The sequence below is a fragment of the Pseudopipra pipra genome, chromosome 7, assembly GCF_036250125.1.
Source record: "Pseudopipra pipra isolate bDixPip1 chromosome 7, bDixPip1.hap1, whole genome shotgun sequence".
NCBI lineage: Eukaryota > Metazoa > Chordata > Aves > Passeriformes > Pipridae > Pseudopipra > Pseudopipra pipra.
Genome location: NC_087555.1, coordinates 15,311,364 through 15,455,542, shown reverse-complemented (window position 1 = coordinate 15,455,542; position 144,179 = coordinate 15,311,364). Strand labels below are relative to the sequence as shown.

Below are 144,179 nucleotides of genomic sequence, written 5' to 3'. Positions count from 1 at the left end.
TGCAAATCCTTCAATACTGCATGTAGTGCTCAAAGGCATTGCAGGAATGCTTCTGTCATATCTACTGAAAGGGAAGGAATAACTTAAAAGGAAGAGATGGGAAAAACTGGGGCACAAAAGAGTCCTCCTTCAGCTATAGCTCTAAAGTCCAGGTAATAGATAACTCCAATAATGCTCCTGCATGACCCTGCTCCTGACCACAGATCCCACGAGACAACGTGGCAACACAGGGAGAGTTTCTTGCAAGAAAAGCAGCTCCCATACCCATCTCAGCAAGTGGTACATACACAATTAAAATTAAATTTACAACTGACTCACTGGATGTGCCCCACAAAACTTGGTGCTTGACCAAACAGGCCTCTGGACCTCACATCCAGCATTCCCATTTGGTTTTCCATGTGGTTGTGAGGGAGAGAGGGAAGCAGACGCAGCTCAGAACTGACCTAACAGATGATGTTAATTCCTGTTTTGCTGCTGGTGTCTTTAATTCTAAGTTTTTCAGTGAAGGTTTCGGGAGTATTTTGCTATCTCTCTCTCTCTACTTTCTGACATTCTGGAGCCTCACAATTCCTCACTATAGAGACATCACTTAAATGAAATTACTTCAGTGAACCATCTATTTCATACACTGTTTAGATAGCAAGTTCTCTGGGGACAGCAGCTGTCTCTTATTCCATATTACTATAGTGGCAGCACAAGAGGCCTCACACTTGCTGGATCATGAGTCATTACTATTTCAACTATTTTAAATAGTAGTGAAACTATCCTCCATAGGAATTTCGCCACAAACATCAATTAAAAAAAGAACTAAGATTTTATTCCTACTGTTAAAAATGAAGGGAAAAAAAATCCCAGACAGGAATTCCTGCTTTTCATGTGCAACTTACAAACTCAGTGACAATTATTTTGTGTATTACCCTTTGTACTACCCAGGATAGAGGAAATGCTGCTAAATTGCTTGTCAGGATTAGTGCATGCCAGCGATTTAGATACAGTGAATGCTGAAATTGGGTTTAGACACAGCGAATGATGTGGCTGCGTTTGAGTCTTGTTTAATAGCTTTGATTATACAATTTGGCATTAATTTCTCTCTTGTTTTATGTATTTTGCCACACTTGACATTTACATCTGTAACACTCAACTTCACACTTCAGTACAACTGAAAAAGTTACAGTGATGCTGAAAACATTGCTCTAACATCTTAATGGTTCAGTATATATATGCATTTTTCTTCCATCTTTGCTTGCAGCACTGCACAATTATCTCTGCAGTATTTATTGTTTCCAGTGACTCAAAGTGCTGGAATTATTAAATCTTGTTTTAACCTTATGCTTTTGTACTTCGAAGTACTTTCCTCCTTCCTGATGCAATCTGGAACTCAAAAGGTCAGCTATGCATATTATATTGCAAAGCTTCTGGTATTTCCTTCCTTTGAAGGTGTAGGTTAAAACAAAACAAAAACCTAAGCCATGATGACAGTTCAAATATAGAACTTTTCATTTACTTTCCCTTAGCTCACATGGCTTGCAAGACTGAAAAAGCACAGTGAACACCATTAAAATAAACAGTTCAAAATCTTTAGAAGCAAGAGATAGACAGGCCAGTGTGCAGGTGCCACAAAATAAAGCATTCCATTGTATTTTGCTAACAGCAATCCTTCTTTGCCATATACACTCTTTAATCTTCACCTAACATCCAGTCACAGCTCAAGCAACAAATAAAATTTGTCTGCCATACATTTGGGACTGAACAGCATTATGTATGCACATTACAATATACCAATATCAGTACTTTAAATTTTAGCTATAAAAGAGCAACAAAGCAGTAGGGAATTGAATCTTCAGAATAGTGAGCATGTACAAGCACTAACACATGACAGTATTTAAAGTTTGCATCACCTCCCTCCTCACCCCCCGCAAATCAATAATTTGATTATGGAATCACTTCCATTTTTTCAGGGCTTGAGCTCCATTGTTAGCTAGAGCACTAATAAAAGACCAAGCTTCCAGGGAAAACCAAAATTGCAGTATAAGTCATGCTATGAGTTCAGAAACTGTCCTGTAAAAACACTTTTTAACTTATCACATTCAAAACTATTTTCTCTCCTCCTCAGGCTTAGGTAGCTGCCCATGCCCAGGCAGCTTCAGCACCACACAGAACTGCAATGCCTCACTAAGCTGCTGCAAACTCTCATGGTGCTCCTGCAGCTGGTGGGACAATCACAGTCAAGTCAGATAAGAGATGCACATAAGGAGGTTTATGACTCATTCCTTTAATAAATGCTTTGCAGGTTCACCTAAGCCTCCTGCCTCATTCCATGGGACAAAGGTGTGCCATCTACCTGTGACTATTTTGAAGCCAAGAGATTTGAGATAAAAATACCCCAGAAGGGCACCACATTGCTGGATCAGAGGATCATCAGCAGGACAGACTTCTGAGAAGGGGAGTCAGCCTTGTTTGCTGCACATGTCCAATACCGCTACTCACAACTGACTTTAAAAAACCTGTCTCATTTCAAAATTTTAGAGTGCATCTTCCTAATTTTCAGTGTTTTAAACACACATTTATATCAAAGCAACATTCTAGATGTTCCCCTGAATTCAATATCAAAACCTACTAAATTCATTGCCACCTGATCTGTTGTATTTGTTTTCAGATATTGCATACCTAAATCAACAGCTGTTGGCTCATATAACCCCCTTTTGCATTTTTTTTATATTCCATTGCACCTGCCACTTCTCAAGAGTGATTACTTGATTGTGAAGTAAAAGATGATTATTTAATACTCTAGCTAGGAGGAACAGAGTTACTTGGTCACAGATTAATAAGTACTCTGACTTTTACAGTTTGCAATTCAATTCATGTTAAGCATGTTTTGTCATCTTCTGTAGTAAGGTCCTGAACTGTGGAAGGAAGATAGATTACTCTGAGAATTTGTTAATGCCTCTGGCATATTTTGATTCTTCCCTTATCCCCTTCAGTGGTCCTCTTAACATTTTCATCTTTTGAACTGTAGTAATTTCTTTTGCATTTGTGGTTTGTTTTTTTTTTTTCTTTTCCCTGAAATACATTATAAGGTCTCAATGTTATAATCCTCATATTTACAGGATGGGGACAGAAATACTCAAGGAAATTGGAAAGATCTCCACCATATTCCTGTCATAATTAATAATTTTCTGATTTCTTCTGTATACCTTTGAATTATCAGAATAAGAACACTGGTTTTTCTGCTAGAGGATGAATTTTGAAGTTAAATAGGTCTGTTTCCTCCCACAGAACAGAAGTGAAAGCAGGAGCATCTGACAATTTAAGGTAACAGTTTCAAAAGTAATACAACCTCTAGAAGCACCTATTGCATATCCACACTCCCAAAATATTATCTGAAGCCATTCATTGAGAATTCAAAGCATCTCTAAATACCTTACAATCAGCCAGGTGATGCTAGACAAAGGACTTAAGCTACCTTCAATGGGTTTCGCAGCTGGAGCTAAGGGCTTCAACTATACATCCTCTTTAATTTTCAGAGACTTTATCGGCCATACGACATCTAGTGACATAGGCTAACCTTCCTTAAAACATGAAATTTTTCATTCAGAAATTCCCCTGAGGCATTGAGATGCATTGGATTGCTTCTACAAGCCATGACCCACACAGAGTCACAGCTACCAGCAGCCTGTAGTGCAGCCATAGCTTTCCTTGCCCTTCTGGCCATTGGGTCCCTGGTTATGCAACACAGCTGGAAGGAAAAATGAATTTTATCACATATATTTTCTTCTTCTTCCTTGTTTAAATACAGTAATGACCTGTTCAACCATTCAGTGGCTAACTTTTCATCATGTGCATTTGCAAGTTTCTGCAGATTGTCAGTCCACACCTGCAGTGTGCTTAGCTGTCCCTAAGGGCTTTGTCTGTGGTGAAATATTTTAATGCTGCTGTTAAATAATAATATCCTTTTCCTCAATGCAAGCTAACATTTTTGTATGTAGGGTGAAGATTTTAATGCAAGTGCTCCACCAAGTAAATGAGCTATTACCCTGGGGAAAACAAAGCTACAAGACCGTCCAGAAATGAAATTTGTGCTTTGACTTACACACAGTGAATTGTTTCCTTTACTGGCTCATGTAAACAGCTACCAGAGGAACTGGTAAACTGCAAAATAACACCTCAGTTGACTTTGTCAGTTTTCAGAAGTAGATTCCCAATCTGACTTTCACTGAGCAAACAGATTGTAGGCTGCAGATTTAAAGCCTTATTGTTAGGAGTTTGAAAGGAAATTTGTCTATGATGGAAAATTTTACACTTAAAGCTTGTTTTTTTATCTCAAGTGCCTTTGCAAGCTAACCAATTGTTTGGGCTACTTCAGAGCATGTTGTTCTTTTTATCACTACATATTCAGTTACACCAACATGACCACCCAAGTAAGGGCATGCAAGTATACACAAGGCATATCATCTGGTCATTGCTGGCCCACACATATGGGTCACCTAACCTGTAATTGGCACTGTATAGGAGGTTCACATCTTCAGTAAAAACACTGTGACTCTATGCTTTCCAATGCTTGGAAAACTTAATTATTCCTTAAAGACCTCAGCACACATACAACATCATAGTCTTTCACTCCTGTTGCTTCCTTGAACACATCCTGCTATTCACTGGCTTCTCATCCTCCCCTCTCTATCAGTTTTTGAGACAAAAGTCATGGTTCTTCAAACCTTTACTAGATAGCATTTCATACCCTTTGTGAACAATGTCTAGACCTTGGCCATGCCTGACAGATCCCTGGTCAAATAACCATTTACTTTTCTAAACAACAAAAATCATCCTGATGTCTTTCCCCCACACCATCTTAGGAGTCAAGTGGGCTAGATTCCAGTACTAAGTTTCACACTCATGGGAATCCTACAAGGAAATAAAAAAAAATTTCTTCATGCCCAAGAGTTTTTTGTCCAAAAGTCAGTTTTCAGAAGAGCTGAGAACAGCAGACTAGAAAGAAATCCCCTGGTATGTTCAGCTAAACACCAATTACCAACAGAACAGCTACTATTTCTTGGGGAAAAAAGTTATGTATGTTCATACTTGTCCGTTCAGATGACAGCTTCCGTTTGTCTTTCGAGGTTCTATACAGCGAAGCTATTTTGAAATTATAAGCCACTGATCATTACTTAATTACCAACTACCATGTAAGTGAAAGAGGAAAACAACACTCAGTATTTAATAAAACATAAAATAGATTAGCAATTAAATGCACAATTGTTCTATTGATTTGTTTTCAACAAGCTTTCTCAAGACTTTTAAAAAATAAATTTATAACACTGGTGTTTATAGTATTCATTTTACTTTTTAAAAACAGGATATTTCATTATTTCGTGATATAGAAGGAACCTGAAATTTATCATTAACACTACAAAAGTAATAGTCAAATGGATTGAATGCACAACTTTATGTATTAGAATGAATATATCTACCTGATATCGTAGCATATAATTCTTTCAGATTTGAACACCTCATTAGTGTAACAAGCAGTACTCTTTCAGGTTTTGAGTATTCAAATATAAACACAAAGTGCCTTAACAGTAATATTTTTAATCCCTGTGGGTGTTTTCCACGCTTATCTGTGTGTTCAGTGCTTGTAAGTGCCATGTAACTCTTTTTAATTTTTATTGGTTCACTTTGTTGTCTAATTCTGTTTGTAAAACTATGCTGTATATATGAGGGTATCAATTCACCACAAAATCATTCACTGAATAAATCCCTCTGTAACTGTTTAATTACTTGATCGAACTTGATAAATATTGGAGGGCAATATTAACAATTATGTGAAATTAAATACACAGGGCAGGGGCAGTGAAAAAAACCTTAGCTTAAACCTTAGTCCAACTGGAGGCAGGAGTAAAACTTACACTTACTGTAAGATCAGGTTCCTACCACCCCATTATTCTTGTTCCCACTATACCAGTGCAGATGTCAAGAGCAGGTTTAGATAAGCCACAGCAGGGACATGAGCAGAATGACAGTGCAATGTCTACCTCAAGTAAATACAAACAAGGGAAAGAGAAAATGTGAGGAAGAAGCATTTGTTCCACATGATCAGCAGAAGGTCTCTGCAAGGAGAGGAAAGGAGCAATAGATTCTTTATTTTTGCAAGGGAGAAGAAATTGCAAAGTATAGAGCAAGCTACAGTGCCTCACCAGTTTGGTGAATTGGGGTAACTAATTAATCATCCATCAGACAAAGCTCCCTCTTCCCCCCGTGCAATCGCAGGCACACACACACGGAGCAGACCAGGCTCGCTGAGAAGCTGCCAGCATCCTTCCCACACCCTGGGAGCAGATGCTGAGTGCAGCTCCTCACTGCCCACTCCTGCTGGGCAGTGGAGAGAAAAACAAGGTTGTTCCTCTTTCTGGTAGTTAGCCAGCCTTGTGTGCCTGCTCCCAAGGAAAGTTCCTCCTTCATGTTTCTGCCTCAGACATTGGGGTGGAAATGGCTCAGCAGAGGGCATATTACACTGTACTTAGGTGTTCTTGGCTCCATTTAACTGTTGATGTTAAGAGCACATGAAATACCAGCTCGTACATTAGAGCCCTTCTAACCTGTTAAAAACCTGCCTTTAGCATACTTATCTCTATGGTGAAATAATCAAAAAAATCTTTTTCTATATTTTGTTGTTTGTTGCTTGAACAACAGACACGTGGTGCTCTTTTGCTAAGTTGCATGCTACACTATTTGAGCAGGAGTGCTATTACTAATGTTTGTGTCACTGAGGTCTGAGATGACCCTTTTATTTCCACAAAAACATTTACACCTGCCAATGGCAAAGTACCACATGCCGCTGAAATCACCTCCACCACCTCTGGCTTTCTCTTCAGCATAGTAAGAGAGATGAAACCTACGGCACTTGTGACCAAGCTAAATCCAACCACGTACTGGAGGAAAAGAGAGCCAGCGTAATCATATCTGTTATTTTACATCTCATATCCTTGCTCAGGACATTTTAGCCGTGTGAAGTGCCTCTCAGCTTCCAGTTGATGCTGGGCAAATATGAGTGACTTCTCCAGACTCTCTAACACGAAGGGATCCCCCCTCCCCTTCCCTGCTTCCCACTGCAACAGTAACACTCGGTTAAAAGCATTTGCTGGAGACATGGAAACTGTTACAGGGCTGTGTACAGTACTTCACATGGTCACATAATTTCTCTTCAGCCTACACTTAGCATGCAAGTGCAGCTCAATTTACTAAAGAGTAAATGTCAGAGGATGTCATCCCTAGTCTGAGAGCACACATAACCATTTTTTAGTAAAGCACCTTGTACTGCAACAAGACAGAAAGCTGAGCAACTCCCACTTACAAAGAGTGAGGGAAAAAAAAAAAAAAAGAAGGGTGAAAACCAAGGTAAATAAATGGGCATTATGCATTGTAGTTTATTATTACTGACAACATATACACACTTGGAAGTAAATAGATTATTTAATGGGTAAAACATGAAAAGGTTTATAAGTAAAATACGAAATGAAACAACCTGTTTAACCAGTCAGAAAAATAAGGAAGTAAGTTTCAAAGAAAATTAATTTGAAAAATATTAAAGAAAAAGGATGTTTAAAAGGTTAGGACTATCTAGATGGGGATCCACACTGGACCATTGCTTAAACCTAATATAGAGTTGTTGTGTCCTATAGAGCTCCTGGAATTATTAGAAAAACAAATTAGAATGCCTATCTCCATGGAATAAGATGTCCATAATACCCAACTGTTCCATAAATGGGATTATTTATCTATTATTAATTTTGATTGAATTGTGAACAAGCAGGTTTAACAAGTCAGTCTTGCTGATTTGTTAAATGCCCTTTCAGTACACTGTTAATGTGTCTCACAATGCCCAACAAAAAATTCATTTCTTTTTAATTTGAAATCATCACATTATATTTTATAAGCATTCAAAGAGATGATTAAGTCAACAGTAAAAAAGTAATCTTCCTTTCCTCTATTATACTTTTTTTCTTTTCTCCCATGGTATATGAGGGGATAAATACTTTTTAAAGAGCAGTTGTTTAAGACTGATCTTGTCTTTTACCTCAGGTCACAGCACAAGAGGATACATTGCTTTTTTTCTTTTAGCTGCAAAGGATTTCTTGCTAAAAAGTCATGGTCACTCATGTTCCTATGAGGAATTATTATAAAAGAAATAACACTATTATAAAGTGTGAACATGCAGGCTGGAGCTATCAACATTTTTCCTTGCTCTTAAACTTTTCTTTGTTAATAATAATTTACCTAAGTTTATTTATAATAATGACAATCTTCCCCACAGGATAAGAACCAAGATAGTTGTTTTCCTTCCTTTTATTCTGTTAGTGCAAAACAAACTCTCTGTTTTCCCACTGGGCTATTTACTAATTATGGACAATTAATCATTAGTTTGAGGTTTTATATTATGGGATTTTAAAATATTATAATTAGGAAAAGCTAAGCATAACATTTAATTGTTTGGATATATTTTTCTGCACTTGCCAATGTCCTCTGTATTTGCCTGGTTTCAAACTGGATGAAATTCAAAGAGACAGGAGCAACAGCAACTAATGCCAGGCTCAGGTCAGGTCCAATTTCTTTTTAAAGATGTTGGATAATCATATTTTATTCCAAACCAAAAATATGTTTAAGCTGGAACAGAACCAGAAAGACAGTCTGTGAGAGCTGTTTCACAGTTTAAGAACCCTATTCATCACTAACTGATGAAGAAACACTTAAAAAGGTGGGGGTTTTTTATCACCACATAAAGTAATCAGAATGAAGCACAAAGAACATTCACTGAATGAGTTTATGTTATGATGATATTAATCAACATGTGGTATTTAGCATGCCCCTAAAAATACAAGGCTCAAGAACAGCAGTGTAGAGCCATGACATGAAATTCAGAAGGTCTGGAAGCTGAGATCAGATAAGCATCCCAAGAAAACCGTTTAAGAGTGATCAGTCAGACCTAAAACATCCATGAGCCAAACCTTTGCAAGTCATTTAGCAGCAGGGTTTTTTAGAATGCAACTGGAGCTGCAATTTTTTCTTCCAATGTCTCAGCAGCTTAAAATGTACTGAACAAGGGCACCAAAATCCTACCTATGAGATGAGGAAGAGATGTGCTCTTGTACTGTACCCACCTAGGATCAGGAAACAAAGCAAGCTAAGTACACAGTATTTCAGCAATCACACCACAATCCTATTCTAGGAGATTCAGCTCCCTGACCAAAACATGGCACCTTGTCAGACAAGCCCATTAAACTATATGAAAGAACATACAAATAAGCTGTAACGTGATTTCAGTTCACCAGATGGTGGTATTAAGGTATCACAAGAAGCACTAAAACAGTGCTTGAGCAATGTTTATTGTCTGCCCCAATATGTTTCTTTAAAAGTGCTGGATGTATCAGGAATACAAAGTGCTCCATCTCTTGCTCACTTAGTGAAAATCATTTTCCAAAATCTGCTGCATATAACAGGAATCATCAGCTTTTAAAGCAACATGCCATATGGCATTTCCAAATTAGAGGTTAGCTGAAACAAAATCCCATGAAGCCTAGGCAATACTCGTTCTAAGGGAGAGAAGATGCTTGCAGTGATGTTTACAGAGGCATTTGTCTCTGACCGGATACAATGGCTCAAGCAGAACTCATGTGCAGGCCTTTCCATGCTCCATTCAGTCTCCTCATAACCTACCCTTGAGTTACGCACACATGTGCTTGACTGCACAGCACTCTGCAGACAAATATTCTTACGCGTAACTGTGTATCTTGTCTTTTCTATTATTTTTCTACCCAATTTACTCATTGATTCGTACTTTACTTTTTACATAGTACACTACCTAGGTATGAAATGAAGGGTCTATTTAAAAGTGAAATGACAGAAGCAGCTGCTTTGCTACTCTGTAACAGCGTTTTACTCCCAGTAGAGTTTATAAATTGAGTTATGTAAGGCAGAATGGGACTCTACTCTGTGAAAGTAAATGTTTCTGAAATTGAAGAGGAACAAAAAAGATGTTTTAGAATAGACCTGGAAAAAGACTTATCTACTTCCAGATTTCCTATAAAAATCAGATTATTCTCTATGCCTACTTCTAATGCAAGAACAACGCACTTGCTTCCCCCTCCAATAAAAAAAAACCCAACAGAAAACACATGCAAAATCAACAACTGCATCAGACACTGAGCGAGGAGAGCCACCTAAATACCAAATAAAGTGATGAAGACTTCTTTAGAAAGGAGAAGTTTCAATTGCTGCGACCACAGCACAAAAAGAAGAGCATGTATTTCATGGCATAGGTCTTAATGACATCTGAATCCAATGCACTGCTTAATGGTAGTAACCAATTCCCAGGGGAGAGTACTTTATCTCTCAAGTCTAGGTCTTAATTGCTAAATCACATGGGGCAGCAAACTTAGCAGCATCAGCACAATCTATCCTACCAACAAAACACCAGTAAGAGGAGATGCATTTTTTATGTGAACCAGGAGGGGGGGGAGCAAACCAAACAACAAAAACACAACCCCATAACAAAACCCAAAATCTGATAACTGGGGAGGGCAGTCAGACAAAAGAGAAAATATTATTGTATCATTTCTATTTCATATCACATAAACATATAACTGTTCAGCAATTACTCAGTGATTGCTACACAAAGGCAGACTTTATGTTTTCTTGAAGAAACACAGGGTAATTATGCCAAGTTGCCTGAGACACTGCTGTAGCTTATAACGATTAGGCTTTGTAATAATGAATCATCACAGAGGATAGCACTAACCAGCCATAATACCAAACTTAAAAGCTATTATTCATGTAGTTCTTACACTTATTACTGTATCAATAGATTGCCTACATAGTTTCCATACCATCATTAAGAAACTGTCTGTGTCTATACACATTTATCCACTCAGCCCACCAGATATTCTGACTGGATCTGGTTCACAACTAACTTTTTTAAGCTTACCAGATCTTCATCAGGAAAGAATACAGCCCAAGACTGTTAAAAATATGGGTCTTTGCACTTTGAAAGCCCAAGATCTGAAAGAGGCAGGCAGACATGAAGGCAGTTTTCAAAGGACTAAGATCTGGATTAAGCTCTAGCCTAAAAAGTACAAGGGCTGCATACATTATATAAGATTGCTCTCATTAGAGAAGGCACCATAAATCTTAAAGAAGTATAGATAAATACAGAGAATCAAAGGACTGGAGAGGAGGAATTCCTGCTAATGTACTTGTACTCTGAAGAGTGACTTTGTTTAAAGAGCAAAGCCACATTCCATCATCTCTCAATCTCAAGAACAGTCAAAATTTCTCCAGGAAGAGGAAAGCAGTCCTATTTACTCTTTCTTTTGTTCTTCCAAACTCCCTAAGAAACCTGAAATTCAAGCTGGTTAATTCTGACTTGGAAAAATCTCCATAAATGTGAATTAAAAGCACATGAAGTCATATCACATTTACACACTCTTTAATTCTGCAGTCTTGGGAACCACACAGAGCACAGAGGAATCAAAGATTTGAAGGTGATACAAAGCAGCTGGCCTCTGTTCAAACTCACTCACCCCTTTCACTAGTGGCACCTGGGCCACAAGACCCAGCAGATACTTATTCATTCCTGGGTCAGATTCACAGGGCTGACAGGTGTATGTAACACCTTACTGTTTAAAATGATATAACAGACTGAAAGCCTGCCAATATCCAGTGATCAGAAACACTGAGTAACATGATGTTCCTTCTAGGTCACCACTTTAAAATGCAAACCCCACAATTTAAGGCTTCTTTTATCCTTTCTTCATTGGAGCTAAAAGAATTTTAGCATGACAGGTTGTAAACACTCACTAATGTTTCCACATAATAGAAAGATAGTAGATAAGACAAAGCATAAAGTGTTGGTGTTTGCAGTCTTACATTAACCTCCTGAATGGCACTTTCTTAAACTGGGCATACTGCATAATCCTCTACCTTTGATCTAGACACAACAACTGATTTAAAAGGAAGCATTCTGTTTTATGATGTGCAAGGCTGATTATACTCAGCTATGAATTGTTAGGTGTCTGTCCTCAGTTATACACTCAAATGTTTAAACATTGAGACAGATTTTTGAACTCTTCCGTAAGTAGTTCATGATAATAAATCCAGATGAAAGCCCCGGCTTTCTCTATTGCATGGGATGATTACACAGTGTCTGAGTTTGTATGAACTAATAAGACACGCATTTCTGAAATACTAACCATTATTCCATCATGTTCTGGGATTTTATGGGCATTTCAGCCTCCCTGTTCAATTGCATGAGGACTGAAAAAGTCCTTCTTTGCACGCATTTATCTGCTCCCATGCCTTGAACTAACTGCAAAAGAAAACCTTCAGTTTCTAAAGAAGACTGCACAGATCTTTTTTACACCATCCAGCTCTAGCTCGTTGTCACGGCTGAAACAGCCTGTCACAACCTGGGCAAGCTGTGTTCCTGCTCACAGTCTAATCCAGCACTGCCTGCAGATGACAGCAGTGCCCAGCAAGTTACAGCAGTGTCCTCTGGGATCCTGTCACCTACAGCAATTCACAGGAGAGAGATCTGGAAAAGGTTTTTTCACAGAGCTATGTGGTTCTTTACCATAGGCAATGAAAGTTGCTCAGAACAGACAAAAAGTTTTTCTTCTCATCTATTGTTACAGTGGCACCACAGTGCCCTATATAACATCACCTTCATGTGTTTTAGTCCAACCCACCACTGAACAGTTAGTGTTTATAAGAGTGATAGAGTTTGGGACAGGTGTCTTCTTAATTCATGTGCACATGAATTAAGTATAATAGCGTAGTAACACTCCTGCACTGAACCACATTATTTAAGATACATGAAGATAAACTTGTTGCTCCTCTTACATCATTTTACATGTCCAATTTAACTCTGGAGTATTTACCTTCATGAGCTGTAGAATCTACATTGTTCTGTTTGTTGTTCTAGAATTTTTATTATTTAGCTCATGCTCTCCTTCAGCTAAACTTTTTAATTTTAGTTTTTTAAATGTTTTATTGCAAGTAGTGTGACAGTGCTAAACCTATGCAATAATGAAATTCAAAGATGTGTGGTGGCTTAATGTACCACTGTCTGAGTCAGACTGTTTGATAGGTTTACTTTCTAAAGTAAGAAGCAGTTTGGATTCAGCCCAAGGTGATAAAAGCACCAGTTTAGGAAATGAACAAATACTATCTGTTCAAAAATGAAACCATAAGTAAAAAAATATAATTTTAAATATTATAAGGCAGTTAGTGTGAGACAAAAAACAATTTTTTCCCCAGGAAACATAATTAACCAGGTATAAGGGAACAGGATACTCAAAAATAATCATATAACTTTTTTTAAAGAGACCACCAGATGGCTTTAGTGCAGGAACAAGGGAATCTATTATTTACACTTTCTGAATGAATGTTTACAATAACTTTCTCAAAGAGGACAGTAAAGGTTAACCTCCCATTTTAAGTACCTTTCACACAGCATTTATTCTTACTAGAAACATTGTAGAAAACTGATTGGTTTTGTTATAGCATACATGCATTTATTGACAAATGTATTAATGGGTTAATGGATGATAATGGAATTTTTTCTGCAGTCAGACCAGGTTCTTTTACTAATTTTCTTTCAGTAGGATTCTTGTACCTCTCACTCCCTCTTGGTAACTTGTACCTTTGGGAAGTCTTTCAAAGGTTGTTATGGATGGGTTATATCTGCAACACTATACCTTATTATTGCAGCCCATCAGCCATATTCCAGGAGCTACTGTGCTCCAGGTGGACTCTTCAGCTTGACTTCACTGCAGCATTCCAGCTTAGGCTAATTTCTCTAGCATACAGAGCCAAACCAGAAAATTTTTATATCTCTTGCAGGTGAGGAATAACTCCTTCAGTAATGCCATCAAGGAAAACTAGCTCTTTCACGTCTCATATGAGAAATCTTCCTCCCCCATTGGCTTGAAAGTGTTATTGTCTGCTACCACATCCAATTCAGCTAATTAGGCCATGTGTTAGAAACAATTTCCTAAGCTATATAGAATTGCTCTGTACTGCTGCTAGATATTGTTGCTTCAAAGAGGGAGAAAAACAACCACCATTAGGAAACCACAGCTCACAGAAAACACACGTGAAGAGGAACTCAGACCATATGCCTGAAGACACAAGGCAAAGATACAGCAGGCCAGTGCAGCCCTTTCAGACAGCCCTGAAGCTGGTAACAGCCAAAAGGTATTACCTACAAACAGGTCAGCTGCATTCATTGGGAGGCATGTAGGTGTAGAGTAGCAGAGACATTACATAAAGAAGCTTTGCGGTGCTGTGAAGAAACATCAGAGAAACAGTGATCTCATGGGGTGAAGACAGGGAAAGAAAAACCCTCTATATATGAATAAAAGCAAAACTTTTTGAAAGTACTTTCAGAGAAACAGAAACAGCTTATTTCAGCATGGGGTTATATAGATTATATCTGTCACAACTGAGGAAAGTGTTTTGCCAGAGGGACTGTCAGCAGTCAGGTCACAGACAGATATGATTTCTAGGACTAATGATAGGTAGTAAAGTTCCACATTCTGTGGCAGGGAACATGAGAGAGACAACAAGAATTGTAGAATTAAGTGGACATAGCCTTCCTTCTTGTGGTGGGATAAAAGGCTTGCTGAGAGGGAAGATAAGCTCTATGCAGCTGAGTTCAAAATAAAGTGAGAAATCTACATATTGCAGGTGTACTGAGGCAGTGCCAGGACACAGAGCTAAGAGTATGAAGGCATGTACTTTAACTGAGTTGTTCCTTCGTTCCTCCTTTTCATATCTTTGCACCTGTAACTTCGTCATATATGTCTTATCAAAAAGCAGTTTTGACCTCTTAACTACTTGGTCAAAGAGATAGAAGAAGTTTAGGGACCTTAATAGCACAAGGAAGTTGGTCTTTGTAGAACCCACCAGGTATCATATTAAAAAAAAAAAAAGAAAAGTCTCTACTATCATTAAACAGGGTTTCACCAATAATTTGTGTTTATCACTTGACAATATATTCAAAGTGCACCAGGTGGGATGAGCTAAGGGAAGCAGGTTTTCTCTGTGTGATGGATTCATGCAAGGTCTTGCACATAACATTATTGAAGTGAGAAAAGCATTTTATTTCTGTCCACATCTCTGGATATGGAAGTGCAACTGGAAAGAGCAACCACCATTTTGGAAAGCAAAAAGACTCCAGGTACACTATGGTAAGGTTAAAAAAATTCTAATACATAAGAAATATTAAGGTGTGCAGATGAGACGTAGAGAAGACACATGTGGTGCCTCTTTGCAGTGAAGTGGTGTGTGTAGCTTACAGGAAGCAAGGGCACATGGAAGCACAGACACAGTGCCCTTCAGTAAATAGCAGTTGTGGTAGAACAACCACAGGCTGAGGAAGAAGTCTTCAAATTCAGATTTTAATATCAGCAAAAATGTAATGCCAACTGAAAATGATTAATTGTTCGTATCTGCAGATAAAAACATCTTTTTTTCCCCAAACAACAAAAAACTGATCAAGTGAAAACAAGCTACCAAGATTACACTCAGAGATGATTTCAAGGACAAGCTGCATCTAGAATACTTATGCACTTGCAGTAAGGGAATAACCACACTTCAGACTACTATTTTATGTAACATATATATGCATATCAGGTACACCTGAAGATAGGCTAAATTTCTCATAGTTTGAAATGTGGCATTCAGATGAGGTCCCTCTCCCCACAGCTGATTCACCAGCCCTTAACTAAGGAGCCCCTGCACAGTACAAGCCTGATTGAGCTCTGAAAGGCATGGTGCAGCATTTTTGCAGTGCCAGGGTAAGGAGTGTGTTCCACAGAGGAGCATAGAAAGCTAGAACAGCTTTCTGTTTCTTGGGAAAGAGGAGCTAGGAACTAAGAAAGAATAGGAGAGGGTTGGGGAACTTGCTGGAAAGAGAAACCTGCCAAGCAAATCCCCAGGCATTATGGAAAACCCGGGACATTAATCTGATTCATCTGTTCTTTCCCTACATCTCCAGCAATGGAGATCTGGAAACAATGAGCTCACAGCATCTCTGGTATTCAAAGTGTGTAATTTTTCATTCAGCCTAGCTTACATTTTCAGCCTAGAACACTCAGACAGAATTTCCCTGGGACAGAGGTAAGAATATCCTATACAAAGCTACTTCAGCAAGAATTATGCTGAAAGAATGAAAAACCAAAAATAAGCGCTTTTAGTAAGAAATAGTCAAAGATTCCTTTTCTTTTTTTTTTTTTTTTTTTAGATTTTTTAGTGGTTTTTGTTTGTTTGTGGGTTTTTTTGTTTTATTTTGTTTGTTGTTTTTTTTTTTTAATTTATACCAGGAGTTGCATCGCTCAGAGCAACATGAAAAAGCTAAAAACTGTCACATTCAAAGTATACCCATTTTTCTTTTGGGGGCTTGGCATCAACTCCTGTTTTATTTCTCACCTCAGAGAGCATAGGGTCTGGCAAGAACCTCCCTAGCATGCTGGTGGGTAGCCAGGACACCCCTAGGGTTAGAGAGTGCAGAGGCAGGCTCAGGAGCAGGGGGCCCTGCCTCAGGGACCAATCCCTACCTCTCCCTGTTTTACCAGGTCCTGCCCATCTGTAACTTCTGGTCTTCCCCTGCAGCAGCAAATACCACATGTTACTCACCAAAACAGCACTACTTTGAGCTACCTTTTTTTCCTTAAAAAATTTGTTCTGCAAGTCAGAAAAATCCAAAGACCTTTTCTCATCACCTGCTTCCTTGAATGAAGGCTGTATATTAAGTTAGAAAACCTATACTTGTTAGTGATGCAGAAATTGCCTCATGGACCACAGACTGTCTCACAAACAGCTTTCAAGTGCCACTTATTCAAACAGCATTACTCCCTGAAAAGAAAAACAGTGATCAGGGAGTATAATATACCATTTCTGTCCTGGGGAGGGTGCAGCCTTATTTGCTATATGTCAAAATTAGCAAAACATTTACCAGGCCTTTAAAGCCTCATACATAAGAGTGCAAGATGTAGTTCTCCTTGGAAAGGCAGCTCCAGAAAAATATCTCATTGAGTTAATTCTTTGTTGCATCTCCATCTTTATTTTTCTCAATTTCGTAAAAAAATCATGGAAGAAGTGATTGAAGTGTAGATTTTCCAGTCCCCAGGCTTTAAAATTACAACAGGATCTTCCCTTTCTACCCTTACAACATGATCAATCCAGAGGCCAAGGTACTAACACAGGTTTTAAAAAATGAAAAGATTGTCCTTCTTAAGCTTTACATAAAGTGTCATGAAAAAATCAGCAACAAATTCTTTTCATAAGAGGAGGGTTTTGTTCTCATATTTCAGCTGCAAGAAATCCTATTAGAACTCCATCAAGGGATAATCTACATAACCGCATTTGAAGCTTCCTCTATTTGCCAGACTATCTCCAAAACAGATGAAAAGGCTATAGAAGAGGAGGAGCCCAGGACAATAACACTGGTTCTCACCACTTTTGCACATAATGAGCTTCTTTCTATGGAACAGGCACAGCAGAGCAAAACAATAAAACACAGTATATATTAGGGAGGCCATTTAGGACTTGCAGAAGGCAGAAGTCACATAATAAATGTCATCTTCTAACCACTAAGCTACCAGTGCAGCCTGAGGATTGCAGGTACCATCATGCTCAGAAGGTGTTTGAATAAGCTCTTGTTTTCTGTGGCAGCTCCAGTTTGAGCACAACTCAAGTTTACCTCAATACAAAGCACTCTACAGTAGCTCACTCCTCAGGTTAAAAAAAAACAAAAGGTATTTAAGTGTAAGGACCAAATCTGTGAACGGTGAGACTCTTTCTGATGATGGAACTTGGGCTCTTCATCACTAGAAGAGTTTTGGAGCTCCCCAAGCCTGAAATTGTCACCAAGCACCAAGGAACTCTGGAAACTGCTAGAGGCAAGAGGTCAGGTCATTAGAGCACCCCTGGATTCTCTCTGGAACAAAGTTTTTACTTCTATAAAATATGGCAACAGTTTTTATTTACCAGAAAATTCTTATTAAACAATCATTCGCCTATGCAGCTATATTTGTGTGAAACAGAGACCATATGATTGCTCTAGCCAGTTGACAGAAAATCCAACTTGTTCTATGCAAGGCTGAAAACCTAGGATCAAGAATTCTGAGTGTGTAGACCAAGCAGATCAACAGTGGTGGCACGTCAGCAACCAAAGACCTCCAAAACTTTTCATTACTGCATGAGAAGCATCTTAGTCTTTCTTCACCCAGGATTAGCTAGCTGCTTTTCACCTATTATTTCACCGGATCCTTTCCAGAAACCTTTGCTTAGAAAAATGCAAAGAGCTGATCAGCATCTGCAAGTTGTGACACAAGCTGAAATCACCGCATCCCTGCAAGGTGCTGAATGAATCATTAGGGCACATCTCCAGGAAGAAACATCAAGGTCTGTCTACTGAAGAAGGCTGCTCACAACAAAGTCTGTCTGCCACTTAAAACAGCACAGTATCATCCACTTTCATATCCCAAATCAACATGTCAGAAAGCAGTCACAGTGCATTTAACTGAGAAAAACCCACCAATTCACAGGGTTTAAATTCAGGAATGGGTTGAGAAAGTGTTAGACAAAGTTGGTATGTTCTGTCACACTATTAACAAGAACTAGCTTGGTGCCTTTGCTCTCTTTTTGTGCCCAAATGAAGTTTAGAAAGTTCAGCTACTGAAGTCAGTAGACCAAGTGAAAATGGGAGGGTTAGAGGTAAATCAGAACAGCTGCGACTTTGAGCTCCACCTTATATTATATCCAACATTGATCAGGTAATATTGTTCTATCCACTTACTGAAATGTGATCTGAATTAACTTGAAGCTGTCAAGCACACTGAATATATTCATAGTTACAGAACACTGGGTGAGACTACACTGATTGCAAAGGTTTCAGCAGGTCAGCTCTAATGAAGCAGTTTGGCCATAGTATTCCCTATTTTTGACCAATATTCCCAGTATGTTTTAGAGTATATTACACCCTGGTGAGGCATTTTAATTGAGAAAATTAATCTGTTCTTATAGCATTAGAAAGGTTGAATGCTTCACAACAGTTCAGTTTGCCCTGTAATAATATTCTAATCCATTTTTTCTTATCTCAGTCCTGCATAAGGTTCATACCCCTTATAGTATACCATTTACTAACATGTCAGTGGTACTTCCTTCCCCTTCTCCCACTATCCAAGGAAAATATCACAATTTTTAAGATGATGCATTTCCCCCACATATTTGTATACATGGTCACCCTTTGTCTCACTCTTCAAATACACATTTGCACCTGTAAATATTTGAAGGACCTACAATTTTATTCGATAGATCTAAGATCTTGATGTTCCTGTTTAAATTTTTTTTAAACTAGAAGCAATGCATTGATGATAAAAGTAATGAGACCTCTACAAATAGGTTTCTTTAAGAGACTTAAAAATATTGAGGGTTATTGCCTCTGCAAGTGTAAGTCAGCATACCTCCTTTGACAAAGCTATGTTAGTTAACAACAGCCAGGATACAGTCCCAACTGGGTTCTCTTTAAAGCAGAGCTGAACTCTGAGGCATGAGTCAGTACTAGAGAGATTTCAAAGACTAATTGCTTATTTTACCCCAAAGTTAAATTCAGATTGGAGCTACCCACTACCTTTACAAAAACCCTTTTCTCAAGCATAGTAAGTCCTTGACTAACTTACCTGAAAAAAATGTGCATGGAACAGTCCAATGGATACACTTCTGTTTTGCAAAAGTATCAAGGATCAGTAATTATATGCTCTTACTCTGAAACATACATGATACTTAATGCAAAAGTGAACACAGCTCTGAACAGTCATTTTATTTAAGAAAAAAAAAAGGACCTGTCAAACTAGACATCATAATCCTGTGTCATCTGTTCATAAGATGAAATACTACTGAAAATTGACTGAAGGTTTTGCTATACTACAAGATAAGATCTTGGCAGATAAAGATGCTGCAAATATTCAAGACGATTCTATGAATGTCCTGGATCACATAACAGATTAAGGCCCTTCCATTAACGAGTTGGGGCCTCTTTCTGTAACGAACACACTTGATTTTTCTATTAGGCTATGTAGCAAACATTGTTTTGCATTGCAGAATCCTTCAATGCTGTCCTTTACCAGAGGTTAGAATAAAGTTTACTTACTTGCTCACTAAATAATGGCTGAGAACATGCATTTTCTGTGCCAGTGGGTAACGGTGTAATATCACCAAGTATTTTCTCTGCTAGCTGTGCTTCAGCAGTCTCATAATGTAACAAGAAACACAACAAATTAAAAGGCATGAGTCCTATTCATAAGTCTGTTGCAGGCAGCCTGTGCACACAGTTACATGCAGGAACTGACAGTGTGAGCCAAGCTCCCAACCCTCAGATTCCTCTCTCTCAGGGGGCAGGCCAGGTGTAGCACTGTGTCCAGCAGCACCCTGTTGCCTCTCATATCAATCATAAATGCAGCTTCAACAGAAACACAGTTGCTTTTAGCTCAGATGTAAAAACAACAAACATCCAACCTTATCTTCACAAGGCAATGTATACAATACAAGGCTACAGAAAAGTAATTTTTATTTCTTGTAGACAACTGAAATAGGATTCCAGATAGGGAATGATGCATCTTTAGCTTTGTGAGCAACAGTCTATCTCAATTATTCGCAGATGATATATAAAGGCTACTCCTGAAGGACTACAGATCAGTTACCAAAAATACCATCTGAATATATACAGTGTTTGCTATAGTATACTTGATCTGTACAGAAGATCTATCCTTGTGGCAAACCTCTTTTCCAGGGGAAATATTTCAAATAATTATACAATTACAGAAACCCGCATGGAAAAGTACAGTATAGATTATTTCATTTAAATTCACACTCTTCACTGCTTTCTAGAGTCTCCTAGATCACCCAAGTACAACTATATAGCTCAGAAGACAAGCAAGCCATCTCTTTTTTAAACTTTAATAGAAATAATATAGTAAATTTTATAGATGCAACATGATATTATCCAGAATTCATACACTCCTGATGACAATTTAGGGATTTTTTTTTTTGTCTTCCATTTGCTTGATAGCCTCATGCCTTCCGGGACTTGGCTTCTTATCTTGGGGAGGAGGGATGTGTGTGTACTGAAGAATACTATGCTATTTACATAATTTTGGCCATTGACTTAAATGAGAACGAGGCCAGAACCAACGATGCATGTTATCATAAAAGCAGTTTGCAAACTGTAACTAGCTCATTCTCACCACACTGCTGTGAAGGTGCGATTAGTGATGCCATTATCCTCGCTTTCTACTGCAGAAAGAATTGTAACAGAGGCTGAGCGGCTGCCAAGGGCCTTGGAGGGAAGCAATGTTTGTACAAGAAAACAGACTCAGAAAGAAGCTCCTGGCTCAAAGGGCAAAAAACAGTTTTCATTACTCTGAAAATAAAAGCAAGCTTTAGCGAAGAATACCCTTGTCAGAGGTTTTGGTGGAAAATGAAGATAGGAAAAAAGAGGCAATAATAAAGCAATCTCTAATCATCTTAGCTGCACCTAAATTTTAACATTCCAAAAAGCATCAGTGCTTACGTGGTTAAAAATGCTGATGTACTGAGAAAAACAATATACACTTCCACCACACGTTTACATTTAATCTGCTAAGAACATGAAGAAGATGCCTGAACTTGTGTGTAGGTGCAAGTTTTGAACATTTCAGAAACTTAAGTAATTGTGTATGAGTTATGTTGCCCGTTAATATTTAGATACATTCTTGGCTATTAACCCCCATAGAGAAGATATACATAGCAATAAGTATCAGTGTCATACAAAACATGAGAAGTCTTTACTATGTTATCTATTCTCATTTCTTTGAGTACATTGTTGAAAAATTTTGCTAGGCTAGTGTTTCCTCTGTTGTCTCTAAGTATCTGAGCAAAACTTTCCTTCCATGTGTACTAGATTTAAACATGAGATTAGCTATATTTAAACAAGGCTGCACGACTATTCATGACCTGAAAAGATGGGTTACAGCAGCATGGAGGGTTTATCCCAGAAATTTTGCTCCAGTAAATCAGTCTAAAATTAATACAGTCCCAGGCCAGAAACCCACAGAAATTAACACTGACTCCTTTTATAGGCCTGATAGCAAGACAAGTAAAACTAAAGACTGAAAACTACATGTACATGCTTAAGCATGTAAAACCTGAGGGAAAACTCTTTTGCCCGAATAAAAACAAAAAAAATGGTTTCAGTGAGCTGTGAAGTTCTATGATAATTTCTAGGATGATGCCATACGTGAAGTCCAAAAGTTCTGAAATGAAACTAAAAATCCCACTAAAAATTAGCATTTCCTCTTTGTCCATTTCTCTCTAAACACATTTCTTTTGCCCACTGCTAAGTTGAGTAGTGTAACATCCTCTTCCAAAGTATGGCCTTTGCACAGCTAACAGAAGCTGGCCCCCTAGCTCAAACAAAAGCAGTTGTAACATTCAGAATTTGCAGTCTGACCGAGATTTAAAGATTGGTGCCAGGTGACAAGTGATGGGTCAGAGCTGCCTACTCCAAACCAAATTACTTTCCCCTCTGCAAAGGAGCTGAACTACCACTACATTGTATTCAACTTAAGGATCTATAAAAACATGAGGAGGGCAGTAAGGGGATAGACAGTGAGGTCTTCAACAGGGAAGGAGCAGATTTGCCATAGCTTCACCACTTGGGGAAGAGGGTATTCTGCAGTAAGTTAACTACTCACACTGCTGCTAAGCTGCAGGATTTAGGGGCCTTTTGAAAAAAAGGATTAACAGCAAGTTAGGCATACAATTTATTTGTCCCCATACAGATCTCTGGAACTGGCCCCGTATATTTAGTGAGACAAAATGAGCATCTGAAACAAAACTAACCAATGAAGAGCTGACTTGGAGAGGTTTTCATCACATAAGAATTTCACTATCCACACAGCAGAAAGTATATTCTTGGCCTCATGTACAACACAGCCCTTGTCTTAATCGGAAGGGAAGAAAATCTTGTCTTTGCCTGGCAGTGAACTCAAAAAAAAAAAAAACAAACCAGTAAGAAGTTCAACAACACATCAATTAACAGGTAGCAAGCCAAGCAGGGAAGGGATGTGTAAAAGAGCCAGAAGTATGAAGTGCCTGAAATTTTAAGAGGAATTTCAGAAGAGTAAGCATACCTTACTCTTTTGAACAAGCAATAAATAAGCTCAAGTTAGCGACATCAATCTCCAATTGCACAGCTTAAAGAGAGCTCAAGATAGAAATCACTGTCAAGGAAGTATATTTTTGTATGATGTAGACCTCTTGCTTATACTACAGAGGAGGCTGGAACACCTTGTTTAAAACAGGAAGCAAGAGGTCCTAACTAAATATTCAATTCAAGGTCAATACTACTGTAAATGATTCTCACTTCTAGACATCAAAATCCAAGTTAGCAAACAATTTACACTAAAACAGATTTGCTGATTTCTAAGCCTATTGCCTGTCTATGCAGAGCTGGGATGTATGCAACACAAAGACCAATCTGGTGGTTTATAGGCAGATTTATTTGCTTTTACAGCTTCAGTCTTGAGCTTGTTAAATTTGTAAAGATCAGATTTTAATCAATATAAAAATAACAATCAGAAGAAAAAATGTCTATCCTATATTATTATGTCATAAGATCTATAATGCATCATATAAAGTGAGAATCTTTTTATTGCTCAAGCACTAGTTTTCATCTCAGGGACTGGACTATACAGAGGACTGGTAGTGAAATACAGATTGGCAATGGAAAAGCTAGCTTTTCATTGGCAAGCTGCCAGCTAACTCCTGTCCCATCAGCAGAGATCCTCCTTGGCCTTCTGCAGTCAGCAGGCAGCTGTCCTGCTCCACTACTTACTAGATGCATTTCTGTATCAGAAAAATGAAACACTGCCTGGAATGGAAACTGCCCTGGGCCAGCGTGCAGCATTGCCCTCCCACAGGCTGCTGGCAGGCCTGGAGTCACAGGTGTAACACCTGTGTTGTCACCTTGCTTGCTTATAAAAACAGGTATTGAGCTTCAACTGCCCTACTGTATTTCACAACATTCCATTCAGCTACAGAGCACTTTTGAGGAACTTCTGAGAAACTACTGCCTGTCTAAGTCATGTTGTTTTGCCATGTTCCTTGCCCTTTTTGAAAATCATACCAATACTGTTTGGCACTTAAATTGCTTTGCCTTGTGCAGACCCATGTTGAAATTACACTCAACGCTCTTTGCTGGGAGGCTGAAGGCTACCACCTGCTTGCCAGGAGCAGAAACACTGGAAATCTAAACTGGGAATGTAATTATGATGTCTGTTCCTGTGACCAGGAGAACACTGACTCAAGACATGAAGCAGCAATTACTGAAGTCCATTTACAAAACTGTGAGCAGGAACTCTGCTGCCATAATGAGCAACAATATTCTACAAACCGGGTAGATGCATCATTCAAATGAGCACTCACACTGAACACAGGCAAACAGGGGCAGAGACATAACACACTCAAGGAAAAAATGTCAGCCTGGCAGCAGGGGGGAAGAATTCCAAGGAGAAAGGAGGCTTTTATATCTGAAGATTACTGGGCTTCCCAGGAACATTCCAACTTCACAGAAATAATTGCTCTGTGTACACGTTCATATCCTGGACGTGCTAGAACTAAGCAGATCTTGGCAGGTGCTGCTTCTTTTACACTTTTATGATGCTTTAAAGATTATTGCCATTATCACCATACCTGCAAGTATTTCTTGGTGCCACTGAGATCAAAAAGATGCCAGGCAATGGAAGTCACACCTAATCTTCACTTTACAGTCACAGATTTGTTTTTAAGACAGCAGCAGATACCACAAAAGGGAAATTCCTGTTCCTCTACAAGTCAATGGTAAAACCGCCTTTCAGGTACCTCAAAGTCTGGAACATAACCTAGAGCATGAGAAATACATTAGCAGCTCAGGAATTTGAATGCTCCAGGCAAGATGTACCACTTAGCACTGAAGTCAGGACTGGGATGCTGGACTGCATTATATAATTACAGGAAGAGAAAACACTTTCTAGAGAAGAAATCTCAAACTTGGAACAGACAAAAAAGTGCTCAGGGTGCTCACCTCATATATGTTGCTTTTCCAGGGCAAGAGAAATTTCATTAGAGATTCTTCTTTTTATTGTGTAAACCAACAGTCAAGGAGCAAGCTGGAGAGAGAGGGGCATACTCCAACTTGCTGGTGGAGTTTTAGGTGTGGGGGCAGGTCCCTGACATTAAAAAAATGGTAGAAGTAATCAAACCTGATCGTTTCCTCTCTCAGGACAGTTACTGTCTGTGATGCTTTTCCTAGACTGAGCTACAGACTACACCAATCTACAGGTTTGAGGTATAGAAAGGTTTTTTAAAAAACATACAGAAAAGTACACTAAAATTTCAAAACTAACATGTAAAAACCTTTCACACACCAGCTAACAAATTTAGCTTGAGGCTGTGGGATTACTCAAGCCATGCTTGAGATGGCTTGGCAAGTTTTCGTGGAGTTGTTGGTTTGAGAAATGTCCTCACCAGTCCTGGACACAGCCACGCAGTAGGACGTCCCCACATCTGGCAGCATTTACTGTTGCTCTCCTGCCTCTGGCAGGGAAAGGAAGAAGGAATGGGGACTGGCATGTTAGCTGGCTCGAGGTATAAAGGGAGAATGGTTTTCCATCTTCTCAGCCATCAGCTCCAGCTGAGAGCTGCACTGAAACAGCTTTACTTGCTGGCTTATCCCAACTCTGTAATACTGTAATTGACATTAGAGATTCATTTAGGCACTCTGTTTTGTTATTGGTGTTATATTGCATCAATAGGCACATTGCTTAAACCACACTAAATCATCATGCTTTTAAAAACCAAAGTTATTCAGAAAGGGAAAAACTCCAAACAAAGCCATTTAAACCCAAGAGAATTTTATTTTATTAGGATTCTGATAAACATATCATGACAAAGGAGTGTATATCACAGTTATCTCAGAACACAGCTTTTTTTGGTGTCTCCAGATGGAAACAGCTTGACCCTGTCAGTTTTCTAATTTATCTAGAGTAAAAAAAAAAAAAAAGTTTGGGCAGAGGGGTAAGGGGGAATGACTCCTAGCTTGCTCCAGGTAAAAGGCTCTCTCACTCTAGAGAAATAGCTTTGAGTGACACAATATCCTGGAACACTGCAGTAGTAGAGAAAGTGATGATTTGTAGTTGAGAAAGAGGAAGGGAGGGTGGAAGCAAGAAATAGTCGGCATAGTTTTTTATTTTACCTTTCCACATCTGCATTGGTATCTCTCTGAGAAGGCACAAAAATAGTTATTTCCGAACTACACTGTTGCAGAATTTTTCAGCAAATCAACTAACCAATCATAAAACAGGTCTCAGTGTCCACAAATCCTTTCAGGGTGCACCTGGAAAATACTATACCTTTTTTCAAAGGTAGCATTCATAAACTCTGAGTGTATTTTGCAAGTTTTATATCTGATGAGATCACTTCTTGGTTTCCTCTGTGCCAAAGCACACAGAACTCAGGCCAAATTCTGTCCTCATTTAAAACCAAACTGGTTGGTTTCAGATGGGTGTACAGCCCAGGTCAGAATTGGCTCTAAACCTGTATTTTCTGAATGAAAAAGACATGATCTCATCAGGGCATTAAAGGTCCTCTATAGGATGAGTAGTCACATACAGAATGGTCTGCACCTGTCAAACAAAGCCAGCATGCACAAATGAACCACATCCTACATGAGTCCTCATCCCACTTAGCATAAAAATTGAAGTAAATCCCAGTGGTACAAATAGCCTATTACAGTTTTAAGACAAATGTAATTTGACAAAATTTGCCGATGTTGAGAAAACTTTTTTTGTTCCCAAGAGGTACCGGGCAGACTCAGTTTGGCCAGAAAACAGCTACCATGATGCCAAGTGAGAATATTCAGTGCATGCTGGGTTTAATATACGTTCTTTTCCCGTTCAGACCTCAGTTCTTCAGTCTTGACAGGACTTCTAAGAATCTCTCTAGCATCAGTTTTAGTGTTTCTTAGTAAAGAGATGCTATTAAACTGAAATTAAAACAATTAAACTGTAATTAAATCCAAAGTTGTGAAAACCAGGAGTGGGAGTACATACTCAGAAAGCAAAGCAGAAATACTGTGCCCTACTTCATAGTTCACACATTAGGCTTCCGATTAGTAACAAGTCAACATGGCTAAGTACTTCTCCAAGGAACTCTGCAGATTGTAAGGAAATGTATACAAGTTATGACAATCATATATTTAATAACTAACTCTACATGCTCTACTACTTCTAATGGCTCTTGTCCATGCAAAAGGCTTTCTTTGCCTGGGAGATACAAGTAACCCATAACACTCTGCAAAAATATGTAAGGCAGCCCAAGAGATAGAGCTGATCTCTGTCATATAATCTGAAACTATAAAATAGCTACTTGGTGAAGCTTGTTCAGAGATGAGCACAGCATCAGAGGATAATCTAACAGCAATAGCATGTAATATAGTGAATGAGCACAATTTGAAACCAATTAACATTATGACAGTATTGGTAAGCATATTGTGCAAACACCTATAATATGGCACAGTATTGCAGTCAACATGGAGGAGGAAAGAGGAAAATAAAAGTTGTCAACTTTTGTACATAATCAATGAGACATAACCCCAGAATCTTAGCAGAAGTAGATTCTTGGCAGAAACTTTCTTATTTTCAAATAATTTCAGAGTGAGCTTTGTGCTCAGGAGGTCCATCCCATGGCTTTTTTTTCCCCCCCAAGCTGCTTAACAAGTCTCAATCCTACTTGGAATTGGTCAGTCTCATGCTGAACATAGTGGCCAAAAAAAAAAAAATCCACATTAGTAAATTGAATTGGGCAGAAACAATACCTATGTACCACAAGACTGAAAGCACTTGTGCACTGACTCTTCAAAGAAGAGATCCGACTTGTTCCTCATTTGCAAATAGTTATAAGTCTTGAAAAGCCTTTTATGGTCCACAAATAGGAGAGCAGTTACCAGAAACTAAAGAGTCATCAGTAAAACCTACAATGTATTAGAGAACTGAATACAACCCACACTGAACAGTACTTTGATTTTATTTAAAATAGGTGCAGAACAATGCACACTATGAATTATGTGCAATTCAGTTCACATATGTATTGCAGAACACACTGAAATCCTCCTGCCAGCTGCTACAAGGGTCCAGCATAAAGCCACATTGAGGATCTGTGGTGCCTGCTTCAGAGCAAGAGCTTTAACTCATCTCCACTCAAAGACAGACTGAACAAGAGAACGTTTTACGTGTGATTCAGAAGGTGGTACCAATATCTTAGGAAAGCATATAAAAAGGGGAAATTCCTTTTGGTGGTTCTGAGTATTTCTTGAAGCAATATCTAAAGACATGTTGTGAATATTTTCAGTTTAGTTTTATAAAAAGCAAGCCCTCATAAGTATGACTAAGCAAATAAGGCCTTTATTTTCTGTTCCTGCAGGGAATTGTTTTATTTAGTAATATTTCAAAACACCTTGGAAAGGGTAATATTAGATTTTCTACTTTTTTTCCCCCCCTGAAGAGTCCAGAGAAGGGTCATGAAGATGAGAGAACTGGAGCACCTCTCCTATGAAGACAGGCTGAGAGAGTTGGGGTTGTTCAGCAGGAGAAAAGAAGGCTCCAAGGAGACCTTAGAGCACCTTCCAGTACCTAAAGGGGCCTGCAAGAGAGCTGGACAGGGACTTTCTACAAAGGCATGGAGTGACAAGACAAGGAGTAAGGGTTTTAAACTGAAAGTAGGTTTACATCAGATACAAGGAAGAAATTCTTCACTATGAGCGTGGCGAGGCACTAGAACAGGTCTCCCAGAGAAGTGATGGATGCTCCATTCCTAGAAATGTTCAAGGTCAGGTTCTATGGGACTCCGAGCACCCTGGTCTTGTGGAAAGTGTTCCTTCCCAATAGGGATAAAGGTTCAAACTACATGGCCTTTAAGGTCCCTTCCAATCCAAACCATCCTATGATGCAAACTTGAAAGTTAGTTCAATTGTCAAAATTAAATGCACTTTGTACATCTATTTCAAAATTTTGCAGTGAATAGTGTTTTTAAGGTCTTGTTTCAACATTTCCACAAGGAAGTTTTTTGCTGGAAAGGATCAGATTTAATTCTTCTTTATATAAATAATGTTAATATTTAAAGGCAAAAAAATCAATTATCGTAAAAGAGAAAACAGTCTTTCAGAGCAATAACACAAAATAAACCCTTCAAGGGAGGGTTGTGACTTTGCAACTGATTAGTCTTTTAAAAATAAAAAAGCTAAATCCTATAACAGTTGAATCAAAACCAATATTTAAATTAAAAAAATAAATCAGTTGGGGCTTAGCCAAACCCCTTCTTAAATGAGATTAAACTCCTTAAGTAAATATGGCTAATTTTTTCTTCAGATAATGCTGAATCAGATGTTGTCAAGTGTATCTGTCAGCTGAAAGCTAAATTGCAGTTATTCCATCTAAAAAGAATGTAGGTCTTGACTACATTCCTTTCTGCATATTAAGTGTCATGCACTGTTAGTTTCATGAAACATGAGTCTCAGAACAACACTCATCCCCCTCAAAGAAAAGTGTACAAATGGGAAGCTGCAAAAAGGACACAGCCTAGAGCCAGGGTCAGAGCACACATGTTTTCATGCACATGCAGAGGATGGGAAGGTCTGTACAGCTCTTGGCTCTGCACAGATTAATTCTCACTCTTAACCAGACTGCAGATGTACACTAATGCTTTCATTGCTGTACCCAGAGGCATCAGTATGGAGGGTCATTATGCCTCATTCCTTATGCCAGCCAGAGTTTAGCACAGTTACTTGTCAGATTTTCTGGGTTAGCACCATCCTGTTTATTATACCACACTATAATAAGTGAGATCTTCAGTACAGTTGCCTGTACATTTATTTTGGATTTACCATCTCTCATGGATCCAAATGAACATAGACTAAGTAGTGAAACTGCTGAAGGTACACAGATGCTTTGGAGTGTTTCTATTGTTGCACAAAATTACTTTTGACTGCATATTTGAAAAGTAGGATAGGTGATTTCCAGGTATATCAATTTTGAGATGACAGCTCCTATTTCTTCCCACAAGTATAACATCCAATAAGACAAACAAGGAGTCTGGGACCTTCCATGAAACCTTAGGGCTAATGCCAGGAGGGTTTTATTGCTCTTGGTGTCGTATTTGGTTAGCAAGAACTCCCATAATAATTTTACCCATCTTCTTTAGCATGATATCCTGGTCAGTGGCATGCAGTTAAACACTACTAATAGTGTTAAATACTACTAATAGTATTCCTAGACAGAGATTAGAAGTAGCCTTTCTTTCTGTGGTTTCCTTTCTCAGTTTCCATCTTTCCACATCCCACCTTGTTTCCACAACTTTTCCCCACTTCCACCAGTAGGCAATGTTGTAAATAAAAGATGCTCAACTGTCCCTCCTACTTCCTTCCCTCTGACCTTTCTGCAATACCACAAACAAGGCAGCCAGGCTGCAGACCTGTCATTCTGCCACACAGCACCAGGAGCCACAGCAGTGACTTAAACCAAAATTCAACTCAGATTTAAAGGCATTTAAGATATCGAAGAACCAGTACAGAGCTTTCACTTTTTATTTGGCTTGACTTTTCCACCCGATTCCTCAGACAAATTCCAACAGCACTGACCTATGTCAACAGCTACTTTTATCTTGAACTTGACTGTGTCACCTTCACTGCAGGCTCACAAATTGATCTATGATTCCCTTTTACTCCTGATAGTTAGACAGTAGCAGACTGTCCACACATCTCCTCAGTGAGGCAGGAAATTCTATAGTTTGTCATAAAGGCAAGTGTATCCCCGATGAACACCTTCCCATAACAAGTTTCTTTTATCTCCACAGAGGGTCTGTGTTTTTTCCTACTATTTTACCAGGTCTGACTCATCACGTTTCTCAGTGTGGTGCCCTGTTTCAGCTTTATCAGTTAAAAGTACAAATACATTTTATACACAGTAATCCTCAAAACTGCTCTGTAACATGGGAAAGTGTTATTCATGCTCCTTTTATTTATACTCAGAAAAAAAATACTCTCATTCAATGCTACACAAACCTTAGAAAAACAAAGCCCAACTACTATAACAGGACAACATGTTCAGAACTTGAAAGCAAGGCTGGTAAGCAGTCAGATAACATACTAATGAATAAGATGCCTGTACTCTATTAAATGGCTAATGAAGCTATTAAAGACACCCGTAGCATTTTATAAAGTAAAATACAATAAATCCCAAATATGGCATTTAAAAAAATACACAATAAACTCATGGTTTATTAATTTGTCCACTTAGAGCATTAACAAATTAGCTAAAAAATAATCTTTTTATAGAAGTCTTGCCTGGTTATATAAAACTACATATATAATGGAAATTAGTCAACATGTAAATATGAGAGATGCAACAAGTGAAGGCTGCTGAACACTCAGATGCCACTGCATGCATGAACTATTTGTTCACCAAAATATGTTATTATACTTGTCCTTCATCTGTCCTGATTAAACAAAGTAGTGGGGCATAGTGGGGCAAGGCTGAACCTTGGAAAAGAAGGTGTGGAAAGACTCTGGAGCAGCAGTTGTGGACACAGGTAAGCATCTCCTCACAGAACTGTATTTGTAAGTGACATTGGCCTTGCAAATACTTATTGCAGTGGGAGACAGAGACCTTGGAAAACATAAACCAGATTAGCACTACAGCTGTTCTGATTTTTCATCAGGACTGATTTGGACATGAGCATAGTGGAGAGACTAGGAAGATAAATATGGACCAAAGCTGAAGTGCGTGTATCACACAAAACTAATGATAATCAATAGCAGTTGTAGCACAGCTTACATTAGTAATGTTATCCACCTTAATAAATATCCTAAGAATTATAAAGGGTTATAAAACCATCATAACTTCAAGATTTGTTTCTCTACCTAACAGTGATAATTGCGCTCATTTCTTTCTGCATGTTAGGCAAACAACTAGCAATGATGGAGGAAAAGTCAATCATGACAATTAAACTTTACAATTGGCCTTGTGATAAAGTTAAGGCCATTGGCAAAATAACTCTACATGTAGTGATGTTCTCTTTCCAGTTTGCTCCCCTGAGATTTGTTGAAAAACATCCATCTCAGCAACAGATATGAGAAAGACAAGCTGTGGTTTTTCCCTAAAACAAAGCAGAGTGGCCAGTAGGCAAAAGCACCACAGGAGAACACAAATACACTTGCTTTTCCCTGTGTTTCCTGTGTGACACTTAATTTGTCTATTTCTCCTCTGCAAAAATGGAGGTAGTTACACAAGACCCCTGTAGAACTCTTGAAGACTGCCAAGTACTAGACTGAACCAGCAACAGGTACATGAGAAAGAAGGCTGGCATGCTAATGTCCCTGTAGCAGAGCCTGTTCCAGTAGGACAAGTGCTAATGGCAGTGCCAGGCAGAGACCAGGAATATCTGCTCAGACCACAGCCATGCTCTGGCCTCTAAGAAATTTTCCATGAGCAAAGGAATTTCCAGAGCAAATAAGCTGCTTACTGCACCTACATTTTCTCCCACTGCAGGCTGTCATTACCTTTTCATGACATAGCTCATCGGTCCCTATACCACATGACATTCTGTAACTATTCAGTTTACCATCTGAAATACTGGTATGAGCTTTACTCATATAGCTTCCCTGTGACACAGCCTCAACACCTCTGCCCTTTTGTTCTCAGGAAACAAGCTCCCCTGGGAAGGGGAGTTTGACAAAATGCTGAAGTCCAGTTCCTTTGCCCAACACAGGCTGCAAAGGTTGTGTTTCTTTTGGCTTGCTCCCGCAATACCAAAATGAGGATTAATAATTCCTAACTTGTAAACTTAGCTAATCAAAGCCCTGAGCATCTATTTTGAATAAGTGGGAGAGCACAAGCCTTCTCCTGGCCTCCTAAGCAGCAGTACACTCTTTTTACAGAGTGAAGAAATTGTTCAGTCTAAACAGTGACAAATAATTATCCTTTCTGGTCAAGATAACACATACAGAGGAAAAGGCACTGAAATTGAAGTATATGCATCAGGGCACAGTGTCATCTGGGACTTCTCTAGTTATTTGGGAGGACCCAGAAAAAGAAAGATCAAGGCAGAGGAGAGAAGGCTGAGCAGCATGCACAAGAGGAATAAACATTAGAACATTTAGAGGAGAAGTGGGTTCAGCCAAAGTTGAAGCATAACCAACCTCTTCCTCCAGGCTCAGAAACACAAGCATTCCCAAGCACGGCAGCCACCCACAGTCATCAGCACCCACAGAGAGGAGCTGGGGGGGGCACCCTGCAGCTCCCACCACCCAGTCCCAGGGGACAGCAGTTACACTGCTCCCAAATACCTCTATAACCACTCACACAGCAACCTCCACAGCACTTAGTCCACAGTAAATCCTCATCAGCATTTACTCTGAGGAATTAAAGGATTACTTCATTAGAACTGCCTGAAATAAATACCCTAAAGACAACTTCTTTAATAGTTTACTAAGTGAACAAGCCCAGTTTAGCTGATGCATCCCTAAGAGCTGAACAAGATTAAACAGTGGCCTCCTATTGCCCTCTCCCAATCCCCATCAGCCCCACCCCAGCACAGGCTAGGCTCCCATCAGCCTCCTCCTTCGCCACATCTCAGGTCCTCAGCCAGACCCCTCACCTGCCTTCACAGTACAGACAGCACCCAACCTGTCTCTCCTGCTTTCAAGAACCCAGAATTCCCTTCTGCTTTAGCCAGCATCAGTCCAAAGAGCCAGGCTGCATGTACCTCTGTGTCAGTGCACTACAGGGCTGATCCCATAACCCTTTATTAGTGCGAGCATCTCTGCCAAGCTTTCATTTATAACAGGAGCCAGACAGCCCAGAACCACAGGAGAACTGAGAAGTGTTCAAGCAACCATGGAAAAGGTTGGGCTCTTGCTGTCCAACTGCTTCTATGAATAGGCAACAAATTTATGTAGTTGATCTTCCAAAGATAACCCTCTTTACTAAATAAAAATCCCTTGTTCCTCAGTTCCAAAATAATTCTACATGTCCCAACTTGCAAAACAGCAGCAAACTAACTCACACAGTATATTTAGAGGGTATACACATATGCACAGAGAAGAAAGATCAAGAAATAAGTGATAGCAGCTTATCACTGCTTAGATAGAATGAGGCAGTACAATTATATCAGGAGGAGACAGAGGGCAATGGAGGCATTGGAAAGTTTATGGAAATAGCACAAAGTTTGTCCAATCTATCACCATAACACTCACCTGCACATTCTACTCCAGGTTCTATTGCAGAGGTAAATTTTAAGACCAGATTAGCTCAACTTGTCATGGAGTTAGCCAGTTCTCCTCAGTGTCCATATGGAGACCAGTGACAAGTGGTGTCTCTCAGGGGTCCATATGAAGACCAGTTTAATATCTTCATCAGTGACAAAGAGTGGGATCAAGTGCACCCTCAGCAAGTTTCCAAATGACACCAATCTGTGCAGTGTGGCTCATATGCCTGAGGGAAGGCATGGCATCCAGAAGGATCTGGACAAACTTGGAAAGTTGGTCTGTGTGAACCTTATGAGGTTCAACAAGACCAAGTGAAAGGACCTGCACCTGGGATGGGGCAACACTCAGTATCAATACAGGCTGGGTGATGACAGGTTTGACAGAAGCCTTGTAAAAAGGGTCTTGGGGGTGCTGGTGGATGAAAAGCCAAGCATGAGCTGGCAGTGTGCCCTCACCACCCAGACAGCCAACTGTACTGTGGGCTGTGTCAAAAGAATTGTGGCCAGGAGGTTGAGGGAGGTGAGAACCCACCTGGAGTGCTGCCTTCAGCTCTGCGGTCCTCAGCACAGCAAAGACCTGCACCAGTTGGAACAGGTCCGGAGGAGGATATCAAGATGATCAGAGGGCTGGAGCACCTCTCCTATGAGGACAGGCTGAGAGAGTTGGGGTTGTTCAGCCTGGAGAAGAGGAGGCTCCAGGAAGACCTTGTTGTTACCTTTTAATACTTAACGGGGGCTTTTAAGAAATAGGGGGACATAACAGGCCTTTTAGTAAGGCCTGTTATGATAGGACAAGGGGTAATGTTTTTAAACTCAGCAAGGGCAGATTTAGGCTAGATATAAGGAAGACATTTTTTGTGAGAGTAGTGAAACACTAAAACAGGTTGCCCAGAGAGTTGGTAGATGTCCCAACCCTGGAAGTATCCACAGTCAGGCTGGATGGGGCTCTCAGCAACCTAATGTAGTTAAAGATGTCGCTGCCTCTTGCACAGGGGTTGGACCAATTGATCTTTAAAAGTCCCTTTCAACACAAACTATTCTGTGTCTGTCAGCAGGTTCTGAAGATACTGGCAAGTTTAGGAAACATCATCTATTTTAATCTAAGCTGCAAGCTCATTTGGATTTTTCTTTTTTTAATATCTAAAACAACACCTATGAAGCCTGAAAAAGTTCTAAGCATTAATTTTCCTTTAAATCAAGCATGGCTTATATCCAAGTGCTTCCAGGACATCAGCTGAAAGCCTGCCCAAGCTAACCTAGACTGCAGAAATTCAGCAGTATTACATTATACAGATTCAGCACTTCATAAATTGCAGTTTGCATCACATTCAAGCAACACCAAAGAAGAGCACAGTGGGGAGATGTTACAAATTTTCTTTGAGGAAAGGAGAATCTAGTCACCATCTTATCTTTTTTGTCATCTGAAATGCACTGGTCCAGAAAGAGAAACCAATATACCCAGTGGAGACACCTCACCTGAGAATTCATGATTAAAATTCAGTTATGAGTAATTCCCTATCCTTTAAATCAAAGTTTTCTCAACTTCATGACATGAGCATCAGACAAGAACACAATAATTCAAATGACCACTCAATACCAGTCAAATGCTGTAAGGCATTCCCAGATGTTTATAGAAGTTGAAGGAGGCAGAAAACAAATGTTCTACCCAAGGGTTTTTCCGTATGTTAGCCATGGAGACCCCTGCATTATTGGCCTCATCTCTCCTACCTACTGCTCTTGCCTGGAAGGCCAGAAGTTCCATGCTCATGCTTATTCCAGGCAAGGTGCCACCACAGCTGCACCTAAAGTTAGACCTCCAAGTTCAAAATAAGGTTACTTAACTTATCACTGATGGAAACACAAAACAGACATGCAAACTTCCCAGATACTATAGCTCAATGCGGAAAGGTTGTGACTTGCTGCCTGAGCTTATTGCAGGAACCAAGGAAATATCCAGGCTCTCTAAGGAGTCCATTTTAGCTCCCTCAAACAAGTGATCAAGCCCTATGCCAGCTGTTACTAACTACAACCATCAGCCCAGCCACAGCTACAGAAACTATCTCTACTAAAGCCCAGTGGTAACAAAATAAGAAGCCTGAGCATTCTCTCCCAGTGTTAGGGAAGTGTATTTCTGGAGCCTTAAAAAAAAAAAAACCAGAAAAAACCCACAGGAATGCTGTTGAATTTAGTGGTACTCTCTCATACATGCACCTTAATTGTAGTGTTTATATACACACACAAATATAAATTAATACAAAAATTTTGGCTAGTCTGCTTCTTTCCACAATCATCAGGACCTGTGTTATGGTAAGGAACTTTTGCCATACAGGGAAGTAAAAACTAAAGATTAACAGCATGACTGCAGGTACTTTTTCTGCAGCTACAGTCCTTTTTTTGGTATTTACTCTTGAGTTGTTCCTTTGATATATCTTCCAGTCAGTCTAATATACCAGCACAGTCTTCATATAAATTTCAATTAAGAAAAAAAATAATTCCCCATCATTTGCAAAAGCAGGAGGAAACATTGCACCTCCCTTACCAGGCTTCCAGACAGATTGCATGGAGGCAAAAGTTGTGAGGAGCCTGTTTCATCTCCTTTGGTTGCAATCTTGAAACCAGAGGAGTTTTGGAATCTGCTGTTAACTGCCCAAGCTTGCAATCAGTTGCAGTCTCCCTTGAGAAGTGTCAGTGAGTAGCTACAAAAATATTCTGTGGGATCTCAGAGACTTCAGTAAGGGTTATACATTGGTATTTTCATCACTTTTCATGAAGTGTTTTAAGTGTTAATAATGAAATTGGCCAGAGACTATTAAATACTGACTGAAGTGACAGCTCTGCTATATTATTACAGTGTTTGCACAGCAATCATTCTGCAGGTTAAGTTATTTTAGGATGAGTGCTGTTTAAATTAAATATAGTCCCCTGTGTTCTTGTTTCATTTAAAGTCAACTACAGACTGCATGCTTCGACATTGTGTAAAGTCAGTAAGTTTTGCTGAGTTTCAGTTCTTGCTTTTGTTTTTACCCCCTTAGTATTCTTTTTGCCAGGCAAAATGAGGAATTTGAAAGAATCCTGCTGCAATACTTCACAGGTTTTCATAGCACACACCACAACAGAGCATGAGTGATACTAACTTGGTGAAAACAAGGCTTAAATAATTTAAGCCAAATAGCACACACAAACTCTGCACACCATCTTTGCCACCAGCACTAGGCTTCAACTACAGAAAACCTGAATCTGAACATCCAACTTTTTTCTACAAAAATCACTAGCACACTGAGTCAATGTGGACAAAGACAGAAAATCCCAGGTCTGTTCCACACAGATCCTTCTCTACAAGTACAGGCAAGAGAACTACTGTATTTAAGACAGAAAGAACAGTGTCAGTCTTTGCTATGCTATTAACATGGCTGGACACAAGTGCTTACCTATGGAAGAGTATTTTTCAGATGTGTGTTATCTCCTTCAGCCAATTTATGTCATTAGTGAGATTTAACTAATAGCTTTCCTAGAAAGTGAGCGTACTGCAGTAGTTGTAATCCACCTATTTCCCAACAGGGAAATGTTTCAAGTTGCAGTTTATACTCCACTTTCCCCGGTGGGTTGAGAACCCATAACAAACATTAGCATTGTATCCATTATTAATACTTATTCATGTACGTTTTAATAAACACCACATACATATACATATAAGTACATGCTCTGCATCAGGCTTTGAACTGCTTATGGCAAGATATTTGCTAGAGTATATACTGTTCCTGCTATGCCACCAAGCGCATTTACTGTTAGCTGAGAGACGGTCTAATTTATAGAGCTAGAAAGACTAAAGAGACCAGCACTGCAAGGCTGCGGGAAAACAAAGTTGGAAAATAAAGCAGCAAATTAGATGGAGGTCTGCAGGATAGCCCCTTCCCAAAGGCACTGCCAGAGAACAAGCACAGCCCACAGTGGGTGAGGAGGTCACATTTAGTTACAGGGCTTATTTCAATTTTGACATGAAATGACTATACTCAGGCTAGGGTGGATGCAGGAGAAAGAAGCAGCAGGATACTCTAATAATAATTTTTATTATCATGAGAGCTATAACAAGACTAGACCCAACAGAAACACTAAAAAGGATAAAAACCTCTCCCTGACATCTAAAGATACACCAGCAGTGCACGGATAGTGCATTCAACTCAGCAAACTTCAAGCTAGTCAATCCCCAGTATCAGTAATTCTTTAGAGACAGGACAGACCACAATCAAAAGAGTTTGACCCACACTCAGCTCAATACTTCCATATCTATACAGCCATAGGAAATAAACCCAGCAAATTTAAAACCAATGTGCAAAAGACATTTGCTTAGGAAACAGTTGCAGTACCTTAATACACTTCAGTCCCTTCTTCCTCTATCATAAAGTTACACATCATCCAGAACCCGACAACTTCAGTGACATAAAACCTCAGTAACTTACCTGCCAGTCCTGCAGAAACAGGCTTACACAAAGCTGACAATAGCCGAGTACTCCCACCAGCTCCTGTAATATAGCACAGCCCTCATTGCAAACAGCTGGCACCGGTAACAACCTAAACAGCTCCACCTGGGGCACGGGGAGAGGACCCACCAAACAGAACCCACACCTGAAGCACTGCAACATAATGGGGATGTATCTGAAATGTCAGAGAGCTGAGAATAAGAGAACTGCAAGTGAACACAGCTAAACCAGGCAGATCAAAACGCTGTGTCATAAGTTTTATTGAGGGAATAGTTTCATTCTCATAGTTTTTTTTCCCCTTTATGTCAAACTTAAATGTGTGGGTTTTGATAACAGAACATATGGGATATTGTCGTGTGAATGTACACAAATCTCTAAACAACTGTGTAGAATGGGCTTGTGGATGTTTCCTGAAGGACAGAAGGCAGTGAGGAAGAGGCAGCCTAGGGAGTGCCGGATGGGGGATACCAAACACTATCAGGATGCTGAGAAGTTTGTGTATGCTAAATCACCTATTCCATGAAAAAGGCCAGTCAACGCAATTAGCAGACTTTTATTTACCACTTTTTCTAAACATTGAACCGTGGAAAGCTGGGCTTCAGGTAGTTGGGGAAGAATGAAATGAAATTATCAAAATAGTTAACTTACATTTGGCTGAATTTGTGTTTGCAGAATAGGAAAGCCTTTGGACATCATCTTTAGAAAAGATTTGTTTTCTGGATGCCTAAAGTAATGCCCTAGAAGAATTCTGCAGTTCTGAGCAGACAAGCTCATCACTCCTAGAGCTAGACTCCTTCTAGCTGCCATGAGATGGATGTTCCAAATCCCCAGGTAACGGAAAATTTTGACACATGCCACATGTTCCTAGAGTTTGCCATGCTACAAACACTCAGTGTCACTGAACACAGTAGGCCCCCTCAGCTGAGTGCTGTTTAACTCATGCATAGATATTTGCAGGGTCAGGGGACCGAGCGATAAAGAACTCATGGGATATACTACAATAAAACCTGGTACCAGCAAATTCTTGCTTGAGTAGCATTTATGAAGATTTATTGTAAATATATGTAAACATTAAGTAATAAGTGTTGTAAAATATCAGATTGTTACATGCTTTAGCTGCTCTGTGTGAAAACATTTTACCTAAGATAGCTTTTAAAGTAGTCCATGAATATCCATGCTTTGCCATCTGCTTTCAAATTGAATGATCCCTCGAAAGCAGCACCATAAATACTTCCACAAATGAGTGATCTGCTCACATTATATCCCCTAATGCTATCTTATGGCAGAGCAAACAAATAACTCAGATGTCACATCACTGAACACAGCAACAATAAGGTGCACTCTGGTTGGGTTTTAGCAATACTTAGTAATACTAAGAACTGCATCACTGGTTGTCTCTGAGGATCTAACCTGGCTTTTTAGAGACATATTTCTTGACAGCCTGTCAAGAAAGGCTGGAGATGCACATTGAAGAAAGAATACCTTTAGCATCTCATTTTTTTAGACATGATGAATTCTAATCTAGGCTGAGTCTCAAAAAGATCTGAACAAAAGAATGAATAGGAAGTAGCAAAAGAGGATTTACAAAGGTAGTTTTGTAAAATGAAGTTTTAAAGGCAGAATATGCAAAATGAAATTTTTATGCATCAGTTATAAAATCTAGTAGTCTAGTCAATATTTTAAAATATAAGAAATTAATTTTCTATATTTATACAATTGTTAGCTATTTCAAAATGCTCTCATCAGCTTCTTGGGAGACAATGAGAATTGTAGCAGCCAAGCAAAAGCACATACAGGGTTCACTGAAGTTCATTGACTGAGGAAAACAGTTTCTTGTTGATGTTCACAAAACTATAGGTCCCCGCTTGATCTTTCCAGCAATGTGTTCAGGCTGAAAAAGGGGCTTTGCCATGTTTTTGGCATTTATTTTCTGTCTGGCATTGAGCAGATCAGTGGGTCCAGAGGAGAGAGGTGCTGAGCAGTGTGGGGAGAATACCCACCCTCCTTTGCAGCTTCTGCTCCCCAAAGCCCCACTTTCGTGTTTGATGAAACGAGCAGCTTTGCTCTAGAAATGGGCTGGTTTGGGTGCCTACACAGAGGTAAGGAGAGCTTAAAATAGATCGTGTCTCTGGTGTAGCAAGGCCAGGGATGTTTTCTAAGGCTCCATATCAGCCCAGTGCTTTGGCGCTTGCTGAGTCTGCCCAATGTCTGCAGCTCCCCAGTGGGAAGCTCTGTGGAAAACCCTGTCTTTCCTTTTATTTTAAAGTAACCACTAAAGAAAGCCATAGGGTGGGTGAGTGATGGCAAATGCTAAAGGCAGCTAAACATAACCAGTCTGGTCTACACTTGACACCACATCATTTACTGAGTCATTATTTTAATAATGAATGAAGCAAAGCACTGCTTTAATAAGGCTCTTTTGTTTTTCAGAAAAAAAAACTTAAAGCAGTTGAAGCCACAAGTGGGGAAATTATCAAGGAAGATGAGTTAAAGTACACTTAATGCAGTTTTCCTTATAGATGCCATTGTTGTGACAGATGGCCTGGTCTTCCTGCCCTTCTAAAACGGAAGAAATGGTCCTGCAGGAGGTCAGTAAATAAAATTTCAAATAGATCTATTGTTTAAGCAGACAGGAGATACACCGTACACTCAAGTAGCTAACAGCACTATCTGACTAACCTCATATGAGGTTTCATATGAGGACAGACCTTTTCCTCTATGCTGCTTTGGAGAGTATCCTCTAGGGCTAGCAGTGCCTGGCAATTAGAAAGCTGGCTTTGACAGCACAGCATCCAATATTATATCTAATTTTGCCCTTAGGTCAACTGGTAACATCAAGGACATTACCTATTGACTAACAAATAGGAAAAATGAGGCATGGTGGTAGAAATAATAATACTGATACAATGGCTCAGAGATCTATAGGTTCTAAGAAAATTAAGAACACCAGATGTTACTGTTCTTTCCAGTTGCCATGCAACCACAGCTACCCTGCTATGCTTTACCTTCCTAATCTCCTTAGCAGCTAACTCTAAAACAAGTACAATTAATTCCCCAAAGAACAAGACAGGACATGACCCAGTCCTGTGGTTACAGAAGTACTTTGATTGTTGGTATACAAACATTAAACAGATACAGCACCAGCACACATCGTGGCACAGAGCTGACGTTCTGTAAGACTAACACAAGTCACTGTTGCAAACTATGAACTTTTCTGTAGCGCAGGTTTTTACAACAACTCCTAACAGATATTTCTTGCACTGCTTAGGATACAGTCCCTGCCAGTCCTCTGGTGATCCAGGCAGCCTCTTACCCTAGAAACCCAGATAGAAATGAGTGTGCTGTGCTTCAACTGAGCATCGTGTAGAGGCATTAGGACATATAGAGCCCACTTATGGCCTCTGACAATAGCTAGGTGAATAATGATCATATTTTTTCGTTTAAGAGCAATGTCTCAGGTGATCCACTTTGTTGTGGTTTTTATACAAATAGCTTCTGTACCTTATGTATGAAAACATGACTGCTATAGCTGTGCTAAATCAGATCACTTCCATTATAATAAAATGGATGATGAACAGTGGCTTCTGCTTCTAATAAATATTTGTATATGTTCATATATTTACAAAAAGTAATAAACACTCAAAAATCCCTTTGATACTGACGTGGTTCTCATTTGCACCAGGCATAGACATAGTTTCCTGACCACAGTGCAGAACTGGTGAGCAACCATAGTAATTATTGGAATTAGTACTGAATATGAAGATACAGAGTTTCTAATTCAGCAATTAAGATTGTATTGCAAGGACTATAGATTGTACAAGTGACAGTTTTGCGGAATACCTTATATCACAATACGGAAAAAAAACCCACATGAAAGGGAAAAGGAGCTGTTCCATTTAATTTCCTGTGAATTCGAGCTTGGGAGGAGGCATGTATTTGCATATAAACTGTGTGGGAATAATAATGTTGACATTTAGTATTTCAAAAATTATAGCTTTCTGATATTTTTAAAGGTGTTTTTAAGTGATAAATACTTCAGTTAAACACATGATATATATGCTCTCAAGCATTGAAAAACGGTGAAAATTGTCCATTCATCAGCTGTAGAAAATATTGTGTTGGAAAGAGCAGACATATCTATCTGTGCAATAGGGTGGTGTTAAAACCTTTCTTTTTCAGACTTCCTGTGACTGTCCTCCTCCTTCTCAAAACTTCTCACAGGTAGATTGCTATTCCTGGCTTCAGCCCACTGCCAGAAGTCACCAGATCCTTCCAACGTAACCAAATTTCCCAGGTGGAGCCGCACACTTTTGATATAGTGACCTTGACAATGCAGTGGAAACAAGCAAAGAATTAAACACCTATATCTGCCAGGCCCTAGTCTTCAGAATACCAAAATTATATGTTGGTTAAAGCATCAACAGCAGACTCATACCCAGCACTCTGCTTCCAAAGATTTCCTCCAAAGATTTCAGATGCTTGGTTAGGAAATGCAGCACTGTAGACTGCTGTTCTGGTCAATGAAGAGAAGAACAGAATTCACTGGTTATTCCCAAAAAATGTCAATAAGAGGATGGTTTCACCTGTCAGTTTAGGGCTTTTAAGACGGAGGCTGATAGGAAGCAAGTTAGCATAGGCATGGGGTGTTAAAAGAATTTTGTCAGACAGGGAGCAGGATTTCATCTATGCTGTATATAAGTTAAACAGATCTTACCCTCGGCTTCATGGCACAAGTTTGTACTTGTCCAAATTATGCTTTCATGAGTTTATCAGGTTTTTAAGGTTTGCCCTGTTTGCACTGTTATTCCAAGGTTCACAGAAAAAAATCACATGCTGTCTGAATAAAAAGGTTTGCATAGCTGTGCTCTAGAGCCAACTCACACTTCAAAGTCAGAAATGATCATGTTAGGCTATAACTTGTCACAGCAGCAAGCGCTGGTACCATGATTTCCCATTTGCTCTTTCTCAAGCATATAGAAATGCAAAAAAAATTTGCCAGCGACATACAAAACTAATACACAAATCAGCTAAAATGAGATTTTAACATTCTGATTATATACTTAGATTATTAATTGCTAGTCCAGCCCTCCTTATATTTTGCCGTCTTCTCATTATCTTGTTATTGCAGTGGATGATAAGGAAGAAAGACAGACAAACCTGAATGGTATTGTAGCCAGGGGGGCAGCTAAAACATTGCTCTGCACCTGGGAAACAGGTTTAGTTACTGGTGCTGTCAAAATGTTTTAATGTAAACAGGTTTCCTGATGGATCATATTTCCTTAGTGTGAAATATCATCCCACAAACACAATCCACTTTATGGTGGGGCTTAAAACACAGGTATCGTAAATTAGAGCAAAAAAACTTTTATGATTAAAGATGCTTCATCTGTTTTTAATGCCCCAAATTATAGAAATTATAACAAGCCTTCAAATTAAAATTTAAATAGGATTAAGAGTCTAAAGCTCTCTATAAAGTATGTGTCATAGTACTGATTCATTCTGAGGTGGTGCAGAGTACAAACATAGGAGAGAGGCAGCTCTTACTTCCTTCTTTGGGCAGCTTGGAATTGGTGTGGCTGTTCGTATGTATTAAAAAGGGACTGAGACTGCCCTAACCTGTACACCAGAGACAGTCTTTGATGTACCAGGGGAATAATGTGATTGCCTCAGCTGTGCTTTCTCTGTTGTATAATGCTGCTCTCTGGAGACCTTCCTAAAGGGCACCGCAGAGCCAGAAAACCTGCTCTCTGCATGTGCTTACTCCACAGTAAGCTCTGTTCCTCAGGGGTACTTTGGGTTCCTTAAAATAAGAAATGTGTCTCTTCTATATCTATTCCAAAAGAGGATTAACCATAAAAATACCTGCACATGAATTGAGATGATTCTGATTATTCTGTTGTACTTGATTTATGTAAGCATCTTATCCTATTCATGTTACTCTTTATAATAACTTCTGAGAGCAGGTTTCATATTAAGCAGTGTTTGTCAAAAGCAGATTTAAAATGTGTAATTAAAACATTTCTGTCCACAACATATTTATATTCTGCTCATCAATTCAAGATACAGAAACATGGATCTTATTTGACCAGGCATCATTAAGTAAGGAAGCTAAGCTTTCAGATGTGCATATTAACTCAGAATTTAAACAAAAACAAAAAAAGTAAAATAAATGAAATTGTTTCACATAGGTGGTACATGAAAGAAGAACCTCAATTCATCTTATAAATTATTCATGGTGAATTATTCACTTGACTCACATAGACATAAAGAAGGTGCTTTTTTACAACTATAAAATCTACTCAGACTTAAAACCTGTATTAATAAGAAGTTACGTGTGATTACAGTGGGAGATGTACTTTTAAGTCATTTTTGTGAAATCTGAGTCTGACTGAAAACACTAAATATGTACTCTGTTCCTTGATACTAGTAGTCACATGGCAAGTGTGCAAGTGAAATTCAGAATTCAAGAAAAACTAAATGTCTCACAACTTTGTAGATTAAAAGGTCTCTCAGTCTTTTGGTGGATGAAGCAAACAAGTCCAAAACACTCTGAGGGCATTCCTCAAGATTTCTGATTTGTGTTGTGGGACCACAGCCTTCTCTTCATGTACCACAGCAGACTTTACAAACTCTTTGTATTTTTTTTGGTACTTAGTAGTTCAGACTCATAAGACCTTTTTACTATATTATAGAAAGTCAAAGCCCTGATCCTTCCAGCCTTTAATCATGTTAACAATGGTACTACTAACATTCCCACTGATTTATTGCCAGATTTATAGTTCAGGTGAGTAAAAATACATGCATAGGTGCATGTTAGCAACCTTAGTCACACAGGATGGAAACTTTCAGTTAATCAAGACCAGTCTTCCATCACTAAAATATTACTGTCAATGAATGGCCTGCAAAAACAGAGTTCTGTATTCAAAACAGTCCTTTTATTAGTAGAAATCTCTTCCAGATTTCCACTAATATGAGAATTAGGAACATTTTCCCCTAATTTCTATTCTATATTCATTCATGTTTGTGCCATTTTGTCCTGCTTAAGCATGTTAGGATTAGGACTGAACTTGAAGATGTCGAAGTTTGATTATTACCTCACTTTCTTATCTGAGATCCAGTATAACACATCTCACACTTGACTAAACACCACTGTATCATATTAAAACTCATCTTCAGTACCAAACATCCTTTGCTGATCAAACATAACTGTGCTAAGTGAAAGAAACTGAAGTATTTGGCAGATCCAGAAACCTGTTCACACGTAACAGCATGGACTGGAAAGCTGTAATAACAACGTTACTTCCCTACTACACACACTAACTAGTTTCCATGGTGATCTCATATTTCAGGGCAAATACTAACTCTAGGCAAACTGGTTAGCTGGTGATGACAATTAGATGGTGGTATGGGATGGACATTACAAGCTTTCTCTAGCGATGACAACAGTAAACACTTCCAGATTTACAAGATCATTGTCATATTTTGTCTTTCCCAGAAAGCTTCTGGCCCACCAACTCAGCAGTCAGAAATCAATGTCATACTTTAACTTCCCTCTGTCCAGTGAACATGGGTGTTAATGTAATACTGCTGGGCATATTATGGGCTCCACTTGGTCCAGTTTACTAGAACACCAATAGAACACCCTGGCAGCTAACAGTAGGTTACACCACACCATGAGCAATATTATCCGTGGTGTGCCATCAGACTTTTATGCTAGCAGAGTCTACATTTCCTGTGGAAATATAAGCTAAAATCCAGTATTTTATGAAAAAAGGGGGAAAGAAAGTGCAGTTTACCATTAAAAATCAAAGCTGTATGTGCAATTAACTTAAAAAATGGGGGTTAAACTGAGATGCCAGAGTTGTCTAAAATCACTCAATAATATTCAAATTCATACTTTTTTTTAACTATATATTTGTTAAAATGGCTGGTTTATTTGTTTTAATCAGGGTCTTTTCTGTTGCTCCTGTTAACCAGGGAGATTAAGGCCAGTATGAACTTAAGCCATATACATTCACACTTCATTCCAGTAGCAAGATTGTCACTACAAAGAAGATTGATAAATTGATACAAAAGAAACCTGATACACAACCTTGTGCCCAGACTCCCTCAATAGGATGGTAGATATTTCATTCAGTTCCCTGGATTTTATTTGCTGATTTAGAGTGATACAAATTTTTTCTCTGAAGGTATCTTTTTACTACAATTTATGAATAACTGCAAGATCTAAAACTATCTTTTGTATAATTCATTAATATTAATAAGTTTGAAATTCATTCAGAGACTTTAGAGCACTGGTTGATTGCAAGGAAATAGTATAAATCAGTAAGATAATAAGCATTAAGTCGTAATGTTATTGTATGAATTTATTACATCATCCAATACTAGTAGAGACATAGTTAAAAATGGGAAACTCACCAAGGAGTTTCTATTTTGAGCCCTAACCAGATGACCTCCTGTCTTTAAACAATACTTCTTCTTAAAAGTATGCTTTTTGGATAGAGACATGGTAATTAGAAGTTTTAATTATAATGCAGAGTCTTAGCATAATTCATCTCACCTCAGTTTTTGTTTTCTGTCAAGAAATCCCCCTCTTTTTCCCTTTCAGATATGTTTTTGTGAATTGCTATGAACTGAAAGCATAAAGTCTTTGTGTTTTACTTTTAAACTTTTAATCCCAAGTATTAAATGTACTTGCGAAGGATTTTTCCTTTAATAGGCACATATTAGAGACAAGCCTAGGCTGCCAAGTTTGCATCTGTACTTTCATCTGCTTTATGGATATTAGGAAAACAATTTGTGTGAATTTTTTTTTTTAAACTAAAACCTTAGTGCCAAGTAAGAAGACAATTTAAATCCCTTTTTTATTCTAGGGAGAGATTATTGAAAGTTTCCACTCTGGAGCATCCAAAATGAGATCAATAGGTGACCATCTTCTAATCCAAACAAGGCAAAGCAGAGAGCAGGAATCTCTGTGCCCATGCTTTTTCCCTGCAGCTGAGCAGCAATTCTGCTCCTTCTAAAAGTAATAAAAAGGGATTTGGACATTAGTAATGGACAGACATAGAGCTGCCATCACAAAATTAAAACATGAAAAATAAATGTAGAACAATCTGAGAAAGTCTAACCTTGAAAAATTTTATCCTTCAGATAATTAATTCTGGAGAAAATTTTTGATCAAATCTCATTTTTAACCTTGCTGTCAGTTGGTGAATTAGCCTGTTTTTCTCAAGTGGGTGTTGGCTGTTAGCAATGTCTTATGTCATACAGTTTCAAAGACTTCTATTTTTTAAAATAAGACTTACATTGGGAAAGGATAGGAGATCTTTTGAAATTACTGTACAATATATAAATTTAAGTTTACTTGAAAGATTTTTCAGGATGCTTGTGCCCCGAAAGGTTTTTTTGAATTATGACTGAAGGAACCATTTGAAATAGTTTTTCAACAATTTTCAAAAATATAAAAATCTACCAAACACCTTTTTCTAGAATGGATTATTCAAAGTCATTCTTTTTGTGTTCTTAACCCAAAACCTCTATTTTGAGGAGGGGAAGGAGAATACTGGTCAGCAAGCACTTATTATTGAAAAGGAAGAGAATTACTTTTGCTACTGTGAGAAGGATGGGATATTTATGTCTGGAAAATAGATATTGGAACTACTTTCTAAAATGCCTCAGAATTACACAGCAGCACTGAACACTGCAGAGGTGTTTCCATGCTAGACATCAGTTAGGACATGCTCAAATTTTACAAAGTGAAAACAAGTATGCATTTTTCTCTAGATGACTGTGTTGTGGGAATATTCATGTTACAAATGTGACATATAATTTCATATATTTGGGCACCTTCTGGAAACTGACCCTGTATCCTAAGTTTTAAATTTATTATGTATTAATTACAGCTCTGTGTTTACATACAGAATAGCAGGCTATCTGGTACTTGCATTTTTGTAAAGAAAAATCTTCTGGGAATGTGAAACATTAATTTTGGCTGTTTCTTTACCAGGACACAGAAATGCAACAAAAACACATGCAAGTTAATCTGCATTTGAGCTATGTCAAATGCTGGATTTTAAGTGTTCATGATTACCCAATTACTATTTTGTGTATGGGAAGAAAAGAACAACAGTGTTAAAATAAATCCAAAGTTAGGAACTTTTTACTGCTAAAGAGGTGTCCTTGGAAGACCTTTCTACCAATTTTATAGAGTATAGACAAGTAAAAACAATGTACAGACAATTAAAATAACGTGGCTTATTTAGGCTTTTTTATTATTGCTAAGTGAGGACATTTTCTTCATGGTTCTATAGCCCCTTATTGAGAACAGAAGTTTTACAAAGGAGTTCCATATTGACAGTTACTATTGCAGGAAGCAAACCTGGTAAACTCCCATCTTATTAAAACCTTTGTATTAAAAGTTAAGATCTATCTCCTGTAAGCCAGCTGCAGGTTGTCTGCAAATTTTCCTGAGACACTGTGCACCTTGGATCCTGCTACAGAGGACCAGAAGCTTTAACTCAGGTTTTATAAATATTAGTCAGGGTGCTTGTCTTTTCAATCCTTCTCTGTATTCTCTTCCTCTATGAAATTCCAAGAGTCAAATTTTTCCTATATGAGAGTCAGGGTGGACACAGAGCCAGAGCAGAAATGAGGGCTGACCACAGTAACAAGATGTGGACCATGCTGAGGACTTCAAGGACTCACAGCCTTTCAGATGTTGGTCCCTTCTACTACTACAACACCTCAATGCCTTGAAGCAACCGGTTGGTGCAAACTCCTCTGTCTGTGACTGCTTAAAAATAGAAACTGAGAGCACCACATACAAATTCCAGAATAGATATTTTTATAACCTAACTTGAAGCCAGATTTCTTATATTTTTAGTGAGTGCTGAATATGACCCTTTCTATGGCCCTTGCAGTCAAACAGCAGAGTGTTTAAAACAACATTATAAACCCCAGATATCCATCCCCATCATATTTGTCGCATTACTACTACATACCTACTCTTCCAGTTAAGCTTAGAAAGTTGGTTACAGAATAAACCTAATTTTAAAAATGCCATAAGTTCTATTCTAATAAAAGATTAAAACTTTTTTTGTTGTTGTAAATGTAATACAGTATCTGAAAGGATATTTCTCTGACTGATGAAAATCCATTATCTGTAACATGTGCAGCAGAAATTTCACATTTGTGCTCATGGTAGCATTAAGGGTCTGAGAAAAATCTATTCAATTCAGTGACCTATTATCCATGCTATTTGATTAGATGCAGCCAATGCTTTTCTATTTGGATAAAACTCAGCTTTAAATATTTTTAGGATTTCTTTATCCTTTTAAGGAAAATACAAAGATATATTGTACCAGAGTTGTTTATCATCCTAAAATGGTATACTGTGAACCATTCAAGATGCATCGCAAAAGAGAAAAAAAAGTCTGTTCACCATACAACAAGGGAATCGATACTTAAGAATCAGAATTGTGAAATAATGGAATTTGCCAAGTACTCTAAAACCGAAACGGAAACATTAAGGTCCACAGTTTTGAAACACAGCAGCACCTGCAGATACAGAAAGGTGCTTTGTGGAATTTCAAAAGTCCACCCACATGCTTTCAGCCCACATTTCTGTCAGTATGAATGTCATGCTGGACAAACACATCTGTCTGCACCTTTAAGTTTTGGTCCCCCTATTTTTTTGTTTCTCTCATAATACATCTGCATAGAAACAGCCCATATAGAAAACAGGGCAATTTCTCACACCCTCTTACTCCAGCCTTTTTTCGTTGTGTCAGTGGTGTGCCTGGGTGTGAGCAGCTCAGCCGTGGGCTGCTCTGAAGGAGCAGAGGGCAGCCCTGAAAAGCACTCTGAGTTTGGCAGCGTTACTTGCTCAGCTGTGCACAGCAGCAGCCTGTCCTCAGACAGCAGCTCTGTGGGTTTTGTGACTGTGACTACAGGGAAAAAAATCCCAAACAGTGACAGTTTTGGCTGCAATCATACTGGGAGGAATTCAGTTATGCTTCTGCTCTCTCTACTGAGACTGGCAATGTGGACCTTAGGCAGGTACTGTCCCTATACAATGGGCACAGGCTTAGCAGTAGTTATTGGGCAGAATTTAGAATACAATTTTGTTGGCAATGTGCTGTATTGAATATGGATGAACTGCAATGTTACCAATAAAGTTGCCCTCACTACTGACTGTTTACCATTGCATAAGACCATCCACAGTTAAGAGTTGTTTCTTCATCTATCTCTGGGGCCAGATTTATGGAGTTACTTATGCACCCACTAAAATCAAACTGGAATTATTTCTAAAACTTTTTTAGAGTTAGGTTGTCCAGTGCTCGCAAGTCTATTTCTTTTATATTTAGTGCTTTATGGCAGTATATAACAATAAGGTAAGATTTGCACCACTTCATTTAGACTTTCAGCTTTTAAGGCACAGTGTTCAAACCATACAACCTATGGATGTGTTTGTCAGTGGGCGGGAGCCTACTCAAGGAGAGATTAATAGGAGAAGAAAAAAAAACAGATTGCAAAAGGATTTAAGGGTGAAGAATCTCAGCAGGGATACAGAACCATAGAAACTCCCTTAAAATTTCCTTTTAAAATATTAATAAATCATATTAAGTACAGAAGTGCTCTAAGGGAACAAGGCAGATGCAAATATTAAGAACAAAGCAGTAGCTAACCTTCAGGTTTTGGATTAACATGTGCTACAATTCAAGAAAGTTCACAAAAGCCCATCAACTCCAGTCTCTACCCCTTTCATTTCTCCAGGTTCACATTCAAAAGGACAATTTAATACTCAGTCTAAGAGGCTTAATTATTGGGTTTTACACAATTTACTGACTTTCTGTCACCAGGGCTACAGCTATGACTATTGCTACTACTGGTAAAGAAGTAACAATTCAGCTTTTGCTGAGTGTTTTGAAGCATTTAGGCAGACAATGAAGACAATTAAACAAACAAAAAAATAATCATTAGTTTCTCCCATAGAACATAACAGAGAACTCTAACACAATTTAAGGGCACCATATTATAAACAGATTACGTAATATTTGGTGGATACGACAGAAGAATGGACTGATAAAGCAGACAGAAATGACTACTATAAGATATATTTGTTCAGTTAAAAAGGAGTTTCTGATTGGAACATAGGACAGTACTGGAACAGAATTATTCTTTATTTTCCGCAAAGAGAACAAAAAAAGTAAGTTCAGGCAAGAAAAGCTGCAAAATTAATTCCTTAATGATGGTATTTAATGCTTTTTTTGACCAAATTTCAAAGCACTGTATTGAGAGAAGTTCATCACTATCATCTTCATTTTATAGAAATAGAAATTGATACATAATCAGAACAAGTAGATTACAAAAAGTATCTATCCAAGAAATTGCCAACACTGAAGAGCAGGCAAACGGGTACAAAGAAGAGAGAGAGTGCACAGGTAAGCCATACTAAGCAGCCCACACGGTTGCTATCCATCTATTATCCTCCATAGATATAATGATCTCTCTTAGAGCAAAATGTTAGCCATACAAATCTCTTTCTGTTTCTTATTGCACATAATTCTTTTCCTTTATTTTATAAAACAGATTTAAATTACGGCTACATTGTCAGATTATGTTTCTCCAGCCTATTTTATCACAAGCATTGGCTAAATCTGTGTCAGGCGACAATTTTGCCTGGTTGGATTTAATGTAGCTGTCAGACATATAGGCCATTTCACCAGTGCATCCATAAGTATGTAATAACATTTCAAATTCCCAAATAGCTGTCAAGTGCACAAAAGATATATTTTCAGTTCAGCAAACTTGCTATCATCACTTCTGCTTTTTGTTTATTATGCAAACCCAAAAGCATTCAGTATTTTTGTACAGTTGATAATTGCTAATTATGGCAGGAAAAGTTATCTGATTGTCAACCATGGAATCAAACAAATTGAAAATATTCCATCAAGCATTTAACAAAAGTGTAGGAAAAAGACCGACTAAAAATAACAATGAACATATGCTCTGTGTTGAAAGATCATTGACAGAAGTAAATCACACAAAATTCAGATTCTTATTGCTTAATCATCTCACATTTCATTAGCCACAGCTGCCAATTGTCTTGTGCAATGTGAGTCGCTTTTCATTAAAAAAAAAAAACAAAAAACCAACATAGGCTGGGAATCAGTTTCACTAAGATGCAGTGCTGGAATGCAAATATTCATTTCTGAATTAATTCATGACAGAGGGCTTGGCCAACCTGAGCTAATCACCCCCCTGGGGTCCTCTAATCCTCTAAAGCTGATTATCTCATGATTGTCACACCCACTGGGAGTTCCCTTTGTCATTAGCAAATTCAAACTGCAGTTTGAAAAAAAACCCACAACTTGTTTTGATGCTAAGGTTGGGTAGTGAGTAGCAGCTCTAGCTCTAATCCTTTGGCTGGCTGACAGGAGGAAATGTACTCTAGTATGTCTCATTGCTCCCTCAGAATTATTAGGATTGAGAAAGAACCAACAGCTATCAAGTCAGGTGACGAGATTATTATACTGATAAGACAGATTTGTCCCTCTATATACCAGTAATGAATAAATGTAATTCTCTCTTTTTTTCTTTTTGTTATTTACTGTGTCTGTTTTGATGGCAAATTAGCATCAAGACATGAAGAAATTTGTGCAACAAAAATTTCAAATATGTTGTACAACACATGTTTCATGATGTCCTCTACAAAATCTGTGTTCTACCAAGGCTGTACAAGCCCCAGGTGGAGCAGACAAATTCACAGGATGAATAAGAAACAACAGGAAGTGAACAGGTGACATCTGCCTCCAGCAGGTACTTCTTAATGCTATTTACTGGATTACCTCAATAGAGAACTGAAGTCAAAGTTTAAAGCCCACTGCTGGGGATATTACACAAGCAAGCTCTGCAAAACAGTTTCCACATTCAGCCACATTGTGCAGTAATTCTCCACTTGAGATAATTTTAGTTTTGTTCCGTGAAGCTTGTGTTGTACAAACAGTATAAAATTTGAATCTGCGTCAGGCCGGAAAATCATGCAGGAAAGCTTGCACTGAGGGTGTGATTTCAATTATTCATCACAGTTGTTCAATTTACATCGTCTTTTTTGTCCGCATTTCCAAGCTGCTGGAATTTGCCTGATACATTAACTGTCTAACCACTGCATTTATGTGTAGCATAGTGGCTTTCCACTTCCTAATCCAAACACTACTTGTCTCTCATCTGAACTGTTTACATTTCTCATAATGACTCTGCATTTGTTGGATTTTTTCTCTGTTTGTTTTAAATTAAAAAGCAATAATTGCAGGTGGGCAGATGTAGGTATGAGATGTGCTAGAATGTAAGATCAATTAACTTTTGCAGCTGGTGTATGAGAAAACTGCTGGTACTCATTTGAAGTTTTTAGAAATACTAGTATGACATAGTCTCGTGTAATTTATTTTGAATCCATCCATAAATTTAAGGTTTTACTCAGCTGTAGTGTGTCCAATCTATATTGCAATATGATGCTACTTTTGCTCACTGAAATTCATCCTGATCTCCTGAAGTTTGCATTATGAGATTTAACACTCCTTCTGCATGAAATCTTCGAAGGTACAATAAAATGTGTATTTTGTGAAAATGTGTAACATGATGTGAAATGTGCATAACATGGCTGTTAATTCTAGCAATACAAAGAAGAGCAAGGTCTGCTGTAAAAGTTTAATCCTGTGTGCTTTGCAATTAATTTTGCATGCTACATGAAACTTGGGCTACTTTGTGTTCTTTCTTGAAAGAGTGGAGAAATTTTTATCAGGCAAGTTAAAATCTATTCCCCCTCACATACTGAAAATCTTTTCTCTGTCTATTGTGAAGTTGGTACTGCATGCACGCTGCTAGTCATGTGAACATTTGTACTTCCCTCAGGTGTGCTGTAGGGACTGTATTAAATGTCCCAAATTATATATGCATGCTGAGAAATCCAGGCTATACAATGAGAAATTTGCACTGAGTTTCCCACAAAGGCACCACTTATGTCTCCCACAAGATACTCACAACTACAGAAAACTTATTTCTTTAAATTGATTTACAGTGACAGAAAAGCTTCTACACTGGAAGTGACAGGTAAATATGAAATACTAAAGTCATTGAGCTAAAAGGCATATATCTCAGTCAAGTTATCAGTCTATTCAAAACAATAATGTTAAGAGGCTGCTTTTCCTGTAGAATTCATAGAGTTAGCTAAAAAACCTGAAAAAAAAATCTAAATTTCTAGGATCATGTAAGAAACTGGTATCAGAGTATGTTAATAATCAGAATTTAAAATAATGTCCATTTTTGCTTAAGTAGTAGTTTGCTGGGTTTATTTTTTAAAAGTTACACATCTGAAGCAAACTATTTTTAATTGTATCTGTTAATACACTGTGAAATTCCCATGGGGAATGAGGACATCTAAATTAGTGCCATATGACGGTGAAAACAACTGAGCTGTAAGAACTGAATTTACAATTGTATTGGTGAACCCAAGTCTTCCTTTGTACTTGCTAGTGGTTTAATTCTTCAGCTTTTATTGTAAAAATTGTTATTTTTCTGATTGCTTTAGAATCTAAATATTCAGACTGTTTTGATCATTAAAGCTTGTAAATCTCTTGGGAACTTTTCAGAACATTCTGATGCAAGCTTATTCTAGAGTAGAAAGTGTAGAGTGTGTGTGCACACACAAATGCTTGCGTGTGAACATATCTTCCCCAGTGTGTCACCAACAAAATGAACTGTTTGTTTTTTGAAGTGTGACTGAGCTTTTTGCAATGTAACTATAGAGTAGAAAAGAGAAGTGGAATTTTAAAAAACCCTCTCACTTCTTTTGAAAGCTATGTATAAACCAATAATTTAGTATGGAAGAAGGAAAGAATTTTGATAGATAGGACAGGTTTGGGCAAAACATTATTTTTTCACAGATCTTCTGGGAAAACTTTGCTCAGCATCATTGCAGCATTCAGTGTCACCTGTTTTGTATCCAAGACAACTGATCTGAAACATCTCTAACAGTTCATGGGTGAGCACGAAGAGATGGATACGATGTTCGGCTGTGACATGTTGCATTTCCTCACAATGTGCCTCATGTAGAGAAAAGTCTTGTGATGAAATTAAAACGTCAAAACTGTAGCAGACTGCATGAGTCAAATGGAAATCAGGTGGTAAAAACATCTTTTAAACCTGTGAATGCACTACTTGTATATATTTACATTTATTGTGGTAAAACAGAGGCCTTGCCAAAAATCAGACTTACTCTGTGTAAGAAACACGTTTTCTTGACATGAAAGGAGAGGGAGAGCTTGATAGCTTATATTGCATATTCTGTAGACAGTAACGTGGACCCTATTGGCTTCTCTAATATTTTGAAAATGCATTCACAATCATATTCTATTTCCATGCTAGTAATGTCAGTGGGAGTCCTGGTAGTACGCTATTTAGGCACACTGAGAAAATAATAGGATTTACAATAGCTGGCAATTTGTTTTCCACTGCCACAATGCCTGCTTTTGTTACAGTCTTTGTAGCTGTTTGAAATTTCTTTCTGGCTATTCTGTTTATCTTTTCCACAGAAACATTTCTTCAGTGTGAATCGCTTCAGTATGAATTGGAGTGGCTTTGCTGCCATAAGTTTTCATTGCTAGGACTAATACAAATAGTGCAAACGCTTTTCCAGAAATAGTCATTCACATTTGTAATGTTTACTAGTTCTGTCTGTGGGCCCGATGGATGGTCTTATCTGCAGTACTAGCACACTGTTTCAGAAGGCAGAGAATATTGCCAAATACCTGTAGCGTGCTTATTGGTTGTTTTTCTTTCTTACTCACTTCCAGTTATTGGAGGGAGCCTAGCCTCAAGGTCTTCTTTTACTGATTGCCAGACCATTTTGGGGAGCTTTGTTTTTCATATGTGATAAAATGAGAGGTGAAAGAAGAAATAGTATTTGTTTGTCACATCTTAAAGAACTGTAGTCCTAAACTTCTTTTTGAAAGTCCGATCCAATCGAGAGTGTTGCTCTGGTCACCTACCACAGAAGGATAGTAATTAACTTTTTAATTGCTAATCACTTTTTTCAGATTAATGAGTCAGAATTCTTCCTACATAAGTGCCCAGCAGAATTCTATCCAACACTTGGGCCCACAGACCTAGCTAGTCTCAAACGCAGACCTACCCAACTCCATCTGCTGACCAAAAGGTGCTTGCAGCCAGTGCCTGACTGCAAGCTCCTAAAGGTGTGTTTCATTCTGTGGCTCCATCATCTGACTCAGCAGCCATTTTTTTCAGAGGGATGAGTCCAGAAGAACCCAAACAACTAAGTGTAAGGCTAGATTCAGGGCCAGTCTAGTTAAGTGAAGGTTAGGAGACTCCTCACTGAACTAGCACCATGGGACACAGCACTTTGTCACAAGGCTGAGGTCCAGACAGTGGTCTCAGTGGCACAGTCTCAGAATTACTCTCTGTGAACTAGGGCTAATGCATTTAAATATTCTGTTTTTCTATAGTCAAGAAGATACAAATATATTTAGTAAAAGATGATTATTATTGGTTAATTTGCTGTATTTTTTTCTGCCAAATTACCAATTAATCCAGCTAAAAGAAATATTTTACAGATGTATAATTAAGCCCAGAAAGGAACTAGAGCTTCAATTGGAGTCTCTAACTATTAATGTATTAAATTATCCTGATGTATCTTCAGCTGATTATATCAAGCACTCTTCTAGAATTTGTGAAAGTAGTAATAAATTAAATGATAAATGACTATTGATTATTTTTAACTTATTATCCTCTAGACTTTGTTATGAATATTGCTGAGACTGAACATAGGCAGTGGTTTCAAACAGATACATAACATCTACATAATAACTGTGTATCAGGATTGCATTTTTTAATGATGCATTATGGCTATTACTTTTAAGCATATATGTGTGCATCTGTACATAATAGCAGTTCCCTTCAGATGCAGAAAGACAGCTAACTAAAATGTTTTCATTCTTCTGCTAAGGACGTTCAGCGGGAGGTACAGTGTAGGAGGAGAAGTACAAACACAGTTTTTCACATCTCATTGCCACACCATGCCCCTTTTAAGCACCAGAAAATATGTAGCCATTGCCAGAAAAACTCTTTTAATTTTTAATGTAATTAATATTTAAATTGAAATTTTTTAAGGGATTATTTCTCACCTTTTCTTCCTTCATTTTTGCCTTCTGGCACCCACAGAACAAGTAAGTGTAAGAGGCAGCAAGTATGTTCTTTCCTTTGGGTGAGATGCCCTTGCTTCAAAGGGTATGTAGTTTCTGGGTTTGCCTGTTTCATTTAAAAAAAAAATCACCCACATGGAATAAACATACTGTTCAATCAACATACATTTAAACACAGCACATACCCAGATATATATACACCACAAAACAATTGCAAGGGTCAATGTTTAAAGATCTGGAAGTCAGAAATGCCATTGGCAACACTTATTGTAAAGTATGTTTACAGAAAAGTTTTGAAAATGCTACTATTGGCACACAAGTCATGGTGGTAACATCATCCTACACAGAGAAATATCATTCTAATCAGCAATTTTCTAGCTGCCAAGTTCTTTTGTTTCAAAAGCATTTTTTTTATCTATACAAAACTGCTATCAACTGTAGGTTTTGTTTAATGCAGAAAATCACGAGGACAGATAATAGCTTCTATGATACCTAAGAAGTAATATTGATATTACTAGAGTAATTCTAATAAATATATAATTTCTTATTAATTTTGGTATAATAAATGCAGTCATTTTATAGCAACAATGTCTCGTTGGTCATAAAAAAATTCCATTTCCTTCCAGATACCTCCCTGCCATTTTGTCTCCCAATTACAGAAATATTCTTGAATACATTTTTAGAGAGCCACAGGTCAAACTACCTAAAAAGACAGATGTAGGCCAGCTGAAAATTGACTTCTGAAAGTGGCTAGCTACTTGATTCAGTTTTCCTTAGCAAATTTGGCCTGGAAATGCAATCACAAATTAGGGTCTTACAGGTTGGAGGAAAAACATCTTTGCATCCTACTTGTCCCAGGCTTTCCACATAACTAGCTTTTATAGGGAGGGAGAAGTCGATGCAGAAAATTACCCTCCCTTGAGAGAGGGTCCTGTGTGAGGCCAGGTGGCTATGTTGCATCAGAACACTTTTGTGCCACAGTAGATAGTAAATCCAGTTGTGACACCAACAGCAAACAAATATAGAGCCCTCCTATACAGGCTTTACACTATTCCACTGTCCTTGGCATGGTCCAAGCACACATGTGAAGTCCTGTGTGAGGACCTCACACATGTGGTCCTGTGTGAGGCCAGGTGGCTATGTGGCATCAGAACACTTTTGTGCCACAGTAGATAGTAACTCCAGTTGTGACACCAACAGCAAACAAATATAGAGCCCTCCTATACAGGCTTCACACTATTCCAATGTCCTTGGCATGGTCCTTGCACGTAATCAGCTGGAGGACATAGATGTGTGATGACTGAAAATGAAAATGTAGAGGATTCTGGAATAACGCGGAATGAGTCAATTACATTAAAGGGTAGGAATTACATACACTGTAAGTGAAATACAGGTAGCATGTAAATGGATAGAACAGTCATCCAGTTAAAATGGAAACAATTTCTGAAGGTTAAGCTTTAAACTAAAATCCTTTTTGCTGTCATTACAGGAAGCTGTAAAGTTAAACCTAACAAACAGGCTAAGCAACATCAACTGAAATTTGATTTCATGTATATCAGGTCAAATTACACATTGTACACATTTATTATAAGTTTAGTGTTCAGGAGTCATTTGTGAACATATTTTTTATATTTGTAGGCATGCAACAAATTGCTTCTATAAAAGCATGCCACAATCTTCTGCAGTGTTTGCAAATCACTCATTCTGACTATTCATAGCATGTTATTGACCATTTAGCTCACAGGCCAAAATTTCCCTTCTTGAAGGATGACTTAGAATGTCCAAATAAAATAGAGATGAAATAACAAAGAAAAATATGCTTTCGATATGTATGTCCAGATAAATACTTGTATCTTCTGAAATTTTAGTAAATATTCAGAAACTGCATATATAAACACTAGACAAAAAAGTGGATGTAAATAAACTGCAGTGGTCATTCCCTAAGTCAACAATTAAGGACTGTTTTTAAGCTATAATCCTACAAATTTCTCAGAAAAATCATGTAGAAGTATTACAATTTCCCAAAAGCAAGGAAAAATAGTGTTGAATATAACGAGTAGCCTTTGGATTTAAAAAACCCCTGAAATATTACTTAATGCCGTGGCTAAAGAAGCACAATAAAAAAGCTTCATGAAATAAAGAAAATACACAAAGCAGCAGATCACAACTGAAAAACTTAGGCAACTTAAGAAAAAATTAACTTCACTGCAAGCTAAAATAATTTAGGCTCCATAGCCTAAATGATATACTTCATGTAAATGAAAATATAACCAGAATCTTTTATGAAGAAAAACAGCCTACTAGAGAGAAACTGGAGACTACAGAAAGAGGTTGCAGAAAAACAACTGATCAGTGAAAAAAGCAATTCCCTGAAAATGAGAAACTTTATATGAACCAGAATCTACCAATAATCCAGGAATGTTTAATTTGTAGAAAGTTTTTGAGGAAAGTCTAAAGAATAAGTGTCAAAAATCACCAGAAACCCTTCCTTCATCACAAAGATACATCACTTGATGTTCTTAATCATCAGTCAACCTTAACCACTAGCTATAATGATTAACTGGAATTTTAACTTGAAAGCCATGAAAATGAAAACAATTATTCTATATAACAGCACTGCTTTTTTTGTAATGTGTGATCACCACCTTCAGAAACCATGTGAAAATGTTCTGGCCAGAAGGGGAAAAAATAAAGCTAAATGACAATTTGTCAAAAAAGGCTTGAGAAAAGTAGCGGAGTGATTCTACTACAAAATTAAAAATACGGCAACGTTCAAGAAGTCTGATGAGTCAGAAGGACATTCCTGAAAAGGTGTTCTATTCTACAGAAGAGATTTAAATATCTTCTGGCTAATGTGTAAAATCTTGCAAGACAAAATTAAAGACATTTATCTTATTCAGTACTTATTAACTTTCAAAATAATAAGTAGACTCAATGATTCTATAATCAACACTATAATCTGATGTCTTATTTTCAGTATAGAAAGAGAAAAATTATTTCCCTCTATCAAAGAGCTTTATGAATTTGGGTAAATCAGTGAGTCATGACATAACAGTTCTTTGTAATTTTTCCTATTTTTTTGTGTTTGCTTTGCTCTTTTACAGGTGAAACGCTGACTATGAAACAGTGGAAGCAATGAAAATCTTGAAAAAGTAGCCTGGCTCACAAAAAATTATATTCTAATGTCCACATCAGTAAAAATCAAGATTGCAATAGTTCCTATGAATAAAAGCCTTATGGATGATGGAGTTAACTCTTTCTAAGGGCTCAGGACAAACTTTTTCTGGCCACGGTGGCCTTATTTCCTTCCTGAACAACATGACCTCAGAGCAATGGTAAGACAATCACAAGGTTTTTGTGAAGAGCGTGAAAAATGTATTAACTTCTCATGCAGTGTGACATCTTACCTGCTGTTATCCATCATAATATTCAGTAACAGGAACAGGAAATGCTATTACACTCCCCACCTCCTCAACAGATCGTTCACCCAAAGTTAGAGGAATACTGTTGTGCTCTATGGTTTGTTTCAATTCAACTCCAGGGGTTATATACCCACTAGCACCGCCAGGGTAAGAATCAAAGGAACTGAAAAAGAGCACACTCCATAGAAGATCATTTTGCAGTTGACATTCTAACAGGGGGAGGACATAGCCAGGCACCATTTAAAGCAACAAAAGCAACTGTTTAGGAAACTGTGCACAGAAAAGGAGCTGGGTATGTATATGTAGTTGGTGCATACAAATAGAAACTGACCACAGAACCAGGGTTTTCTGTTATCTACAAAGCTTAGATAAGCATTTGGCTGAGATAAAGCAAATGAGATAAAATCAGCATGCTCCATCCTGGCTTAAAGCAGCCTAAAACAAAGAGGCTAATGTCTTCAGATTCTTTAGCTTGTTACCAGCACTGACATTAAAAAATATTGCACAAATTTGCACAGATTTTTTTAAGGCATATTTAGGTAGTTTTCTATTAATAAGACACTATTAAAACATTGCTATAGCAACCCAAGAGTGATGGTTGAAAAGACATTTTCTAAGCCTTTCTACCCAGGTGCTTCTAACTTTTAAAGCTTCTGAAAATGCTTTAAAATGCTCACTGGTTTAGCTTAAATATTTCAAGTCTGTTGTTAATAGCAAACACTTAAGAAAAGTTTTCTGGAGAGGAACATTATGCTTGACGAATCTTTGTGTATAAATATTACACCCTGCATTAAGAGGTATGTTCAGAAGATGAGGCAGTATTCAATGAAAAGGAAGTGAAATGTTGATATGATGAGTAAGGCTGTAAGTTTATATAAAAAAATAAGTCAGTAAATGAAAGACTGTGATATCCTTAATACCTGTAATGCCGTCCGGAGCAGAGAGATTAACATACTAAACAATACACCATTAAATGACTAAAGTAAGCAGCATACACAGCAATACAAAACACTACGTAAGCACAAGTCGAGGTTATTTTGGGAAAAAAATTCTCCACTTTTGTGTACAAACCTCTATGCTGACACAGGGTCCAATTTACTCTGGCAGAAATGCAGCAGAGATGAGAAGAAAGCCCAGAAGCCTGTCATTGGGAAGTTTTCTCTTCAACAGGTTGTTTCCACTGAAAAGTAACAACAGTTCTCACCTACAGACCTACTTGCAGAGTCAACAGATCAGTTCTGTGGCAATTCTTGGCTACCAGGTGAAGCAGATCTACTTCGTCTGCCAGCCATTCAACACCTAGACTGCTCTTGGAGAAAGCTAGACCTGTGTGGGCACTTCTTCTATTCCTCTGTGAAAGGATCCATAGGCAAGGCGGAGCACTCTAGGAAGCCCATCATTTTTCTTTTCTGCAAGTGTTGCCTGAAGACTGTAAAACAAATTGGACATTCTCACAGCTGACATGTTTTCATTTCTGGTTAAAAGAGAAAAATCAAATTTTCTCACAGAAGTCAAATGCTTTAATTTTTTCAATTCTTGAGCCAATGCTGAATCATGCTGTTCTGATCACGAGGAGACAATCATGACCAGAATCACAGGAGTATACCTCCCTACTCCAGAACAGGATTAAGCTATTTCTGACAGATATTTTCCTCCAGCACCTTCTCAGAAATCCTCGATAATTTCACAATCGCACAAGATCTGCCTTATTTTTGCACTGCACTTAGGAAGGTGAGGTAATCTTAGGTCCAGGAAGCTTTCCTGATGTCAAACATAAATCTCTCTTCCTGAAATTATGCTGAATTTACCTCTTGAAGATAAAGTATTATGTTCAGCAGGAGATGATATGTGAATGATGATGTGGTGACTTGTGAAGCTACATCATCACTCCTCCATGTGCTATTCTTATAGGACAGGTGGTTTATATTTTCTCTAGAGATCATTTAGTTGAAATAAACATTTATCTGAGGGGAATAATCTAGATTTTAATGAAATCTAACTTGCTAATACTATTTTTTTCTGGTTTTACCCAGGATACAATATACAATATTTTATACAGTACAATACAAATATCCAATCTCATGAAGGGTTTTTTTTCATGGAATGTTTTCTGTTTGCTTATAAATCATATGTTGAAGGAAAAATTGCAAGTTTTATTTATGCTTTTTTCCATACGTGCTGAACAGCCTACAGAAATAGGCCATTATAAGTAGCAGATACATACTAATCAACAATAAAGACCAGAATGTTTTCAAACGTCTGAAAAATTTACAGGGCATAAGTTCCTTGATTCTTGTAGAACACACCTAGAAAAGACACTGCCTTCATTGTACTTGTTGACAGAAAATGTTGATTTCCTATTTTAGGTAAATTAATTTTACATTTCCTAAGGTCAAGGGTTACTAAACACAGCTGTGTCTGGCATAATCAGAGAAGAAATACATATGGAAAAGACACCAACTGATATGTTATGTTTCTTACTGCTAAGTGAGTAATTTATCAGAACATCTGACTTTTTTCTTCAAGAAAAGATGACCACATTTAATTTCTTAAATGCTTTTCATACAGCTTGTACTTGCTATAATTTATACCTCTTGATACTAATTAAACATTGCAAATAATGGAGAAGAAATGCAGATGAGAATATACAGGTAAGTACTGCTCATCTGTGGACCAGAAAAGATTTCAAACTTACGGGACAGAAGAGGACTCGAACCAAATCAAGCTTTTACATCAGAAATTGCAAGTTCAATTTGCAAATCAGTCCTCAGAGAAAAGAGTAGCATAGGTTTGGCTGGGATAGACAGGATGTGATCAAAGACATCAATGTATGAATGTAGAATGTAGTGATCACAATCTCATTTTTAATAAGGGTACTGAAGTTGCTGTTGTTGAAGGGCTAAATTCAGTCATTGTCTCAGCAGTCCAAAGGAATGACAATGGCATGCACCACTGTGAATATAGTTAAGAAAAATAAAGAAACTAGTACATACCAGAATTAGAGCTACAATTCTGCATTGAGACAGTTTGGTAATTTAGTGACACCAAAAGCTGACAAAGGCAGAGGAGAAAACTCTGATGCAGAGAACACCTTGGCAGTATAACAGCTCCTGGCAGGGAATGTGTATCCAGATCCAGACCTGCTGCAGTGTAATTGCAACTGCATGGAAATCAAACAATTAAACTGTGTAAACTGTGTCTAAATTAAATCTTTCAGGTTTTATACCAGTTTCAAATGAGCCTGATAACAATGATAACTCCATGATAACAATATCTGGTCTAAGTACAAGCAACAGCATGGGAAGATGACAGATAGTAACAGCCACTTTGGGATTCTTAATGGTTCTTCTGTGCTGCTCATGGAGGTGCTGAATTCATAGAATCATAGAATCTTTTGGGTTGGAAGTGACCTTAAAGATTATCTAGGTCCAACCTGCCTTGGGGGATCCACTAGACCAGGTTGCTCAGAGCATCACCCAATCTGGCCTCGGACACTTCCAGGGATGAGGCATCCACACCTTCTCTGGGCAACCTGTTCCAGTGCCTCACCACTCTCATAGTGAAAAATTTCTTCCTTATATCTTATCTATATCCACCCTCTTTCACTTTGAAGCCATTACCTCTTGCCCTATCATTCCATGCCCTTGTAAAAAGTCCCTCTCCAGCTCACTTATATGCCTTTTAGGCACTTGAAGGTGCTCTAAGGTCTTTCTGAAGCCTTCTCTTCCCCAGGCTGAACAACCCCAACTCTCTCAGCTTGTCTTCATAGAAAAGGTGCTTCAGCCCTTGGATCATCAACTGGTGACTGTATCATCATTACTTTTGTGTCCTGGCTAAAATGAAAAGCCCTAGGGTTTCAGCTCTCACTGCTGTCTAGCAGGAGCTCCGTTAAACAGCAATATGCTGTGGGTTAATTTTCCACATGGAACATTTCACACAGCTCTTTACATAGAAGAGGAATCCTGAAAAGAAAAGCAAACTAATGACTAAAGATGTGGGCTGACAAGGGGGCAGGTTTGTAAAAACAAACTGGTTATATTTGAAAACATTTATATGAACCAATTAGTTAACACGGCCTAAGAACACACAGTTTCCCCCCTCTTAGGATGTAGTTAGGCCTTTTTCCCTGCAAACCTATCCATGAAATTCTATGGTGTTCAAGAATTTTTGCAAAGTCAGAGAATAGTTAGCAATTAAATTTGATAACTAGTCACTCATTGTGAAGAAGGTTATATAGATACATATTTGCTGTCAAAAGTGTTAATTTATCACTTATATGACACCTGGGGAACACAAGTATGCTGAGGTATGAAAACAGTGCACTCGAGTTAAAACATTTTTGGTTTTCCTTTTTCTTTACACCTTCAACTAAGATATATGATGTTGCTACTGAAAACCTATTCATATTTGGAACCAGGTCATGTCTGAAACTTGTTTAACATATTCTAGCTGTGGAAAAAGATATTAGGTAAATAAGAGAAGTAATTTGTTTATCAAACTCCTGCAGCTACAGTATAACTTAACCCAGTGCAAAATGTTACCAAATAAGAACTATGACATTCCACACAGGTGTAAACGAGTAATTACACACAGGACACAGAGTGTACAGCAGACTGCACAGGATGCAAAAAATGTTTCCATTTTTACTCAGATAATTTTTAACTGTCACTAAATCCACCATTTTTTTCATATCCTTGGTTATGGCTTATTCTGTGTGTGTGTGTATGTGTGAAAATATCTCACATGTATTCACTACTCCTATACAAATCAGACAAAATAGGGTGAATTACACAGGTGCATCACGACTCCTCCAGGAATAATTGCGAAAAATTATCTTTACAAAAAACAGATTTTTTTTTTTTTTTTTTACATTTTTTCTGGTGTTGTCCGAGTACATATTTCTAGCCAGGAGTGATTCCCTGCTATTTTTGTAGGACCTGGGCTCACTCAGTGCAAGATGAGTCCATTCTACTATAGATCACAGTCATTTCTCATCATTATACACTGCACTGTGCAACAGCTACTTTACTGTAATTCATGTCTTTTCAAATGATTTAGGTATTTTCTGCTTTGATTTCAACTGGGATATTACTTACCTTTGCTCATTATTTCTTACAACATGTTTCACACTTGTAATTTCTATATTCCCGAGAAATGCCTGTGTTAAGAATTTCATACTACTAAGTTAAGACTGAAATATTCCAAGCATATGTTAAGGAATCTTCAACTTAATACTGTCAAAAGGCAGTGCCACTGAAAGCAAGTGTTTTCTTTAATCTTCCTAAAACATACGTAACATATAGAAATGTTTAAAAACTATAGGAACCATTTTTCTAACTATAACCATTGCTTATTACTTCAATACAATATAGTGAAAAAAAAACCAGAGATGATCCCTTATCCTAAATATTTACAATCTAAACAATACAACAGATTAAGAAACAAGTGCCAGAAAGTAGTAATTCTGTGAATATAAGAGTTTATGAAGTCTTCTTTCTTTCGGAGTTGCACATTATGACTGATAGGTTTTGCTACTCCATAATATTAGCAATATACTATGAGTTTATTTGTTATTGGACAGCAAAGAATACACACAGGAGAAAAATAATTTCAAGGCTGCACCTGTGGGGAAACCAAAAATCAGACTTTGCATCTGGAGAGTTCGCAGAGGAGATAAACCCACACTAACAATATAATCTCTAACACTAATACCTAATACAATGAGAGTCCCACAGTCCTCTGCATGGATTTTCTACTGTCTAGTAAAAATGAGATCAAACTGCATTCTTTCTTTTCAGAGGACTATGAAATAAACTCTTTTTCTTCTGTGTGGCCATCTTCTTTGATAAAACTTAAAGACACTTTAAATCCCTCTACTCCTCTTCCAAGTTTTGACAAAGGCTTAAAATGCATTTATACAGTATAATTAGAGACATTTTGTTTCCTCAAAAAAACAGGCCTAAAACCAGATGAAGGAAGCACTAACAAGGAGCAGTTGGTTTATTATGGTGAGAAGTGACAAGGCTGGACAAGCAGGCATTCAAATGGGAAGAGCAGATCTGGAATGAAAGGTGAAGTGAAGTAGTGAGATGGGTGGCCAACCCGACTAACAAGAACTTAAGAGGATGAAAGCAGACAAATGCAAAGAGAAAGAAAGATGAGAAAAATTCAGAGAAGACAAAGAGGAATAAATAGAGGAGAAGAGGAGAATGGATGAGAATATGGAGATTAAAAACTGGCTTTTTGGGGAGTAAAGATTGGCACTGCTTAACAACTAGTCCCTCTGGAGGGTATCATCTCATATTATTTGCAAGAACAAATTCATGCAAATTATAAGAGGAAAAAGAGGAGGGTATCTCAGAGGAGATGTTATCCACTCAGTCCTTCCACTTGTCTGAGGAAACAGCATCTGCTCAGCACTTCCAAGTGCAAGCAAGGAAGTGAAAACTAGCTTTATATAACAGCTGCAGATGTAGACTGCCAGGAAGTCAAAGTAGTTCATTGCTCCTTAAAGAGTCTAAAAATTCACAGCTCCTACGATCCACTGGAAACTTGTTGGGGGCTGTAACAAACAGTTCAAAGAACTCTCCTGTGAAGAATATCAATTGTGGGAGCACAGAGGAGTGAGGCAAGCAATGGAACCTACAAAAGGAAAAAATCTATATATTTCTGGTGACATAAGAGATGACAGTGATCAGAGGCTCTGGATGTCATTGATATTCTCCAAGATGGAGCAGAGAGGGGAAAAAAAGAATATTGCATGTTGCAATTGCAAGAATGAGAAGCTGTTCAGCACAGATATTTGAATGATGTTGGAAAATAAACTTCAATAAAAGAAGGCTCATGCTCCTGGATTGCCTTGGGAAAGAAGTCATGATGAGAGAAGTTATGGAGCTCTGTGACAGCTAAAGAGTAACTAATAGTCAGTGAATATATGTCACCACTGACACTATAACTGGTTTGGAAATGTTAAAAAAATGGGAATAATTGTAAAGATTACAATTAACCTGATCTGAGGATGAAAAGATATTTGGTTTTATTTCGTAATTTATTGTGAGTTTAATGTTAATTTAAAATACAAAAAGGCAACTGAAGGATTTTAATCCTTTCCAGACATTGGCTTAATGAGGGCCAGACCATCTCATCAGCTCTTGTACTCCCCTTGCTTGTGAAGAGTAGTGCTGAACATGATGTAAAAGGCAATGCCCTCCATAACTGCCCATGCCCACTGTGCTTTTCACAACCATGTCACTGGTGCAAATCACATCCTGCATAACTGTGGAAAGGCAGACATCAAGAGAGGAGCACACAGGCTACAGTTCTATTTGCATCACTTACTCCTACAGAGATGAGACCTCCCTATTTCTCTGTTGCACCTTTTCCAGAAGAAATGCCACAGTTTGAGCTTCCCTATCACAGCAACTGCTGAACAGTCCTCTTTTAGTGGTAAGAAAAGTGCATGGCATGGGGGGAAGAGGCAAGATTGGCATACTATTTTCAGCTCTTGTAAAGAAATGAACTCTTTCCTTCAAAAGAAAATGTCAATTTTATTTCCAGAGAACAGTCTCACAAGGAGCCTGACCAGTTCCTGAGGCTTGACTGTGCTTAACAGAAATGGGGAGGAAGGGACAAGCACCACAGCAGATAGGAGTGTGCATTAGCAGTGCTCCTCTGCTTTAAAATTATATGTGTTTCACAACAAGCCTTCCTTCTTTTAATTTTTAAAGCTGATTATTTTCCAAGAAACTCTGAACTGACAGTACCTGTTTTTTAAATTCGGTTGGAATATATAGAGATGGAAAAGACAACCCAGAAGACACAGGTTATTCTGTATTTCCAACTGGTGGTCTCAATAAGCTTTAACAATATGCACTGATTAATACTCAAGGACCCTGAAATGTAAATAGGAACAATTCTCCTTTTATAGATGAGGGAACTCAGAAACAGAATGGTTCTGTGACTGCTGGGGTCAGAGTGTAGCAATGTTATCAATCTCACCTGTCAATCTCTGCTGCCCTTTCCCACAGTGTATGATCTTCTCTCACAAATTAATAACCAATATTACGACAGGCCAAAAGTCTAAATTTACTTTTTCCTTTCCTCAAATAGGGTTTATTTAACATTTCTTCTTCTCACTCTCTATTCCGACCTTTTCTGCTTTTCTCTTTTCTTCATTGATGCTTTAAGCTGTAGGGATTGCAGGGCTAAAATAACATGTTACACTTTACCCTGAAGGCTGTGAACGTTGTGATTATTCTTATCTATTTCAGCAAGGGATTCAAAAGTCTTCTACTGTCATGAGACTTACCCTTGAAGTTAGTAGAAACACTGTTCATAGTGTAAAGTAGATGGCAGAAGAGAACATTGTCTGAAAATAAGCTGTTCTAGGTAGTGACTAGAAAACAAAGCTTTTAAATTGAATAATGATATTCTGAAACTGACCCAAATTCTGTGGAGGGCCAGCCTACAGAGGAAGCAAACCTCTTAGATTCCAGGCAGCACGGTAACTATTAGTGAACAAGTACACCTGAAGACAGAATAGAAATCTCTCCTTTCTAATGCTTCGTGGGAAAAGGCTATTTATTTGTTAATTGGAAGTTCTGTTGCATGTGAAAATTGGTCTCACCTGAGCACAGTTCTGAAAAAAATATAAATTTGCTTCTTCAGAGATGATCTTGACAATCTTGCTGCTCCTTTGTCAGGTACTGAAGCATGCTGCAGCAAAGGTGGACAGGCATCCCAAATCACAAGGAGGCATATTGTACATTTCTAGGGAGTGCCTTTTCCCAGAAGCCTGTCAACTTCTTTGAAGGACATTAAGTCCTGTGACAGCTGCACCATTACTGCCCACCAAAGAACTTTGACCTATTCTGGTAAATATGATCAGGTCTCCTTACAGTACATCCTGTATTTGTAATTGAGTTAGTGATGTGCCAAAGTGGTTACCTGAATGACAATCATGTGACTGACTGGATAGACAATTTGGGAATGTCTGAGTACAGTCTGTGTGAATACCAAAGTGCCTTAGGAAATGAGCTTCACCGGCATGTAAAACCTACAAGCACCGATCTTGGGAATCCTTTCTTGTGGTGAGATCTGAGCCTGAAGGTAGATATATTTAAATGATACTACTTTCATTTTAGCACTTGTGGCTGAACAGCAAAGCTTACCTCCTCTCCTTGCTGTTTTGAACAGCCCAGTGCACTGACTGGCACCATCTGATCTGCTTTTGTTAATGAAGGTCACGGTGGAGCTGTAGATCAGCTCTGAGATGGAAACTCAACAGCTCTGTATCTTGCACTCAGCAGCATGAGTTTTCTGTTAATAAAATACAAAACCAACAGACAATTAATTAGTCTATGGAGCATTTACTCACCTCTGCAGGGTTTTTTTTCCTCAATGTGTAGTAAAGGACAATGCTAATGGAGATCCAAATATCCGAATACTGTCGGGTGGTCAACAGGTGCTTTCTCCCATTTGTTTCTCATTTTTATTGTTTTACTGGTGGCAGAACCACAAACTAGGTCTGCTAGCACTGAGCCTCAGCACAAAAGCTTTTCCTATTCTGCTGGACATTTCTTGCATGAACTGTGCTTTTGGATAATCTCATCAATAGCATAGTAACTGCTAAGAAACAATGCAAAGAAAAGAAGTTGATTTGCACTTTTAAAACTATTTTTCCCTGTACATGTCTATTGTGTAGAATTCTGTGAAATAAATTTGTGAATGCAAAGACTGACTTGACTGTTTCTTTGGTATGAGAAACCAATGAAAAATAATGTATAATTAAAGAGTTTTGTTTGCTTCAGGATTTCACACATTTTGAGCTCTATCCATGTCACCAAAGTTTAATAGATATAAATTTGATAAAATGAATCTTAATGTCATTGTATTTTTTCATTGAAGGAGGCATCAAACAAGTGTTTCAGCCAGTTATACCAGCACCATACTACTTTAATGTTAAGTTTGAGAAAGATAACTAAATAGAAAAAATATCTTTTTTTCTGTAGACTTAAAATGCACATTGCAAAATGTCCATTATTAAATGGATATGCTAATAATTCTGAGTAATGGAACCATTTTGGTTCTACATCTCCTTTATCCTTGATCTGATGCTGAGACAGTAAAATACCACTTCAATACGTCAGATATCTATACTGGGTATTAGGAGACATCATATAAAACACTGATGGGAGCTACTAGCTCTTTTCAAAACAACCTGGCCATCTGTTTATATGCTGGCATTTAAATACCTGTGTCCCAGTTCAGCACTAAATTAGATTAATTTGATTCCATTGACCAAGATGTCCCCTATCTTAAAATTTCCACTCATAGGATTAATACAGTCTACTAGCAGGAACATTACCATTTAAAATAATGATCACCCTGACAGCAAAGGCTAGAAGTTCATTCTCACAAATAGCTGAAAGAGGGACAAAAACAAGCAGACCTCAGGAATAATGATCTCCATTTAGCTAATTAATTAAAACAACGTAAGGTAACTTAGGAATAAGAATACCCCTGAGAGATTTTTTCGTGGCTTTCAAGATCATGGATACAGTACAAAGTAAAGTCATCTTTTGATGTTAGATGAGTGGAAGCAGCTTCATTGGCATATTTTTCTGCTGTTTTGAAGTTAGCACCATGTTCTTATTTATTCTGTCATAGTACAGTCCCCTCTATTTTTATTTAACCAAAAAGTACTTTTAAGACCACAGTATGTTAATATTCCTATTAAATATTACTGAGAATACAGTAAACTGGTAGTAAAGGATAACTCTTAGAAATTCAAGTATGAATAGGTCATACTATAGTTAGTCCAATCCAAGCAGAACTGGCATGAATTAAGCCTGCATTTCCTAGACTTTCTCAGTTTTCCACAGAACACAGGAGCATCATTTCAGCTCAACTCTGGTTGGAAATTTAAATTTAAATTTTAACTGACACTTTCATTGTGCTAATCACACTTCAAACTTCCACCTCAAGCTCCTGCCCCAGTGTGCCATCCTCATGAAAAGCATATTAAGTGATACACAAGTGTGCAGTCATACAGCCACCCTACCTGAAGAGATGGAGTATGTTAATTTACATATTTATTAAACATTGTAAGGAAAAGCACGCACTGCAGTGGCACACTGCACTGTGAAGGAGAGCTTCAGTAGCAGCTGGGATTACTGCACTGGAAAACACAACAATCAGTCTGTTGACATACATGTGAATAAAGGTAGGGAAATGATACAGTAGGTATTTAAGACAAAAAAATTTGAGAAATAACTTCATTCAGCAGTGCAGCTGTGCTCTGCAGGGGCACGGAGAACATCCTTGATCTCTCATTCTCTGCTGGGAGTGCAGTAGAGGCAGCACACGTGGCTGGCCAGGAAGGACACTCATCCATCAGCTGCTCCCCACCCAGCCTAGAAGTAATTAGGGACTCCAGAGAGAGCCTGGTTCAGTTCTCACTCAGAAAGAGGATGTTGCTTTGAAGTATAAAATGGAAATTCTCGTCACAAAAAGACACAAAAGCTGAAAGAAGAGTCTGTTGTTGAAACCATGGGACAATACTAAAATCAGACTGGTCTCACACCTGCTAATCATAACTTCTTTCCTGGGTAAAGATTTCCGGCTGGCGATACTAAAATAGCTACTTGAAGATAGTCACATCTTGACATCACACAGACGGGGGTAATAAAAATGACTGTAACACTAAAAGCAGCTCATTGCTAAGTCTGCACCACTTCACCACTCAAAATACTTCAGAGAAACAGTTCAACATGCTGAATGACAAACAGAAACCCTCTACCTGCCCTGAGGATCCAATCTTTTCTCGCCCTTGAGTTTTGCCATTGTATCTCCAGGGCCTAACTTCCCATCTCAGATGGCTTCAGCTGCAATTATTTAAGACATCACCACCCAGGCTTTCCTCTTGGATGTGACTGCTCCAGCACAGGAGGTAATAGATCAAATATGTGGAGAGTCTTCAGCTAGGGCTGTCCTCCCATCCCAGCCCTCACCACTAGAATGGGTGGAGATCAGTTCCTGACACACAGTTGCTCCTGCTACAACTGCTGTGGGAACAACTCCCACTGACCAGGACACAATAGACACTGCTCCGAGTTGCAACACCTACATCTATTGCAGAAACTGCCCAGGACACTCAGGAGTCTGGGCTGTGGAAGATCAGCCCTGCCCAGTCATTTCCAGGGATGATTTATCATGATAGGGCCCTGACTTGTCTTTCCTGTCCCTTTGTGGGAGGTTAGGGCTCCTGAAGCAGGAAGGGAGTGGACAAATGCAGACAATAATGTTCCTAGTCAAAAAGCAAATTCACAGGAATCTTTGGTAATACTGATCTTTATAGCTAAAAAAGTATTGCTTCTTTATTGTAGAACAGGCATCAGCCAAGCTGGCCTTTTATCCAGTGCAGACATGATAATGGGAAATATGTATGGGCCTTTCCCTATAATTAGGGTGCATTCAGAAGTGTCACTGGCTTTCCAGGCAGGCAAATGTAAAGCGCTGTGACTCATCACTAAAAGGTGTGACTGCTCTCGGAATTTGTAAGATTTGCTTTAAATGCTGATGGGTTCCTTCTTCTTCCATGGGATGTCAGAATTTGAAGAGCCTGATGGGGACTGAAGTGTCAAACCACTGATAAGCCAGATAAAGCTATTTGTGCCAATTGTCACCAGCCCTAAAGGTGAGGAAGGAAATTGCTTACCCACCTAACCCCAGGGAAATAAATAGGTTAGTCAGACTGAAGCAGTAAGGAGCTGTCCAGGATCCTTTTTCTTAATAACACACTCAGGATGGGCCAATTTAGTCATGTAAATTTTAATTATTACTTTTTTATAAGAACATCCATCAGCTCATGAATAATGCCTACCTTATGTGTATGTTTCTTTCTGACCTCATCTCAGTCAAGTGAGTTTGACTTTATAACCATCTTGCCTTCCTTCAGCTGGCATGAATGAGGATATTGGCTCTGTTACTATCAGCCTATAACTTTCTGCTTTCACTCAAACCTTGGTCTTTTGAAGCCAAAGCATTTATAGAGCCAAAGGTTTCCAATCTAAGCAGTCTGTAGATAGCACTAAAATATATGTTTGTGTATATACTTACAGATAATTCAGTCTGAGATGGTTTAAGGGTGGAATATCTCTGTTTGTAACAGGGAAATGAGAATTTTACTAGGCCTTCAACATTATTCATTACAACAGCTTTCATAGCAGATTATCACACACACCAAGAATGACAATACTATTTTACTACACCCAGTGTGAGAAAAGGGGCAGATTTCATACTGAAAGTTTTCCAAAAATGCTGGTCTGCCAGGGCTGCATATGTAGAGCCAAGTTCTTTTTCCCTAACTTATGATTTACACACTGTACCGTTGAATATATACCACAAAATCATTTTCTGGAATTTATGAAGTTGCTTATAGACCTATTGGTCTCACACTTTGGTACTGGTAAAAGTCTGCCAGTATTTACATTTTACTCTACCATAGTCAAACATTCATGATACTGCACTAAAAATTAAATGTGTTAAAAGCAAGCTGAAACTACCCATATCTATACATCAAAGATAATTTTTCAATTAAAATGTCAAGGGAAAAAAATTCTCTTTGTGACATTGCTTGCAGGTGAAATAATGCTTATTTATTGAGGAAAATATCCTTATGACATATGAATTACTATTGTCCAGTAGATGGACTAATCCCACCTGAATTTCCTCTATTTAATTTTTCTCATTTTTCCTACAGCTTTCTAAGTAGAATAAAAATTACAGAGGTTAAAAGCTTGTGAATACGAGCTGCCTTCAATAAAAAATAAAGTATGGATTATTTTAAAGCACTGATACTCATTTGACATGCACAGACACTTGATTCGTAGGAACGACTAGAGGAACTCCAAAGGGGCCACTGTGTTTTTTTCTTGCATCAATAATCCACACACAAGGAAAGAATTTACACAATAGAATACAAGAACTCCCTGGGAACACTGAAATACAAACATTTCCACATGACTTTGTCCTTCAAAAACATGCATTTACCTGTTATGTTTTTAAGTGCTTAATACCAATCTGCTTATTAAAAACCAGTACCCAACTGACCATTTAGTCTTTTAGTGTGTAAAATACAATTGTCAAATACAATGTATACCAAACAGTAGGACTTACTGTTTACTTCATAGGACTGCGATGAAGACTAATTAATATCTGTAGTGCTTTAGTGCCCGTTAAGTATTTTTCTATGGATTTAGATACAGCAGTTATTCAACATTATAAAGAACCCTGGCTAAACAGCTAACTCCTGTGCTAAAAAACAGTTGGTAAAATTCTCCTCCTGGCTTTATTCAAGCACATAAGGATTCAGAGAAAGTAAAAATATCCTGAAAAACTCCTCTAAGCATCCCAAGTTCCAAGCATTGTGATAGGCTGCATTAACACAATCTCAAGACTATTGCTGAGCTATAGCAGCTTCCAAAAAGTCGTTCTTCAAAAAAGAACAACTGAAGCACAGCAGCGTTCTGGCTTTTGCCTTCATCTCTTCCCCCCAGCCCCCTCCCCATCCTTCCTCCACCATATTCCCGTGCCAGGATTTGTAAGGTGGCAACACAAAGCAACAGACGGGCTAAACACTAGCTGAAAAAGGGACCCGGAGGTGGTTTCTTAATGGTTGGTGTCCACTGCCACACTGACTTAATTTCTCTGCTGTTCTTGTAAATTCTTAAGGACACAAATTAATTGAAACATAGTAGGGACATTGCTCTTTAGGGACTTGTTTTTCCTTCATAAACCCAAATGAATCCACAGCATCACAATGTAAGAATAATCACATTTATGGTGATGATTGTAAGTTTAAGGCATGATGATAGGGTGAGCTGCAGCTACTGACTTTGTAGCAGGCTTCCTGTACTCACTTCTGTAAGTCACTACATCTCTTCCTGGCCCAAGCTTTTTGCCTAATCTACTTTCCTAGCACTCTGTTAAAACTTTTAATTATCTTGAGAAAAGACATGCTGGATATTGGTACGAGATCTACCTTACCAGGAGTACTACTTGCTACTGTGACTTGCTACTATGACACTAATTACTAATAAAAACACAATCTAAATTTTACCCCATCTACTTTTTTGAAAAAAAAAAAAAAAATTAAAAAATTTGTATTCATTTCCTGATTCTGCAGCCTGTGCTCATCTATCTGTGGCACTGCAGTAGGGCTCCGACAGGGGCTTTAACACAACCTGGAATGGGAACATACATAAAACAGAGAAATGCATTCCTAGGTGAAGATGTATTTACTGCAGGAGACAATGATTTTGTGATAAAGAAGATGAAGTATACAACTGTAAACATTAAGTAGTATTTTCAGTTGAGCAGCTCTTAATCATGAAAAATGTATGCTGGCCTTATTTTACCATCTGTACACCCTTGAAAGGATTGGGGCAAGGAGATCAAGCAATGACTTTTCTATCTCTCACAGTTTTCTTCTGAGAAGCAGAAAATGCCTTTCACCCTAGTTCTACTCCCAGGCATTGCCTTGTTTGCTATCTAAGAACTTCAAGTCAGATGGAGGAGACTGAACTGTGAATTCCTAAACCTAGAAAAATATTTTCAGATGTCTGTGCAGCCCAAGGCAGCTGTTAAACCTCTGTGTGCTACCAGAAACTGTGCTCTGACAGAGCAGGGATAGAGACAGACTCAAAAAGGCATTGAGCTTCTGACCACCTTTGCAAACAGGGCTCCTTAAGAAAAACAAACTCAGAGAACACAACAGCAACAAAACACAAACAGCAAAGGCAAGTGAGTGGGGAAAAAAACGTAGGCCTCACTCTGAGTGCCCAGGGCTTCCTTAGGAAGACTCTGCAGTTTACAATGCCAGCAGCACTTCCAAACTTGAGCACCCAATAAACTGACAGAGAAAAGCATTCATGATGGGTACATCAGTTAAAATTACACTGAAGTCAGATCATGAGGGATATGAAAAAGTAGAGAGAGTAGATTTGTAACAATGACTATTACAATTGGCATTTCTCCCTCTCCTTCAAACTGTACTGTACCTCTCAGTGCAGCATTCTTTCTGTGGATGACAATACAAAAAACATACCCAAGGAAAGTAAGAACAAAGTGTCATCCTCTAGACCTGATGTCAAATGACTATTCAATCCAATAAATATCTGTATATCCATGTTGCTGTAGTAAATCTGTTTTAATATAGTACAAAAGACTGGGAAAAAATAAAATCTAGGCTGGCTTTTCTATTAGGCTTTCTTAAATGGGCTTTCTTAATTTTCACTTTATACCCTGAAAGCCACAGAACCACACTACATGTTATGTAGTAGCTGATGTGGTGTGCAAATCTTGACCAATCTACTTACTTTCATTCTGTAGTGCACACTCTTCTAGTACTTTTTTTTGGATGACCGCAAATTTTCACCTGAAATAAAATAAAATTTTAAATAATCCTGACTTTCAAAGCTCAGCAAGCTTCATCTTGAGCATCATCAACAGAATGGGGGGGGGGGGAGAATATTGCCATGCTTCCCTTTTACTAATTATGCCCAGATTGCTCATCATGCCAGATAGTGTTTATGCTAGGAATTTTCTACAGCATACCTCAGGGGCAAATTGCCTGTAGTGGTGATCTGGGAATTCTCTATAGCCTACTTTAACAAACAAACCTCCAGTATTCCTCCACATCACATCATTCAATTCTCTTGCCAAATCTTCAGCATAGTTTTCAACTGAGCTAACTTCAGCTACCCAGAGAAGGGTATTCCCTGACACACCGGTTGTTTATTCCCTCTAGAGCATAATATATGCTCTCTGACCCCTTGATCCTGTACAAGCTAAGAAAACACAGTAGTTTTAAGTCATTAGGCTGTTGCTAATGAAAGCCCTTGAGGTAAAAGCCATCAAGGTGAAAGCCCTTGTACTGGACAGCAATGTTAGCCTTGAAATTTCATGTAAATTGCACAAACATTTACAGTAATTGTTAACCCTTTCCAGTTATCCACAACCTCATCTACTTTTCACAGATCCTCTTTTACAAAACTAGATTTTGTTGCAGTGTTTGGAATATTTATATTCCCTCAGTTAGTGGGTTGCTCTGGGCACATGGTGTGCCCGGGCACAGGGCATGAGAAGCTGTTCCAGTGCGCACCAGTACCACACATTCATGATGGGACAGAAACGAGCTACATCTCTATCCTGTACCACCTTCCTGTGACGCCTACTACAACCACTATCGATTATCCCCTTTCCTCTTTCAAACATTTATGATTTGGCACAGTGGCTGCTCATGGAAAAACTAACTCTGGTTTTGACGCCGAATACTCCTGTTTAGAGTATTAGTGAGGCACCCCAGCAGGGTGGCTGGTGTTTCTTCAGCTCCCACGTGTGACAATGTGCCACAGGCAGGGATTTTTTGGTGGCGGGGTGAGAAACCACCAATTGTCCCATTCTTGAGTGTCCCTGTGCTGGCACCAGGAGCAAAGCACGAGGTGAGGTGTGAGGTTTGAGGCGGGGCGGCTGACAAGGCCAAGGGTTGGGGAGACCCCACGGCCCCTGGTCTTTGCCGTGGCTGGGCACTGGCCTGGCAAAGCCCGCGGCCCTTCCCGCGGGAGGGCTCGGCGAGCTGGAGGCTGGAGCCCGTCGGGACCGGGGCTCTGCGGGAGGGGCCGAGCTCGGACCGTCGAGGGACGAACCTCCCCCCCCGCCGCCGCTTTGTCCTTGCCCGGCCCGGAGCACGCGCGCCCCCGGCCCCGGCGGGAGCGCGCCTGCGCGCACCCCGTTGGCCGCCGGGCGGGAGCGAGCGCCCCCTCTCCTCTCCCCTCCCCCGCCCGCCGGGAGCTCCGCCGGCGGCCGCGGGCGGGCGGGGGGGGCCGGGCGGGGGCGGGGGGATCCCGGGGGCGGCCGGAGCCCCCTCCCCGCCCCCGCTCCGCCGCGCGCTCCCGCCGCCCCCCGCCCCGGCCCCCCGGCCCGCCGCGGGAGCCCGCGCCGCAGAGCGGGGCCCGCCAGCGCCACCCGCCGGCCGCGGGGCCGCACCGCGCCTCCCCCCGTCCCCCCCTGCTCCGGCTCTCAATGTTCCACACTGCCCGGCCACAGAGCCGCCGCCGCCGCCGTAGAGCCCCCCGGCCGCCTCCGTCCCCTCCTCGGGCGCCGCGGGCCCGGCCCGGCCCCCCGCCATCCCGCCCCTCCGACCCAGCAGCGGGACAGGACGCCGGCGAAGGTAAGGGAGCGGCGGGCGAGGCGGCCGCCGCGGCGGCTGGGCGAGCGCGGTGGGGGGAGGCGGGGAGGAGGCGGGGGGGCTGGTAGAGGAGCTTTGTTCTTGTTTTCGGCGCTCGCTGCCTGGCGGCGGCCGGGGGCGCGGGGCCGGCCCGAGTTCACGCCTCACTTGGTGCACACGCACGGTGCGGAGCGGGGCCGGGCGAGCCGCCGCCGCCGCCCGCCGAGCTGAGCCGAGCCCAGCCGAGCCCAGCCGGGCTGGCGCTCCCCACAAAGCGCGGCCGGGCGGCCGCCTGGATCCAGCCCTGCCGCAGCTCCCGCCGCTCCTCCTCGGCCCCCCCGGCCGCCGGGGCAGCCCCCTCCTCCCCCCCCCCCCCCAACCCCCGCCTTTCCCGATCGGTGGAAAAATGTCGGTCTGCCTGGCGGAGCTGCGCGGGGAGCGGCGGAGGGGAGAGCTGTGCAGAAGGTGCAGTTTGAATTATGCTTCTTCCCCCTCCGGCAGCTCTGTGGTGGCCAAATGCAGTTCTCGCTGCTGGCCATGTAAATAACCGGGGCTGCTGCTGCCCCAGTGGCTTTAAATGCATCGCGGGGTTTGTCCCCTTCCTAAAAAAACCACCACCAACAACAAAAAAACAAACCGCGTTTCCCCCCGCCCCAGCCCCCCCGCGCCAGACCTTTAAATGCACAGAGCAAGTGTACATTTCCATCGGAAATCAACCGAAGTGTTACTGGCAATGTATTTTCTCGGAGAGAGGGGGAGAGGGGGGGATCTGGTGTTTGGACCCAATAAAATGCTCTGCTCCAGTGTAAATATTTACAGGGTATTAGTGACTTTTTAAAAAACATTTTCAGTGAGGTCTGTTATTTACAATGTGTCATAAGTTATTAATGTTCATTGCCTAAGTACCCTGCTAAATCTGTCTCATGCCTTAGAACAAAGTCGACAATTGGCATATTGTTTAAAGTATGAAAAAAATGCGAGTGGGTTTAAAAATTGGAAATATCTGTATTTTCCGAAGTGTAAATATTGCTTTGTAGCTGTCAAACTGCAGCCGTTGGGGATGAGACAAAGAGGTATATTTTGATTAATTTCTCACTGAAACTGAGTTGACACCTATTCAAGTTGTTCTCTGGAATTTGGGGAATGGAAAAAGAGAGTCCTGACTGTTGTATGAACTCTGCCTCTTTTCTTCCCCAAAAAAGTTCCCTATGATGTCTGGTGATAGGCAATGGTCAGTGGAACTTGGAGAGTGACAGGAGAGAGTCCTGCCTGTTGTATTAACTGTGCCTCTTTTCTTTTCCTTCCCCAAAAAAGTTCCCCACGATGTCCAGTGATAGGCAGAGGTCAGATGATGAAAGTCCAAGTACCAGCAGTGGTAGTTCAGATGCTGATCAGAGGGATCCACCTGCACCTGAACCTGAAGAGCAAGAAGAACGAAAACCCTCTGCCACTCAGCAGAAGAAGAACACCAAACTATCCAGCAAAACTACTGCTAAGCTATCTACAAGTGCAAAAAGGTAAGGGGAGAGTAAAACATTCTGTAGTATTTCTGCACAGTATTTGGAGTCACAGTACTTGCATTGCACTTTTCAGGGCAGTGCGGTTCTTCTTGTGAAGTTATGCGAAGGGGAGTGAAGTACCAACTTTGGTAGTACAGAAGCCTGCCAAGCAGTGTTTTCATTAATCCAGGCTTTGTTGGGGTAACAATTACACAGACTTGTCATATGTCTTTTGAAGAGTTGTTACAGAACTTGGTAACTTACAGGCTTACTGGGCGGGTGGACACTTAAATGTGTTTTATATTTGCAAAAAGGCGAGACAGAGCATCAGCTTTGGCTGTCTTTTTCTGAGTTAGATTTCCATGCCTGACTGGTATGGGGAGGAGTCCTCCTGGTGTATTTTATTATAGTCTGTAGACTGATGACAGGCAATGCTCTCTAATTACAGAAGTCGCAAAACCCCAGTGGCTGATGTGGGCCTCATGGCTCGCTTTTCATGTTGATGTGCTGGAGAGTCTTACACACCTTGAACTAATGGGTTCATTCTGCAGTTTTTTCAGGAGAAACTTAGCTGAGTTTTCTCCCTTAGGATCTGTGGATTTAAACCACAAGGTTGAACAGGTAGCCTCTACCTTTAAATATGAGAATCTTCAGAGATCTTGTTTAGTTCTGTTAGTTGCACTGTTATTGGCATGTAAGGTTACTGGCAGTCTGGCTCTCACGATGTGTACTCTGTATGAAATATGCAAACTTTAAATCCCTTTATTCCAGTGATCTCTGGAGATGAAACAACTTTTCAGTCCTTTCCCTGGAGCTGCTTTTCTTTACAAACATTTATAAGTATCCTGTAGCAGGAAAAGTTGTAAAATAGCTGTAGTACCTTCAAATTTTGCTTATTCAGCATGAATACTGTAGTTCAGACTTTTAGGAACACTCTAGTAATACAAATACTTTGTATTTGACTTAAATTTAGTAAATACTTTCTGACATGTGTCAAAATTGTTGCAGAGAATGACTGAGTGGCTTTAATGACTTTTGAGCTTGTTGAAGAAACCCTTTGAAATAGGACTGGTTAAAGAAAAAAAAGTTCTGGAACTACTATGTAGGCTTTGTAATTTGTTGTTATTTATCTTTATTTGAAAAGCCTGAGATGCAGGCTTTTGACACTGTTTTCCTGTCTTGCCTTTAGATCTCTTAATTGTTGCAAGTCTAATACCATACACCTGAGATAGTTCAGTGGGCTTACTGAACTTATTGGTACTAGTGCAAGGACATCTGAAGCAGTTTCTGTTAGCTCATGTTTTAACACTTGCTATTTGCATGAAACTCACAGCATTGTTCATATGGGTCCTTTTGTGAAGATAAGTCTTACTTGATATTTTTGAGAGGAGTTTAACATGTGTCTTTTGAAATTGCACCCCTTAGGTACCTGACTAAAATGTTAAATTGACAAGATGTTTTTGATGTTCGTTTTCCAGATCTTAACTCCTTGGGAGTGGTTGTAATAGAGTAAAGCTAAGCACAGATTATTTCAAGTTATTATATCACTTTTTGTCATGTAAATAAAGCTACTGTATAAGGTTGAGGGAGGAAAGGCAGCAGAAGGTGTGGAGACAAGCAAAGTTGATCCAGAGAGATTGTTCCAGTAACAGAGACAGCCTGGCAGATCTGCAAATCTGCTTTTTAAACACACTGTGAAGTAGTAGGTAAAATATCGTGAAAAGAGTGTGTCTGCTGCCAGTGCAGTTCACTCGAGCCTCAGTCACAGGTCTGTAACGCTGGTTTAAAGTCATTGTCAAATCTGCCCGTGCAGGCTCCCCCCCCGCCTCATTTGCATATTAGCTTGAAAAGAAAATCTCTCTGGTAAAAAGTGCTCGGATGTGGAAAAGAGTTACTTTTCTGAATACCTGTGGGACATTTCTACCCAACTCAATTGTAAGTGTTCTGTTTACACACAGCGTGTAGCAGGAAAAAAGCTGCAAAGTTTCTCAGCTGTGGGATTTGGGTTATGCCTCTGAGAACAAAGAGGAAGCAGCCATGTTAGCATTACTGAAGGCAAAGCCAATCTTGCATTTAACTGCATGGTGGTAGAGGGCAGTGTAATTCCCTGATTTATTCTATAGACTATCTCAAATGCTTTGTGTCTGTTCTCATTTCACCAACAGAATCCAGAAGGAGCTAGCTGAAATAACCCTTGATCCTCCTCCTAACTGCAGGTATGTAATGGCTTCTTAAATTGTGGATGGTGGTAGGAGATTAATATGCTCAGGTTAGAAAACGGGAAACTTAGTGTTTATGACTGGTGACTGTTAGGCAAAAATTGTGTACAGCAGATTGAATAAGCATAGGAAACGTTTGAAACTGAAGTTTGCTATTTTGTCTGCATGTTGAAGGTGTAGTCATTAGCGACTGATGTACACAGTAAAGTGTATTCAGTTTGTTGTTAGCTGGTCACTGCCTTCGTGAAACAATTATATGAACTTCAAAATATGCTGAAGCTTTCAACTTAGTGTTTCTGTGTAGTTTGAACTGGCTTTTTGAGTGCCAAGTTTATAGAGTTACCATTCCATTCTGAAGTAAAGAACTGTATGTGATTTTATCTGCTTTCTCTTAGTATGTTGTGTAACAGTTAGATTGCCTTGAAGTATTGCCTTTAAATTTATGTGTCGGTTGGTCAAAGTTGTAGTCTCTTGATAGAGACTATTTTTAAGGAAGTTCCCAACTTGGGAGACACTTGTGTTAGGTTTTAGAAAATGAAATTTTAAGCATGGAAGATTGAGTGATTTGGTCTTAAATAAAGTGACGGTTGGGAACCAGAGCACTTGATCTGTAGGAAAGTTAAATAGTAGCATAGTTAGCTAATTTCTTTAAATCTTTGTATGTTTTACTTTTGTTTAAAGTGTGCATAAAAATTCTCGTTAGCTGTGAGCATCCAGTGTTCAGATTTGCAGTAAAGCTACATTTAAATAATGTTACTTTTATTTGATGCATCTCAGTAAGATTTCTGACTGCAAGGTATCTTAATAGCTCATGTGTAATAGTGAACCTTGTGTATGTTTTAAAAAAATACTAGAAATGCTTTCTGATTTTATGTTGGAAACGTTTGGCTTTTGAATAGTCGGAAAGGTTTGGTGCACATTTTGTGAATTTGATAAAATGTGAGCTGCTGTTCTGTCTCACTAATCCATGAGCGCAGGGACTAACCAGAGCACTGTTATACTGAGTTTGTGGTAAAGGTGCTTTATCCTGAGGATTGTGCTGTAGATTGCCTATAGCAGTCTGATGTATTTGCATGCAGGGTCATCGGCTCTCCTTCTTCAATGAAGGTGAGCTTTTTTGAGAGAGCAAGTATCTGTTGCCTTTGGGCTTGGTTTTTTTGCTTGTTTGTTTTTGCAGGGTTTTTTTGGGAAGTGTTTCTTGTTTGGTTTTAAGTAACTGCTTTAGATAACTTTTAAATTACTGGGATCTAGTTCTGTGTTGGTCATGTATTTTGTACTTGGATCTGCACAGTAGGAGAGAAAGTGTTTAAATTAAATAGAACACTGACACTTTGCCTTAGAGTTGCCAAAAAGATAATTGTAGCGGTTTCTGGTACAGCGAGTTACAGCTTTTAGAAAGAGAAGCTTCCACCTTCACATTCTCCAATACCATCTGATACTTAGCTCCTTGGAAAAGCATGTTTCTCTTGTATTAGCACAAGAATATTGCAGAGCATTTTGCTTGTGAGCTGGTACAACCAGATGCCCAGGAACGCTGTTGAGAATGATGAAAACCCCCCAATGTGTCTAAAATTATTCAAGTTTCTCTCCTACGGAGCGTAGGGGAAAATATTATTTTTTGCCAGTGAGGAAGTCAAGGCTTCTGTTCCCCGTAGGTATTTTTAAAGAGAAATTTAGCAGATTTACTCAATAACAACTTTATGATGAGTACATTTTTACCTTTCACAAAATTAAAAATATTTATAAGAGGAATAGACTTCTGTAACAGAGCATGGGGTTTTCATGAGAAAGAATCTGAACAGCATTTCAATGCCCAGAGGATTAGTGTTACATTGAAATTGACTTGTTAGAGGGAGCCTTTCTGGTATCAAGAGGTAAATGCAGCTGTGTGTTTTGTGAAGAGCAGTTGACACTTGTAACATAGTTTCTTATAGGGTGTAGTAGCACAGGTTAGGCTATGGGCTGACACAGCCGGCATATGACACCTCTTCATTGTTCATCATGCAACAAGCAGCAGAATGCTACTTATTACATTTCTTGTAAAAGAAGAAGAATTTGTAAATCTGTAAAAAAAATAAATTTAAAAGCCTGTATAACTTGGGCATATTCATGTATGCTGTAAAAATAAAAACCTTGTGTAATAAGCTCTCCCAAAGACTGTCATGCACAGTTGTTTGTCCTGCGGTTCTAGAGCACACCCTTATCATTTGCAGTCCACATGTTTCAAGCTTCACAAGAATACAACTGCCAACTGATGCTCTTGGATATTGATAGTCCTTCTGGTTACTCAGTTACATAAGTAATAAAAAAGTAACAATTTTTAAAATACAATAATGTATTTTAATACATATAAAACATTAAATGTTACTTTAACGGGATACAGTAGAAATACTGAAGATTATGTTGAGCTCTCGCATATCATGTTAAACACTGATGTCTGCTGCCATTTCTCACCTGCCAATGCAACTGCCCGTGGAGTCACCCCATCTGAGTGACCTGAGGCTAATTTAGCTACTTTAAAATGACAGTGACTGGTTGCACTGTGATTCTCATGCAGAAGAGGTGTAGGTTTCCCCAGCAGTTAATTTTCCCACAGTCACAGCTATTGCTGTAACATATGTTTTATAAAAATACCAGGGCCCCAAGAAAGCCCCATTCCTGGGTGTGCTGAGCAGGCCTGGGCTGCGCATTAACTTCTGTTTTAGGCACTGGGAGAGCAGAATGACAGGCACAGTAAAACTGACTAAATAGTAATTTTTTGCTTGCCTGTCTCAATAGGAAAGATTGATTTCTGATTCTGTTAATTGGACAATGAACTGTCGAAAAAACCACGTTGTTATGCATCATGCTGTCGTGTTTGTGATCAGTGAATACGAACTGCTTCTCGGGCGTACCAAGTATAAAACTTAAAATCTTTATGCTGATAGCTTTACTCCTTAACATGCAATAATACTAAATTCCTGTGATTTCAGTGTGATTTTCAAGAAAGATAACACATCCAAACCAATAAAATTTGGTCTTAGGCCACTAAAGATGTTGGAGGAAAATTAAGTGTTGCTTTCTGCTCATGTTTTCTCCTGTCCAAAGGAAGAGACTGAAACAAGGCAGTTACTGTCCAACATACACCATAGCACTAGGACACGTAGCTAAACTTAGGACACAGGTATCTGATTCCATTTTTTCTTGCTTTTGCTTGCTTAACTCAAAGCTGTGCTACTTGGTGCAGTGTGCTGTATTTAATTTCTTTTGTGCTTTTAATAGCATAAAGCAAAGCTAAAAAGATCTTGGCCCTATTGCTCCTAGGCAGCTCAGTTTCAAACCATGGCCAAGCACTTATACATACTTCAAGGTGTGGAAGTGTGCCAAACCCCACTGTTACACATTCTCAGGAAAATGTTGCAAAGGTCTTGCACGTAGTGAATGGTAAATCTGGGCTGCAGAGATGCTCTTAAATAGGTTTGACATATCTGGAATAACTATTTTCAGCTCATAGCATAAAACTGTTTAGATCAGAGGTCACTGCTCTATAGTTAAGGTTATATCTGAGGCTGCTGTTCTCACCTGCTCAACTTGGAGGCTGCAGCTCAGGTTGAGCAGGACACTGCTGGCTCCAACGCTCACTGTACTTCCTGGATTTTAGGGCTGGCACAAGTGGGGCCATTCCCAGGGGTACTGTGATTGATTGCAGCTTCTTTTAGCTGTTCCTGGCTGCCCTGATGATCCACAATAGCAAAAAATGTGTACTCCCGGTCTTCTTTGCTCACTCTTCCTTATTTCCATTCCAAAATTAATCATTGTTCATCTTCGCGGAAAAGTTTTTGAAGTTGAATTTAGTAACACTCGCGTCAGCTTAGTTTATAGTTTACAACCCATTTTACAACAAATCCACTTTAGTGTAAACTTTGTCAGAAATGAATGCAAACACCAAATTCAGTGTATCCACTCAGGGCATAATTCATGTGGTTTAAAAAGAGTTGAGTTGGAACGCTGCATCTTTCCCAGGCAAGTGGGAGAATTTAAGTATTTTATATCCTGTTCTGTCAATTGGCTTTAATCTTGTATGCCAATGGGGCCTCTGGTGGTCTAGTGGTTAGAGTGCCTGACTCTCACCACTGCGACCCGGGTTCGATTCCCGGCCCCCTGGGCAGGTGGAGCTCGTCAGCCTTGGTAGGCAATCCACCTAAGAGAAGGTCACTCTAAACAAACCTACATCCTGGGGACCTCACTGCCACTGTCCAAGCTTTGCTCGGCCCCGGCAGATGAACCTCAGGACTAAAGGGTGGGCTCAGTTCAGCGCACGCTGTGTCTCACCTAAAAAATCCACTGCGCAGGCTGGAAGGGTTTATGACCTTTCCCAAAATCTTCGCTCGCGAAGACTGGCCATTATTATATTTGTATGCCAATATATACTAATGTGATTTCTTGTGCAATACTACAAGAGGTATCAGCTGATGATTTTGCTGTTTGTAGCCTCTCCTAGACTTGCAACTAGGTTGACGATTTATGAGTAATTTTAAAATTACTTATTTTAAAATAACACTCCAAACTATATGTACTAAGCACAATTGGCAGTCAGACATTTAGGGGTTTTGTTTTAATACAGGATTCTTCTGCTTCCTAAGGACTGCATTTGTCCCTTTCGTTACTGCCACATCTTGGGCTAATTCTACGCTGCAAAGTGTTGCCAACCTCATGGTCTGGAGTTTGACACAAAGAAGAATGCCTGCAAAACCCTGGCAGACGAATGCTATTACTGGTTTAGTTATGGACCCATGAACCCAGATGTTTGTAACTGTCTTACTGTGGTTGTTATTCCATCAGCGTGGAAGCACTGCAGTGTGTATTTAAAGCAATATTGTGAAGGTATTCTTCAGACCAGCAATTTAAGCTCTTTCAGTTGAGCCGTCTGAAATAAGGAGGAGCAGTGAACCATTGTGCTGGTGGTGCAGCTCTTCCACGTGCAGAGGCAGCACTGGATTTGAGCGAATGCAGCCTTACGTTTGCGAGGAAGGTGCTGCAGCTAAGCTGGTAGAAGCCTTCCTTTTGTTAACATACTCTGTCTACAGTAAGGTTATAGGCAAATGTTTACTCTGCAAACAGTTGTGCCTGTTGAAGATGTTACTGCACAGCTGTGGTTTGCTCCACTTCTGCCACGGAGGTGACTACTCCAGTGAGAAAGTGAAGCAGATTCATGTGATTACTCTGTAAGGCTCCCCAAGGAGGGGAAAAAGAAAAAAAATTCTCCAAGTTTGCTTAAACGGTTTAAATAGGTGATTCAAATGAACTCTGCTGGATTTTTCCTCCATCCCCTCAGAGTAGGCATTGTTCACACAAAGCATTTTGCCACACACACAAGGATATGAATAAGTCAATCCATTCCTTTGTCTCTCAAATGTAGTAAGTTTCCATCTCCCCTTTGTCAAAGCCAGGCATTCTGTTGCTTTTGTGAAATCAGGAGAACTAATATTCTACATGCAGTCAAGTCGCAGGCCTCTATACAGCACACAAAGTGTGTGCCCAAATCTTCACATGTACTGTTTTTTTTTTTCCCCGCTCAGGCTGTTGACTTTTCAGATGAATGACAGTCCCTCGGTTTTGTGTTTATTCTGTTAATTTCTTGTTGGGCAAATATCTTCATATTGTTAAATACTGAGTCTCACAGAGAAAAAAATAATCAATTTTTCTTGGTTTCACCTCTGCAGTGAAAACCCCAACTGTGAACACTAAATGGTTCCCTATGGAAGGAGAAGTTTATTAAGTTATGTAAGAGAGAGTTATGTTAGTAGTATTTGCAAAAATGCCTGTGCTGAAGCTGAATGAGCAAAATTTAAAAAAATCACCCAAACTCTATGTGATAATGTATTTTCTGTCACATTATGCTTTTTATTGTCTCTCCATGCCCAGCACTTTCTCACCACTGAGTGCAATAAATGCATGCTACAGGAAAAGAAAGCTGAAGTTTGCAGAATGGCTCTGAGAACACAAACCCATATGATTTTTTCTAACACTTCCTTGCCTATACAGAATTTTGCAGTTATAAAACTACAATGAAGAGGGTTCACAGCTTCCATAAGAACATGTTTGAAGTAACTCTCAAATGAATTTTGAAATTCTACTTTTTAGTATTGTCCGCCTCTGAACATGCAGTTCCTCCTAAAGCAATTCTTTCATTGTTACTTGCTGAATGTAAGTTGGTGGCTCACAGTGATTTAAAGTTATGTTTATCAGGTGGCAGCCCTGATTTGTCTAGAATTATTTCTCCTAAGCATTTTCTTCCATTCTCATTCTCGCCTCTCCCTTTCTTAGCAGAAGGCTGTAGTCTAGGTCAGAGCGGGAAAGAGTGGTATAATTTAGCACAGCAATCAGCAGTCTGGTATTTTTGTATTTCTGTCCAGTTGTAGTAACAACTTTTTTTGTGTGTGCAGAGTGGCTTTTGCCATATTTGTCAGTAGTCAGAGAAACTGCTTAAAGAGTAGGGATGATGCAAATTTAGAGAGGCGTTTCAGTAAAACGTTTAAGTGTTAAGTAGAGCTAGCATGTACTGTTATTTAACATGCTTTTATTAAAAAAATGCAATAGTGGAAGATTGTGTAACTCCTGAACGTTTTAAATTGTGAGAATATTTAAAATAATTTCAATTGAGGAGCTATGACAGATCTGCTAACTTAAAATGCCTCAAGTTTTTTTTTCCTCTGTGCTAGTATTGACCTCTTGCAAGCTATAAACCAAGGGTTTTTTATCAGCCCCCACAGAGTGAATTTCTCATGCAAGTGTTCTCAGTGGCATAATTAAGACAGGGTTATGCAACACAAATCAACATATCTACTCATGGGAGTAAGTTTTCATGCCTGCAGATTTGCAGGTTTGACACTTGTGTGAGCAGTGTCCACAGTGCAGTCCTACATGCTCCTGAATGTCTGTGTGTTAGTCAAAAGGTCATATAGATATTTCACTAGTTTTCATTAGCACTTCTGTCAAAATGAAAAAAAAATAAATCTGTGGTTTTCTGTCTACTCTAGAGTTGTGGAAATAGTTCAAACAGTTTTCATTCAGCTACTGTGTTAAAGAAATTATGCTCATTATGTCTAAGTTTTATCTGGAAATAATAGAAAAGCCTGACAGACCAGTTTTTAAACTATTCTTTAAGCATTGTTGTTCAAAAATTTGTAAAAAATTGCCAAGTAATGTGTCCTTAAATTTAAAGACAAATCTAGATTTAAAGACAAATCTGCTTTTTGAATATCCATTTGTATAACTGTGCAAAGGCTCTTCAGGCTCTGTGATAAAACTGACTGAAATATACCATGTGTATATATATATATACGTATTTAGTTTGTAATAAGCAGTATGTGTGGCAAGATCCTAGCACAGTCTTTCCCTCGCAATAGAGAACAGAGACACTCACAAAACAGAGACACTTGTCTCTGTGTATCAATTTCTTTACTATTACAGGCTTGGGACACCTACTTTTAATTCAAATTAACAAAGTGCAAATACAAGAGAATTAGCTAAACTACATTAAAACTTTATTTAAAATTGCCTGATGACTTCCTGTAAAACTGATGTGTGGATATTTCCTGGAGCTGGTGTAACTTGGGTTTGCTTAGATGTGGAACATTTCGAGACAGGTAATACAGACATGATGAAAATTCCTCTAGCATGTTTTCTGAGTTCAGGGCTAAGTAGGCAGGAGCAGGGATATCCAGCTGCCATCTCAGACAGAAGCACCTATACCATTAAGGTAGCCAAGAATGATGCTGTTACTTTAAAATGATGCCTTAGTTTGAGCCAGGAACTGCTAGTGATAAACGAGTCCTAGCCTGCTTGCATTAATTTGGGTTAATTTTCCCTGTGCAGAGAGTGCACTGTACTGTTAGCTAGTTCAGAACTGTGGCTGAAGCAGTTGTTAGTTTTATAGTGCATACTACAAAAACAGACTGGCCAGATCTTTTAGAAACTCGGATGCAAATTTAGTTGACAGTGTTGAAACTACCATTGAAAGCATCATTTTCAGAATCAAATCAGGGGAAAGATTTCATTGAGGAAACACCACAGTGACCTGTAGTTACCCGTGAGTCACTTTCAGGATGAAAGAATGTGTAGAGGGGGTCTGTAGAGGACCATCTTGCAGCCCTTAGCAATTGGTGTTTTCATTATTGACAAGAATACTAGACTAGAGCATATAAATACTGCACTAGCAGTTGACAGTGGGGAGGAAGGGGTTGTAGGCACATAGGAGGACAGGACTAGAATGCAAAGTGATGTGGGCAAATATAGGAAGTGACCTCAAAAATACTAGGTAATTTAATAATGAGAACTGCAAGGCACAGCACTTTAGTAGGCATAATCAGCTACACAAATCCATGGGGAAAGAAAGGCTGGATGAGGAGCAGCTCTTCAAAAAAGGTGTAGCAACTCTAGGATCATGCACTTTGAAGAATGGAAGAAAGAAAGAAAAAGATCTTTGGATATAGAAGAAAGTTGCTGCAAAGGAAATAATGCAACTATTGCTAATCCCGAGTTGGTGGTTACAGAGAGCAAGTTAAATTGCCGTAACAGAGGCCTAATTTAGATGTGACAAGTACCTGGCTATAAAGATAGCATGCAAAAGGGCGGGCTGCATCTGCATCACCAGAGGTTTTAAGAGCAAAGTTTAGACAAATGACTGACAGGAGCAGTTTAGATACAGTTGATTCTACCTTTAAGCAGGAAATGGACTAAGTGACCTCTTAAAACCAGTTTGATCAAACTGTCCTTGATATGAGATTTAAATGCTAATGTTAAAGGAAAGCTCACTGGGAAGTGATTTTTCTCCTCATTTAAAAAACTGTATTTTAGTCAGGGTTTTGTGTATAATTGTCCTGGAAAGTATATAGTTTCTTTGATTCCAAGCAGCAACAGCATTTATTAAAAAGTGTACAGATTTTGTCTTGTTGTCAGTTAAAAAAAAGAAATGTCTTGCAATTTTTTGGCTGAGTTATTATTCTCTCCCCCCTCCTCCCAGTTTTGACTTCGTTTTGATTTTGGGTCCAGTCCTACTTTCATTGCACAAAGTTGTCACATTCTGCTAACTAGAAATCAACTAGACACATGTCATTGGTTCTCCAGAGGTGTATCACCTTCTGAGAAATAAATAGCACCAGTTGTGCAGTAGATCTTGATTTTTGGTACTTCATGTGCTCTGTACTTGGATTCTCTGCTTTTGTTCCACAGACACATAAGTACCTGAAACACTGAGCTAAACAAAATCAAGGGACATTTTTTCCCTTCCTAGAGGCAGTTTGCAGTACATATATAAGCCCTAGTGTGTCTGTGCACAGCACTCCAAATGGATCCAAGCACATCAGGAAAACTGTTGTATGACTTACTGCCTCTGACCATGGATCCTGTCTCGAAGCACCCTCTGGAATCAGGGCTCAGACGATTGTAGTGAAAATGTAAGCAGCCTGGCAGGTTTCCAGCTGATGAGTTAATGCTGCTATAAACTTCAGTAGTTCCTCTCTGAGGCATGCAGAAGGGTGCAGGCGCTGGGAAGGTGGCCAACAAAGTCAAAGAACAGACGGCAAAGCTAGAGGCCAGCCTCAGGGATTCACAACGCAATTGTCTTGGAGGTGAGTTCCTCCCTTGCCAGAAACCCGTCAGGGGCAGGGCTGGAAATCGGTAATCAAATCAAGTGCACATTCCGTGCGAAGACAGCCTGCCTTTGGGAAGCTCGATTAACACAGCTGGAGCAAAGGTAGCTCAGCACTGCAGCCACCCCGTGACTGGATTAGCAGTACAGGGTGCTGAAAGCCAGAGGTTCTTAGTCCTGGCAGGTCAGTTCATTGAGCTTGAGTGAGGTGGTTGTGGTTTGAACTCAGGTTATCACTTCACTCTGAAGCCTAGACATGGAAGTCACCAAAATGTTGAAGACAGAGTGAATCGGTAGAGCATCAGCTGCTCAGATTTCATTGGACAAATGGAAAACAAATGACCAAGAGAAACATGGTTGTTTTCCTTTCTGTAAGGGAAGGTTAGCAGCAGCAAGCTATTTTTGTTTTCGATTTCAGTAAAGCATTTACACTGTAAATGCTTTGAACAGAGTGAGTTTTGGGGGGCGGGAAAAGCGTAACAATAGATCAGTAGCTGTGGGATAGGAGATAAGTTCAGCTGATGGAGATTCTTGCTGTGAAGCTGCAGCTATTGTAGCAGACAATGGGCAGATTCCTCCCTGATACACCTTTCGTGACAAACAAGGACTTGTCTACTGTGCAGTCAGTGCCTGGGGTTTGCTCATACTTTAGCTAGTGTTTGTTCTTCCTCCTGGTACCTTAACATCAGAGATTTCATCCAGGCTGGAGGATCTGAGGGATAAGTGAAGTGGTGCAGGGATGGTTAGTTGACACACAGCTCTGTGTTGTCATTGTGCATCTGTCCTCATCCTAACTTGTTCATAGATACCCAAGGCTTATCTGTAGCTGCTTCAAGAATATCAATGGCAGAAGCTGTTAGTGGGACATTACAATTTAGCAACATCTCCCTCTACAGATTCCTTGAGAGTCCAGTAAATCAACACCCTTATGCAAATGCCAGATTTTCTGTTTAAAGTTTTTGACTTAAGAAACTTGGGGGGGTGGAAATGCATTTTGGTTTAATATCTATAAAGCTAAAGCAAATGGAGGTCTTCGGAGATTAAATCACTTGCACTGAACACTGTAAAAAGGACTATATTCCCTTGGAAGCAAATCTAAATGATCTAAGTTATGCAGCACAATCTACTGCATATTAAGCATAGTTTGAGTGATGTAACAAAGTTCTGCAAAAGGTAGAAATACTATACAACCTACAATTCTAGAAGCGTGATTAAACATTACTCAAATCTGAGAGGGTGATCTTCTCGTGACAAACTTTTTGAAGCACAGCCTATGGCTGCAAAAGTGTTTGCTTGTCTGGAGAATGTATTTTGTATGATACCCATACAAGTTTTATACAGTCAGGTAGTGCCTAGGTCATGTTCCTGTTCCTCCACAGTGCTTGGATTGATAGGGTAGTGTGAAGAGTTGCAGTAGCAGCAACCTGGCTGTCTTGTATTTTGAGTTTGGTTTGCTGCTGCTTCTTTTTTTTTTTGAAGTTACTGAAGGCCAGAATTCCAGGTTGTGTCCTTACTTATACCAGAACAAACACACTACAACTTTGTTTAAAAAAAAACAACCCCAAGTTATGGAAGTGAAAGGGACATCATCAAAACAGAGCAGTGATTTGTTTGATAATACAGAGCAGCAAACCTTAAATAGATCAATATGTGGAGAAATCAGTTACTTGTAAGTTTCTCTGAAAACAAATACAGTGAAAGCATTTTACTTTAAAGTGGTTTGGGTGGCTTATTTATTTTTCATGGTAATACAGCAGACTACCATTATTTAAAGTCTTTGTTTTTCGTTAAGCCTGCTTGGATTTTTTTGTTTTAGGAATAGAAGAAGCAAAATAATTTCTTATCAGTTCGAAGGCAAAGAAACTGTAGCAGTTATTGATACTAAACCAGCTATTGTAGGCTGAGCACTGTATGGTTCTCACAGATATAAAGGACATTCTGGGCAAAGTTCCCATACAATGCCCAGTGTACCTTACTAGAAATTAGTGAAGGTGGGGTCAGGGGTGGAGGAAATAGAGAGAGATGTGAGCTGTACTACTCAGATAAATGTTCTGTTATCACTTTGTTTTCTTTCTGTACAGAATTAGACTTCGATAGTTCTGATTTGGGGAGAAGGAACTGGGAACTGTTATTTCCTGTGAATTGCACTTTTTGTCTTTTGTGTGATTTTTCTGTGTTTTACATACAATGTCTAGATAAAACTAGAAATAATTATTGGTTGAAGGTCTAATAAACCAAATTTGACCTGGCATTGTGCAATGGTGATCCTTACTGTTCTCTGTAGTGTTCTAATGGAAGCGAAAAGGAGGAGCTGGTTCTGCAAGTTGATGCCAAGTTATAAAAGTATCACCTGTGAAATATTTTGAGCTTTTTCTGTGGAACCATGAGTTTATAACACTGAAGTTGTAGTTACAAAATACATTACGGGTGTTTGCAATAGTATATTTTTAAAAAAAGGTATTAGAATATTGAGGGGGAAAATCCCAAAGTTTGTGACTTTTTCTTTTTTAACAATTAGAAGGGTTGCTGTTTTAGGCCCTTTCCATTAGGCAGTTATTGGCTGGAGAGATGGAAAAGGTTTCTTCTCCTTTATCTAACCTTCCTCCCCTTTATCCTTCTATCCCTTCAGAAGCAAACAGTGACGAAGTTCTTTTCTATTGGCTTGTTAATACAGTTATTCTGTGTTTTCACATTCTCCTCAAAATTTATCTCTATCCCTTTCCTAAGGGGAAATGGTTGCAACAACCTGTGTCTTGTTTGGGTTGTGGAGGTTTTCTGGCTCAGGACTTTGTTCCAGGCAGTGAGTGCAGAGGTCCTGTGGACCATGTTGGTGCTGTGCCCTACACCAGCCATATCCCAGTCTCTGCAGGTCTGTCACTGCACTCTAGCATAGTTCAAATGCTGGAGAAGCAGATGTAAAATTTCATTTATTTATTTATTCAAATTCTGCATGGTGTCACCTTCTGTTTTTCATGGAATGTGGTTAATTTTGCACCCTGCACGTGCTTGTACCAGGAATGGCACTTGATGAGCAAAGTTAAAGGACGTGAAGCATTGAGTTAGGCAGATGGGTTGTGGAATGGATCAAATGTGTTTCCTGGCTGCTTCTATTAGCTGATTACTAATGAAACAATTATGTGGTGACATTTTAACCCTCAAATAGAGACTTTATTTGAAAATTTTGAATTCCATGGGTCCATATCCCATTTAAGCACTGCGGGGAGTTCCGTAGTCTGAAACAGAGAGAGCTTTGCTAACCTAGAAGTTGTAAGACAGAATTAATTTGTCCTTGCAAATAGCTAGGCTGGAAGAATAAATCTTTGAACTTGGGACTGAGTTTTCTGGATTTCTCGGCTGCTTGGTTCACATGGCTGTGGGCACATCACATTGTTGAGCTCCCTGATATGGTGCTCCCTGATATGGTGCTACCAATACAGCCCAAATCCCAGCAGGGTGGGAGCACTGTGGCTGGTCATTCCCCTCTAACCTGTAACCTCTGCAGGCTGCTTAAGTACAGGATTCTGTCATTCATTGAATGAATGTGACTTCTCATCCTGCTGGATGCTATTTAGGCTGTTTGCATTGCCTTTGAATTAATCTGCAGGCTGTGGTTGATGTTTGTGTTGTAGATGACTACTGCCTACTTTTCATTCAGGCAGGACTGTAAGAGAGATTTTGGTAAATCTGCTTTGTTTTCTGACAAATGCAAGTTAGTGTGCTTAATTTTTCTTTATTCCTGTATTCAGAGTCTTACCTTAAAGTAAATGTCAATAAAATCTCTTATCTGGCTTGTCAGACTCAGTTGTGCTTGCACCCTCTTTTTGTTTTCAAACATGGGAGTAAGGAGACAGGAATGATGGTGAGCACACCTCTTCCTACACCTGAGATAAGCTGGATACCTCTTCTCTAAAATCATCCATCCAGGCTGGGCAGCTTTCCAGTTAAGATGGCACGTGCCCACCAGTGTGATAGCAGCTGGTTTCAGGAGGTGGGATGATAAGAGTGCTGTTTGAAAAAATACTGCTGCACCAACAGAAACATCAGTTTTCTCCTTCTTGAAAGTGTGTGAAGAAGAGGTAATTATGAGAGACCATATTGCTCCAGGTCTTAGTCCAAATCCATTTGTGCCCAGAAGCATTCCATATTTGTTAACTTTGAAAGAGCCATGGGCTTTTGAAGCCTGAAGGAAAAAAAAAGGCAGCACTGAATTGTGCAGTGAGCAGTCCATGCAGTGCAGTGAATGTTATTTCTGAAAGTAATTCTCTTATCTGTTTCCGAAGTCGCTTGCCAATCACAAAACTGAGGGGTCAGTTCCGGTTAGTTTTGCAGTAGGTGCCGTAAGCAGTGACTGCTTGACGAACAGCATCGGCTCGTACTTTCCATATGCAACGTCTCTGTTCGGTTCAAAGTCACCTGGCAGAGTGCAAAGCACCATGAGTCATCCTGGCACTGCTGGAGTGTGTAACTACTAAGCTGGGGCAAGCCTGGCTTTTATCTGGTCTGTGTGCAGAGCAGGACCATCAAACAGTGCAGAACAGGACAGAGAAACACACCTTTGTGCTGTTCTGTCTTACAGTGGGTGGATAAACTGCAATATCTTGGGTGCTTTTTGAAACCGCACCAGCTGCAGTTTGTGGTCTCAAGGGGCTGAAAATTCCATTAGGAGTGAACATGTTTCTGGGGTGCCTGGCTCTGCTCCAGAGCCAACAGCACAGCACTAACCCCGGGCACCTCTTTCTCTGGGTGAGGAGCAGTGTTGGCCCAGTGTGCCAGCGGTGTAGCCGTGCTCTGCCTGTAGCGTGACTCAAAGTGACTGTGCTAATGGATACTGTGCCTCTCAATCTGGCAGTATTCTCTGATTTTTTTTCTAGCCTCTAAAGTTTTATGTTGGAGTGTGGATCACCACTGGAATAGAAATTTGGGGAAAAAGATTTTCTAAAGGGAAGTTTGAAAGACGGAAGCTCTATATAAAACCTTTCTGTTCTCATTTTTGGAATCTGCAATAAGTTGTTCTCAGTATTATTAATTCTTCTGGCAGGTGGAGTTAATTTGTGTATTAGTCTTCATGCTGCTGGATGAATTATAGATTTAATTATGGTCCAGGTGCTCAGAGCTTTGCTGTTTTTCTAAAAGTGAAATATAAAGAAAAAATAAGTCTGAGTAATTTTTTGGCTTATTGAATAAATGTAAATACTGGGTAACCATGCCAGAGTATAAATAAAGAGAGGATTTATTTTGCAGAGAATGTTATTATCTACTCCAAGATATTCTGCTTTGTGGGGAGGATTAGTGCTCTGCATTATACTGGGACATACCTTTTTACAGCTACTACCTTATGGAGCAGAAGATTAAAAACTTTTCCAGTAATTCCTTGTATTTCCAAATTTTCTTTTGCAATTACAGCTGATTACTAGTGGCCAAAGGTTGATTGGAGTTAAAGTAGCCATAGTGAGAAACAATCCCTGGTTCCCTAGTAAGTGTAAATAACCTGCCTACTTGTAGTGTTCCTCTTCATCTGTTACTCAGTCTTTCCTTTTCTGCCTGAGACAGTTTTATTCACAGTCCTTGAATGTTCTCATACTGCAAAGCTACTAATGTTTGTTTGTTTGTTTTCCTAAAACAGTTTTCCATCATACTTTCTCCTTATCTATATGAAAATTTACTTTTTGATTGCAATTTAATTCCATGAAACTCTTTTCATAACTGCCTGTTCACAAGCAGGCTGGATACAAGATCTGTGAGATTTCATAGGATGTTTGGGCAAGGGGCAAGTTTATGAGCTATGTTAATTAACTGGGACTTATTTCTCTTAATTCCTTTTTTGTTTCTCCTTTTTTAATTACTGCCTTTCTGCTTTGTGGCCATGAGTCAGAAAAAGCACACTTTTCTCGCATTTTCTGGGAAACGTGTGTGTGTTTAAATGCTTTTCTGGAGGGAGAGTGAATTGGCCCTGTTTCAGCTGCCACTAAACATCACTTGGCAGAGCCTATGGAATAATATGTCGGTGTGTCTGCTGAAGTATTGGGGACCAAAAAAAAAAATAAAGACTATACTTTAATATATTTCACTAATATAATATGCCATTTATGCATGTAATAGTGTGAAATTTTCAGATGAGGGTCAACTAATTTATTCTTTCAATTGTCTCCTTTTTGCTTCTTCTAATTTGTGGGTCAGAAAAATGCGTATCATGATTTCATTTTTCTTTTTGGGGCTGCATAACAGCTGCCCTCAGGATTCCACTGTTCCTTGGGCAGGAATAACATATTTGATGCACCTCCTGAGGAAGCAGCCAGAAGTGCATGTTCTGACCTCATCTTTAAGTTTTTTCATTTCCTTTACTGACACTTAATGAAGTTACTATCACAGCCATTAAAGATAATTTTGTAGAAGTAGATTATGTAATTATTGCAGTTGGACTGGTTTTAATATTGATGCTGATTCTTCATTTTGGCCCAGTAGGGCAATGCCAGTTTGCTCTGGTTGTTGGATATGAAGTCACTGTTGGGAGTTTGAGGTGGGTGGGGAGTTTGTTCTGGGGAAATCTTCATGGTTTAGAGCACTTTGATACTTTGGTTTGATAAAAGAAATTAAGTTACATTGAAGGGACTCTGACTTAATGTTTCTAAATTTTTTTCCCCAATTTCTTTGATGCTTAGTGCGGGGGATCATTTCTAAAACTTTTGCTGTTATCACCAGAGTCAGTTCTGTTTCATTGATATTGCCATTATGGAGAACTGTGCAATTGTCTTCAGGATATCCCTGGTGCTAGTGGACCTACCAATGGGTTTTCACAATTTTTTTAAGCTCTCTTGATGCACTGCAACTTTTGGTTGGGGAACCTACACATGCAATTTCTTTATTTGAATACATCTTTAATGTGGTTAAGTTTAGAATAAGATTAGGAGGTAAACTCTTCATAGGGATTTTCCTATTACAGAGCCTAAATTTAGCCTCCTTTTATATAAGCATCATTTTATGTCATGGAATACCTACACTTTGTGGTAGGTTAGTGAATGAATGGACTGGGGGCTGACAGTGTATAGACTTTCAAGTCCTTTACTGAAGAAGGAAATGCAATTGATGTCAGCATGTTAATTTGATGAAGCACATTTATAGGAGGCTTTATGTAGCTGTTGGGTGTTAACTTAAAACCGTGTCTTCATTTGCTACGTTTGTTTGTTTGTTGTGTCCTTAGGTTATTTAATAAAACATGCAGTGAAACACTAGAAAAGCTCCTGGACTTTGTCTTCCAAACAGCTACTGCTGTCAGTGTTAAGGTTCTTCGTGTCTTAAAACAGTCATTTTTCTTTACAGCAAAAGTATGATTCGGAAGAGTTATTTACTCTTCATGCATTACTATATATTTTTATTTTAAAATGGAATTGTGTGGCTTTTCCCGATGTTGGAAGTCAAATCGAGTGCACTGTAATTTCTGGAGATAAAAATACTACTGTATAAAATCCTTATTAATATAAAAAATATGCAGAGAAACAGTTTAAGACAGTGCCACACACTCCTCAGATTCCTGTTGCTTCTGATGGCCACTGTGGGCCTCACTCATGTATTTTTGTGATATATAACTGCATACACTGGTGCCGTGCATGAAACAAGGTTGGCTTTGCACCACTCAATTGTCATCAGTCCTATCTCGTTATTACTCATAAATCTTGATTCTCTGTAAGCACACTATAGATGCTCCCTGTTTAGTGCTCAGGAACTCCTTCCTTGGAAATTGTGTGCCTTTTTAATGTGTCATGGCTCAATTATCACGTTCGTTTTTGGCTGCCAAAATAGCCATATATATTGTCTAGCAAGTGACAGCCTGGGCCTTTATCTCTTCCTGGCCGTTTGCCAGCTGTGTAATTGCAGCCCTGTTTGCTGTGTGTCACATCTTATGGTGGTCTATTATACCCAGCTAAAACAATATTTTGAAAATGTTTCAAATGTAAACTAATTCTGTGAGACTTTATCTCCTGTTATTTACATGATCTGCTGAGGATGTAATGTAGGTAGTTTTCCCCCCCCTACAAATACAAACATTTGTACCTCCAGTCATCTTATAAATTTCCAGGGCAGAGAGAAGACAAGATGGGGACGCAAAAATGCTATCTTGTCCCCTTGAGAGGTGCAATTAAAGCTGTAACTTCTCATGCAATTTTTCATTTGTGGTTTCCAAGGCATTTTAAAAGCCAAATATTCTCTTTGTTCTGCCCTTTAGACAAGAACAAACATACAGAAACCGAGCTGAGATCTCAATGGGAGTAGCAAAGCCTGTGAGCTGTATTTCTGCCCGAATAGGTACTTTGGGTGAGGATGATGTTCGGTTTTGAGTGAATGGTGTCTTAGAGAGGCAGAGAACGATGCAGGTGCTGTACACAGCATGTTCTGTTTGGCAGCTGCCTGCTTCTCATCAGGATAAGACCTGGGGCACAGCTGGACTGCTGATCTGTGTCCTACTGCCCCACACCACCCAGGGGATGGAGCCAGGCTGTGTGAAACCAGGGTATTAGAGGGCTAAGCACTCCACAGCACTTCAGTGCTTGGGCAAGTATGAGCCCAGTTTTCCCTACTCCTCTTTGTACAGATATTAATCTCTTGCTCACTTTCTCACTGAGGAGCATATGTCTTTGAGAGTTTCAGCTCCTGAATGAGATTCCTATGTGGTGCAAACTTACTTTAGCCTTGAAAGCAATGAAGGTACATTAGCTAACATTCTTGGCTATGTAGATTTGTTGGCTGAAACTTTGCTTTTCCACTGCTTAAAGAGGAAACCAGGATTTGTTCTATTGCTTGTTTAATAGGAAGAATAACTGTTTAACAAGAAAGACATGATAAAAGTCTTGGGAAACAGCTTTGCAGTTCAAAGGACAGCAGAACAGAAGACAGCTTAAGAAAGATCCCACTTTTGTGCAAAACACTAAATTTATAATTAGGGGTTAGCTTTAAAAAAAGAGAAAGAACAAGATATCCTGGAGGCAGGATTAGATCTACAGGATTTTTTCTTCTTAATAATTGGAGGGGAAAAGATCCCATCTAGCTAAAGCCATCTAGCATGCTGGAAGAGGTTTGAAATGAAAATGGGCTTTTTAAAAAGGAAATAAAATTGTTAAGAGTGCTCTTAAACCCACTTTCTGAAAAATCTTATATTGTGTGAGAATAATATGCTCAAGTGTGTGCATGTATGTTTTTTCTGGTTAATTTGATAGAAAAGTTCTGGTAAATAACACCCCCACATACCTTTTTGAGAAGCTGACCTGTTTAAGTAGGGTTACAAAGTGAGTATTAAAAGATATTTAGGAGAAAGTTGTACATATATGGGGCAGCTGGAGTGAGAGTGGTTGTGGCAGTTCTGCTATGCTGTCACTGCATGTCTCTTCAGGAAATGCATCAAAACAGTCGCTAGGATCACTTTGTTGTAGCTAGATCTGCATAATTCTAGTAGTTTTCGATGTGACCAGTTTATCTAGTGTAAAAAAAAAAGGCCACTTTGCCATGCTGGAGTTTCTACTTGACTAAACTCCTCCTTGTTCCATTAAGCTTTTGTGTAAGTGCTGTATTTAGTATTAGTTTTGCATGTGAGTTTTTTATATATCTCAAATCACATTACTTTCTGCTGAGTCTGAAGACACCATCAGCTAAGTTTTGTAGTACTGAAAGGCAGCCTGACAGAAATCCTTACTCTTTGTGTGCCACTTGGTTTGATAAGGCAGGTGTGCACGTGTGCCATTGATGTGCAGGCCTTGGGCATTCCCTGATGGAGATGTTTACATGATTTGTTAAGAAGTCGTTATTTCTGAGGAGCAGTTAAAACAGCCGGTTAATAGATACCATCTCATTGAAAAACACTTGCTTACATGGTCATTGCAAATTAGTGGTGGCCTTGGGGAAGTGAAGTTTCTTTACTGTTCAAGGTCTTCAGGTATGCCTTCGAATTAGATACAAGAAGTTAAATCCCATCAAAGCTTATACAAAGCTGGCAAAGCAATGATACCCCCTTACTGGTCATGACTGAACATTCACAGCTTGACAAAGGATATGAAGGAGGACATGCCCAGGACACATCATAAGAACACACAGCCTGTACACCACTACAGGCTCATCAAGCCCTGAATGTTGAAATAATGAAATGTTGATCAAATGCAGAAAACTGGTGGAAAGCAGGGTGTGCAGCAGAGCAGGGTGAGAGCAAGTGCCTGTGGAACTGTTGAAAGGTGCAGTATGGTGCAGCCAAAATGCAGAACTGTCATGAGCTGATGGTGTTTGGGGTGAGTGTGGACCAGCTGCAGAACTGGTGCTTCAGGGTTTTGCTTGACTTTTCACCATGTTGCCTTTGTTCACTGTTTCTAACTTTTTGTATCTTCTCCCTCTCCCATCTCCACAGCTGTGAAGTGTAAATAATTGGGGCTGAACACTGGCTTTTTTCCAGTGAAGTATTTGTTTTATAAGCATAGTTACTTTCTCTGGGGAATAAAAAAAAATAAAAAAGAAAAGAAAAAATGATACATCCTCTGCAGGAACATGCAGTGAGTTCAGGGTTAAAGCAGGCCAGGAAAAGGGACGCTTCCCTTTCTTGTCAAATTGGCTTGAGTTTCTTAGATGCATCACGATGGAATGCAGTCCTGAAACGCCAATTTTCTTGTAAGGAGGAAGCAGAGCCAATTGATTTAAACTTCTAGTTGCATCTGCTGGCAATTTCCAGCAGAAGCTAATTACAGCTCACAGCTATCACCAGCAGATGACTGACTGGTTCCACCTCTCAAAGAAGGAAGTTTAAACCTGCACAGGGTTTCTTCTCCCTTGAAATGGTAAGGTTGGGGTAACATTTTTTTAAGCAAGTATTTTACACACACTAACAGAAATTTTCTGAAATTAGGTAAAATATTTCATCATACCAATACTATCTGTAGCTCTTTCCAAATCTGGAAGGTCATTTATTGGGCTTTGCACTGTATCCCTATATCATTTCAACACTACATGGTGTGCATGTTTAAATTCTCATGTGATTAACCCAGCTCTCTTTCTGTGTTGTCAGTTCCGCAAATCACTTCAGGGTAACTAAAACGGTTCAGACCTTTTTGCTAAGTTACTGCTGCAGGTTCGAAAATGCTCAGAGGTGCTGAAAAATTCACATCTCTTGATACTGTAGTTCCACTAATAAAAATTTTGCGAGAGTGAACCTTTTGAACAAAGAATAGAGCATGATTTTTTTCAACTAGCATCGCTAGGTGGCATTGCTTGGTAGTCTAACAGCTGAGAGTTGGTTTGAAAATAGATGAAATTAATGTAAATTGAAAGAGTAATTAAAAAATGTTTAAATCTTTCAGTGTGTATGTCTTAGGTATTTTTTTCATTATCACTCATGCTTCTAATTGCTCAAGAGAGGGTACCTCATTTAAGTCTTACTTCTGCCAGTTGCAGCTTTAAGCAAGTAATCTGCTGTAGTTTGTGCTGTGGTTCTGCTGTCTTCTTGGCTTGCTTGAAAACTTCTTGAAGTTGTGAGCTGAAGGACCAAGGCTCAGCTAGACCCTGTGCCACTATTTCAGGCATGTGTTTCTCTGTACACAATTAGCCTCTTTTAATTGTATGCTGAAATATTAGCGGAAGGACTGTTTGGAGGCTGCCAGAGCAGACAGACAGCAAAAAGCCATGCCAGCGTTACTTTACAGATGCTCCTGGGATGGCATATTTTTCTAAAGTATGATGTCCACTGTTATTAGGGGCAACGTGAAATTTTAAAAAATTGTTGTTTAGGGTTTTATTCTGTTGTTTATTTTGTGGTGCAGACACCATGCACTTTTTTTTCTGGCTAGTTTCCTTTATTTTGTCAGTGGTCAGTCATGTTCCAGCTGCAGCACTGGCATGACACCACTGTGCCTGCACATGAGGAATGATCTTGCCTGCACACTGTCCTCTGGCATGCTTTTTCCCAGGCAAGGCAAAAGGAAACCTGCCTTTCATGTCAGCAGTGTATTTAGCTAAAAGCAAAAAGACATCAGGTAGGTGGGTTTATTCGGAGAGGATGGTAAGGAGAAATAATGAACCAAGCAGCTTTTGTTCAGTGGTTTCAGTTCAGCTCCATCATCTGCCTCTTCTAAAATGTGAGAATTTGGCATAACTTACCCCCTTCTTGGGTCACCTGCACTTTTAGTTTAAAAGATCTTCTGCTTGACACTATAGTTATTTTTAAATTCTTTCTTAACGCATTGCAGATGTCTTTATAAGTCTACTAAAAACTAAAGAATTGTTGTTGGCAGGAATTGGTATAATTCATTTGTTTGGTTTCTTAGTTTAAATAATGGTTCTAGTTAATATCAATCAATTTGCCTGTAATTCTACATTTAGATGTAGAGTGTGCACACCTCTAGTTGTTTTAACACTTGTATTTACAAAACAGTATCTTTAAAGACTTTACAGTAGAATTTTAGTTGTAGGATGATGTTGAGGATTTACATTAACAGCTTGGACACCTGTAAAACAGTATCGCATTTCAAAAATAATGAAAAATAAAAAAGCCATATTAAAGAAACCAACAAACAATGAGCATGTACCAGACTGTATTTTGATGATGGTTACCAAAGCTTCTGTTTACTTAAGAGATTTGAAATTAGGTGCTAGACCTTATTTGAACTACTTTATGAAAACCTCTGCAGTGTATTTCTGTAGGTTAATGTAGTTCTTTGTGAAACCTCACTTCAGAGAAATGGCAAATGAGATTTGGGGGAGAGAGCAAGGTTGTTTGAGAACTGCAGCATGACGCTTAACAGCCTCCTCACGTGTGCTGGAGGGCAGTATAAGAATATCAGGAGAGGAAAACCCTTAATCTTCTTTTACACGTCCATATGTTTTTAAATCAGAATAATGGGCATAACTATAAAGCAATCAAATTACTTATGGGCTGATTTTTCATCACTTTATACACGGTAACTGATAATAAAGATTCAAAATTTGGTACAAAAGAGCACTGGTGGGAGAGGTCATTCATTTGAACACCTAGCCAGTAAAGTACTGAAGCACGTGCTTATTTTCCATTGAGGTCTGTGGGTTTTAAGCACATGCAGAAACACTTTGCTGAGCTGGGTTCAAGCGAGGGGAGTCAGTTAAGTGGGGCCAAACACTGAAAGAAGAGGGGAAACCAGCATGACCGCAAGTCAGAAATAGCTACCGAGTTCATTGTTTTACAGCTCTACCTGTAGCTGTGCAATGCACTGCTAATATTTGTACCACATCTCCTTCAAATATGTCTGATTCACCAGTGGCTCCACATGGGGTTTAGCCCACTGTCTGACCAGTGCATTTGCATGGCCTTTGGTGCCTGAGCAAGGTGAGGAGAGAGAGAGCAGGGCAAATCAGACCTGCCTGTTGTCCTCTTGCCTTTGCCAGCTTTCTTGTAGCAGTTTCAGAAATATACCATTCAAAGGAATAATATTTCTGCCACACTTCCATCCCAGTGTGCAAGAGGCAGAAGTGTGGAGCCAGAAGTTGTGAGGAACCACTTGCTACATTGCTGTTTCATGAGCATAATATCAAAGTATACATTTGGCACCAGTTTTTTCACCTAAATTTTACATGAGGGCTGAATGCTCATCTAATCCTGTTTATTTGGGGGCATTCAGCACATAATACTAAATGTGCTTGATTTTTTTTTATTTGCAGGTCACCTTTTAATGGAGCTGTAAAAGTAAGTGTAAACTGCACCTTCTTTTGTCATCAGTAAGTGCTGAAGCGTGTCATGCTCAGGGTAGAAGTGTCTCTGGGCTCCCGTGTGGGAGAAGGGTGGGCAAACCTTAGCACTACCCAGTAAGTAAGAGGGTTGGAATACAACATGGGCTCTTGTTCGTTTGCACTGCCTGTTTGTACAGGCCTCTTCAACACTGCAAATACCTTTTACTTATTTCTTGGAATGCTTGTCAGGGGACCCTGTTGTACTGATCCTAACAAAGACGTGTTCAGGACAGTTTTTGCTCCAAAGAGTTTATCTGCAGTAACTAATGGTTCTCCTGTTTGGTTGAAAAAGAGGTCTGGATAGCTTGTCTTGATGACCTCCAGGTCAGACATAATTACGAAACAGAGCTCAGGCTGTTACTCTGTATAGGGAGGTAGCACTAACCCCTTTCAGTGTCTTACAGAGGATCTTTGTCCTTGGTAGAAGTCAATTAAGAACATTTTCCACATGATTCCTGTGGGCGATTCCTGTGGTTCCTATCTAAAGTAAAGAGAGTATGATTTGGATGCACTATGGACATATGCCAGAAATGCAGGTGTAAGCCAGATGAAGCAGTCATAGTTCTCAACCCCCCTTTTTCCTTGCCTGATTTGCAGCTGTTGAATTCATTAGCAGTGCACATAAATGGGCAATGACCCAAAGCAGGGTCAAATTCACAGTACTCTGTGAATGCTTTGGGCTGTAATCTGGATGGCTGGTGGAATAAAAAGTCAGATCAGGAGTCAGAGTGTCTTAAAGTGTCCTCTTTCTGCAGGAGCAGGTTATAACCCCCAGCAACTGCTGCTGCAGATCCTCCTCATTCACTCCCTACTTTGGCAGCTCCTGTTTTTGAATGGGCAATGTCTGCATATCCTTGATGATGGGAGGAGATGAGCCTTAGGATACTTCACCCTAGAGGATCATCGGTCCCTTTTAGGCACCAGGCAGGAATGGGCAGTGTCTGGAGGTGGCTGCTCAGCTGCCAGTGATCTGTGTGTGTGTCTGCCTGGCCTGGGTGCTGAGCACTGTTCCTCCAGCAGTTGTGTGATCACTGAAATCCGGATTAAGTTCTCATTTCTTATAGAAACTGTGTGTGTTTATTTTAAATCACAAATTCTTGGGGAAAAAAACCAGCTGTTTAACCATGGCATTTCCAGGAGGGTGGGAAAAATGCCAGATGGAAGCAAATGTAGTTTTTAGTGGTTGTGAGAAGCAGACTTGAGGATCTGTGTTACAAGTGGCTGCTGTCACTGCAGAATTTGTCTTCCTCTGCACAGAACTGAGCTTCCCAATGTAATGTCAGCATTGCAGATCATCTAAAATAGATCTGATGTCTTACCTCAGTGCCAGGCATGTGAATTTCTCTGTTTGCTTTGAATCAGTTGCAATAAAAAAAGGACCACTTTGGCTTGCCCTCAGCACCTGAAACATACCTTTATGAGATTGCAGGCAATTTCATCCCACTTCTGTTTTTTCAAATCAAAACAGCTTGGATGACATTTGTCAGGTCGGTTTTGTGGATATGGAAGAGAGTCAGAACATTAAGTGCCAGAAGTTGGGAGCTCAGAAGGGCCTCAGCCCTAGTGTGGGCAGGGCTGTGGTAAGGGGCGCTGTGGCCTCAGCAAGCTCTTACGTGGAGTCATGTGCATATTTAAAAAGTACAGACCAGGCTTGCAGACAGTGGGCATCTACCAAGGGGCCTGCCTCAATTTCCTGTCTCCTCTTGGAGCTGTTCTCCATGTGAACTGGGGTGTGCGGCTGCCAGCACCGGAAAACACCGAGCAGGACTGAGGTGGTGGTAGCGGTGAGCTCCCCTTCCTGTGCTGCTGGCAGAATGGTGAAGAGCGTGAGGCACAGGTGAGCTTCCAGGCCTGATAGGGGATGACAAAAGGCAGAAACTTGCATGAGATGTTCTCCTATGCCTGTCCCCCAGTTTGGGATGCACTGCGTTGTAGCTTTATTTTTTTTAGACACTGCTTGAATCAACTCAGCAGGAGGTTGAAGCAGCAAGCTGCTGTCCTCTCCTTGGAGACAGGGAAGTATCAGCATGCCACCAGACCTGACCTGCTTATATTACATGCACTAAGTTTCTTTCTGCTGTCTGTTTTTCATCAAAAGATTAGAGCACAAGCTGAAAGAAAGACTTTGAAGGGCAAGGCCCTCTGCCTAATTATGCATTAGGCCTCTTGCAGTAAACAAATGAGCTAGAGGCTGTTCCTTAAATAGTCTAATTCCTATTGTACCAACCCACAAAAGAGTGGTGGTGTTCAGTTCCTGATCTTTCTTGATGTTCACAGGTGCTCCATTCCTGAGCGCCTCCTCTGCCTGGAATCTTACTCTGTGGCCACGGAGACACACTCTTTCATCCTGTTAGATGTGAGACAAGGAGGGGGAGGATTGCGGTTTCCAGGGAAAGTACATCTCCTTGGCAGTGAGTGTTTACCTGGGAGAGCCAGGAACAAGCTTGGATGGCTGCCAGTCCATTTGGCAAATGTGAGGCAGTTGGAGGGAGGGTACCCAGCAGGAGTGCAGAGAAACACCTAAAAGATCAGTTTGTCCAGCTGTGTCCTCTGGGAGTACCATGGGTAGCTAAGGCCCAAGGACTTCTTTTCTTGTGCTGACCCTGCTGTGGGAGCAGCAATCTGCTGCAGAAGGGAAGAGCAGATTGGCAGCCTTCTCCCTATTGGGCCCCTGGCAAGATATGTGCTTTCAGGAGTGAGCTTGGAGAAACACTTCCTTACAGAAGGCTTGACAGCAATTTCAACAGCCAGTCAGGACCAAGCAAACTTGCTCTCGCTTCCAGCACTGTGTGGGTGAAGGGCAGCTCACCTCTCCAACAGTCTCATCTTTTATGTGCTCTTTCTGACAGCTTCCACCACGGAACCTCTTTGCCTTGAAACATGTGTTGTGATCCTGCTTTTCCCCAGGGAGTAAAAGCAGGCTGGTGCAGGAGGCATGGCTCTGCTCTGTGGTTAGCTGCAATTGCTGGCCATGTCTGAGAATAGTCCATGCTTCAGCTTTTTCCTGATCCATTCACCAAACAACTTGCTTTTCCACATCATTCCAGGGTTTCTGGGATCTCTCTTACAACCACTTGCTTTTAGCTGGATGCTTCAGGATTATTTTTTCTTTCATAGCTTTTCAAATTGTCCCAAGGTCCTGCTGGCATTCTTGATTGGCTTCAGTCTGGCATGATAACGAGCTGAAATATCCGTCTCTTCTCTCTGTTGCTGGGTAGTGAGGCTGTTGCCTGCCTCAGCTCTTACTTCCCTGTAGAGACCCCAGAGATGGAGGAAAAGGGCTGAGCAAGGACCTCTGTAGGTAGAATGGGGGCAGAAGTGACCACCTAGCAACTAACAGTGACAAATGTTGTAGGGAGAAGCACTGTCTGTATTTCTTTGAATAAGGACTAGGAGATGTTTACAGAGGAAGGAAAGCACAGTTTAAGCATATTTAATATTCATGTGAGTTTAAAAGCCCGTAAATGTTTATAATCAGATAGATAATTCAAATATACTGAAGTATACCTTCAACAAGGAGATGTTGCAAACCTAAGGGCTTGGAGATTGCTTTGTTGGTGGACTATGGACTTTGGTGAGGTTATTACAGTACTGACTTGATGGATTTGCTAACAGGGTAGGTAATCCCCTGTGGCCTCAGTCAAGGCAAAAAAAAAGAAAAAGGGAAGTTAAGAAACTAGTGCCAGCTTGTGGCATTGGCTGAGTAATCTCAAACAGCCATAAATATACTGTAGCTTTTAAGTTATAGAAATATATAATGAGGAAAAGAAGATTTCATTCAGTAGACAGGATAGTGGCAGCCAAGAGAATTAGTTTACATTTTTATTAGGCATTCTCATTAAGGGAATGGGAGGGCAAGATTTATACGCTTCCTGTCTCATAAGGCTTGTATGGGATGTTTAGTACTGACATGCTTAAGCATCTCAAACTAATGAAAAGATCATTTCAGGGCTCTTGAACTGCTTTATAGCTTGTGATAACGGAAAAGATGTGTTTATTTCGGGAAAGATTGTTTAACTGGTAGAGAAATGTGTTCTTGAGAACTGCTAGAGCAATATGCCAGGGATTGTCACATGCATATGTAACACAGTAGCTGAATAGCGGATCTAATCTGTTTACCAGGAAAGGAAATAAGATTGTGGGTTTTGCCTTTGCTCCAAACAACAGTGAATTAACCTGAAGAGATTTGGTTTCTTATCCTAAGAGATTTTATCTTATTCTGAGAGACTTTGTATCTTACTTGGTGAGATTGTAGAGGTTCTGAGAGACAGATTTTTCTGTAAAACAAATATTAAATCTGAAAAAATTATAAATTGATTTTTATCTAAGGCACTGGAGGTCTGTTTCATTTTCAGTTTTATTGCCTCTTTTTACACTATTTATTAATTCATTAGCTATACTAATTCATTAGTTATACATTATTAATGTTAATTATTGTTAATTGTTAAATGTTAATTATTGATGTTAATTCATTAGCTATACATTAAGGTATACTTTATATGTACGCATTTTTAGATTAAAGCACACATTGCTGTCTTTTTATGAATTTTGAATTAAGTAAAGTATTTCTTACTAGCATTTATTAGAGTCTAAAGTGTAATACAGTGTATTGATTTAAAGCAACTCCACTAACTTCATTGACATTAGTCAAGCCTCAGACAAGACTGAGAACAAAATTTGGTCAAAGGGAGACTGAGTACTCTTGCTCATTTTAATAATGCTCTGCATAGCCAATGCCAGCAAAATATTTCCAATACCAACTAAATATACCAACTGTTATATACCCTGCATATGTCCTGTGAAAAGTTACAGATTAAAATAGCTTTGCTGAAATCTTTTCAACCTCCTCCATTTAATTTCAGGGGAACATCTATCTGGAAAGCATTTAAACAGAAAAATGTCCTGAGTTTTGGATCTTCATTGTTCCTTATTGCCTTCCTCTCTCCTGCCCTGTTGCATGTTTCTTAGATTTGCAACTAAAAGCCATTTAACAGCTCAAGAGCTAAACCTGCTCATCAGACTGACATAGGCAGTGACTAGTCCAGGCTGAAGCTGAGAAATCATCTCTTCTCCCCACATGCCCTGCCTGAGATCCAGCCGAGGTCTCTGGTAAATCTTGAGGAAAGGGGAAAATAGGATATCCTCCTGTAGTGTGTTCTGCGTAGAATGTTTCTAAAATTGTTCCAGCCAACATAAACTCTATGTCTTTAGGAACAGAAGGTAATACTGTGTATTATGATGATCTCATTTATCATTTTAAGGCTCTGTTTAGTTGACCTCTTGATGCTGACATTTGTAACATTTCCCAGATAATAAAACTGAGCCTCTTTCTGACTTTCCGTAACCACTGGGAATGTGGTCCTCTCTGCCCCCCTCCTCTCCACCAGTTCCCACAGACCCCCGCTGACAGCTCCTCAGCAGTCATGTGAATTCTCCCTCCCAGGCTGGACCTGAGCACACAATCTTCATTTCGTTTTTGGACATGCTTTTGTACACTGCTCTTCTAAGTAAAAATCAAGATTGCATCCAGCTGCTCCAGACTATTTAAATCTTTTGAAAGCATGTTTGTCCTGGAACAGCCCTGTTGAAACGAATAGAGGAGTGGGACATGCCAAGTGTATCCTTGGCAGCTCTGAACAAATCCCTGCCCGATAACATGTTTTGGTTTGTTCTTCAACAGTGGAGTGAGTTTATTGAAATTTCAATGATCATAATTAGGCTTCAAAAGTTAACATTGTGTCAGCATGCAGAAAAGAAACTGAATGTTGTCTTGGAGTCAAATTTCAGACTCAATGTTGTTTGTTGCTGTGTGCGTGGTACTTCTGCCAGAACAATGACATCTGTAACCTCTCCTTCAACAGGTATTCCCATCTAAGACAAGTAGTGGGTCTAGTATAGGGCATCTTGTCCATCCTTTTGATGCAGGACATATGAAGGCAGGCTCTCAAAAACTGAGGGAACAGTACTGGCCCTTTTCCAGCCAGACTTTTCTTTCTTTAAAAACCCATGCAAGTATCTTCAGTTGGTGACAGTTCTTGGAACGCAGTGAGTCAGGTGATACGGTTGGGTTTACTTCATCAAATAACCAAATTACTCCCTTCCTCAGCAGAGTTTATTTTTGGTGTTTCTGAGGAAAGTATGAATAAAAAACCTACTACATAGAGTTTGAGGGTGTAGTTTTGGGGTATTGGGTGTTTCTGGTTTGTTGGTGTTGAGTTTCTGTTGTTACAACACCCATGGGACCTGTTGAAGTCTGGAGATAATGTCTGACCTTGAAAACTCCTCTCAGTTACAGAGTAGGGCACAGCCCCCAGGCTTGGATCAATAAACACCATATAGATAGCTTTAACTTCTCAGCATTACTTGTCCTGTGCCAGGCAGGGAAATGGATTGATGTGGCATTCAGATGCAAGCTGGCTTGTTTCCAGATTTCATTCATGGAGTCACCGTGGGCAAGGCCTGCTCATGCCTCCCTCAGCCACTGCTGTGTCATATATTCTCAGAGCAGAGTATGACACTGAGGTGAGTTTTGGAAAAAGCAACTTTAATATATTTCTGCATTATTTAAGTGCACCACACACTGGTGGAGTTTTTCTGCTGCTCTTGCGTCCTTACTAGTTGCTTGTTTTTACTGCTGAAGCCTGATTGTTCTTGAAGGATTCAGTCATGATTCAGTAGCTGTGCAGAAATCCCTGAGAATGTTTTTGTAGCTTTTAACTGTGTTTTGTGTGCTTTTGCCAATGTGTCTTCTGTGAACGTGTCTGTGCTGCAAGACAGGGATATCCAGCCTCAGGCTGGTGAAGAACTTTCTTTGTCTATCAGGGAGAGCTGGTTTAGGTTAGATGTGCCACTGCTGGGATAACTTTTTGTCTTCTTCAGTAATACAACCATATTTTGAATCTAAGTCCTCAACTAAAATAAAAGTAAAGTGTTTGAGAAAAGTAAATAAAAAAAAAAAAGCAAATGTTTCTGCTGTTTGTGTATTCACAAAAAAAAAAAAGATGTTTTACAGTGTTATTTATTGAGATGGGGGAAGACGAGATGATGAGATGGTATCTTTACAGATGAAAGCCATTCTCACTTGTGGGAGTCTACAGAATAAATTATTCAGTCCTTTGTCTTTTTTTGTGAATATTTGAGTATTCAGTCCTTTGTCTTTTTTTGTGAATATTTGAGTATTAACATGCATTGTCTCAAGCTCTGATTTAGCTACTTTGCAGAAAAGTAACATCAGTGTCAGGTAGCTGAAAGGATTCAGGGAAACAACCCCTTGTGCATGACAAGTGTACAAAATGTAGTGGTCAGGGGACTGAGAGCAAGCAAGCAAACTCTCAGGGTGTTTGGCTGAGAATTTACTGTGAAGAAATCAGGATTTTTTATGCCATACCATTTTTAGGCTTTCTTACAAAAAATGAGGATTCAGACTGCTAAGCTCAGAAGGAATGAAGGTGCTGCTGCTGCTTGGATAACTTTACAAATGTCCAAGTGTAAAACAATTGCAAATCTGAGTATGCATATGTATTTTTATGTTAAGCAGACTTCTTACGATATCTCTAAAATTATATGTACAACTGTCCTGTACTGTACAGTCTATTTAAATTTCTGTTTGTTTCTCAGACTGAGGATGCTGGTTTTGCCTGTTTTGATGTGCACTTGATACAACCTGTAATATTTTATTTCTGGTATATTTGCCTCATCCTTATGTTATGACATTGGCATTAGTTTCATGTCTTTTCTAGAAAAATAGCCTCACTGTTCCCCGAGACTTCTTCTTTCTTATCAAGGTTAATAATTGTATAATATGTAATTCCTTTTAGCAGTGGAACTGTCTTCCTCATAATTCTTTCAAGGGATGTTAGTGATGAACTCAACTCAGCATATGAGCCATAGATGTTCTCAAGTATTTTGTTATTTTGACTGGCAGGAAGCTGGGTACAGACAGTTTGCTCTACAAGTATCTATATCTATACACTTATAGATACAAAATATTTATCTTACTAAAAGGTGATGTCTCTAAAGTTGTTAAAAATTAGTTAAGATGAAGTGTACAGTCAGGTAGTTAAAGCGAACGTCAGGAACTTGTAGGGAAGTTTAGAAATAAAGCTGTCATGTGTAACTTTGAATTTAGCATTACCTAGTTTATGAATATTTAATCATCTCCTGTAATATTTCCTTGTCATTTTCCTTGTCCTTTTCTATTCTTCACTATTGAAATATTTCTGTATTAAAAAGAAAGATTTTTAAGGAGAAATAAATGTTGACAGGAGAAATATAAGCACTGTTAACAGATCACAGTATTTCATGTAACTACAGAAGATTTGCACTGATATAGTTCTGAGATTAACATGCAAACATCTAGAGGCAGTGTATCATCCTCTTTAGGCTAGTTGATAGGAAAAACATGAGAGATTATTTTCATGTTAGTATGCAACAGACAGAAACCAATGAAGAAGTCTTTTGCCATGTACAAAGAGGGTCATTGCATTCATTTGACTAGAAATTCAGGAAGAAAAAATAGTCTAGCTTTTGGTAGTTTCTGGTTGTTATGTGATTATCTCAGGCATCTTCAGCAGTAAAGTTTTGTAAACATAACTTCTCCAGTTTGAATATGAGTCTAAGATGAGTAATTCAAGCAGAGTTGTAATCAGCAGTGGCAAATGACACTTAGGTATTGCTGTCGGTCTATCTGATGAATATTTTCAACAGATATGAAGCAGATAACTCTGTCATTTATAATTAATATTTCTTCCTTGACTCTATGTGATTGTCAAGGAAAAGGAATTTTGTCTTTATGGGATGAGGATTGTCTTCATTGCAAGAAGAGTAACAGTTTGAAGGAGTACTAGGGGCATATTCAAGGGACGGGGAAGAAGATCTCTCTGAGAAGGAATGGGGAACATTCAGCTGAGCCAGACTGAGGCAGAGAGGTAGAGCAAATGTAGGCACATTCTGGGAGAACTGCGGTCGATCTCTGCTGGCTGAGATTTTAGCAGAAGGCATAATTTTCTTACATTTCTGAAGGGAACTTGAGAAGGCTGTGAATGGGAGTGGGAAGGTGTAAAGAGCTTGAAAATTTGAACCATGAGGAGGCTGGAAAAGTACAGTCTACAGAAGAGGTACATTAGTTTTTTGGACCAACCTTGTCAAAATTAATCAAACAAGTGGATAAAGGTGGAGGGAAGTCAGTGTTTGAAAGTTGTGATTTATTTTTCTGTTGACTGCTTTCTGATGGCAAATAGACAGCTATGTTTAGTTTATTTGTGCTTAGCATATCGAGTGTACCATGTTGTTTGGATATGACTCTTATTCATACTTGCTTCACCTTGTTCCTTGACTCTATGATCCACTGCTTGGAACTGTGCCCAGAGACTATTCAAAAGCTAAAATCCAGCCTGTGCCAGTTTGTTAGGCTTCACTTTATTGGAAATGCCTACGAAATTGCCTCCTGGTTTTTATATGGGTTTGAGGGTGGAGCTTGACCTTCAGAGCATTAGAGATTTTCAAGGCTGGGATATTTGTGAGATGGCTCCTCTCTGCTCCTTAGCTGCTGCCTGGGGAGGGTTTCCAAGGTGTGTCCCAATGGTACCCTCTCCCCAGAGCCTGTTGAATTCACCCTTTTCTGTGCTCCATAAAGTTCTTCCCCCATGACACTGCCGGTCTGGTTAGAATTTGTTGCTCCAGTATAGTTGAGCTAAGTGAATTAGTTTATGACTGTGTAGGCAGTTGATTTTTAGGTGACTAATGTAATTCTTATTCATAGGAAAGTTTGGCATAGCCACTTAGTTGATCCAAGAAGCACAGAAATGACAATCTGCAGAGTATATATAAAGCTTTCAAAATGGATAAAAGAAAGAAGAAGCATCGTCAAAAATAGAGCATCATGATATGTTCCACTTCATATTGCTAATCACTGTCTTTATACCTTCAAGTGGTTTAGTGCCTTGTCTCAAAGGTGAACTGCTACATCTTCCATGGCTCAAATGAGTCAGTGGTTAATGAGGTCATGTTGGGTGCTGGAGGTCTCTCCAGGTCAGATCTTTAAAGGGTGGTGCCTTCTCTGAAGTGTTTGAGAGGTGTGTCGGAGGTGTTGTAGTTTGGCTATTTCAGAGCATATTAGGAGATATGTCTTTTCACAAAGCCACACTTGTAAAATTGCTGTAATAATGACTGAAATTTGTTAACATTTAAAGAAAAGAAGCACTCATAAGTGTTTAAGGAATTCAGGATAGCACGGGGAGCCAAGTACCTTGGAGGAAAACAGGGTAAATCTTTTCTTTATCTTTAATACACAAAAGCTTAGGGTGGGCTTCTTAGAGCTGACAAGGGTGACTATTCCCATTTAATGCAAGGAAAGCGTAAGGAAAAAGTCAGAAATTACTGGTTCATCTCTTCAGCATTGACTGTCAGCAGGAGAATAGTACCGGATTTTGCAGTACTTCTCATCATAGAATATATTTTAAACAGGTTTTGACTTTTAGTCTGATCGGGGAAAAAAACCATTGTTGCTGCTCTAGCATTACACTTTTTGCTTCCATGTGGCAAACCCATGTGGGCCTTGAGTTCTTCACAGTTCAGTTGTTTAGGTACTGCAGCACTGTTGTTTAGGTACTGCAGCTGCACTCCTGCACATGGGGGGAACTCTCCTGCCCTGTTATCCTGAATTCTTTTGAATGAATGAGCCTTTTGCTTCCTTTCTTCCAAAGGCACGAGGGGATGTAATGTAGTAGAATGGGTCAGTCATTTCCGAGTTTTGCTGCTTGGGAGCTGTGGCTATATTGGAAAAGGAGGGATCATGTCGTTCTGTGCCTGCCAGAAGTGCAGCTTCATGTAACCACAGTCCTCCTGGATAGTCGTCCATGTGTGAACACAGCCACTAATTTTATGTTTGCCACTTTTCTTTTTAGCCACAGAGGTTTTGTAGTTAATACTAGTGTTTGCTTGCAACAGCAGCTCCAATGAAGATTGTGATTTGGGACATAACTGTTCCTTCTGTAGTGTCAGTTCTTATAAACAATGTTCCTAAATGCTTTTGAGTATCATATCCTGAGAACAATGCTTTAGGTGCTTAAGTTAGTCTTTTGGAGGGGGGAAAGAGGCTATTTGTAGCAGATGATCTTCAACTGCCAAGAAGTACAATGTATTTGAGGCTTATTAGCTAAAATACATGCATCTAAATACATTTAAAACTGGCTGCTGAAAAAGGTTATTTATTTTTATACAATGTAATCTACAACATATAACAGGGTAGAATTTGTACAAATAAAAGTGAAGATGCTGCTTCCAGTTTTAATCGTGACACAGTCTTTCCAGAGCAGGTGGCATTTAGCAGTCTGTGTGTTTTGCCCAAGGTGAAAGTTCTTGCTTTGTTTCTTTTGTCCAAAAAGGTTTAAATAAAGCAACTCTGATGTTAAACAGGACGTTCCTGCTGTACAACTACCAAAAAGCCTCTAGGCCTTAGGCACAGGACACATTCCCTAGGTAGTTCAGAGTCATCCTTTCTTCCATAGCACAGTCAGAGCATGGTCAGGCATTTGCTCTGCAACCAGTTGCACCTTTGGAGTTGTTACCAGCCTTCTTCTGTGTTGGTTCAAACCTCTCCCAGCTCTGACAGCTGGAGGATTCGTGTGAGTGGGGTCTATTTTCCTGCTTCAGACTACATCCATATAGTTACTTGGTATGTATCCCACTAAAATAGGTTATATCACACTGAGTCTCCTGTGTCAGCAGTACTGCAGGAGCAGAAATACTCAACCAACTCTTCACTCTTCAGCTTATTCACTATATTCCCCAAGAGGAGGCATTTGAAAATAATTTTCCATTTTGTAAATTGTAGACTTGAATGCTGTGCTCTGCAGAGTGCCTCTGCATCGCCACTAACACTTAACTTGGAGTAAAACTTTGTGGACAGAACTGTTGCATCTGAGCAAATGTCTGACTTGGTCCACTTCTCTTTTCAGCCCCCTATAAGATTTTCCTGTAAGTTATCCTCAATAAGCACAACATTTGACTGACCATATGTTTGGCAAAACACATAGATAATTTACAACTGTTGTTTGTATTCATTTTTATAGTTCTGAAGTTATTTTAAAAACACAGCCTAAAGGACTTTTTCCAGAATTAATAAATTTTCACATAAATCTGGAAATGCCTGTACTTCTGCTCATATCTCCAGAAAAGTGCATTTAGTTCATTAATTTCATGCTGAAGTGTTAACATTTTAGGTTGTTTTATTAGGAGAGAACAAAGAACTCCTGGCTTGTTGAAAATTTGTTACACAAAAGTAAGGATGAAAAGGTTCCAAAAGAGCTGATGCTAAGCATTGCAAACTGGATGAAGTTGTGCAGATTGAAAAGATTTACAAGTCATCTGGTAATTAGCTTCCAGCTCCTATGGAGTCCTGCCCTGTGAAAGCTGCTCTGCTTATGCTGGAGGGGGAACAGGAGGGAGATGAAGCATAACCCTGAAAAGCAAGGTCTTTATGTTCACAAATTATCAAAGGGCTATTGAGGGGACTCCGAGTACTCCTTTGGAAAACTACCTCCTACCAAAAAAAATGCCAGTATTTCTCCGTTTGCATGGTTGTCTTTTCTGCTGGCATTTGCTTGGTGCAGTGGGGAGGAGGAACAAGCTGTTAAAGAGCTCTTTATGGCTTTCCCTGCCTGAGCCAGTCTCTCAGTCTGCCCCACAGCAGCTTGCTGTGCTCCTCAGGGACTGCACCACAGTTGGGAGTTGCTGGAGTGGGACTGGCTTGTTACATCCCCCTGCCTGGCCCGAAATGCCAGTGATGCTTGGGACTGCTGTTAGAGCTGGGCACCTGATGAGTAACCTTCTCCAGGGAAGTAAGGTAACATGTCTGGGTGCAAGGGATCCAGAGCCAGGCCACAGAGTTTGATCCTTTCATTATTATTATCATTATTGTTGTTATTATTATTACTATTACTACTACTACTGTTGCTACTACTGTATTTTCCGCTACTGATTTTTAAGTTTCATTAAGGAAGACTTAAGCAAGAGAGAAAACTTGCCATTTGAGTTAGTTTTGTAAGTTGTCTCTTGGGAGCACCTATGTACATGCTGGTTATAGGGCAAGGTGTGTTTGTGGGGTTTTCTGAAGTTCAGACATTACATTTCAGAGACTTGGGAGACTACTTCTATACCCTGTTGTGTCCCTTACCTCTGCAGTCACTTTTATCAAGTCATTGCCATGTCATGTTTATTATTCTGTCTGTAAACCAGAATATTGGTCCTCTTAAATACCTGCAGTCAAAATGGTTAAGATCTAAATGATATATTTACTACTACTTTTTTGTTGTTGTTACAAATATTTAAGCATCTAAATCACAGTACATCAGTAATCAATCCCACCAGGCTAACTACTAATAAAAATATTTATCCTTTCAGCTCTGAATCTGTTAAGTACTATGAACAGGCAGCTTGTCTTAAGTTAATTTTTCTAACACTGCTGCACTTTAAAATTAGGCATTTACAGCAAAGAAAAAGCTTTATTGAGATTAGTTATCAGAAAGGACAGTATTTTTTCTAGATTGCAAATGTAAGCCAATGTGTGGTTAATGATGTTCACTAAATTATACTGACTGAGGATATGAAGGAAGTGGAGTTATGTATCAATATATAATATTAGAGCATGTTGGAAGAGATTATACTTAATTTGTATATAACTGATGAACTTTGCAATGGTAGACATTAAGCGTATTCTTTCCACTGATAAATCATGGTTATAGCCTCAAATAAAAACCATACACACTCTGAGCCTTTTCTTCTTAAGATCACAGTCATTCCGTGGCCGTGTTGTAGCGTTATCTGATTCCTGAATGCAGCACAACTGCTGCTGCAACCTGAGCCGTTGGAGAGAAGGATTTAGCGCCCAGGGTCAGTGCTGTCCATGTGCTTTTGATTTGCCCCAGGTCTGAATTGCTGTATCCTACTGCAGGAAGTAAACGGCCACTCTCCAAACAGCTGCCTGGAATCTGGGCTGTGGGAGAAAATTACTTTTCTTGGAATGAAGTTGAAGCATATCTTAGTCCAGTGGTACCAGTGGTCCAAGGTCTACAGCAGAGTTCTGTGCAGGTCACAAATTCCTTAGCTTGTCCTGAGCAGTGGCAGCTCCCTTAGAGGAGGGGCGCAAAGCCCTTCTCCCAAGGCTAACCCAAACAGCCTCTGCTCCGAACACTCCACAGAGAATATTTGCTTTGAATACTCATTAAATTAATATTGTTAGAGAGAGCAGTAGTTAGGCTGGATATGGCTTTTCAATAAACAGATTTTACTGCGTGAGACTTGTTTCACTTAGATGTTTATTGACTTTTTTTTCCCTGAAATTATTATCATTTTCACATTTTCTTTAGTGTAGTACACCTTTGTGGAATAAAATGAACTCATATCAGACATTGATTTCTGTGTATTTGTATGCATGATGCTTTCTCTATTCCTTTGAATTGCTATGCTTCTGGAACTAAAACTGGTATTCACAGGGGTTTTTAATGCTTTTTTATCCACAAATTACATTTATATATTCTCTGTACTGAGCGTTTCTTCAGCTGTGTCTAGTTGTGCATTATACAAAACAGATTCCTATCCCCAGCTGCTTTTGTTTTGAAACTTTCCAAATAATCATATTCAGTGAAGTGTACACTGCTGGGCTAATGTTTTAGCACCCCAGTCAAGCCTGCCCTATGCTTGGTACAGGATGGTTACTGCTCACGGTGTTGGGTCACTCTACAACTTACCTACCACATGAACAGAGTAGGATGGTGAAGAATTAGAGATAGGATCCTGAGCCTCTACTTTATAAATAGAACACTGCAGATGCAGAATTGCACTTGCAGAGTAATTCCAGCATGTTTTAGGCCAGTTCAGGTTGAGCTGCTGCGGCTTGCCCACTTCTGCCCTACTCTCCACTGCAGCAGTTCTTGTGCTGATGGCATCCATGCCAGTCTGCAGCCAGCTGCTGCTTCCAGGCATCCTGGCAGCAGTCATGGATTACTTCTCAACCCACTTAGCACACAGAGCAATTTGGAATGGGATTTCACAAGCACCACTACAGGTGTCAAGGGAGGGGACTGGTTTTGTTGGGGTTAATTGGTTGTGGGACAGCACCAGTCACCATGCACTCAGGTCTCCTGGAATGTTTATACCCCAGAGATTTGCTTTAATATATTCAGATTGACAAAAGCCTATTTGCAGAATTGTTTTGTTGAAAGTACAAAGGTAAAAAAGAAACCACCTAATATCAAGTAATAGATTAGATATATAAAAATTGTTAACGATGATAAACTCTTGCCCAGCATTGAATGTAAAGCTTGTAATCATTTTGCTTTAAGCAGAGTTTAAAGCCTGTAGCCAGAATTCTGATGTTCATTTTAGAGCACAAATCTTGTGGGGGGAAAAAAAGTGAAAACCTCATTTAATCAACCCTCAATGTAGGAAATTTTGTTAACCAGCGGTGGAAACCAGACTAAAGACCTTCTGAACATTTGACTGTTGTGTTGAACAGAGTTCTTGTTTTTTGGCTAATCAGATTCATGCCCCTTCAAAACTGGTAACTGCTTTCAATTTCAGTAGTCCACATAGTGACCCCGAGCATGTTTGGAATGGAGCCAGACTTGAGAAAGTATCCGTGATGTAGGGAAGACCTTGGTGTACGAACTGGGAAAGGACTGTTTTGGGTTTTTTTGAGAAATATAGCCTTTTAATAGTTACAGAGATTTCCATTAGGCTTTTATGGTGTCAAGTTAGTCATCTGACACAGGGAGCTATGGCACAGCATTTTCTGGTTTGTTAGTCTGTACAGCCTGATGTGGAAATGGATAAAGGCAAGAGGGAGGAAGTATTTAAAAGTAATGATAGAATTACATTTGGGAGAAAGCCTGTGCTAGAAGGTTAGGAAGGCTGAACCAAGAACTTTGATGATGAAAATACAGACTTCCTTTGAAGGAAAATTTTCAGTGATTGCTACGGGTTAACATTCGGGAAGTTAGTATGAAACAACTAAAAGTACAAAACTAATGTGCATATATTAAAGGTCATTAAATCCCTAAGTAGCTGCTTCTTATTCAGGCTATTAATGTGTGGTAATGCAAGCAGGCTATCTGTCTGGCTGGTTTTGTCTTTCATCTACTTTGTGGGCAAGCTGGAACTTTTTGCTGAACTTGAAAGCTGATTTTTTAGAGGAGAGGGGAAAAGGCAACTTCTAACTTTACTGCTGTGAAGTGAAGGAGAAGCCCAATCCCTGACATCCTGGAGGCGGCGGAGGAGGTGCCACTGTGGAAGCACCAGGCATGTTGGGTGTTCATCTTCTTGACAGGTGGATACACCCACATTTCAGTGAAGGAGACTTCTCAGCAATTCTGTATTTCTTGGTCCTTTATGAAATACCTGAATAAATTGTGTTCTGTAAATTGCACTTTATCCTTTTATGATATCAGAAAAAAGTTTTTCCACAACATTAACAGTGTTCACAAGTTTAATCACAGACTCTACCTTTAGGTTTGAATTGTCAGATGGTGGTGATTCACTAAATTACTAATGTGCTTTCTATCTTGAAAAGCACTGTTCAGAGGTGTTCCTTTCAATTTTTGGATGAAGGTACCCTCCTTAGAAAAAAAACCATAATCTGCAGAGCAGTAGAAGATTTTTTGAATTTGAAATTGCCTAATGTTTAGATGTTTGGGGTAGATTGATAGCAGGGGATTTCATTTGAACAGCCTTAGTTAAGTTCCAGGCTTAGTCTGTTGAAAATTGCCAAGTTATTGTTCCTAGGCATGAGTATTTACAAGTTTACTACATTTTTAGAGTCAGTTGTATTTTTAGATTAATTAGAGCCTTTAGTGAAATTCTTTTGACTGTTCTTTCTTCCTGCATCTGAAGGGTGTGCTTAAAGGATGTTGGGAGTAATAAGTTTTCTTTGTTGTCATTAAAGGTGTCATTGAAAATATTGGTACAAAATCCTAAACTGGATTTCTCAGTGTCACTTAGCTTTCTGACATGAAGATTTTGCAGTGAATGATGGAGGTGACTGGTGTCTAAAACATGTGGGTGCCACAGACCTGTTGAATGATCTACTAATAATGTAATCTGAGTCCAGTGGGTAAAGTGGTGGCCTGGGATTTGGGAGATTTACATTGCAGTCACACTCCACAGCACATGTTTTCTGGGTGGCATTAGGCAAATGATCTTGTGTCTGAGCGCCTCTGGTTTGTGTTTGTGGACAGAAGCCTTAAACTAAGGCTGCACAGTTTCTCAGGTATGGTGTGATTCTTTAAGTATGAATTGCAAGAATCGGTATGGAAGCTAAACATTGAAGAATAAAATATGTCTGTATCCCAAATGAGTTTTGTTTATGTTAGGGAGTTCAGAACTGTGTAGCTGCTAGTCACATTTCTTCAAGAGAGTGATTTGGCCTTAGTGCAAATTGAGCTTTATACCAACAGCAAGAAAATAGTACGTTTTAGGACTAGTACCATTGGTGTTTCAGCACTGATGACAGGGAGCTGATTTTTTATTTTATGCTAAATTACAGCTTTGTTCTTATAAACACATGGCAGAGTAGCAGGAAATGTTTCCCTTTACTGGCTGTCCTGCTCTGTGTTTTAATGGATAATTTCTCTTGTGTAGACGTGAGAGGGACTTGCATGCAGATTTCAAGTTACTTAAAATAAACCAAATGTTCAGCAGGAACTTTCTTCATGCCTGTGAATCCTGTTTTGAAAAACAACTCATGTTTGGTAAACTTTTTTGTGTATTGCCTGGGTACAACTCCTCTGTCAAGAGCATAGACAGAAGCAATCTAATACATTTTGTTACATGGTTTAAATTCAATGTTCCTATTTTAATTTAGCAAATTGTGTTCTGGGATTAGTTATTTTTCAAAATAAAAATGACAAGAATTCTGCCTCCATAATTGGCTAGAGTTGTTCTGGAAAATGGAAAGAAGCTGAGCAGACTTTTAAGAGTAGCAAGAAAAGTCCTAGGAACTAGCAGGAGTACAAGGAGGAAAGTAATGCTGAGTTCCAAGGAGGAAAGTAATGCTGAGCTATTGTAGCAATGAACTAATTTAATGGGGCTTTTGGGAGTGGAAAAACTGCCAGCTTTCCAAACTACATAACTTGGGTTATCTACATATTACACCTTTGATGGAATTAGCAAATGATTTGTTACTCAGCTTCGTTTGGTAACAACAGCGTATATTCTTCTACTAATGGCAGGTGGAGCTCGTCAGCCTTGGTAGGCAATCCACCTAAGAGAAGGTCACTCTAAACAAACCTACATCCTGGGGACCTCACTGCCACTGTCCAAGCTTTGCTCGGCCCCGGCAGATGAACCTCAGGACTAAAGGGTGGGCTCAGTTCAGCGCACGCTGTGTCTCACCTAAAAAATCCACTGCGCAGGCTGGAAGGGTTAATGACCTTCCCAAAATCTTCGCTCGCGAAGACTGGCCATTAATGGCAAGTTTAGCACTGGTGGTTCTGTTAGTCTAAAACATGTCTTTCTCTGTAGCATGACCAGTAGCAGATCTGCTCTCAGTCAGATTCCCCTCATGGCACAATTTGATGTGAACCAAAGAGGCAACATGATTACATTTCTAAGCCGGAGCACACAGACTAAGGTTTATGCACTACGCTGACTGCACGAGAGCAACTGGTACGTGATTAAGCACAAAGCTAATCCGTTGATGTTTTTCAAATGTGTACAGTTTGGCCAAGTTAGTTTAGGTTGGATCAGCACTTTGCTTTGAGTAGCCACGGTGCTTTTGATCTGGCAGGAGGAGCTCTTAAGTTGGATTTGCTTTGCATTGAACCATGTCCTCAGGCAGAAGTCCTGCACTGCTTTACAACCAGCTGAAGTATCAGGGGATCCATGAGTAAAAAATAGGTTTTATTTTTTTTAAACAGTAATTTCTACATTTCAATCTTAAGGGCATGATAGACCTTAGGGAAGTGACAGAAGAAAAGATTTGTAGAGTGAACCAGACTCTGTGTGTCCTCATTTCCACAGAGCCTGTGTGGATCTGCTAGAAGCAGTAAATAACCTTTTTCGGCAAACAGATGTAGCAGGTAGTTCAGTGGCAGGTAAAATAAGAACAGTTGTAGCTATATGAAGAACACAATAGACTGAAATTTTTTCTTTGTGAAAGATTGCATGTAACCTGTAAACCTTAATAACAGTGAGCACCATATCAAACAGTGTTTCAACATGGTTTTGATACATTGCTACAGACAGCCCACATGTCCAACCTTAGAAAAATGCTGTAGTCCTAAAACTATTGCTATACTTGTAGCTCTTGCCAGTGAAACCAGTATGGTTTCTGTGTCTAGAGGATGTACTATCCAGATTCTGTAAGCAGAGGTGCTTAGGCACTGGTGCTGATAATATGAACACTAAGAAAGAATAAGTACTCCAGAGAGCCCTATAAACAAGGTGTTGAAAAATAAAGAAAATGGAAATTTCTGTGCATGCTTGACACAGGTCACAGAGCTGAAAGCCACCCACAGACTTATGCCTTTTAGTTAATGTTCATTTTCTTTTTTGCACTCTGTAACCAAAAATACAAGAATGCCTCCACACTTGGAAAAAGAGAATTAAGAAAAAAAGGGTAGTGGACAAATTTTCTAAAAAATATTGAAAGTATCAAAGCAAGAAAATAATCTGAGCATCTTTCTTTTCCCATGTTTAACATTAAAATACAACTAGTGGTAAGTGATTCTTGCTCTCTCCAGGCTTCACTGAATAATTCTCAGACAGCTTGCACCAGACAGAGATCCTTTGGTGAGATTATTTTTTGTTCTTTAATTACCAACATCATGACAGTGTGTATCTGTAGCTAGATAAAAGGCTAGTGTACTACAAGATAGTGTGTGAAAACAGAGCTAGACAACCTTTTCTCACTGCATAGAGGGTGAGGAGGATTTTCTCTAGTACTGAGCTTAGTGGCTTGAGTTAGGAGCCAGGCTCCCCATGCAATCAGCGAAAAGTAGGTGTCACCAGAGGGAGATGGAAAACCTTTGTTGTAGGGAGTACTTAGATGTTCCTTGTGCTGCAGAGTCACTGATCTCTATCCTGATTGTCTGGGAAGTCTGAGGTGCAAGCATCAGCATCCACACTAGATATCCTGCATGGTAGATATGAATCTCCACCTCTGTGATAAGCTGGAGTTACCTGAGCCTGGGGCATTCTCCTTTCACTGGAAATGAGTCCATCAAGCTCAGAAGCTTAGATGGTGAGGTAGACAGACTCACTACACATGGGATCTGTGTATTTGTCTAAATTGTACATGCTGACAGGATCTGTTGCAGCCCCATTAGTCTCTAGTGGTGTGGTACTGAACTAGAACATCATCCAACAGCTTTAGCTGAGACACTGCTGTCCAAAACAAAGCTTTTTGTGCTGGTAATGTTCTGAGTGCTTTTTTATGGTAGGATTTGTAAAAGTCAGTTTCTGAAGCTGTGTTGTGGATTTTGCAGAACTTCACTATGTAGCATTATGAAGCATGAGGTTGTGGATCATACCTGAGGGCATTCCTTCTTCCTTTCCTTAGTATCTTCAGTTGAAATAAGAAAAATATAAAAAAAATCTTTCTCCTCTCTTAAAGCACTGTAAGATTGCTGTAAAAATTATAATTATACTATCGCGACAGAGTTGTTGTGATTGAGCAGACTGTGAAGAGCTTCAGGAATTTTACTTTTGCTAAATCTCATTTTGAGATAAACGTTTGGGAAGGATGGAGGGAGCTCTTTCCCTACCTAACTCTCACTCCAGGTGCCTCATTTGGTTTGTTAGCTGCTACCTTTGAGATGGTCTTAGAGGTCTTTTCCAGCCTTTGTGGTTCTATTATTCTGCCTGCCTGGGTATCAGACCTAAGGGCAGAGTTTTTGAGAGGAGAATGTGGGAAAATATTCCACCACTTTAATCTGTGCTATATAGGCACTCCCGATGATTTTCTTGAGATGTAGACTAGTACTTTAGTTTTGTGATACCAATGACATGAGACTGTTTTAGGGTCTGACAGAGTTCACTATCAGAAGCTTCCTAAAAAACAAACACACCCACCCCCCCCAATTGTACCCTATTACAGACCCATATTCTTTATCATAATAAAGCATAACACAGAATTAACATCAAATCTAGCTAAATTACATTTTCCTTCACCCTTTTTCTTCTTAATTATCACAGTCTCAGTACTGTGAAGTTTCATTCTGTTGCCAAATTTAGACCCGGTGTTTCAGAGGAGTGCTGTTGACAGAAGCAAATTTAGCAAGTGCAGAAAGCAACATGCTACTAGCATCATGTAGATTGGAAATTTCTTGTCCTAGTTTCTCATCCTGCAGCTAGTTCCATATGGGCAGCTTCAATGCATTTCGATTTAATGAATTGTAACAAAAGCTGAATTTGGATTTCTGTAACCACTGCATCAGGACTTTTAACAGGCTTCTTTCTGGTGTGAATGCCGCTGCATCCGTGTGAATGCTCATTACACTGTACTGGAAAAGCTGTTCTTCATCTTCATGAAACTTGAGAGCCAGGGTTCAGCAGAGTTAGATTTGAAGGACCTGGTGTGAACCCACGGGCCTCTCAAGTTTAACCTCATGTCTTTTCAAATTCACAATCTGAAGTCACACTTGTAAATTAAATCTGTTCAGTGGACTAGCTTGCCTAGGGCATGGTTATAAATCCTTTGTCTTATCTGGATCAGGTATATATCCCTCAGTAAAGTGGCACAATGAATATTTATTTAGGAAGCAGATGCAGCCAGTTAACTTTATCTATTTTTAAAAATCAATCCAGTTTTAATGTATGAAGTAAATGCCCCTAATTTTGCTAATAATATTTTGTCATTTCAATTAAATTGCTTTGTTATTTTGTCTGAGATTTTTTAGTGCATATTGTAAAAAAATTAAGCAAGTGGGTTTTTTATTGAGAATATACTGCTGCTGCCTTTACCGAATTTGTGATGTCCTGTAAGCTGATGTAGGACAGCTGGCTGTTAACAGTGTGCTGCACAGGTATGCTGTGTGGCCGAACCACTGAGGTTGTCATCAGAAAATGATCTTGCTCCATCAAGATTTTGTGTTTAGGAGATAATTTTGTGTCCATATGGATTCCATGGGGGAAGTCATAAGGAGCTGTGCCTTTTCATGGCGAAAGAAGAAGGGGGAAAAAACCCCATGTAAGCTCCCCATTGTAGTGCTCTGCCTGGGGTGTTCTGTCCCGTGTGGCAGACAGTGGGAAGGAGTCCTAGGCTGTCACTCATAGTTTTCAGGGTTTAAGGTGAGATGCTTGAAGCCTGTGCTTGCAATAGGACAGTGAATGTCTTGAACATCAGGAGGGCTTCTGGGAATGAAGAGCTCAAGTACAGCCTCTAGAAGTGTCTCCTATACCAGCCTCTTTAGTGCCCAACAAGAGGACAGTATTTCTGCTGGGTGTCAGGAGAGTCAAGGCAGTGACACTCTTGCAGCTCTGTACTCAACCGAGGTGTGGCCTGAGGCAGGACTGCACTTTGCCACTCTGCCTACACTCATCCAAGTGAGTGTAACCCCACTGTCCTGTCCTCGTGGAAATCACTACAGAGGCTGAGACTGCAATGCATAGGTCTGGTATCTTCTGCTGAGTTGTAGAGAGTGTGGGTTTGTTTACTTCCAAAAGAGATTACCTTGATATGTATACAGAAGACAAAGTCGAGTATGGCTGGCTGAGGATGATCCCTAGTGGAAATACACAGGTTGTAGGAGCCAACCGTGATGTCTTGTGTGTGTCTTCTCACACCAATAATGTAGTAATTGCAGTGATTTTCAGGCTGCTAACGAAGCAGAGGTACCTTTTACACCACTGACAGCGAGACACCAGCTGTTAAATAGAAACTTCACAAACCTCATTCAGATGTAATGATTTAATGTTTAAAATTTTCTCCTGTACCTGAGTGCGGTTATTGTTATAGTTTTATGTTTCTGTGACATTGCAGAAATTCTTCCTCAGCAGTTAGGATGGGTTTCAAACACAGCGTTTTCTTCCTCTTACAAGATTGAGACCTTGTTACCTTTCTCGTGTTATGACCCAATCCTTTTATGCGTTGCTAGTGGTAGTGGAAGGGAACAGCAGATAGCAGCAGGCAGAGAGCCACTGCACTTAGCTTGTGACTACCAGCTGATAGATGCCCCTGCTCTGACTTGGCAAGTGATTACCAGATAGTTTGGCACTGGACTGGTACCACACTTAATTGTGAGTGATTCACTGGGCTGAAATATATCACTGATTTAAGTAATCTATTTCATTAATCTGATTGAATTGCATCCAGCTGTTAGAGGTATATGAAAGAAAGGTACCTGACACACAGGGCAAGAGCATTAAACTCTGCATTAAACTATTAGGACATATAATGCTGAAATTGAATTGCTCCATAGAAATTTGGTTTTCAAGCACAATACTAATTAGCTGTAAGCTTGATGAGTGTCAAGAATTAATTGAAATATTCCAGTGGCCTGTGTGGGTTTAAAATATTGTCATTATTGCCCCAATATTTTCAGTTCCTACACTAATTGCTTTTTAGGGAGCATGAATAAAATAATCTTTTGGAGCGACTGAGGGTACAAATGGTTCATTATATCACCAAAAATGGACCTCTTTATTTCTGGATTTCCCTTTTCTTCCTAAAAATTATCTAATATCTTTCTTCCACTTGTATGCATGCATTGCAAATAGAAAGGTAGGATGAGTGATTTTAGATCCAAACTTTATTTTGACATCACTTGTAGTTATTCTTTCCTAGCTGTGCTCTGGAGGCCAGCACTCCATTGTTACCCACTTTCATTCTGGCATCAGGAAAATAGCTACTGCTTCATCAAATAATTTTTTGTTTTTAATTAAATAGGATGTCAGCCAAATTCCATGATTATTTTGTCCTGTTTATGAAAGGCCTGCAACATTTGATACATGAAATGTCTACAAGATAAAAAGCATCTTGGAAAATTATGAATTGAAAGAGAATTTGTAATCAAAATCAGCTTTTGGGTTTTTTCTCAAATATGATTTTAAAGTAAAAATAGCTAAATTTTTGGTGTGGGGATTGCAGATGCGTAATGCAGACTGCTCATATTCCTTTTCTCTGATGATTGTCTCCACAGTAAGGATGAATGTCCAACATGCCATGTTACAGACTGCAAACATATGTATGACAAATATGTGAGGTGACGTTCCATAGGAAGAGCCTTAACACTTGGAGGGCTTGCAGGGAGGCTCCTCTGAGTATTGAGCAATTCCATAATCCAGAAATTCCCAGGCTACAGTGTGGTGCTGTGCCCTGTCACTTGCTTCATGTGCAATCACATATGACAGTCCTCTGTGCCTGTTCCTTGGGAGCACAGAGGGGGAAGGATGAGGACGATTCACCACTTGTCTGTGTGATGTAGGTGGTGCCTGGGAAGATGCTGAGGAGGGGAGAATTGAAAGGATCTTTTACAGTGCTATGTTACTGACTTACTTGCATAGATGTGATGAATCTACCATGTCTGTGTGAGCTCAGCTGTGTTGTTTTCCGTAGCAGTCAGTATTGGATCTCAGGATGTTGAGTTTAGGCCCTTTTGTGGAAAGTTAGGTTAGTTTCTACCCAGACTTGCTTACATATTTGATTTTTTTTTTTTTTTGCAAGAAGGTTAGATGATTACTGTGTGATAATAGCCTTAATGATAACTCATAAGTCAAGAAAATGCTGTTTCATTGTCCTTTCTTTCGAAGCTTTACTTTAATAATTAATTATGCAATAACCCTTCCCCTAGTGAGAAGCACATTCAGTATTGTACTTCTTAAAATAAACTATTTTTGGCTCTTCATCTCACTGCCGGTTGCCCAGAGGCATAACACAAATATATCCTGAAGAAAACTGTTATTTGGAATGACAAATTGAGTGCTGTAAGAAGCTCAATTCCATGTTACTTGATTCTCTCTCCCTTCCCTGGTGTTGCTGCCCAAGGGTGTAACATTTCACTCTGGCCTATGAAACAAGTGACAATAAATGTGTATCAATATACTTGAAAGTCCCATTTTTTATGAAAGTGTGATCTGTTAAATGCTTGGAGAAGATGAATGTGGTCAAGATGTACAACTCCTTTGTGTATGAGTATTATGTCACTGGAAGGGTGTGATGTAGAACCTCAGAGCAACCACATACTCAGGAAAGCAGATCTGGGGATCTGTTTCAGGCAGTGAAAATCCAGTAGATCACAATCAGTCCGTTTCATTACTGTATCTCTAAAGGGATTGCAGAGTACTCAGCTTTTGTGCCAGTGTAAAACACCGAGCCCACTGAAACCAGCTGGAAATTAGGCAGATGTGAAAGATAGGCAGGTGTTTTTTATAAAACAAAATGGAATGGAGAAGAAAATCCATAAAATGCTTCTCACTGAGGTACATCTGACTTTCTTTTTCTCTCCTCTTTGTTCTTTATGCAGTGCCGGTCCTAAAGGAGATAACATTTATGAATGGAGATCTACTATACTTGGACCTCCAGGTTCTGTATATGAAGGAGGCGTTTTTTTCCTGGATATCACATTTTCATCTGACTATCCATTCAAGCCACCAAAGGTAAGGGTAAGGTTTTTGCTGTGTTTACCATTTTTTCACAGATGAGGAGAATGTAACTTGCAGCCAAGTGAGTGCACATCGCTTTCCGAATATCAGATTTGTTTAGGGTCCCTTGAAAACTACAAGGTCCAAAATCTTGGCTTGCAATCTCAGAAAAATTCTATCTAATTTATTTCCTCATTACCGCAGTCTGTTTCCAAGCTTCACCAAGTGATAAATGAGATGATAATTCTGATCAAGAGGTAAGATTCAAGAAATTTTAATTGTAGTAGAAAACAACACAACACCTACTTATGCTTGCTTCTTCTCATTCCAGCTACTAAAATATATGTACAATAAAGTCTTTATGTTATAAGCCAGATTCTATATTAAATATTGTCATGTAATTTTTAGCAAAATATTAAAAAGCTAAAATCAGTTTACATAGACAACTAGAGTGTTATATTGTGACTTCAAATTGGGTAAATTGCTATGATGATTTCCATTATTATAAAATGTCTATTTACTACTGCTAAGATCAGCACCCTTGTTTGATAATATTTTTAAGCAAAAGCTCTTTTTATTAAATTAAACTAATCCTAACTTAAACTAAAATGTCAATTCCTTGCTCAGAAATAGTATGGACACTTAACAATTTGTAATTTATTAATGGATATCAAAGAAGTTAAAAGTTTTCCCTTCTACCCTTCCTTACTGCTGAATTACAATTGTTGACTGAGTCACCAGAAAAAACACTGCTGACACTCACAAAACTAAATACATTCTACCACACAATATTGTACAATTTAATGTTTTTTGTGGCTCTAACATTGTTATAAATCAAATACCTTTTTTCATTCCCAGAGCGATTACAGCATAAAGAATAATATACACTCCATGTATCTCACACGTCTCTGAAACCCACACCACTTAATATGTTCTGACATGAGAATGTTATAATGAAGTGATGCAGAGTTTTAGACAAATTCCTCAGTCAAATCTTGAAGTTTGTTTTTTTTTTAGAGCATGGTAATTTTTGAATTTTCAGGAAACATTGTGGATTTCCCCCACTGCATCAGTTTGAAAAAGAAAAATTTCCTTATCTTCTTGTGCTTTATGTAATTAAAGCACTCAAATAATTGTTTGTGCAGAATAATGCTCACATGCTCTATTGATATTAGTCTGAAATAATTTAAAAACAGGATGGATTTAGTTACTGTAATAGCATTGTTTTGGCTGTATATTATATCCTGCCTAATGAAGGGTAAGACAAATATTTCATTGCTAATTTAACGAGAAAAATACAATACTTGAGTTTTAAATGTTATTCTTTAAATATTTTCATGGTCTGTATTTATGATTTTTAAAGAAAGAAAAAGATCAACTAATATTGCACATGCAGACAAATTCTGTCAATATCTTCACCTTCAGAAACCACAATAAATTTACATTTGTGATCAGAACATTCCTGACATGCCAGTGTGTTTGTTAAATACCTACAGTACTATAAAGTAGGTCCTAAATTTTTTGTGGGTACCAGAGAGAGGGCCTGTGTGAAAGCAGTTTATGCACCTAATCTCTTAATGGTAGGTTTCTTCAAGGCAGCCATGGCTGCAGTCAATGCTCACTCCTCTTTCAGAGCTCATCTGAACTGCCTCCACAGCAGTTCTGCAGAACTGGGAGCACCGTGGGTGCTGTGGCTGCTCAGAGCCAAGGGGCACCATCCCTGAGCAGCACTGAATGACTCTCTCCCTGTCTCTCATGCTGTGATTCCAGGTTACTTTCCGTACCAGGATTTATCACTGCAACATCAACAGTCAGGGAGTCATCTGTCTGGACATCCTGAAAGACAACTGGAGCCCTGCTTTGACTATTTCAAAGGTTCTTCTGTCTATTTGTTCTCTTCTGACAGACTGCAACCCAGGTAAGGAGCTGATAGTTCACTGGGCGTCTGCTCTTAGTTGTTTGACTCAGTTGCTGTGGAATGTAATTTGCCTACTTGATTGCATGCAGATTAAATAAAATTTAGTATTTTTTAAATTTAGGATTAAACACTCCTGATTGGATGTGGTGTCCCACATTTAATGATGCTTTTCACTCCCATAGCCCAACAGAATGTGAATAGCATTAAGTCTCTTTTTTTCCAAAGGTTTGATGGAGAAAATAAGCTGATGTCATTGAAGGTCTGTATTGCAGGAGCTCCAGCAAGTGAGTGGTCGATCCAGGAAAGCAACAACATTCTCTTGAGTTATAAAATCGTAAATCCTGCATGTCAGAAAGGGCCATAGGAAGTCTCTTCTCTTAAGACAGCAATTAAAATGTTTAATCTTGCAAGTACAAGGGAGGTGGTGTTCAGAGAGATTTCTCCCTTTTTCGAAGAGAGTTCCTCATTCCTATTGAGAGGGAAGGAACTCCTCTGGAAGCAGTACAGTTTCTCAGCAACAACTGTGCCACCAGTGTCATTACAGAATGAATGCTAATTGTCTGCATCAGGGCAGGAACTGAGCAATAGTGCTGAGGTGACAATTCATTTATAGAAAGTGGTCATAGTCAGGGAGAAATGGATGAGCCTCTTTGGTACAAAGGTCTGATGACTTTTGAAGCAAACTGTGTCCCCTCGGTGTGGTGCTGCAGGCCTGATGCCCTCACACACACAGGTCCTGTGCAAGTCTGTGACAGGAGTGCACCAGGCAGCACTCGCTGCAGAAGCACGCAGCGGCCCTTCCACAGGAGTGAAGGCAGAGCACCTGGCTGGGGCAAGATTCATTCCTATGCACATAACCACAACAGATTCTGCTGTTTTCTTTCTCTGTTCATTGTCCCTCTTGTGCTTTCTTGGAAATGTCATATGATAAGAGCTCCACTATATCTCACAGCATTTTCTGATCTAACGAACACTATATTTTGGAAAGGATGCTGTATTTCAAATCACATGTTCATTTTGGTTTCGTTTTTTTGTTTTAGTTGTTTAATGGTTTCTGATGCATTTTCTCCTGCCTTTTGCAGCTGACCCTCTGGTTGGAAGCATAGCCACTCAGTACCTGACCAACAGAGCAGAACATGACAGGATAGCCAGACAGTGGACCAAGAGATATGCAACATAAATGACAAACTACTTGTGCAGTGTGAAGGTGCAGAAGGCAACTTTGCAGTGTGCAACAAATCTTTATAGCCTTTACAATACGGACTTCTGTGTATATGTTATACTGATTCTACTCTGCTTTTATCCTTTTGAAGACTGGGATACTGCCCCCCCAAAAAGGTAAATGCTATCAAGAGTAGAAGTTTGTAGCTGTAGATTAGTTATGTTTAAAATGCCTACTTGCAAGTCTTGCTTCTTTGGGATATCAAAATGTATTTTGTGATGTACTAAGGATACTGTTCCTGAAGTCAACCAAATATTATAGTGCATTTTAGCCTAATTCATTATCTGTATGAAGTTATTAAAGGTAGCTGTAGATTACTAGGAATTATGTCATTTGTATTAAACCCAGATCTATTTCCAATATGTGGTACATGCTGTTGTGAAAACTGTTTTAACTTTTACCTTTGTCAGTTTGTAATGAAAGGATTTCCTTTTTCCCTTTGTAGCTCAGAGAGCACCCAGTGTATCATCTCAAACACAATAAACATGTTCCCCATGGAGTAGTTTCTTTGTTTTCCTATTTTAAATTAATATTTTAATAAATTTAATTATAATAACAAGGCAGGGCCAATGTATCACAGATCCCTGTGGATAATCTTTAAATTAATATACATAAGCAAGGGTTTGCTATTAAATGTTTAATGCACACCTGTGGATTGTTTAAGTTTTCCCTGTTTTGTTTTTAACAGAACAAGTGAAATTTCCACAATTTTCTTAAATTTAGTACTATTCAGGTTTTTCTTAAGTTGAAATGAGAGCATTGCATATGCTTGCTCCAGAAGTTAATGTAGCTGGTTGCTTCAGGGCCAGTCTTGCTCTCAGAACAGACTGCCTCAGTCTTGCTACAAAGTTTTTTTGCAGGACAAGGGCCAGGTTTAGAGATAGGTTGGTGCTTTTGTTTCTGAGTAAAGCAAGTTGGACTTGCTGATCTAGAGAACTACAGTTATCCATTGAAAAAGGTCTTCCAAAGCATGATTGAACACTGTATCGTCTGCCCAGAAAAGAGAGGAGTAGAATAAATTTAATCAGATTTTTATGACACAAAAACAGTTTGGGGGGAAACAAACCTTTGTTAGAAAAACAAAATCTGCAAAACTATTTTAGACTACTTTTCTCCCCCTTCACTTTCTGACTTGGAAATTTTTTAACATCTGTAAGTAACAAAAATACAGCTTTATAGTACATACAGTTTAAAAAGTAGAGTCACTAATAGTTTTATAATTTAAGCTTTTATAGGTTGCCAGTCACAATATTGATTATAAAAAAAAAAAGAGACTTGATTTCTTTAAATGATTTTTAAACTTACACTTAATTTTAAACTTTACAGTCTCCCTGACTACGTGGTGGTTTTGGAGATAATGTAGCACTTCCATCAATAAGATGCTCTGCTCAATTAATATATGAAAATCGAATGTTAAGTTTAAATATTAAAGCAATAGAAAAAATGCTAAAGATTTAGGTCTAAAGTTAACCATCACTATACAGGTCCCTTGTTTTTGTATCACATAACCTTTGACCATGAATTGTCCACCCTACTTTAAATATTTCTACAGATTCCTAAAGGTGGCTTGAAGAACTGTATATCCCAAATATCTCAACCTAGAAGCCAGTCTCTCTTGGTAGCTACAAGATAGCTTTAGAGTTCAGGTTATAAAGTGCAAAAGGGAATGAGAAATGGGATCTGGCAGGTGAATATGCCTAAGTCAGGTAACACACTAATGCCAGGAGATGAAGTGCTGGAAATCACTGCTGAAGGTGACCAGAGTTTCTCATCATGTCATTGGATGTGTGAGAAATAGCACAGATTGGCAAAGAAACAAGGGGCTATCACAGCCGGGCTGGACGTCAAAGTCTGCTCACTGCTGACCATTAGTGCACTCGTGGGTGACACGGTGCTCCTACAGCACTCCAGTGACCTTCCAGTGGAGAGCAAACTATGTATTTCACACATTGACTGTGTTGCCTACAGAATTTACAGATATTTATATCATAATATATTATGGTATAAAAATACAGGTTTTAATTCTAATTTTAATGTATTTTGGGTTTGTATTGTACCTACAACTTCAGATACCTAGGTGTACAAATGGGATGCCTTGTTAGTGTTGCCCCATCTTGCCTTCCTTGCAATTGGATCCTTTACACTGAATTCCCATCCTTTTTTTTTTTTTTTGTTGGTTTGTCATGATTATGTTCTTTTTTAATGTAGTTTTTTGTGTGTAAATTTTATATTTACTGAAGTAAAGGTTGTTTTTGTGTAAACATTTAAACTTTAAAAAAAAAGAAAAGAAGCTAATTTTGTTTCTCAAGTTCTCTCTGCTAAACCATGCAGTAGAAAGAAATTTGTATTGTTAAATAAATCAATTAGTTGTTAAATGAGAATGTGTGTCTGTTTTCATGGGGAGGGAAGAAATCCCTGCTGGAAATATATCCAAAATACCAGTTGCAAAGAGCATCTGGTGTTTCAAACTATTTCCTTCCTGGCTGTGCTGGGGTGAATACTGGACTCTACCAAAGCATGGCACTGATCCTCTTTTATAGTTTTAATTTTTTGTTCTAGCTCATTATCACCAGTCACTGGGCTCTCTATTTGGGAAAAAGTGAACTGACATTTCTGTGAAAAGACCAGCTGAAGATACTGCACATCCCCTCTTCCTCTCCATTTTGGATGGACATTTCGTCTTCTGTTGTCTTTGGGATTTGTGGGGGAAACACATGCACCTGTCTGGGAAGCTGCCCGAGCTGGTTTCCACAATGATCTGGTATAAGGAGATCTCATGTGGGAACCGACTGTCCCAGCCTTTGAGCTGTGACACTGCTGAGGAACAGAGAGGGGCAAACACCTTTTCAGCAGAAGCGGTGGCTACATTCAGAGCAAATACTTTGTCCTATCAAGTGAGAAGGGATAAGTAAATGTAAGTCTATTAAAAATAAATGTATTTCATACAATGGAAAGGCAAATATATATTAGCCTTGTTATTTCTGTGCTAACGTGTTCTTGGTGAGCTGCTTCATGTTCTGTGGTGAATTAGTGATGTGTGGTGTACCTTACGTGGAGACAGTCTCACTGATCAGTGCTGACTAGTGATTGTTTGAAGTCTACAGCCAGGAAGGGAAGGGAGTCATAGAAAGCAAGACTGTAGGGTAACCCAGGCCACGAGCTAGGCTTGCACAGCCTCATAAGGAAAGCAACAACTGAACCAGGTCTGGTTGGTGCTCTGCTCCCTCCCTGCCTCTTGGGGGAAGAGGAAACTCTTCCACGCTTTGTGGCACACCAGTTCCTGCTCTATACCAGCCTATTTGTGGCCATGGGCATTCCAGACAGTGAGACCAAGCTTCTTCCTTTCTTCATCTGTGGGACCCAGGTTTGTGGCCTCGCAGCGGTGTTCTCACTTGCCTGCACCATGACAGGAGAGCTGCAGGGCTCTGGCTGAGGGGCTTGATTCTGGCTGGGTGCAGCTCTGAGCCGCAGGGCAGCCTCGGCTGCACGGCTTCCCCGTGGCCCTGCCCAGGTCACCACAGTGCTGTGGGGAGGAAGCTGAGCCCACAGCAGCTTCTATATTGATCTTATGGTCTTCTACCCCTGTGGTTTCGTCTGCATGGGCACAAGCAGCAAGGACTCCTGACTCCAGGCTGACGAGTGAAATCCAAGAGCCTGTGTTTTCTTCAGCAAAAGTCAGCACTGGATATTTATGTGGAAGAAGGAAGGCTTATGCAGGCATCCTGAACTAAAATAGCTTCAAAGGACAGTGACAGTAGCGTGACTAAAAGGAGATTTGATTCAGCCATAAAACAGCATTGTGTTTCTGCAGTCCGTGCTATAGCCAGGGAAACAGATGCATTTGAGAACTTGGTGCTACTTTGTGTAGTGTCCCTTTGACTTCTCCTTGGTGGCACCACTTGCATTTGTATTGCACTGTAACTTCCAAGGCTGAACCACAGCTCCTTTTCCTTCACTAACCAACCCCAACTGAAAGTGGCTGCAGAGGGTCCCAGGACAACAGGAGCCATCATGTAATAGAGCACCTGTCCTAAAGGAAGAACTGAAACACCATGGGTGCTTGTACTGCTGCCTGACCTTGCCAGTGTCCATGAGAACTGGACATGTTCAACTGTTCCATGCATTCAGCTTAGGTACCAGAGCAGGTAGTGCACTTGGAAGATAATGCTGAAACATTTGCAGCAAAAGGGGGCTTTTGCTTTTTTATCCTTGAAGAGAGAAACCACCTCTCTGCGTGCATGTCTCTGGAGTGCAGCTATGACTACCTCTGTTGCTGGGTAGAATAGATGGCATCCAACGTAGTAGCAACAATTTGGGAGATCCACAGAAATAAAAACTGCCAGGAACAGACAGAATAAGAGGCACAGTATGAAAAATACACATATCTTCTGCCCTCTTGGCGACCAGAGGCTCTGCACCTAGGAGGTGTAAGATGTGATGGGACCCACATGCATGAATATAAATACACAGAGTTGTCTCTCTTTTACTGTTGTTGCTACTGGTCTTCCACAGCTAAGGTGTGGACAGCCCTATCCTTTTATGTAGTGTTTCCAAGTATTGGGAAGCATTTTGTAACTTTTTTGTCCAAGGTAAATATATCTTTAAACATTCTAAATTGTTACCATTCATAACACCCTTTGACAGTAAATGCTATAGGTTAAGTATTGACTGTGTGAAAAAAATACTTTGTTAGGTGATTATTTCATGCAACCTGCTATGTAAGCACTTCATTTTCTGTCTTCTAGTTTTGTATTGTGAGAAATAATGAATAATTGCATCTGTTCTCCTTGATCCCATTTAGGATTTTATGTACCATCATTGTTATCAGCTCCTAGTAACCTCCTTTTTCCAGGCTGGAAAGTCTTCATTTACTTGATCTCTGCCTGTATGGAGGATGCTCTGATTATCCTGGACACCCTTTTCTGTACATTTCATAATTCTGCTCTAGCTAATTTAAAGGAGTGAGAGCTCCACACTGTATGCAAAAGGTGAACTCACAATTCATCTAGAATAATGTTTTCTGGTTTCTTGTGCTTCCCTATTAGTTTGGAACGATCTGCCTTTTTGGCCATTATTGCATAGCTAATGTCTTCATTAAGCTGTGTTCAGAGAGGCTGGAACATTTTTTCTGAGCAATAGGTAATTTAAACTTTTCTGTAGGTCTGACAAATTTGTCTTTCCCAATATCAACTGCTTTGTATTTATCAGCACCAAATTCATCTGTGATCTTACCTCCCAGTTCTCAGTATCATGAAATCCTTCACGACTCCTGACAGTCAGCTTTAGTGTAGTCTGCCTTTGAATATTGACTCTCTGTGTGCTGCATGCACCGGGGGTGGGAGGTAACGGCAAAAGTAATAGCAAAGTGCAGTGGACATGTCCTGTCTGCCAAGAAGTGATGGGTCCCCAAGGACAAATTATCATCTGGCTTCTGAATGGCACAAATGAAAGGAGCTGCCAGCTGTTTTCATCAGTCTGGGCTTTGTCTCCCTCTACAGAACAAATGTCAGGTCATTATTTAAAGAGGAGCTCAGCGTGGGTAAATTTCCAGAGTGCTGAATGAGCTGTCATCCTGGAGATTAGTTTTCTGGGATATCATACAAGTAGACAGGGATGAATCACAAATCTTGTGGGAGACCATTCCTCGGAACATAGCAATTGGATGTATCTCTGAAGGATACAATTGGGTTGGAAATCTGCAGTCTAGCGTGTGTTCACTGAGCCAGGCAGCAACAGTGGGGCTGGAAATGCAGAAGTGACAAATGGAAGTGAAATAAAGCTACTGTTGATGTACAGTGGTGCGTGATGGCAATTCTTACACTGAGGAAGGCATCTTCTTGCAAGCGCAGAAATCTAGGCTTGTGTTTGTGTATTCCAGCATTTTAAGTATATGTACATTTTTAAAAATTCGAACCAAGCTGGGGCTCTCTTGATTAGCTCAGTTGGTTGGAGCTAATATCGCCAAGGCTGCAGTTCGATCCCCATACATTCACTTAGGAGCCAAACTTGATGATCCTTATGGGTCCCTTCCAACTCAGAATATTCCATGATTCTGTGACTACATATTGAAAAAGGTTCCCAGTAGTTAGGGTTCCTAATCTATAGGCAGTGGAATTAGAGTGACAGATTATTTTGAACTTACAATCTGTTTCTGAGGGGAAATATTAATACACTCCATGCTCTTCTGCTGTTGCCTTGGTTTCCCTCTTAGCTGGGAAGCTGGTGTACTGCTGTTTCACTGGAATGGTCAGTTATTCCATATAAGCGACATTTTTATTCTATTCACTGTTACACGTTACTGTTTCCAAATTACTTTTTTTTTTCAAAAGTACAGGTTTAACGAAGAACTAAAAACATTAAGGTATCGTTTAAGCCTCATTCAGTGATAGAACTGATATTTTTACTGTAAAGTTACCTGAACTATCCTTATTAGAAACACCAGTGTCTGAACTTTGCCGTCAAGAAAAACTAAAGCTAGGACAAATCAAGCCAAATGCTGGCCTTTCTGGTCCGGCTAACTTCCTACCTTTCCATGAGGAAGAATAGCCGGATAAGCGCTGTGAGAGGGTTCCTCCCGGGCGGGCTTTCCCTGGCGGGCGGCGCGGAGGCCGCGAGGTGTCGCTGCCGCACCGGGCACGGCCGAGCCCCGCGGTGGTGGCGGCGGTGGTGGCGGTGTCGGGGCCGCGCTGCGCGGGCGGGGGCGCCGCGACCCGGCACGGCCCCGGCACGGCCGGCGCTGCGGGCACCGCGACCCCAGCGGGGCCGCCACAGGCTCACACAGCCCTCGGGCGTCCTCCCAGGCCGGTGCCGGGCTCCCCTACACCGTCACCCGGGGTACAGGAGGGAAAAACCCCGCGGCCCGTGGGGATGGATGCCAGCGGGAGGACTTGCTGCCTTTCTGCTCGACAGCCGCTGCGTTGCACTCTAAGGACGGGCAACTCGCTTTAAAATGTGGGTTTTTTACCCCCAAATTGTTAAAAATAAGAAGCAGCAACGGATAACTGAAATAGCTGCTCCCAGCCCCACACTCCATCTCTCCCCAGTTCATTAAGCTCCCAAAGTTAAATAGCACTTACAAAGTCCAATAGCCCTAGAGGGACAGGAGGCGTTGGTGCAGCGGCCAGTGTCTTTCAGTTTGCTCATCGTCTTCGAGTGCCTCTTTTTTTCTCAGAAAGAGAGACCATATATTTAGAAAAGCGATGCTGCTCTTAGATGCCGCTGATTCCGAAGAACAGGCTGTTAAGGAAAACAAATATGCAAGTTAAGAAGAGATATTTTCAACTATCTTTCAAAGTTAAATGTTTGCAGATGGGTAGATTTAGTCCAGATGGAGTAAAATATCATGTTCAGTTTCTGGTTTCTTTATGAGATTAAATATTAGGCTCCTGGCACCAATAAGTTGTTTTTCCTCTTCCTATAGACTGTATTCATTCATGAGTCCCACTCAGAAAGCTGGCTTTGCAGTCCAACGATTTTCTCTTGGTAACAAAGGACTCTGATGGCTCTGCTTCCTTTCCTTTGCATGGTCCGTTCTGCTGCTCAGCTCTCAGAGTTCTCCAAACCTGTGGCAGTTGTGGGGGACTACTGCTCTGTAAACCAGCAAGGCTTTTCCTGGCTTTTGACTTGCATTTGGCCACTGGAAGGGTGAGCTCAGCTTTGCAAATCAGGTAAAGCTCACAGAGGTGACTTGTGTCTTTCTCAGCCTTTCAGTCCCGGTGATACACTTGCCTACTCAGCCATAGAGCACTAATGCTGTTCCTGTTTACCCCTCCGGCAGCAGTTCCCCGGTGTAACAAATGGAGTTGTGCTGGTCTGGCACTTTTTGTTTAAAACTGATGTATGGTTAAGTATTTTAAATTTACCAAATTGCTAATGATTTTCAAAGGCTTTAATTGAGTGATTATAGCAGCCATTGATTTTTCAGGCCTCAGCCTACGCTGTAATTCAGACGCTCCGCAATGGAAGTCACGCACAATCGGATTTAGCCATCACTCATGGTGAGGCCTGTGCAATTATCATTGCAAACGTCAGGTATTGTGTTTGCCTTATTAACTTACATTAGGAACCTGTAGTGAAGCTGTGAAATAGCGGTTGTCTTAAGACATTTCCTGTGGTAGGGTTTTTATTAAAGACATTTACAGAGCCGTAAACTGCAAAGGGGAATGGTTGATGCAAATTGATGAGATTTATGCTTTGAATGTGTTGCGGGTCTGAAAATGTGCTGGGAATCCTACAGAAGTACTGCCACATCCCACAGGCTGCACTGGTAGGAACCAATACTTCCTGGCTGTGGGCTTTTTAAACATTCAACAATTTAAACAGTCAGCAGTAGTGCTTGGAAAGCTGGTTAAAAATGACCGGGCTTTTTCCAATCAGACCAGGATTCAGGCTAGAAGTTTAGCACAGGGCAGCATTGGGGGGAGGTCCCCACAATGGCACTGTGCCCCCAACCCAGGCACTTCATGACCCATCTGCCCCATCCATCACAGTGATGCTCCCTATTGACCACTACACAAGGGACCTTCTTGCTCATCCCTTGAGGTGATGGACCTTCTACCTGCTATTCAGTCTGGCTAGACTCTGGGGACCTCCAAATTTCGATTTAGAGGGGGAACTACAAAGAAAGGAGGTACATTTCGTGACCCAACCCAATTTATTTTT

The 144,179-nt window shown here is 39.6% G+C and overlaps 2 protein-coding genes across 2 annotated transcripts; one reads left to right on the top strand and one right to left on the bottom strand.

Moving 5' to 3' along the window:
* Positions 1 to 61,052: 61,052 nt before the first annotated feature.
* On the bottom strand, positions 61,053 to 79,690 carry LOC135417090 (collagen alpha-1(III) chain-like). Its single transcript, XM_064660699.1, has 4 exons — positions 78,817 to 79,690; positions 77,880 to 77,938; positions 70,671 to 70,818; positions 61,053 to 62,929 (listed from the first exon to the last, which is right to left on the bottom strand). The coding sequence occupies exons 1-2, from the start codon at positions 79,688 to 79,690 to the stop codon at positions 77,904 to 77,906; spliced, it is 909 nt and encodes a 302-aa protein (XP_064516769.1). The 3' UTR covers positions 61,053 to 62,929; positions 70,671 to 70,818; positions 77,880 to 77,903.
* UBE2E3 (ubiquitin conjugating enzyme E2 E3) lies at positions 79,541 to 137,899 on the top strand. Its single transcript, XM_064660700.1, has 6 exons — positions 79,541 to 79,732; positions 81,044 to 81,246; positions 83,394 to 83,444; positions 132,261 to 132,393; positions 134,149 to 134,296; positions 135,379 to 137,899. The coding sequence occupies exons 2-6, from the start codon at positions 81,053 to 81,055 to the stop codon at positions 135,474 to 135,476; spliced, it is 624 nt and encodes a 207-aa protein (XP_064516770.1). The 5' UTR covers positions 79,541 to 79,732; positions 81,044 to 81,052; the 3' UTR covers positions 135,477 to 137,899.
* The last annotated feature ends 6,280 nt before the right edge of the window (positions 137,900 to 144,179 follow it).

What these genes read in the sequence shown, in the direction of transcription:
- LOC135417090 (XM_064660699.1), bottom strand. Translation starts at nt 79,690, where the DNA reads ATGGCGGGGGGCCGGGCCGGGCCCGCGGCGCCCGAGGAGGGGACGGAG. An exon ending in TATTCGGCGTCAAAACCAGA is followed by an intron (nt 77,939 to 78,816) that starts GTTAGTTTTTCC and finishes ATTTTATTTCAG; the next exon opens with GTGAAAATTTGCGGTCATCC.
- UBE2E3 (XM_064660700.1), top strand. Translation starts at nt 81,053, where the DNA reads ATGTCCAGTGATAGGCAGAGGTCAGATGATGAAAGTCCAAGTACCAGC. An exon ending in CTATCTACAAGTGCAAAAAG is followed by an intron (nt 81,247 to 83,393) that starts GTAAGGGGAGAG and finishes TTTCACCAACAG; the next exon opens with AATCCAGAAGGAGCTAGCTG. An exon ending in ATCCATTCAAGCCACCAAAG is followed by an intron (nt 132,394 to 134,148) that starts GTAAGGGTAAGG and finishes CTGTGATTCCAG; the next exon opens with GTTACTTTCCGTACCAGGAT.